Genomic DNA, 137,437 nt, shown 5'->3' with positions numbered 1-137,437 from the left:
GTGATTTGTGTTGATTTAGTTAGTTTGTTTACTTGTCTTGGTTACGATGGTCAATTATCTAGTTTATGTTTGTTGTAGATTTGAAAGTGCATCAGGTGTTCTAGTATCTGTTGCCTTGAAGTGGTTTGGAGCATTTGCAAGCTGGAAAGTTACTTTTTGCTTATGCATCTTACATGATATTAATAGGAATTCTGGTTTGTGGATGAAGTTAGCAGATGCCCCTTGCTTGAACAGGTTACTCGATGCTGTCATTCTTATGGTTTTCATAGTTCAAAGATTATAGTTCATATATTTCTGAACTTCATGTTAGGCAACCCATGTTCTATCACCTCCAAATTGTTAAAACCAGTTTTGATGTTTCAATCTAAAACGTAGGACTTGTTTGGTAACCATTTCGTTTTTCGCTGCACTTTTCATTTTTGGTGATACAGATAGAGAAGCACTTGTGGGAGAAAGGAAAGGAGAAATAAAGAAGGGTAAAGGAAGGAGGGTGGAAGAAATGAAAGGAATGAGTATAAAAATGACAAACAAAATGAAAACTATGGAAAACAGTTTTAAGTTGATTTCACTTTCACATTTTTGTTTTCATATAATCTACATTTCTCCCTCCACCCTCACACCGCCTCCCTTCATCCATCTCCATTCCTTGTTTTGCCCATATACTTTCCTTTCTCGAGCACAAAAAGTAAGAACTACAAACTAAAAACGAAATGTTTATCAAATGGGTCCTTAGCTTTGTAAGTTTACTCAAGAAGTAACAAGGAAGTTTTCATAAATTATTTTGGTACTGTTATTAGAATTTGTACAAGTCGCCTCGTGTGGTATATGTAATTGCTTCTCTGGCCGTTTTGTGAGATGTAGGTGTCTGGATTCTGTGCAGTTCAAGTCTTGATGGTTTCTTTTGGTATTGTGCTATAGCTTATCACGGTTACAGTAAATGTTGTACATGTAATGTGCTCTAGTTTACAGTGGTTACAGTAACGTTTTATATATTTTATCGGGGCTTGTTAAAGCCATCTAGCAGATACCTGATGCATGTTTGGGACGGCGTGGGAAGAGTTCTTTCCATTCTGTTAGTATTTCCAATAACAATCGATATTTACCATTGATTTGCTTTTTGGTTTGTTCCAGGATGAAAAAGACCTGAAAATTCGGGAGTTGACTGCTGAGCTACAACGTGAGCGAAAAAGGTCTGCCACCTATCAAGAGCAGCTTGATACGGTTTTGAGGGAGATGGAACAGCATTCCAATCACCTGTCGAGAAACATCGACGTTATAGTCCAAAGCGTGAAAGAAATCGAATCAAAGAGGGTAGCACTTTCAAATGGTTAAGAGCCTGCTCGATTAGTTCAGCTCCTTTCAGACGCTATTCCATGCAATCAAGACTGGAAATATGCACATGTGGGTAGACTAGTTGGTCAAGACAGTGTGCCTGATCTCTGAGTTCGAATCCCCCTCCCCATAGGCTAGAGTAGTTTAGATTATTGACTTGTTAAACAGTAAAATTGTAAATCTTAGTTTTAGGTTGATTAGAAATGGAAAACGGAATTACCCAGTAATTTGCTTTCTTTTTGTGACAAGCGATAGCAATAGTGGGTCGATTGTTGTTAGGGGAGAGAGGGAGTTAGTGGGGATCGAACAATCACCAAAGTCCATAGGCATGATTGTTTTCCATCACTGCGGTAAAGCGCCATGTACCAATAATTTTCCTTCTTTGTTTTGTATTTTTTTTTTCTTGGTTTATTTACCCTAGTTTGTACAGATACTATAACTACAAGTAGCAAGACTTTTTAACTCCGTAGACCTTTTTGTAACCCGGTTTTCTTCCTTCGGTCTCTTTTTCAAGTTGCTCGACTGAAAAATTAAGGAACGTAAACAAAGGGAGGAGCGCAGAAACAGAACATTTGGCTACGAGAATTCAGGTTCGAGATAGGTCAGGGCACGCCAAACTTGACCCATCAAGTTGCAGTACCTAAGCTTGAAAAATCCCATCGGGTTACCATCTTTTGCTCTGCTCCTCACTTCTTGTTGGATTTACGTGTAAACAACTTATTTCTTTGCTTATAGGTTTTGTGCCTTCTAAGCGTAACGGCTTCTTCCATGTTATATGCTCTTTCTTTGTCCCAAGAAATTTCAGATCATAATTTTATGGCCAATAAATAATATTATAAATCAAGAGGGTCCTAAAAATAAAAAATAAATTGGGATTTAAGTGCCGGTTTCTATGAGTTTGTGGAAGCTCTAGTCCCACGTCAAGCATGAGTTAGAGAGAACGAATTCCACATTAGACTTTACATGAGCTTATAAGTTAGTCTACCTTTTGTATTGTAAATTAATTTTATAGTCGAACCTCAATTTCCTTCATCAAATTCCAGTGGAAATGTTCAACAAACAAAAAACGAGTTCCCAAATACAAGACCAGGGCTTACTTCAGCAGTCAGTCGGGATTTGAAATGCCCAGCTGATGAACATGTCAATCCTTTTGACTGTTCCGTTGAGTTGACGCAAAATGTCATACAGAGAGGGTGCGCATGATGTCGAGGGGGCCGGCATAGGACTTCAAGGGTGTTGTCATGTACCCATGAGGGGGCATGAATCCCCGATAACAATATCGAGAAGAGATCTGAAGGTCACCGGATCAAGTGATCTGAACCTTTCAAATTTTATCCAACGGTCCATCTGTTTTGCTATCTTAAAAGCTATAATAATTTTTTTGCCATTAGATGAAATTTGAAAGGCCCGGATCACTTGATCCGGTGACCTTAGTAGAAGAGATCCGAAGAGGATCCCTTTCTCAACAATATCAACCAACGCTGCACAGTACACCAGCCAATATTTCTCGCAGTTGACACGGTTGAGGCTCCTACATGGCTTCCGCTACGCTATTCGGTAAAGTATCGACACGAGAGACACATATAAGAGCTCTGTGGTGCCACCTTGGCCTCCGTCGGAACATAATCGGAGGAGCGAGCATGTCCCGGAAGGGCGGCACCATACGACAGATAAGCAAGCTAAACATACTGCCATGTCCCGAGAGTGAGAAACCTCGTACAAACAAAACAGACCAGCAACTGACACTAAAAACCGTACTCTACATAATCGGATGGTGTCATACAAATTTAATCCATATTTTGCATCAGCAGCTAATTCGAGTGAAATGACAGCTTTGTAATGAGATGCTAATGTGACAATATGTCATGGTAATCACGCATTGGCTTGCAAGATCGCCACATGTCATCGCCTATGTAGGCAAGTTCCTCTCCAAACAGATGTAACCCATAAACCCTAAATCCCAGTTTCCTACCGACATCAACTGTCTAATTACTCAGGTGAAGCAAATTCCATTCCAAGTTACCATCTTTTCAAGATTCATTCTCAACCAAAACAGGGTCACCTAAAATCTCAAACAAAGGAGAAGAAATTCCCTGCAACGAGAGAGCGAGCGCATGATCGACTTGAAATACCGTCACATTGACATCCAAAACTCAGATACAAAAATATGCAATCTTGATGGTATCGAAAAAGAAACTTACATAAATATAAAATCGGATTCAGCAGCTAGTGAAGAAAAGCATAAACAGCAGTGGAAATATAGACCAGAAGCGCCGTCGTGACCAATACAACAAGCGCCGCCACGGAATGGACGGCGGGTTTGCTGCCACACGACAGCATCCCCAGCCTGATCTGAATCACATTCACCATCGACAGCACCAAAAACACACAACCCATGACCGATCCGAAAGCGGACGCCAACATCCCGAATCTCAACGCCTTCAGATTGATGTGGGCCCGGAACGCCTCGTCGACGTCCTTGCTGTTGAGCAGGTTGATCGCCAGCTTCAGTCCCTGCGCCACCAGCGACGAGAACAGGAAGAAGCTGAAGGAGACAACCTCGAACACCAGCAGCTTCTTCGCCACGTCGATCCCGGCGTCGCAGGATGTCCGGTTCTCGAGGCTCTTCTGTCCCCGAGTTGTCAGGGAGAGCCCCACGAAGACGGCGATGGTGAAGAGTGAGTTGACGTTGACGAGGCCGTCCAGCGCCGTGACGTGCACGCTCGTCGTTGACGATGACGACATCACTCTCCGGCCGTCTTGGGTGTAGCACTCTTTTGGGTAGCCGTCAGATCTGGAAATCAAGACAAAAAGCACAAAAAGATGATTAATTTTTCGTTTCAGAGGTCAATTTCTGAAGCTGAAATCTGAGAGAGGGAGAGAGATCGTACTCATCCATGGCGTCGAGATTGTAATTTTGCTTGTAGGGGTTATGTATTTATTTTTATTTTCTTGCTGAATGCAGTTGCTTGTAGTGTTTTCTGTTTGTTTCTTGGGAAAGATGGGAGGAAAGAAGGGAGACGAAATATGCTTTACCTTTTTATTTTTGGATTTTTGTTTTTAGTAAATTGTAACAATATTTTTTTAATATTAATTTAATTGAAACAATGATCATTCAACTATAAATCCATTACTATTGATTTTTTAACTCATCAAAACATGTAGTTATGGTTCCTAAATTAAAAATTCATTACCAATGATCCCTTAACTTTAATTCAATTGGAAAAATTGTTCTTCAACTTTAACCCAATTCGAAAAATGGTCTTTCAACTTTAACCCAATTGTAGTAATGATCATTCTAACATAACTCATTTTAACAAAATTCTGACGAAGTTGACGAAAATGATCATAGCTACACATTTTGATAAGTTAAAAGATTAATAATAATAAATTTTTAGTTGAGGAACAATTGTTATAATTTACTCTTTGTTTTGTTATGAGACTTTGAATTGGATTTTAAGTTGTAAGATTTTTGTAAAAAAAAAAAAATAATGCTATTTAAATGTTTATTTTTAATTTTTATAATTTTAATTGTTGAACCTGATAAGATTGAAAAAGATGGCAGATATTAATGAACATATGAAATAATAAAATAATAGCAACCAATAAAAAAGGTTTGAGACATTGAACAAAGTGGGTGAGGGATTAAAGAAATTGAAAAGTGTGGGGTTTGTTGAATTACTTTCGAAAAGGATAAGTGTCCCCAACCTATAAAGTAGGATGGAGACGTTCAAGAAATAGCTCTGTCTTGGTCACGTGATTCAAAACAAACCAAACTCCCTTTCAACTTGCTTCAATCTTTAGAGCAAAAATTAGTTTTGGGGTAAAATTGACTTTTGGGACAAATTTAACTCAAGAAAACGATCAAGGTAAAGCTATTGGCCTACCTATGAGCGTACACACGCCAAAAACAAAAAAAGGAACTCGGCGGCCCACTTACGTGCCCCATTCGAGCCCGGCCTTCAGCGCCTGGCAACGGTGGGCCCCACTATCATCGCAGTTGTTGGCCACCAGCTGGAGCCTAACAGCTTTTTCGTGATCCAACGATCGAGATTAATGGAGCGTTGAAGATGGTTTATCCAACGGTTCAGATTCAATTTTTTTTCTAATTTATTAATTCATGAAAACTGAGCTTTAATATGATCAAATCTAACTAAAAAAATAAAATATAACGTCTCAAAATAAAATCAAACCGCTAAAACAATTAAAAAAGTTATCTAAATCAAAATTCATCCAAAAACGCTATAAATGCCTATGTAGTTAGGGGTGTGCTATCCACACACCTCATTTTATTTCTCACACACCCCTTGATAATTTATGTATGTTGATCTTGTTCAATTCATCAAATCCAATAGCCAAAAATTAAAAATGTGTGTGAGAAGTAAAATGGGATGTGTGGATATCACACCCCATGTAGTTATTCAAACATCCACACAAAATTCACTGTTCTCTTACGATTCTTCCAATTTTTCTTTCTACCCACTTCCAAAACCATTTCTTTCCATTTCCAAATTTTTCAAGATGGCACAAGTTCATACTAGAGGGCGTACTTGGTCAAATGATGAAGATATTGTTTTTTGATTGACATGAATTTTGTACTAGCAAAGATGGTGCCGTTGACATGAATCAAAATAAAAAAACTTTGTACCCTAAAATTGTTGAGAAGTTCAATCTCAACTCCAACACCAACCGATGGGAAGTTGGTAGTGTTACAATCGGTGGAAGATTATCTATGACAACCCGTCCCTAATTTTACAATTTTATTAATTTTAAAAGAGTGAATTGACGAAAAAGCCCTTACAGAGGTGAGATTGTTGACTTTCATTGACTGTCTTTTCGTGACTTATATGAGCTGATATTTTACCTTATTCTCGAAGTACTCGACGGTACGAACGTGTAGACACAAGCGAAATCGAATTCGGAGCTACGATGAAGATTTTACGGAAGTACGAATTCAAAAAATATTTTTGTAAAATTATTATTTTAGTTATTTATTATTTTTATTTTATTTTATTTTAATTAAGATTTTTATGCCACAACCCTCCTCTCCTCTCTTTCCATGTGGCACTTTGTCTCCCACATTTTGGAGAAATTTTTCTACGTACCTGCCATATATGCTGACTTGGAGTTTCACGAATAAACATTTGACACCTGTATAATTTATTCTTTTAAATTAAAAAAAAAATGCCAATTGTTTCACAATAACTAAGATATCAGAAGTCCACGAGCCTGACGACGCCAAACCATCCACACCCGCCTCTCTCACCAGCAGGCGATTTTTCCGGCGTCATCGTCCCTTCTCTCTATTCGACTCTCTTTCTTTCCTTTCCTCTCTTTCTCTCCCACTCTTACTTCCACATAGAACCCAGAGATTGTCAACGACAACTCCAATTCAGATCGGCTGTCGTCAATCTCGATCTTTCAGCCGAAGATCGCCGGCATCACTTTTGTTCTTATTCTGCAGCAAGAAAGAGAAGAAATAAAAAGGGGAAGAGAGAAACAGAAAAAGAGAGAAAGGGAGGGAGAGGTGATGGGAAGGGCAAGTCAACATATGTGCCAACTACTTGGAAAATTTTCTCCACACTTTGGGACACTCTCAAACACTCTCCTCCCTTAGTCTCTCATCCCTCTCTCTATCTGATAACCCTCTCTCTATCTCATCTCTCTCTCCGTGCGACTTGCCGGACCACCATCACCCTAAATACACCTTAAATCACTTTTAACATAAACATCCCGGGAGATGGTTGGATCAAACGTTTTTTTTTCCTTTTTTTCTTTTTCAGTTGGACGTCCACCTCCTGCTTGTATCTTTTGATGAGTAAAGAATACCAAGTTTGCAGCGGCCATGTCAGTTGGACAACTATGTATTATTTGGTTAAAGAGCTGCATGCCGAATTCACTCATTCTTCAACTGCCACCAGTATTCAAATTTGAAATCTCTTGTTCTAGACTCAAGCAAAGAAAGCCTGGACACCTCTGCTCTGCTGGTTAGACCTGGCAAATTCTTACACAATTCGTTAACACGACATGTAAACGATACAAAAATAACGGGTTTCAGGTCAACATGATAACTAATCGGGTCATTATCGGGTCGTATGATAATAACCCATTAATAACTGATCCTTAACAAGTTTACACGAGAGTGACACGCGGGTAACCTGTTTGGACATGAAAGAAAAAAGTTATTTTGATGATTTTAATTTTTTAAACTACTAAAAAAAATTTACTATAAAATACAATAGATATAATGAATGTGTATGTATTGTTTATTAACTATTATTCTATTATTATTCTATATAAATTTTAAAATTTAAGTTTTATTGATTTATTTATTTATTTTTATAGTATATTATAGGCAAAAATTGAGATTAAAAATCATAAAACACATTAAAAATAAAAATATCAAACACATTAAAAAAAATGATAATAATTAATTTACATGTGCGAAAAATATGCAAACGCTCGTAGTCGTATCCTCTACGCTTTGAGGATGGGTACGTATTTGATCGTTTGAATTTTTATAACCATACAAACTCTCATGAATATTATTTTTAAGGGAGTTCAAAATAAACAAAATTCATAATCATTAATGTATAAATCTGAAAGATGTGAAAGCATAATAAACGTTCATAATTGCATCCTCAACGCTTAGATGATGGTTACATAGTTGTTTAGATATTTAAAACCCTCCAAATCTCATGAACAGTGTTTTTTATTTGAGTGAAAAATTAATAATAATTATTGTAGAAGTGTGAAAAATGTAATTACTCGTAATGAAAAGTTTTACAACTTTCAGTAAAGGGTCAACTCCGAAATTTAGTATGTATATACTAATTTAGTATTATGTTTTACGTTTTTTTGGGTCAAATTATGTTTTTCATTTTCATTTTTATTGATTTAAAATATACTTTTATTAACGGATAACGGATCAGGTCATATTACCTGATAATATTAATGGGTTGAATTTGGGTTGGGTCATATTACCCGTTTACTTTAACAGGTATTACACGACATGACCCGTTAAGTCATCGGGTATAACACGAAAACGACACGAAAACGACACGAACACGAGAAACACGACACGAATGTCAGTCTAAACTGCTGTTAAAAATGGACACCTCTATTGCTAAGAATATAATAACCCATTGATTCATGAAGGCATCGATCCAATTTTCTACATACACTTCACATTCTTCTTTAACCCGATTTTATTGTTGTGATTACAAAATTAAGATATAAAAACAAAACTATAAAATATGTATATGCACCTAAGATGTGAAGCGTGAGGTGTATGTAGAAAATGTGGAGTGTATATTAAGAGTGTAGGTTATGAGGGTATTATGGGAAACTACGTGAAGTGCATTAGGATAAACTTTGATTAGAAAAGAAAATGTGGGGTGTATTCAACAATACGTGGAATGTTAACAAAACAAGCCAAAATGAAGCTATTGTTGCACTCGATTTTACGGAAAAAAAAAAAAAAAAAAAAAAAAAAAATTGCTATCGAAATTTGAATTTTTTTTTGGTAATGTGGAAACGACTTTGCAAAACTCCCAGAGAGGAAAAAGTCCACTTTTTGTTGTTGTAAACTTCTACTGCTTTGTGTCAAAAAGGAATCAACACTTTCATAGGCGATGAGGAAGAAATATCCTCGGCCCTTTCCAAAGCTATGGAAGATTTTATTCTAAGATTTCTATCATCACAAGTCTACACGCTGAAAACGCGTCGAAGACTTTGAGTTTTCAAAGAATTACTTAACTCCACACACACACACACACGCACACGCATTATGTATGTATGTCTGTAGAGGTATAGCAAGAGAGATCGAAAGCTTTTGAAGGTGTTATAATATTTCCATGGTTGATATTGAAGGTGCTTCTCCTTCTCTCACCCCTTCATGGGAGTACCACGTGTTTTTGAGTTTCAGAGGTGGATATACACGCAATAATTTTACAGATCATTTATACACTGCTTTATGTCAAAAAGGAATCAAGACTTTCAGAGTGCGTTTGTTGCACCAGACTGTCTCGAACTAGACTAGCTTTAGGAACTAAGTTGGACTGGCTTGGACTATACTAAGCTGAACTGACTTAATAAAGCGTTTAGTGTAGTGTCAGACTAAAAAGAAAGATTATAATATTATATTATTTATTAATATTTATTAATATTTTATTTTTAATTTAATATATCAATTAATATTTTATTATTACTTTATCTTTTTCCTATTTTTCTAGAACCCTCTCCTATCTCTTCATTCATTTTTTTCTCTGCTTCTCCCTCCCCATTCCCCATTTCTCCCATTTTTGTTCCTTTTTTTTTATTTTTTTTTATTGCAAATCCTTTGCCTCTTCACTTCATCTTCTTCGCCTCCTGCCTCTACACTTCACCTCTCCCTCCTACCTCTTCATTGCCTCTTCACTGCCTCTGCACTTCACCTCCTGCCTCATTTTTTCCGATGAGTTGCAGGTTTCCCGACGGGTTTTCCAACTAAACCTCATCGGATTAGACGAGGTTTGCACCACTAACAAACTCTTCCTCATCTCTGGTCCCATATTCGAGCTTTGCATGCTCGATCTGTCATGGATTCGAAAAAAAAACCCAAACCGGCCAAGACTTCCATGCCATTTTCCGGCCACCTCCGACCACCTTTTGGCCTCGATTCAGGTAGAATCGTAATCCCCTCACTCCTATTTTCAATTTGGTATTTTATATGAAAATTGGTTGTGAAAAGCATCGCATGGTTTTCGAGGGTGAGTGGTCGAGGAGCAAGGTGAGGAGGAGAGAGGGGGAGAGAGGGGACAGTCTTAGCTAGTCCCATGGTTTTCAAGGGGTTTCGTTAAGGCCAGCTAGTCCCAGATTTAGTCTAGGCGAGTGAGACTTAGTCTCATTAAACCTAGTCCCTATCAGGAGCAAACATGGGACTGGACTAATCCTTAGTTCAGTCCAGTCCAGTACACTTTAATTAGGGCAAACAAATGCCCCCTCATAGACGATGAGCTTATAAGAGGAGAAGAAATATCCGCTACCCTTTGCAAAGTGATAGAAGATTCTAAGATTTCTATCATCCTCAAATTGGTGCTTGGACGAACTTGTCAAGATCCTTGAATGCAAAGGATCGAAGAAACAAATGGTTTGGCCAGTTTTTTACAAAGTGAATCCGTCGGACGTAAGAAAACATAGAGGTAGTTTTGGTGATGCACTTGCTAAACTTGAAGGCAAATATAAAGACAACATAAAGAAGGCACAAATGTTGGAAAGCTCTAACGGAAGCAGCAAACTTATCAGGGTGGCCTCTGGAAGTGTAAATTTCTATCCTTCCCTTAGTAGTCGTAGTAGTAGTAGTATTATTTTATTCTTATTAAGTTATCTCATGATTGTTTAAAAGAAAATTGAAAAATTAACAATTTAACTCTAGCTATGCGTTGAATATACAAGGAAAGTACACGAGCGTGGGCTGTAATTTTGCGTTTTTCTGTGGATTGAATTTGAGTGACTGATTTTGTCTTAGGTGGTATTAACAATTAGCACTAAAAAAATGATATCAAGAGTCGCTCCAGTGCAAAATTTGGATAAATGAATGTGTATAGAACTCTCCTCTGGACATAGCATTCCGTTCTTCTTTCAAAGACAAATGTGTCTGAGAAAATTTCAATTGTATCGAACAGAATATAAGTGATATTATCTCGGCACATTTGTCCTTTAGAAAAAGAGAATCTATTAATGTGCACATCCACAAAACTCATGTTTTATATTCGTTGTCGTATAAAACATAAAACGTCATTCCAAGAAATCTTTCATTTGCTTTGGCAGGCATGATTCTGAATCTAGACGTACTCAGCACATTGTCGAAGAGATTTCAGTGCATGTTGAAACAGACCTCGTCGTAGAAAGCCTCCAGATCATAGGGGAACCTAATCCGGGACGGGAACTTCAAGCGTGCATATACCCCATCAATGGAACCACCGTCTGCAATTTTCAGTGGTTTCGACATCTAGACAATGGATCTTTTAATCCCATTGAAGGAGCAGATAAACCAAACTACCTTGTTACTGCCGATGATGTTGGTACGTACCTTACTGTTGAAGTCGAGCCTCAGGACAACAACAAGCGCAGGGGGACGGCCGTAAAGCTCTTCGCCATTGAGCGGAAAATGATTACTTGTTTCCCTGAAATGCAAAACCAGATAGAGAAGATGGTTCGCGAGGGCCATGCTTCATTCAAGATATTTCAATGCATCGGATACCTTGATACATGGCAGCCCGCTACGTTGGACATTACGAGGAAAGGTTACAAAATTAAGGGGAGTTCCGGGGTTGCAGAAAAGTTTTCGACAAACACGCTAGTTACGATTCCTCGTCGTGGAAGTCCTGCAGAATTCACAGTGGTTACCGGTTCCGGTACTAGTGATGGTTGTGCTAGGTATCTCTTGAAAACAGACAAAACATGTTTTAGAGAGGCAGTTGTGCGCACATTGAGGGCATTTCTCAGAATTGCCAACGACAGAAGGGGCTCATGGCATTGGCAAAGGAAAGTCGATTTCTTAGCAGAAAGAGTACTGCGACTATCGCATGCATAGCAAATTCACATGTTATAATACAACTTATGTCTATTTGTGTTTTGGACGGATTTGGAAAGGTTACAACCATAAGCATTCATGTAAGCGTCTGGTTAAATAGTTAAAAATGTTTTGGGGGTTGTAGAAGCGTTTTCTAAAGAAATACAAAGCGTCCTTTGAGTTCTAATATGAATTTGAAACGTTCTTTTAATGAAAGCACTTTTAGAAAAAGCACAACATGACCTAATATAATAATTTAGTATAAAATTTATCATCCACCAAATTCGAATCTAAGATCACTCGAAGCACACCATGACCTGACATAATAACTTACAAATGAGAAAAATATCGAATACCCATTACAGTGTTAACATATTAACATGGAAAAAAATTTCAATGTACCGAGAACATGGTCCGGTGCAATAAATGTCATAATACAAGTGATTGGATACATGAATTTTTTTTTTCAAGCAGTTATATTATGACATTTGGTTTACCGCATCGTGTTTTTGAAACTGAAAAGTCCCTCAACAATGACAAATTTTTCAATGTGACCAGAACACAGGTGGTACATCACGTCTTTTTATGCAAGTAGTGTGAAATTGTATTTTTTAAGTTATTAACTTTTTAACACACGTATCCCATCATTTATATAGAGACACATGGTGTACCATCCCGTGTTCCGGTCACACTGAAATTTTTCTCCTCGATAACATGAAAGAGTGGTGCGTTGGACCTCGGCCGCCTTTGGCTACTTGGTGACTGAACCGCCAAAAATATGAGTTACTCAGCGACAACGGTTACATTGAACTCAGCATTCCCGCGAAATTCAAATCCAAAAGCCAAGGATTCCCAAAACAGGAGAGAAACAATCTCTCTAATACAAAAATGCAAACACATTCATCAGATTCCGCCAATCCACGCAAAAATCATAAGAAATTTCGAAGACCAAGACCCATTCGTCGTCTTCGAGCTTCTTCGCCTCTGCTCCAACCTCAACTCAATCGACTACGCCACCAAGATTTTCCAACAAATTCAAACCCCAAATGTCTACCTCTACACTGCTCTCATTGATGGGTTCGTGTCGTCTGGGTTTTATCTCGATGCGATTCGGGTTTACTGTCGAATGGTTAACGGGTTTGTTTCGCCGGATAACTACGCGGTAACTTCTGTGTTAAAAGCTTGTGGCTTTGGGTTGGCGTTGGAGGAGGGGAGAGGAGTCCATGCGCAGGTTTTGAAGCTTGGGTTGTCATCGAATCGATCGGTGAGGATGAAGCTTCTGGATCTTTATGGGAAGAGTGGTGAATTTGAGTGTGCACGGAGGGTGTTTGATGAAATGCCTGATAGGGATGTCGTTGCGTCAACGGTGATGATTTCTTCTTATGATGATTATGGGTTGATTGAGGAGGCGATTGGTGTTTTTAACCGGGCTAGGAGTAAGGATACGGTTTGTTGGACTGCGATGATTGATGGGTTGGTTAGGAATGGGGAGATGAATAGGGCTTTGGAGGCGTTTAGGGAGATGCAGAGGAATAATGTGAGGCCTAATGAAGTTACTGTTGTTTGTGTTTTATCTGCTTGTTCTTATTTGGGAGCATTGGAGCTCGGAAGATGGGTTCACTCTTACATAGATAAGTATGACATCGAATTCAATTACATAGTAGGTGGTGCTCTGATTAATATGTACTCGAGGTGTGGAGATATTGATGAGGCACTGGCAGTGTTTGGTAAGATGAAAGAGAGAGATGTGAGTAGTTATAATTCCATGATTGAGGGGCTTGCTATGCATGGGAAGAGCATGGAGGCTATCCAAATGTTCCAGACAATGATAAAACAAGGACTAAGGCCAAATAGCATTACTTTTGTTAAAGTATTGAATGCATGTAGTCATGGAGGTTTGTTGGGTTTGGGTTTTCAGATATTTCATTCCATGACTAATATTCACGGCATTCAACCACAGATAGAACACTATGGATGCATGGTTGATCTTCTAGGTCGCTCAGGTCAGCTTGAAGAAGCTTACAATTTCATTGCAAGAATGAAAATGGCACCAGATCATATCATGTTGGGGGCTTTGCTAAGTGCTTGTAAAATCCATGAGAACCTTGAATTAGGAGAAAGGGTATCCAAAATCTTGGTGAATTGTGGTAATGCAGATTCGGGAACTTACGTACTGCTATCAAATGTATATGCTTCATCAGGGAGGTGGAAAGAGGCTGCACAAGTGAGAGCAAAGATGAAGGAAGGTGGAACCCCAAAGGAGCCTGGTTGTAGCTTGATTGAAGTAAACAATGAGATCCATGAGTTCCTCTTGGGAGACCTCAGACACCCGAAGAGGGAGGAAATCTACAAAAAGTTAACGGAGCTAATCCATGAACTGAAATCAGAAGGATACTTGCCTGCAACAGAGGCGGTTTTGCATGATATTGAAGATACGCAAAAGGAATTGGCTTTATCGATACATAGCGAGAGGCTTGCCATATGCTACGGGCTAATTGCTACAAAACAAGGTACGACTTTGAGGATTGTAAATAACTTAAGGGTTTGCAGTGACTGCCACTCAATGATCAAATTGATAGCTAAGATCACCAACAGAAAGATTGTCGTTAGGGATCGCAATAGGTTCCACCATTTTGAGAGTGGGGTTTGTTCTTGTGCTGATTATTGGTGAAAAAGAAAACTTAATACTAACTGCAAGTACATATATTGTTTCTTTACCCTGATTTTCAATTATTTATTTTATTATATGGACTCTCCGAATGTTCGATAGACCTAGCATTCGTGTCGTGTTTCTCGTGTTCGTGTCGTTTTCGTTTCATAGCCAATAGCTTAACAGGTCGTGTCGTTTAATACCCGTTAAAGTAAATGAGTAATATGACCCGATCCAAAATCAACCCGTTATCCGTTAAGAAAAATATTTTTTAAATCAATAAAAATGAAGATGAAAAACATAGTTTGACCCAAAAAAAATGTAAAACATAATATTATATTTCGGAGTTGACCCCTTCATGAAAGTTGTAACGCTTTTTATTACAATTGATTACATTTTTCACACTTCTACAATAATTATTATTAATTTTGCACTCAAATAAAAAACATTGTTCATGAGATTTGGAGGGTTTTAAAAATCTAAACAACCATGTAACCATCGTCTTAGCGTTCAAGATGCAATTATAAACGTTTATTATGCTTTCACATCTTTCAGACTTATACATTAACGATTATGAATTTTGTTTATTTTGAACTCCCTTAAAAATACTGTTCATGAGAGTTTGTATGGTTTTAAAAATTCAAACGATCATATACCCATCCTCAAAGTGTAAGGGATGGGACTACAAGCGTTTGCATATTTTTTTTCATATTTTTTTCATATGTAAATTAATTATTATAATTTTTTTAATGTGTTTGGTATTTTTAAATTACTTGATATTTTTATTTTTAATGTGTTTTATGATTTTTAATCTCAATCCTTGCTTATAATACACTATAAAAATAAATAAATAAATAAAACTTAAAATTTAAATTTTATATAGAATAATAATTAATAAACTATATATATATATATATATATTCATTATATCTATTGTATTTTATAGTAAGTATTTTTTAGTAGTTTAAAAAATTAAAATCATCAAAATAATTTTTTTCTTATCGTGTCGAAACAGGTTACCCATGTGTCATTCTCCTGTAAACCTGTTAAGGACCCGTTATTAACGGGTTATTATCATGTGACCCAATAATGACCCGATTAGTTATCGTGTTGACCAAAAACCTGTTATTTTCGTGTCGTGTTAATGAGTTGTGTAAGAAATTGCTAGGTCTAATCTCCGATAACAAGAAAATACAACAATAACGTTTGAAGGGTCAATTATGAATCTCCCTCGTGTGCAGTTTGCACCCAGATCCAAATCTCAGTTGAATTGTGTAAATCACTAAATATTACAGTTTTGTTAATCTACTGATTTTTTTTTTTTGCCAAATTACTTAAAAATCGTCACATTTCAAAGTTGTGCCATTACACACATCAGGCTTTGGTTTTTTTACACACCATGGCCTTCTCAGCACAAAACCTACTTTTCCTTCCATCGACATTCCCAGCAGCCCTAATCAAACCTTCAGAACCCACATCAGCCTTAATGAAAAGCCAGAAACAGAGCTGGACTTGAGAGTTCTTCCTCAATTCACTTTGTAATCGATTCCCAGAATTTTACACTTATGATTGGAACCATTAATATTAGAAATCACTCCACAAAGATCATCTCTGCTAAAATCGCTGAAATATGAGATCATTTAGTCATCAAACCTATACATAAGATGGATAGATTCGGTAAAAACATTATAAACCGTCTATCAATTTGCTATAGTTAATTGATTTAACGATCTTAGTTTTAATTGATTCTCTATAAAGATGATCTTTACAAAATGATTTACAGCATATAACAGTTATGAAGATAAACACAAAATAAATAAAGAAGGAATTCCTCAACAATTTTAAAGACCCAAATTCCTCTTTTTAATTTGCACCCCTTACCTCCCACCAACCGCCCTTAAATGGCTCCGTCGACTAATTTTTATTTGGGTTAATCTCAGTTTACTATCCTAAAGTTTCGTGGTTTTCAACATTTGGTACATGAAGTTTTTTTCATCCCAGAGTCACATCTCAAGTCTTAATTTTGGGACAGTTTCATACATCCGTTAAGTTTTCCGTTAGAACTTCTGTTAACTAATGATGTGGCACCCACGTGGACAATAATTGAGTGTCACATGTCAATATGGGCCACTTCAATATTAAAAAAATAAAAGAAAAACCCCACCTGTCTTCTACCTCCCCCAACCCCCTCCCTCCCTTCTTCCCTCTACAACCCTCACCTTCTCCCCCAACCTTCCTTCTTCCCTCAGATCCCTTCCTTCTTCTTCCCTCTGCAACCTGCAATCTGCAATCTGCCATCTCTTACTAACACACTCAAATTATAATTTGTAAAACCCTAATTTCTACCCATTTTTCTCTCTTCGCTGCTCCCCAAAAAAAAAAAAAACCTAATTTCCATTGGCAAAGGGACGAAATTGCGAGAAAATCCCCAAATCGAGCTATGAGTTACGTCGATCACTGTATAAATTATCGATGAGAAGAATCGGGTGCGGAGGAACCAAAGATCGAAGCTGGGAAGGCATAGATGCACATCGCAGGAGTGAGCTTGGATCTGAGGGAAGATGGATGGGAGGGTGCGGGTTGGGGGAGACTGGTTTTTGTGGTGAAGGAAGGTTAGGGGAAAAGGTGCGGGTTGCAGAGGGAAGAAGGAAGGCTGGGGGAGATTGGTTTTGGTGGTTGGAGTGAGCTTGGTGGTTGCATAGGGATGTCCTCTCTTATCTCGTCATGTTGCCTTCCCCTTCTCTCCCAGTAAGAGCCTTACGTCACGTAACTTGAAACCAACTCTCGTAATTATCACTTCTCTAAGATTCACAAAAGCGGAAAGCTTTAGAGAAAGAAAGAAAGCTTAGAGAGAGAGAGAGAGAGAGAAAGAGAGAGAATCGATGGCTCTGAGTTTGAATTCAATGATGACCTTCTCATCTCACAACCTCACTGCCAAGTCCCACAATCTCATATCTCCCAAAATCTTCATGGCCTCCATTCTTCACTCCTCCAACAAGTGAGTTTCCTTCTCTTCAACTCATTTCTGCACTTTCACTGCATGTGTGCGCGGCTGATCATCTTGGGTGCTCAGATTATGTGCCCCCTTGGGGGAAATGCAGATGGGTATCGCCAAGAACGAATATTTAACCATTTTGCTTATCTGAGTTTTTATTTTGCTAAATTTTTATGCTAATTCAACTAAGTAGGGGGGGTTTTTGGATTTTTGGGATTCTATTTTGCATTAATCTTTTTCATTTTGTATACTTTATGAGAAATCTTTTGTAATTATTGAGGTTGCTAAGCATAATTGAAATTTATTGGAGTGAAGAAGCAAGGTTTAGGGAGACTAGTTTTGGGGGATAGGGTGCGGGTTGCAGAGGGAAGAAGGAAATGAGGGGGTTGGGGGGGAGGTAGAAGATGGTTGGTTTTTTTTTTTTTTTTTTTTTTTTAATTTTGTAATATTGAAGTGGGCCCATTTTGACACGTGGCACTTAATTATTGTCCATGTGAGCGCTATGTCATCAGTTAACAGAAGTTCTAACAGAAAACTTAACGGATGTATGAAACTATCCTAAAATTAAAACTTGAGGTATGACTCTGGGATGAAAAAAAACTTCATATACCAAATGTTGAAAACCACGAAACGAAACTTCATGTTATTAAACTGAGATTAACCCTTTTTATTTTTTTTTGGTCAAACTAAATTACTTTCATTCAATAATAAAGAAAGTACAAGGAAAAAGGGGGCCCAAAGGGCATCTCATTACCTAAATACAAGCCAACAACAAAAAAGAAAATATAATAGATAGGCCAAAAAGTGGCCAGCTGAACAACAACAAAAAAACCATAAGACTGGAATGGAACCAGCAGCCACCAGATGCGCCTCCATCGCAAGGCCACCACCACCACCAAGAGAACGAACCAACGAAACAAATGAATCAATAGAAAATGGGGGTGAGTAAGCCACCCGCGCAGTAAGCGCTCTTATAATCCTACCAGATAGTGCTAAAAGCACTTTGATAACACCTAACACCCGAGAAGAAGCATACAGGCTAAGTAGCAGAGGCCAGTGGTTGAGGACGCACGACAAAAAGTAGCATCGGAGTAGGAGAAGGTCATGAATGTCCAAATCTGAGACCAGCTCATGAGAATTGAGACAAAGTTCATAGAACAAAGCTCAAGGGAAGCCAAAACAAAGACCAAAAGAGAAAAAGTTCATAAATTAAAAAACTTTTGATTGGAAGGAAGGAAGGAAGGAAGGGGGAAGGATGAAGGAAAGTAAGGGAAAAAGAAGATGCAGAGAGTGGAGGTGGATGGGAAAGGGGGAAGAAGAGCTAGAAAAAGTTGGGAAGGTTGGAGGAAAGAAGGGGAAGAAGGAAGATGCAGAGGGTGGAGAAGGAAGAAAAAAGAGGGGGAGTCGGGCTACCGCCGACCCCATGCGGGAGTAAGGAGCGGCAGCTAGGAGAGTTTCTTTTAGCTTGAAGGCAGAGGGGAGGAAAGAGGAGATGAACCGCGTTTTTGTTGTTAAGTTGTTAATGTTCACTTTTTGGCTCCATTGACTAATTGAATATCAAATATGTGTTGTACACTGTTATATAAATTTGCATACCCCATGCCTAGGGATGTCAATTTAACCCGTCAAACCCGATCCCCGTAGGTAATCGATCCAAACGGTCCAATTTCGAGGATTAATTTTTGGGTTTTTTACGGTTATGGATAACCGTTGGGTAAATTTTTCGGTTTCGGGTTCGGTTATTGTTATTGGTGTATCCGCCCCAAACTCATACCCGAAACTGAACCGTTTTCATTTTTTAACAAAAAAATATAATATGGAGAAACGAATTATCATTAATTATGCGTTATTAAATGTGTTATCAATAATTATACATTATTAAATATGAAAATTTGTGCTAGTAATTATATGCATTATATAATTAAAAATATAAATAGTCCATAGTTAATAGCCAAAATTTAGTACACATGCATGCGTCATAGAGAATGCATTAGCATTCAATATTCACAACTAAATGGGGCAGCATTTATTTGAAAACCAAAACCCTCAATCACTGGGTTCGTCTTTTTTATCCAACATTTCTCGTTACGTGTAATCCACAAGGATGAAAAAATTCAGTAGGTGATGAATCATACATATCCCAGATAACGGTAAGACAGGTAAAAGAACCCAACTAACCTAACCCAAGTCATCATAACGCAACTTACAAACACTAAGGACATCAACCATTAAAAATATAAATATCATAATGGGGAAAATCGTTACCCAATGGTAAATCCGTTATCCGACAGGTTTGGTTATGGGAAAAACCCGTTCGAGGATTCTTCAGTTTCAGGTTTGGGTATAGAGATGGCACATCCAAAACTGATCCGTTCCGTTGCCATCCCTACCCATGCCTCCTCTATTCTGGATCAACTAATTACTACGTTATTTCTACTGGTAATCATAATCTCACTTTGGCGTTCAAAAAAAAAAAAAAATCTCACTTTACTTTATTCCTTTTTACTTAAGGAAAAATAACAAGAAGTATCGATAATTACCAGATATAGAATCTATCTATATTATGACAACATGTCTTTAAATCATTAGATTGTACAGTACCACCACATGGCACTGATAGCTGGTAGTGTTGGAGTTTTTGAGTGAAATTTTCCTTGTAACTCATTTGTCCCACATTGGTCAAGTTATAACATTTTTCACACTATGTCATTCTTACCAAGAAACTGGATAAATAGAATTGGAAAGGAAATTTGGGCTTAAACCTTGGATGTGGGCTTTGAGGTGTGATAATTATACTAGCATATGCGCACACATAATGAACATTTTTTGTTTGTTTGTTTGTTTGTTTTTTTTTTTTTTTGTTTGAACAAATGATATTATTTATACTAAGGGGGTGAGAGAGTGAGCTAATCCTCACAATGGGCTAGCAATAATGTGGTTAAATTTGCTTTTGGCGAGCATCGAACCTAAGACCTCTTACTTACAGGTGAAAATGAATACCACAAGACCGTATTACTAAGTTGTGGAGCCAAAAATAATCCCAAAAACAATAGAGCTAACACGTGGATTATTTTCCAAGAAAGGCAAGGCTGCCCCTATTAAATGAGCAGGGAGCAGCCTCATTCACTACACGCAGCTGAAGTAGAGCAGACAGAAATCAATGACTGTTTAATGCACCCCCACCCGTAAGAAAAGTTAAAGGTATTTATGATAGAATAATCCCTTATATATGGCAGCCCGCTACATTGGACATTACGAGGAAAGGTTACAAAATTAAGGGGAGTTCCGTGGTAGCAGGAAAGCTTTCGACAAACACGCTAGTTATGATTCCTCCTCGTGGAAGTCCCGCAGAATTCACAGTAGTTACCGGTTCCGGTACTAGTGAAGGTTGTGCTAGGTATCTCTTGAAAACAGACAATACATGTTAGAGATGCAGTTGTGCTCACTTTGAGATCATTTCTCAGAATTGCTAACGACAGGAAGGGGCTCATGGCATTGGCAAAGGAAAGTTGAGCTCTTAGAGTTGAGATCATTTCTCAGAATTGTTGCTGCGGGGTTGGTATGAAAGATTATGTTTGATAGAATAATAAAAAATTGTGTTGCAAAAGATTAATACTATTTATATTGAAAACTTGGGTAAATTGTTTTATAAAAAGATTTGACATTCCACACAGGTACTTACACACAAAAGATTAAAACTTTGTGCGATTTACATGCAGAAATGATAAAAGTCTGTCAAACTAGTTACCTCCTTGAATGTGATTCCTCAACATTATGAGCAAGCATAATTAATAATAGCTAATACAGGACATTGGTATATTAAGCAAGCTTGAGAGGTAAGTAAATGAACAACAATGTTGCATTGAAGAATACAATGTGGAGGAGGGGAGGAAAAGAGCGCGAAATAGAAAGGGAGAGAATCTTAATCGGACATGCCAAGAAATTGACCCTTTCGTGCCCCACAGAGGAATTCTCGTAACTTTACTGTGCAGGATGAAAAATAGAAGAGAAAAAGAACAGCAAAACAAGGCAAAAAGGAATTCTAGTAACTTTACTGTGCAGGATGTATATTTTTCTGTATAATTTCGATGTCCTGTTGGGAAAATAAATTACTAGCGAACTTTATAAAACACAAGAAAGAAAGATTTCTACGCACAATGTCAAACTGTGATTAGCATGCAAGTAGAAATGGCTGCGTCCAAGGGAATGAACCAAGTATTTTCCTTCGAGTTATTCAACACTTTCAGGCTCCGACTATGCAAGGCCTCATACTCCCCAGCCATTCTACCAATTCCAATGCTGACAACGACTTCTGCGCCTGTGTAAAAGAGAATGGCATCTCCGGGTACCAGGAACCCTGTCCCTGCATAACTGTATTTCGCTTTCATACCTTCGAGTTACTGAATAACAGCCACCACCACAACACACTAATGCAGGAGGTCATCCCACATTACTGGAGAGAACTTTTCTGTTTAACCAATGAAAAATGTACAGAAAATGACACAGAAGCTAGCAATTAGCAATTAGCAATAAGGCTCGCTGTCTCTTCCTTCGTCTACTAGACTGTCTAAGAGGCGTACCAAATTCCAGCTTTTTGATTGGCACAATAGGAGATATAAGTTTTTCTGTTATAACTAAGAACGTTATAAATTCTCTCGATCCTTGTCTTCAATCTGTTTTACATTCTTAACTATGTCTTGAACACTTATAGTAAGGCGGTCTGCGTGTTGGTCTACCTCTTTCAGGACCATTTCAAGTGTTTTTCTGCACTCTGCTAACTGTTGGTTCGCTCGATAAAGCTCTGCAGATAGCTCACGAATTTTCTTATCTTTCTCATCCTGCACATACATGATAATGTTATTTCATAAATGTATAATATTGCAGATCTCAGAAATTCGAAATCAATCAAAGGTCTATTTGTGAGACACGTCCATTTCACAAGCTTCCCAGGAAAATATGATTCCATTCATGTATTAAAGAACTCACACTGTGTTTATTAAAGCAACTGACCTGTGACGGAGCCGGAATGGTGACTCTCTTGCCTCTAGAAATCCACATAGGATGACAATGTTTTGTTTCAAGCTTTGTAACAACCCACTTCCCGGACTTCTCTTTCCTCACCATAATCATTGCCTTGCAGCCCTCCCTAGTTTCCTCCCTCGGCCTCCTTACTTCGCCCCTTTTTGATTGCTTATTGTCACGAAAACCTTCTTTGTTACAAAGAAACTTACGACTGTTAATGGATCCATCACGATTTGAACGATGGAAATTACCAACACGGATTCTAAAACCCACACGCGTGGCATATGCATCATAGTATTCCTTGACAGCCTCTTCAGAGTCAAACTCCATACCAACATAAGGTTCTAGAATACCATCTACTTCATTTTCTTTCAAATCTGTCCCATTGTTTGAGTCTAGCATTTCTCCACTTTCAGTGTTCAGAATATCCCTTTCAACTGGACTCTCCACGACCATCCTGTTCAAATCCGCTTCAGACTCCATTGGAGTAGGATCTGCAGCCATTCTGTAATTCTCACTTCCATAAGCTGTGAAGTTCACAACATTGTACAAATATAAACGACATTTACAGAACCAATGCAAGTAAATGGATGTGATGCACGTTCGTAATGCAAAATCAAAGCAAACGATAGGGAAATCGAATGGAAAATTCCAAAAATCAAATAGGAAAACGAGAATTGAACACAAAAACAAATCAATCATCTTCACAAGTATCCATTTATAGGGAATATGTGTTCCTCATGCATTGCTTTTCTCCCAAAAAATTCATGCACGCGAGTGTCTGTTTTTGCTAGTCATATGATAGGCAATAAGTCCAGTGATTTGGATGTATGAAACTGAAAACGAACGTGTTGGGGCCATTTGTATGCAGATAAGCTATCCACACCAAAAAAAAGTAAATTTCGTTTCAAATACGCGATTTTCATGAATTTCAATTTGCACAAATCAGAATCCTAAATCACAATGCAGATGCTTCAGACTTCTGTCAAGAATAAAACTTTAACATCCAATGACTCGAAGCCAACAAATTTAGGAGGAAGAAAAAGGGTCCAAAATACTAACCCGCCAAAATTAACAGCATCGTATATAAGCAATCAAAGCCCGGATAAATAAAAAAAAAAACTGCAGGAATTTGACTAATTTTCCAAATAAATATTCCAGTAGATGCTAACACTGCAACACAGGCTTAATTTAATCCAATTTTGCTGCATAACCCTAGCCCACACATAATCAAAAGGAAGGGCCTTTAATCCCAATTATCATTTGTAATTAAAAAATTACCATTTTTAATTGAAAAATTAGTATATTTAGTTGAATAAGCTCATTGCTCAAAACCCAGATAGAAACTTACTTGCTTCCTTCCGCCAGTGAATGCATTCACGCTCGTTTCTGACCTTTTGCCTCCAACTCTGGGAGAAGAAATTTGAGAACGCCCAGTTTCTCTTGATCTACATACATATTTCAACGGCTCTGATGTAATATGCGGTGGGACCCACTTGACACTTATTAGTAATAGACCCGGTTTGAAGACTAGGGCCCAACTTTGGCACAGCAGCCCAAATAAAGTTTGAAACCTTGGAGAATGGTGGATAAACCCATCAAACGTTCCAACGCGAGCTGGAGAGTCTGTGGCGATCTGCTAGGGTTTTAGGCTTTCCGCCATAGTTGCAAAAACCCCAGTTTGGATTGGGGACGCAATGGAGGGGCTGAGCGTTTCGGATGCCAATTTGGTTGTGTATTTGCATCCGTCGACGGGCAACAATGTCCACAAAGCAATCCTGCGCGAGCTCAGCTCGATGCTTTTGAGGTACTTTCTCAGCAACCCTTTCTTTGATGTTTCTAATTTTTTTATGTTTTTGAGGATTTGTAAGCTTGACGCTGTTTTTATGATTGGTTTCAATGTTGCCCGCGTAAGGATTGCTCGTAAAGGTTTTTGTTTTTTCTGTTGGCTGAGTCAACTGAGTTGAATTTCGGGAAAAAGCATGAGCATTTCGGAGACTATGTTGTGAAACACCGGGTTACTTGTTCGGTGTTTTGAAGAGAGATGTTTGCTACCCATTTTGTTGTAACTTCTGAATGTTCCCACAATGTATGCCTCTGTTTGGACTCTGCCTTGCAACAAACGTGAGCTTTTTGGAGACTATGTTTGTAAAATACCGATTATGTAGTCAGAATTTCGAACAGAAACAGACGATTTTTCCCCATTTAATTGTAATTTCTGAATGTTCCTGCAATGCCTTGCAACAAATAAGTAATTTGCTTAAGAAAGACTGCAAATGAGAGCTGATTTGTCAGAGTTAAGGAATGATATCTTCATGCAGTGTGTTCGGATTTGTTTTTACTGTCTCCAAATTCATCAGTTGGCTACTCTGTATTGTTCAAGTGCTGAGGGCGTTTGTAGCCCTCGTTGGAATAATATTCCGTTTTTTCACGCGTTTGTGTAATATGAGAATCAAAGTTAAGAGTATTTGTGATGTAGTATTTGGTATTTAATTTTCTGTCTCTGGTTTCTCATGCAGGTACAATGATACATTTGAGGGTATTGTATTGGCTTATGAATTCAACATTTTAGATAAGGACGCAAAGATTCTTCCCGGAGTTCATCCTTATTTTACTGTCAGACTAAAAGCAAAGTTATTACTGTATTCTCCAAAGCCCGATATGCTTGTAGGTAGTATTCTTGTTCTGTGTTAACTAATGAAGTAACATACATACAAATTTTATACCTCGCGAGAGTACTATGCTCAAAGTTTAATTTATTTTGTTATAAAAAATGCATCCTGTTATCAAATGATACACTTCTTTAATGGTGATCCTGCTGCTTGTTATGTGATGTTCTGCCACTGCAGAAGGAAAGGTTGTGAAAGTCACACAAGAATCAATTCATGTCATTATCCTTGGCTTCTCATCTGCTGTCATAACAGACAGAGATATTCGCGAGGAATTTCAATATAAATCTGTAAGTGCTTTCTTCATCATTGTGTTTCAGCATTCATATCCTTAATTTTCCCATTATTAATTCATCCTTCTTCTGGTGCACCATTGTTCTTATAGAAACATGGCAAGCAATTATTTGTTAGCAGATCTCACAAGCGGCATGTAATAAAAGTTGGAACGATGATACGACTATTAGTCAAAAGGTGACCTTTGATTATAATTACCTTCTTGTGATTTGAAAGAAAACTGAAATTTGGTAGCAGCAATGCTGAAGAGACTGCATTTTTAGACCACATGAGTAATCAAAGTCATGTAGCACTGGCAGGTGATCAGTCAACGACCAATTGGTCATAATGGTTGATGTCATAAGTTAACCCCATCTGCCACAGAATGTGGTCTGAAAAAATGGTCACTCTAGCATTGCTCTTAGTGGTATAGTCCTTGCGGTTTTTCTTTTCTTTATTTAACTGAGGAATGGCGTTCTCGTTCACTTATTGGAATAATGGTGTTCTCGTCAACTCACAGTCATTTTCGAGGTTTGTGAATTAGATGCTTGAGTCATGAAATAGTGATGAGGGAGAGAGGTAGGATGCTTGCTTAAGTGTTCATATTGTGGGGATTGTGCATATCTTGTAAACTAAAAAGCGACTGGTTGACTATACTTTTGTGCACTATATATGTGGTTAGGTACTCATTTGCTCACGTTGTAGATTCTCAACTAAGTGATAGATTTGATTGTTATTGTACTTTGTCTTTTCAAAAAAATGTGTTATTATACTTGTGTACTTTCATAACATTGATGTTTGCAGTGTGGATGAGGAAACACTGTACATTTATGGTTCCTTGCTTCCAGCTCACACAGGAAACATTATCTGGTTGGATAAACAAACGGAAGATACTTCGCTAACAGATGGGTACTTCTCTGACCTTGGAATTTAACTTGAAACAGTCTGCATTTAAAAGTATATAATCCATTTTGAGAAAGGAAAAAAGTAGATTCTGCATTGTAATTGTTGAAAGAATTTGCAGGAGTGCGAAGCGGAGGAAAGGAAACGATGGAGAATCAGTTATGCAAGAGCCTAGTAGAACCAGTGCCGAAACTGTTTCAGTCAATAATGACCATCATGTCAAGAAGTCAAAGAAACACAAAACACAATAAGAGTCGTGAAGACTGCTGTCCAGTCTTTACATGATATTCGTTTTCAGGTGATTATTTTATTACCAATAGAATCATGTTATGTTTCTGAACTCGACAAAGGCATGAGAGCAGATTAGTTGATCTAGAATAGAGGAGGCAGGGGGGCATGCAAAATTACTCCAATTATTAATGAAGAAAGAGGTTCATCTCTCGTTCTCAACTTATTGGGAGCTTTTTATTAGGTTTATCTGAAAATCTTATGTCTGCTTGCCGGGATATTACCACAAACTCTGGTACAAGTTTCTTGGAGGACACAAAACATCTTGGTATTTTGGTTTCAGAACTTTGAAAGTCGTGCTGTATTATGTTTTTGTAGGTGATGGTAAATTATCAATCTCTGAGGTTATGTATTGTCTTCTTCTACTTGTGTTATGTTTGTCATTCTTCATGAAATTGCTTTTTAGTTCAAGTTTTCGATTAGACATGCAACAAGCTTAGCTTAGTTCATCATTTGTCCGGCGAGTCCTATGAGACTATTTTCAAGCACGATGAATAGCTCGTCGAGTTGTTCAAGCTCTTGATTCATTTCTTTTCTCACTTTATGAACTAAAGTGAACTTCAGCATTGAAGGGTAGGTTCTTGTTTCGTGCATGGGTGTCTGTCAGTAGATTTGTTGAAGTACAAAACGAGAAACATCAAAGTGAATCTCTTTCAAATCGGAAGCCTATTAACTAATATGAAAGCCATACAACGTTTACAGCCCAAATCAAACCATCAACCTCACCGCGTCCGCCATAACCGTGTAAAAACTCCTGTCTCCGAACAGATCTCCACCATTCAGCATCTCCTACTGATTTCCACCTCCTCGATCCGACTAGCCTTGGTCACCCTCCCCACAACCGGAGCTTGACCAACCCTCACGTCATCTTCCTCTTCCTCCACTGTGAGAAGAACACCGTCAATCGATGCCTCCACATTGGTGGCAACACTCAACTTCGGCTTGTATTCCTTTGTCAAGACTGCTGGCGATGGTTACGACGACGGTGGCGGTTCATCGGACCATGATGGCCAGTAGGTTCTTAAAGTCATGTCCAATGACGAAAAGATAGATTTGAATGATTGTAAAATATGTTCGCTGACTGGGCTAGAGTCTCTAAACGTAGAGTAAAGTAAAGGTCCCAATTTTGAACAACCAGTTTATCAATTCTGTTGGAGCTTACAAACCTACGTGGCTCTTCAAATTTAGCAAAAACTAAGTTTTATGGACTCTATTGCGTACTACGTGGTGCTATTGTACTATACTATAATTTCTCCTCTCTGAGTGCATTAATGTATGTCATCGCATTGTTGCGCGGAAACAACATGACATTTACATATTCCAACTTTTTTTTATAGATAAAAGGAAATTTTATTAACAACAATCAAGAACTTACATTGAATAGGCATGTCAAACGTGATCCTAAGATCATCTCCAATCCTTTGGTTAAATTTAGGTTTTAACTAGAAATCATTTTTCTCCTCCAACCTTTTTGGGTTAAATTTTTAATCCGAAATTATTAAAGAATAAATTTATGATAATTTTTTCTTAAAGTAATTTTTTTAGAGAAAAAAAAATGATGTAGATTATATTAATTTAATTTTATGAACATTTTAACCTAAAAATATTTAGATTACGATAAATATTAAAAAATCACTAAACCGACACCATGAAACTCGTGGAATACTATGAAAGAATATGAAATACAAGAAAGTTTTTTTTTTTTTTAATTATTTTAGCCGTTGTATTTAAATTTGGACAATTAGATCTTTTTTTTTTTTTACCTTTGAATTTGATAATATTAGATCTTAACCATTGAATTTAATAAATTTATAAAGATAAAACTAAGAAAGATACACTTACATGGTCCCAGGTAGAATTATGGGCTCAATTTGTCCCAGAAATGAGTTTTGGATTAAAACTCATATTTGACCCAAGAGTTTGAGAAAATTGAGGTAAGTTTAGAACCTATTGAGTTTTACTCCAAAGATTGGAGTAGGTCTAAGAGCAAACCTTACTAAGGAAGAATTCAAATGGGACACCCAACACGCCACAATTTTATAATTTTTTAAAGAAATCTTTTTATTAAACGGAGGAGGGGAGTGTTCGAAAATATTATAATAATTAAGAAAGAATGAGTCTGGAACTCAGAACGTATAGGTAGAAACCTAACACCCTATTCATTAGAATATTAATCACATGCAAAGAATTACAGTACAATTCCTTAACCATGAATGACTTGCGTTCAACTAACATAAAATAACACTCACTGAAATTAAACCTTGCAAGCCGGATAACCACTGTAAAGGCACCATAAGGAAGGTCCGCACCACCCTCGAATGATCCTAAAAGTGTTAGCAAAAACACCCATGCATAAGTCACCTCCGATGCATGATTTTTTTTTTCCATTTTTTTTTTAATTTTTTTTTAGCTTCCTACAAATAGCCTACTTTCAAGAGTAACCACAAAAAACACAAGAATCTCATGGACAGAGGGAACGACCGTGACCATGAAAGCTATCTTCATTAGAACGAAAAATCAACCACAACCGACACACGAAGATACTTGGAAGATAAGCAAAGAGGAGAAGAGAGGAAAGATATTAAGAAAGATCCAGTACTAGAATTATGCTTATAGGACATCATTTTTTGCACACCATTTACAATTGGTGGCCATAGATATAAAGCACTCACTTTTAGCATTTTTTGGTGTCTTTACAATAGGATGCCACTGATATGGGTGACTTTCAACATTGGGACACCAATGATTGGTGTCTGTTAAATAGTTTTATTTCTTAAAATTACTTTTCTTCTACTTGTTTATTGTATTATTGATTTTGTAGGCACCGATTGAAGTGGTGCTAGTTAATTTTTTTTGTTTTCAAAGTGGGGATATATATATATATATGACAATATTTTTTTTTGTTTTGAACGCTGCAATATATATTGCAACGGGAGAAGGCTTGTCCTGAGAAGAGAACCTACGAATGCAAGTGAAATACAAAAGTGAGACAAACTCCAAAACCCATAGAAGGACAGAGCCTTGGACCCTAATCGCGTCTCTCGGCCATTATTGCATTAGTGATGAAGTCGGGCAGTTTCGCAAACCAATCGCACTCGCAGGATGCGGACATGGTGTAGCGGCCAAGGGAAGGTGAGCGGCCTCATTTAGTTGGCGACGGGCATGGTTAGCGGAAGCTCCACTCCCAGTGGAAGGCTGGTTATCTGCTTCTCAAACCTTGCCCTTTCAATTTCTCAACAGATTAAGCTCCTCGATTCGCCATTTATTTTCAGTTGGGTTGCGTACAATCAATTTGGGGCTGCAAGACATTGAATTGATTTTGGGGAGTAAAAACAAGTAATTTTGTGTTTCTTATAATTAATATTCAAAATTTTTTAGATCAAACTTTTCACTTTGTTTATTAAGTATTCGATTCTTGGGAGTTTTTAGAAGTTGGGTTTGAAGTGCTTCTTTTATCTGTTAGCTTATAATTGTTCTTGTAGATACAAGCTAGGTGTTCGTTTCTTGTTATAAAAATATGTAAATTCCTTTACTGTCTCCACGAAAGCACGAGTTAGGCAAATCACAACTACGTTTTGGAATTTGATAATTTAGGTGTTTTTTCCTTTCTTGTTTTTTGAATGACTAAGAATGTCGCAAGAAGGTAGGTGGAATTTGAAATTTTAGGTGTTCTTGGACGTTTTTTTTTTTCAAACTACTATCCTTTAAACTTGTAGAAATTGAAAGAAAAGGGATATAAGTAGAAATATCCCTATAAAGTTCCACTCTTGGTTAAGCTTATGCTATAAGGATATCGCATTTTGTTCTTATGTTCTGTAAACACAATAAGGGACTTGGGTAGAGAAAGTCTGGCTTATATTAACATGGCTATGAACGAATTGCATATGATATTTTGTGTGTTTTTAAGTTTTGGTATGATTTTTAGCTGATACCTACTACCACTGCATGAAAACTAATAGTTAAGCTAGATTCCATGCTTCGTTATGTGGTCTAAAGCTTCAAAACAATATTATTATTAGTGGACGAGGAAGCGACATGACCTCTGTTGGACAACTCCCTGCTGTTTACCTACGTGCATTCATTTGGTCTCATCAATATATATAAATAGGAGATTTCCCCTCATTACAGCATTTGCACCGCTCTTTAAGAGTGATGGATTAACATTCAATAATCATAGGGGGTTTTCGACACGTCTTTGCTAAAGAGCTCTGTCTTTCTTCATTCAAGTAATATGCTAAACTCGCTCACCTTCTATACATTACATTAGTAGGGTAGGAGTTGATCATTTTGTCGTCAACCGTTTGGGAAGTTTGAGATTGAATTCAAATGGGTAGATATATCTTTCTTGAAGTCATGCCTCTTAATCAAATGGCGCAAATCAAGATATTTGAGGTTTTGAACGGAACACTTAAACCTCTATAGATAGAGACGAATTTGGAAGGACACACGATTAACATTCCTACAAATACTATACAAATGCTGTATACAAAACATACTTATTACCTCTACCTTTTTTATTGAGAAACCAAAGCAGTAAAGATCAATTTTCTGTAAATTCTCTTCTTGGTATAAACTTGAGTGTTTCTTGTTATTTTTTGTGTGTTCGGGATTTGCTTTAGGAGTGTGCAAAAATTGGGCCTCTGGTGAACTATATGAACTTGTTACTATCCCTTGCATCCTGTGTTCTATGAACAAGCCTCATACATACAATGTTACTCATAAAATTGATTAATTTTTTGTTTTCCTATTACAAATGATTTGTTTGTACAATACATACGCTCCCTTGCAGTTGGAAATTGTAAATTTTTGCCTCTTTATTCGCATACTATATTTACTTAATTTGTTTCAGTTACATATTTTACTTGACTTCTTAATCATTAGGCACCTTATTGTTCCAATTCAGGAAACTATTTATTATATTCAATCACGATGGACAAAAGTTGGGCCACTTTGAATCCGTTTACAGAGGATTACATAACAGGGCTAGCAAAATTTATCTCAAACTCATTGCAAGTTTCTTTTCATGATGGCAACATCAAATGTCCATGTGCTAAATGCTTGAATAGGTTCTGGTTGAGTAACAATGAAGTCGAAGCGCATCTAATTGTTGAAGGTATGGACCGTTCATACTTGGAAGGCTCATGGGTATGGCGTGGAGAGACATTTGGTGAGCCTCTTCCAGGTAGCCAAGCTGCACAGCAAATTGTTGTTGTTAATACTCCTCATTGTGAACTAGGCCCCTTGCTTGAAGATATTTTCTCGGGTCCCAATGTAATGGGTGGCATGCCTATTAATAATCACAGCGGTCAGGAAGCTCTAATACCTGCATATGCATGTAAGTTTGAAGCCATGGTGCAAGATGCCAACACGGAATTATATCCGGGTTGTGGTATGAAGAAAATGGATTTCCTAATACGAGTATTTCACAACAAGTGCTTATATGGGTGTAGCGAAAGTCCAGTGCAAGCTAATCTTTAGCTTTTGAAACATATACTCCCAAATGGTCATTCTTTACAGAAGAAAGTGATGAGTACAAAGGGATTGTTGAAAAATTTCATGTTGCCTCACCAAAAGATCCATGCATGTGAAAATGACTGCATGCTGTATTGGAAACATAACATTGGTTTAGATGTTTGTCATACATGTGATGTGTCCAAATATACAACCGAGGTAGATGACACAACGTGAAGCAGTAAAAAAAGAATACCTCATAAGGTGCTAACATATTTTCCTATTACACCTCGCTTGCAAAGGCTTTACATGTCTCAACACACTAGTGAAGACATGTGTTGCCATGGTCTTTCTCAGCCCGAGGATGGCTTTTTAAGACATGCAGCTGATTCCTTTGCATGGAAGCAATTAGATATGAAATTTCCAACATTTGGTGGCGAAATGCGCAATGTACGTCTTGGGTTGGCAAGTGACAGATTCAACCCTTTTGGAAAATGCAGCACCGACTATAGCACATGGCCAGTATTGTTGACCATAAACAATTTACCACCTTGGTTGTGTATTAAATCACCGTTCATATTGATGGTTTTGTTAATACCAGGAAAAGAATCTCCAGGAAATGATATTGATATGTACCTTGAACCATTAATAGACGACCTGAAGGTATTGTGGACCTCAGGGGTTCCCACTTATGATACGTTTAGGCAAGAGACCTTCACCTCACAAGCAGTTGTTTTGTGGACTATTAGCGACTTCCCCGCCTATGGGAACTTGTCCGGTTGGAGCACACATGGGAAATTAGCATTTCCTCGTTGCAACTACCAGACTGAGTCGACATATCTAAAAAAAGGTAGGAAATATTGTTATATGGGTCATCGTCGTTTCTTGCCCATGTCACATGTTTTTCGTCGACAGAGGAAAACCTTTAATCTTTTTGACAAAAGATAGCAAAGCACCTTCCCCCATGACCGGATGGGAATGCCTTTGGCGGTTGTCCATTTTACGGTTCGAATATGGTACGACCCCACGAAAAGAGGTTGGAGATAAAAGACCACCACCTAGACCAACAATTGGGCCATGGAAGAAACATAGTATTTTTTTCAAATTGCCGTATTGGGAACATCTTGTCCTTCAACACTGCCTTGATGTCATGCATATTGAAAAAATGTCACTGAAAGTTTGGTTGCAACTTTGCTGGTTATTGTTGGGAGTAAGGATAACTTGAATGCAAGGTTGGACCTAGAATTGATGGGCATGAAATCGGAGTTGCAGAGAAAATTTGTTAATGGAAAGCCAAAGATGCCTCCCGGTGCATATACTATGAAACCATTGGAGAAGGAATTTTTTTGCAAGGTTTTAGCGTCAACAAAAGTGTTTGACAATTACTCGTCAAATATTTCACGGCTTGTGCATGTAAAGGAAAAGATTGTAAGGGGACTTAAAAGTCATGATTGGCATGTTTTAATGCAGCAATTCCTTCCAATTGCCAAACGCAAAAGCCTCCCAACTGGTATTGCACGAATATTATTGGAACTAAGTGCATTCTTTAGACATTTGTGTACTAAAAAAGGGTAAGTGGAAGGATTTCACTAACTTACACCCAAAATAGTTATGATCCTATGCCAATTGGAAAGGATATTACCCCCTGCATTCTTTGTCGTCAATCTTCACCTCACAATACATCTTGTCGAGGAAGCTGCACTTGCAGGTCTGGTACACTACATATGGATGTACCCAATTGAGAGGTATTCCTTAACTTTTACTATGTTTCCATGGGTATTACATTTGTGCATCATACAATTTATAACAACAAAACTGAGTTTGTAGTATTTAAATTAGGTACCTGCTAACCTTGAAGAAGTATGTTCGAAATAAAAATCGACCTGAGGGAAGCATGGCCCAAGGAATCCTGAGGAGTGCTTGTCTTTTTGTGCAATGTACTTGGAAGGCGTGGAGACACGTTTGAACCATCCAAGCCGAAATGCAGATAGAATACATCCTGACCATGAGGGTGACATTGACATATTTTGTGCCACCGGGCATTCAATTGGTATGCGGGAAGATTATATTCTTGACAACCACGATTGGGAGGTTGCACGATCGTATGTTTTAGCCAATTGTGATAAGTCAATGGCATATAGGAGGTAATTAAACTTAAATGTTATAGACTGCAGTTGAATGGCCCCAAATTCTGAAACTCGACTGTAATATTTAGTGATTTACACAATTCAACTAAACTTCAAGAAAGAGACATTCCGACCTGGGTGCAAACTGCAAACGTGGGAGATTCATAATTGAACTTTCAAACGTTATCGTTGTATTTTCTTGTTATCGGAGATTCAGAGAGTTCATATAATAAAATAAAATAATTGAAAATCAGAGTAAAGAAACAATATATATACTTGCTGTTAGTATGAAGTTTTCTTTTTCACCAATAATCAGCACAAGAACAAACCCCACTCTCAAAATGGTGGAACCTATTGCGATCCCTAACGACAATCTTTCTGTTGGTGATCTTAGCTATCAATTTGATCATTGAGTGGCAGTCACTGCAAACCCTTAAGTTATTTACAATCCTCAAAGTCGTACCTCGTTTTGTAGCACTTAGCCCATAGCATATCGCAAGTCTCTCACTATGTATCGACAGAGCCAATTCCTTTTGCGTATCTTCAATATCATGCAAAACCGCCTCTGTTGCAGGCAAGTATCCTTCTGATTTCAGTTCATGGATTAGCTCCGTTAACTTTTTGTAGATTTCCTCTTTCTTCGGGTGTCTGAGGTCTCCCAAGAGGAACTCATGGATCTCATTGTTTACTTCAATCAAGCTACAACCAGGCTCCTTTGGGGTTCCATTTTCCTTCATCTCTGCTCTCACTTGTGCAGCCTCCTTCCACCTCCCTGATGAAGCATATGCATTTGATAGCACTACGTAAGTTCCCGACTCTGCGTTACCACAATTCACCAATATTTCAGCTACCCTTTCTCCTAATTCGAGGTTCCCATGGATTTTACAAGCACTTAGCAAAGCCCCCAACATGATATAATCCGGTGCCATTTTCATTCTTGCAATGAAATTGTAAGCTTCTTCAAGCTGGCCCGAGCGACCTAGAAGATCAACCATGCATCTGTAGTGTTCTATCTGTGGTTGAATGCCGTGAATACTACTCATGGAATGAAATATCTCAAAACCCAAATCCAACAAACCTCTATGGCTACATGCATTCAATACTTTAACAAAAGTAATGCTATTTGGCCTTAGTCCTTGTTTTATCGTTGTCTGGAACATTTGGATAGCCTCAATGCACTTCCCATGCATAGCAAGCCCCTCAATCATGGAATTATAACTGCTCACATCTCTCTCTTTCATCTTACCAAACACTGCCAGTGCCTCATCAATATCTCCACACCTCGAATACATATTAATCAGAGCACCACCTACAATGTAATTGAATTCGATGTCATACTTATCTATGTAAGAGTGAACCCATCTTCCGAGCTCCAATGCTCCCAAATACGAACAAGCAGATAAAACACAAACAACAGTAACTTCATTAGGCCTCACATTATTCCTCTGCATCTCCCTAAACACCTCCAAAGCCCTATTCATCTCCCCATTCCTAACCAACCCATCAATCATCGCAGTCCAACAAACTGTATCCTTACTCCTATCCCGGTTAAAAACCCCAATCGCCTCCTCAATCAACCCATAATCAGAAAAAGAAGTGATCATCACTGTTGACGCAACGACATCCCTATCAGGCATTTCATTGAACACCCTCCGTGCAAACTCAAATTCACCACACTTCCCGTAAAGATCCAGAAGCTTCATCCTCACTGAGCGATTCGATGACAACCCAACCTTCAAAACCTGCGCATGGACTCCTCTCCCCTCCTCCAACGCCAACCCAAAGCCACAAGCTTTCAACACAGAAGTTACCACGTAGTTATCCGGTGAAACAGACTCATTAACCATTCGACAGTAAACCCAAATCGCATCGAGGTAAAACCCAGTCGACACGAACCCGTCAATGAGAGCAGTGTAGAGGTAGACATTTGGGGTTTGAATTTGCTGGAAAATCTTGGTGGCGTAGTCGATTGAGTTGAGGTTGGAGCAGAGGCGAAGAAGCTCGAAGACGACGAATGGGTCTTGGCCTTGGAAATTTCTTATGATTTTTCCGTGGATTGGCGGAACCTGATGAATTTGTTTGCATTTTTGTATTAGAGAGATTGTTTCTCTCCGGTTTTGGGAATCCCTGGGTTTTGGAATTGAATTTCGCGGGAATGCCGAGTTCAATGTAACCGTTGTCATTGAGCAACTCATATTTTTGGCGGTTCATTCACCAAGTAACCAAACGCGGAGGAGGTCCAACGCACTACTCTTTTCATGTTGTCGAGGCACTTTTCAGTTTCTTACCGACATATGGTCAGGACATCAAGTATCATAATACAAGTGATTAGAGAAAAAAATTTCAAGTATATAACTACTTGTATTATGATATTTAGTGTAATGGACCATCTTTCTGGCACACTAAAAAAAATTCTCCATGTTGTTAATATGTTAAATACTGTAGGGGAGTATCTGATATTTTTCTTATTTATAAGTTATTATGTCAGGTTAGGCGTGCTTCACATGACCTTAGATTCGAATTTGGTGGATGACGAATTTAATGCTACATTATTATGTCAGGTTATGGTGTGCTTTTTCTGAAAATGCTTTCATTAAAAATATGTTTCAAATTCATGTTAGAACTCAAACGCTTTTTATTTCTTTAGAAAATGCTTCTATAGCCCTCAAAACATTCTTAACTATTTAACCAGACGCTTTCATGAATGCTTTTAGTTGTAACATTTCCAAATCCGTCCAAAACACAATTAGACATAAGTTATATTATAACATATGAATTGGTTGTACATGCAATGCAATAGAATTTCGTAGACCACAACAATTTCTCAGTAAGAGTTGACAATAAACACACCCCTATCCCCAGCCTAATTTATTAACCAATAAATTCTCATCAACTCTGAAAGAATTAGAAGTACCCAGCCTATATCAAAACTAAGAACATGCCCAAATACATAAGAAGGTGAAACCTATTTGTCTATATTTGCTTTGAGTAAAGCTACATGTTTAACATTTGGTAATCGCTTCTGAGCAATGTGATTAGTAAATATGATCAAGTAATTTTAGTTCTTAATATTTGTGATACGCGTAGATAATAATGAAATGTGTCGCGTATAGCCTACTTAAGATTTTAGTAAGCAAATGCTAAGCAAAGAACACAAAAATGCAGTCCACTTCCATTAGAAGCTATCAATCCTGATAACTAAATCACCAATCTAATTCTGCAACAATACTACAAATGAGATTAGTACGAGAAAGAATTCCTGGAATACATAAACTCCTGCAACCGCGGTTTAAAAGCGAATTCAAGTCCTAGCTATGCACACAAGATGTTCATATGCCACTGCAGAAAATCTGAGCAACTAGCATATATGCATTGAAATTGCAGGTTCAGGAAAACCAATTTCCGGTAGGGTTGCTCAGCCAGATGATCAACGGGAACTGAGAAAACGCGATACCTAGCAACATATAATGATGCATGTTTGCATCATAACTGTTGATCTCAGCATACAAAGTTATCTTAATTGTCTTTGCCAAGAAGATGCCTGAGCACATGGATGTCCATATGATTATCAAGTAGTACGCATAGCTTAGCGTGATTCGCCCTAGAACCGCCACACACAACCCTGTGAAAGTGTACCCAGTATATGCTATCATGTCTAGCAAAGGTGCCTCTCCACCCCCAAGTGAAGACAACGATGCCTTGAGCAACATCACTTGGAGTAGCCAACCCACCATTCCCTTCACAAACTGCCAATTTATAGCCTCTGGGCTGAATCTGGCATGAGATAAGAATTAAAACTACTTACGCTGCTTAAATATCGGGTTTTGAGGATGCTATAGACTTACTTCCCAGAAAGACCTAGTGAGATCCCAGCGAGAACCAAGTACGTTGCAAATGTCATGAATGGAATGTACAAGTCTGGGGCATGTATGTCAGTAATTGGAGGGTTATACGAAAGCCTGCCTCCAACTGGCTCTGTCATCCTCGTCCAGTGCCCCTAAACACAATGAGATATAGAAAATTAAGAAAATTAGAAGTTTTAACAGATTTGTTTATGAGTAGCTAATAGGGGTCATTGGCACCCTTAAGTTCAAATTTCTACATACCCTGTGCAGAAATGGAAACAGAATTATCTTCAGTTTGTTTCGGACGTAGTGGGAGTTCACTTGGAAGTAGTATTGAGGATCTGAGAAGTACTTGCTTATCTGCACATTTTGGACAAAACAGTAAAGAAGCAAAATAACATTCACAGAAAAAATATCATCATGTCATTTGTCACAGAACATTCATTTTGTATGTGTATCGCACGCACGACTTCAACACCATCAGCTGTCGTAATGCGCATTACCCAAAATTTAGCAGAGATTCTTACATTGCTTTGAACATACTGAGAACTTGAACCACAAATTTTCTTTCCATACGCACCCAATCCGCCTCGTATGAGTCCTGACCCTGCTCCACAAAATCCATTCCCAAATTGAATTGGCGGATTAAGCCCTGGCCTGGAAACTCCATACTGGAACCCCAGATTCTCATCCATGCTGCAGTTTCATGGGTAAAGTTTTACGGCTCAGAAACATGATAGACAAGAAAATCTCAACGAAGCAATAGAAAACTCCAATTGAGATAACGAAAGATTTACAGTTTATGTGAGAGTTTATGAAAATGACAGATCAAAACCTTATGGAAGCCGGCATTTCGGTTTCTTGTAACTTGAGCAACAATCAAAACCCTTTCAACTAGCAGAAGAGAAAATTCTCATTAAATCTCTCAGTAATGCTCTTGAACCAAACTAGAAAGTTTATAGAGAAGACAATGTGATAGTTACATATGTTCTTTTTGACAAAAGCGCTATTCTAAACTACTCTGATAGGGGATTCGAACTTGATGCAAGAGCGTGACCTGCCGACTGGCCTCATGCAGTCATGGATGATGCAAGAGGGTGACAGTTGCTTCAGCGGAAAGAAATCTTTTAAAATTGAAAGTAATAAAATCTTATTTACGATCAACAATGTCATAAGAAATATTTAATCCTCAAGATTTATTCTAAGTTCCTGACAATGGTTTAGGTATCTGACAAACATTGTTTTAATGGAGAAATCCCAGCAGAGCAAACAACAATTCATGGAACGGATTCAAGTTATTTCCCTAATGGATCAAAAATTGGAGAGAGAGAGAGAGAGAGAGAGAGAGAGAGAGAGAGAGAGAGTACCAGAGCCTAATGAAATAGACAGAGAAACATGGCGGAACAATTTTGTGATGGCGTTGCATGGAAAACAGGAGAGATCAATGGCTCTACGAGACAGTTAGCGCAGTGTCATACCACACTTGGCCAAAATTTACTAATTCATTCCCACGTGTCATCTGTAGAAAATCGTTTTTTTTTTTTTTTTTGTGGTTTTCTTTATATTGTTTTATTAACATTTCACAATTTATTGAATTATAAGACTCGTAATATCAAGATCCTAAAAAAAAAGACTTGTAATATGCAGAGAATATTCAATTAGAATTTTGAGAAATTTTAATTCTTTTAATAAACTCCATAAAATATAAATTTTTATTCGACAAAAAAAATATAAATATTTGTTTTTCTAATATAAAAATAGAACAATTAATATTTCAGTATAATTTTGTACTAAAAAAAAATTTTAAATATAAATTTTTTAAATTTAATTGTCAGAAGCTTTTAGCAGGAAAAATAAAAGAAGAATGCGAGAAATTTGTTCACAGCAAAAAAAGGTCCGTCTGTGATGTAGTCAAAACAAACAGATTAGAAGTCGTGAATGCCTATTGCGGATTTTAGATGATTATTGTACTGCTTCTGGTCAGCTGGTGAACTATCAGAAGTCGTGTATGTTCTTTGGGGCAAACGTGCCTAGAAGCTTGTCAGTTGAGTTTAGTCACATCGTTGGTATGCCTTTGGTGCAGGATCCGGGGAAGTACCTTGGTCTTCCTTCTTTTTGGGGTCGTTCTAAAAAGCAGGGGCTTGCTTTCGTGAAAGGTCGAATCTTAGAAAAAGTTCAGGGTTGGAAACAATGTACCCTCTCACAAGCAGGAAAAGAAATATTGATTAAGGCTGTGATTCAGGCTATCCCTGCCTATCCCATGCATCTCTTTAAGTTCCCTTCTTCTCTATGTTCGGATTTTGATGCATTAATTGCAGAGTTTTGGTGGGGAAAGAACGGGGGGGAGAAAAGCATCCACTGGGTTGCCCGGGGCCTCTTGGGGTATCCGAAACATGAGGGTGGTATGGGGTTCCGGAATTTTCAAGATTTTAATGATACTCTGCTTGCAAAGCAGTGTTGGAGATTGATTCATGAGCCAAACTCGCTATGGGCGCAGCTTCTTAAGGCCCGCTATTACCCTCACTGCTCTTTCATGGATGCTACTTTGGGGGGTAGAGCCTCTTGGGGCTGGTCTAGTCTCCTGGTTGGGCGCGAGATTCTTCTGAGAGGTGCTCATTGGCAGATAATGAATGGGAGAAGTATCAGGTTATGGCAGGATAGATGGTTGCCGTCTATCCCTGCTGGGAAACCTACGGTTATTGGAGATGTGGGAGTGTCTCGGAATATGCGGGTGGATACAGTGATTAATAATGAGTCCGGATCTTGGAATATTGAGGCCATTAGGCCTTTTATTTCTTTGGAGGACTTCAAGGCCATTCTGGACACTCCCATTGGAGATGGACGTCGAGATGATAGGATGATTTAGCCGGCTACCAAGAATGGGGAGTACTCTGTGAAATCTGGTTATCATTGGAAGCATGCTAATTCGAGCTCCATAATTGGCGGGGCCGCCTTGTCTTCCTCTGTCATCCCGAACAAAGTTTGGAATTGTATTTGGCATTTGAAGACTCCTCCGAAGGTTCGTAATTTTATGTGGAGGGCTTTGAGTCGTGCTTTGGCCACGATGGAGAATTTGTTCAAACGTCGTTGTTCCCCTTCCCCGTGCTGCCTTATCTGCTTTGATCAGGATGAATCTGTTGAGCACATGCTCCTTCTGTGCCCGTGGGTTGAACCGATTTGGTTTGGTGGCCCGTTGAATTATCGGGTGATTAGAGCCAATATTTCGAATCTCCCTGCATGGGTTTTGTCTTTCCTTGGGTCGGGATTGGGCTCAAAGGAAGAGAAGGCTAGGATATTGATGATCGTGGCTTTTACTTGCTGGCACATCTGGAAAAACAGGTGTAGTTTTGTTTATGATAACATGGGTATTTCTCCGAATCGTGTCATCATGGCTATTATGACATCGGTGAATGGGTTTTTGGAGGCGTCTGTTGCTTCCGAGTGTCGTTCTCAGAGGAATCCCTCTCTTTCTGGTCCTCCTGCCCGTTGGGGTCCCCCTGGCCATCCTTTCATGAAGGTGAATGTGGATGCGAGTTGGATTGTTAGTTCTAAAAGCGGTTATGCTGGTGTGGTGATCAGGGATCATGCGGGGAAGTTTGTGGCAGCTAAACATGGGCGGGTTAGGGCCCCTAGTGTGGCTGCTGCGATTTTGCTGGGATGTGAGCTGGCCAAAGAGTTGGAGTTGGAGTGCATCATAGTGGAGTCCGATTCACAGGAGAACATACTTAATTTAGCTCAGGGGCATTTGAGAGGCAGATGGGAGGCTTTCCCCGTTATTTCGAAGGCTTTGCGCCTTAGGGGGGACTTTCAGGACTGTCGCTGGTCTTGGGTTCCGAGATCGGCCAATTTGGCGGCGCATGTGTTGGCGTCGAGAAGTAATCCGGAGATGTGCGATGTAACTTGGGTAAACATCCTTCCATCTTCGTTGGTCCATGTATTGAACAAGGATGGGTTGCCTTGCCCTCCTTAATTTTGTTTTGCTAGGGATGAGGGAGACTGGCTTTAGGCTGGGTCGGTGGTGTTGATCCTCCTCCTCTGTGTTGATCCTTCCATCTTTGTTGTGGTTTCTGCTGTAGCTTGCTCTCGGTGAGCTTCTGTTGCGGTTTGGCTTCGGCCCTGGTTTTAATGGAAGCCAGCTCTTCAAAAAAAAAAAAAAAAAAAAACAAACAGATTAACGGCAGAAGTCGCTGCAATTAAGAGAAAAAGAAAGGAGGTCCGATCTGTTGGAAATTATATATTGTAATATATAATTTTAATACTTGAATGAAAAATATTGTTAACCAATTTCTTAGAAAGGTTATGTTGTTTAGGTGTATTCCTTGATAAGTGATGTATACTTATAGATGAAAAGTTACATCTCTTTAATAAGTAGAAATTGGATTCTATTTAAACCCATGAAACCATTGGTATTAAAGATAAAAAATTAGAGTTAATTTTACTCTTGAGAAATAGGGTTTCCCCACTTTATTTCTCTCATGTTTTGTGAGTCAAATTCCGAGTCGTGTCTTGAGAGTACGAAATATATAAAGTTCGTCAGAGATCGAAGATTGAAGTGCTTTGACTTCGGATTATAGATTGTTGAATCATGGGAGATGGACGCCTACCGAACTACAAGCACAAGAGTAGGGGCGAAATTGTATCTTTAGGACATTGCATTTATGCAAGCCTCAATCTCCAAGTTTGTCAGTTATTCTAACTTTTTCTCTAGTTGTTTATATTAATCTCATATATAATTGATGTCGTGAATTTCTTTATGATTATTATCATTGAAATTATATTGTTATTTTTCATATTTTCTAATATTGCTCCAACACGATCTCATCAGAAGCAGAGAGAAACTCAGAGACGTTGAAGACTCGCATTTGGCATTTGGAGTTTGAATTCCACTGACCATCTCTCTTCGTCGTCTTCTGCTGCTTCTCTCAAATTCTAGGGCGTAAGAAGATTTGCTGTTGGATAGCAAACTTGAGCAAGTAAGCTGCTTTTCGATCTATTTCGCATTTCAATCGAATCAGATAAATGTTGCGGTTACGAGCATTCCGGCCGACGAATGAGAAGATCGTCAAGATTCAGTTACATCCCACGCATCCATGGCTGGTCACCGCCGACGCCTCCGATCACGTCTCCGTTTGGAATTGGGAACACCGTCAGGTACCCCTCTCTCTTTCTCCGTCTCTTCAATTTATACACTTCGTGTTCGTGATTCGACTGTGATGGATTCGAATTAGGTGATTTACGAGCTCAAAGCTGGCGGCGTCGATCAGAGGCGTTTGGTTGGCGCCAAGTTGGAGAAGCTCGCGGAGGGGGAATCAGGTACTTAATCCTGAAATTTGAATTTAGTTGCTGCGAGGCTCGTGAAATTCGATTGGAATTGTGTTCAATTTTGTGCTGCTTCTGTATTTCTGAGACCTAATTGGAAAAATCTAGCTTAGAGAAGCTAAATGCTTTTGCAGAAGTACATTGAATAACTGAAGACTGCGAATTTCGCTAACATTTCATTTGTAAAACTAGATATGCGATTTCGGACAGAGTTAACTCTATTAGTTCTTGCATTTACTCAGCAGAACCATGTCCATCATTGATTGCCTTATGGTGTAAGATAAGGTAATGTACTGTTCAACTTAAGCATCAGCGTCGAACTCAGTTTATCCAGTTGGGATTCTATAATTTCTGGTTGGGAAATCTCAGAGGCTTTATAATTAGCTGCTCTTAAATCAATGACTGGCACAATTAAACTTAAGATCAATGCACAGATTTTTATGTGAGTTTGAAAGTTGTCGTCTTTCAATTGTTTTGTTTCATATCTTTAGCTCGAACCCTGGCAAAATATGATATTTGGACAACAAGAGAGCTAGTTTGCCTCAGTAGTTGTTTAAGATTTCTAAACTTCCACTGTTAAACCAGAGAATTACACACACACACACACACACACACACACACATATATATATATATATATCTTTGTAATTCTTGTGTTTGCTTTTGGTTGATAGAGTCTAAAGGGAAGCCCACAGAAGCCATTCGTGGAGGGAGGTAATAGACACTGCAATTGTATTATTGTCCATTTCTCTTTATTGAAACCTAGACACACACTGAGGGCCTATGCTTCCTTTAAAGTGTTAAGCAGGTAAACTTCTTTGATGATGATGTGCGCTATTGGCAACTTTGGTGTAACCGCTCCACAGCTGCTGAGGCTCCAACAGCTGTCAGTAATGTTGCATCAGCTTTTAGTTCTCCTGTCCCATCAACTAAAGGAAGACATTTTCTTGTCATTTGTTGTGAAAACAAAGCCATATTTTTGGACTTGGTAACAATGCGAGGTCGTGATGTACCGAAATCGGAGCTTGACAATAAATCACTGCTCTGGTAAGTTATCGCTATTTTTCAGTATGTTTATGTATATTTTTCATTCATTTGAAGAAGTGGCATTCATAATACCTTAACACTGATTCTCTTATTTTTTTCGTAATAAGATTAACAAACCTCTGAGTTTTTTTTTTTGTTTTTGACATATTTTGTGCTCTGTTTCTTGTTTCCCTCTATGGATCTTGCAGTATGGAATTCCTTTCTAGATCCGCTGTTGCGGATGTTCCTCTTGTTGCTTTTGGTGGATCAGATGGTGTTATTAGAGTACTTTCAATGATGACATGGAAGGTTTGCGTTTTTCCAAATTTTTTAACATGCTGGCTATAACTATCCCTCGCTTTGAGTGATATACTTGCTTCCTGCAGCTTGTAAGAAGATACACTGGAGGGCATAAAGGATCCATAGCTTGTTTGATGACATTTGTGGCTTCTTCTGGCGAGGTAGATTTTTACTTCTAAAAGATGAAATCAAATTGCTTTATTGCATGTGTTTATGCTATCTTTCTTTGTGAACATTTTTTATTATTATTTATTTACTATTTTAGTTTGTGTCTGAGTGTTCAAATACCATAGGTGGCCTGATGTATTACATTGATTGTGCCTCTGGAGTTTCATAAAATGTTATTATCTCCTTATTCTTCAAGTTCATTCATATAACACTTTGGTGAAAGTAATTTTTCCATTCACTCTGCAGCATGATGTAGGTTGTAAAAAAATCTAGGAATTACAATATTGAGATGCTGGGTTGTTATGAGTGCTCATCAGTATCAACGTACTAGATGCATGTGTTTAAATGCTTCTTGTTTCTATATCTAAACTTTATTGCAGGCACTTCTGGTTTCTGGAGGTAGTGATGGTTTGCTTGTAGTTTGGAGTGCAGATCATGGTCAAGATTCACAAGAACTCGTACCGAAACTAAGTTTAAAGGCAATTATCTATTTTTTCTTGTCATTTTTCTCTTATTTTTCTTTGACAACTATTAGGTTAGATTACTGATGCATTATTTATTCCATATTATGGTTATGGTATGAAAATTATATGCAGATTTGAAACCTAGGCTGATCGATGCTATCATATTTATTTAAAATTTATATGGAAATGTGACACCCTGTTTGCTGAAACGGGTTTAAGATGTCCAATATTTTGAGGTAATGTAATCCTCACCAGTGCCTAGTGTTGGCTTGGTCAAATTGGACTCTGAGATTTCTTTGTTTTATTGAATCAAACTGTAGATTTCAATTGGGCATCTTTGTTGAGGAATTTTAAAGATATTCCTTTTGGTGCAATTCTTCTTGGTGGTATATCATTGTATTTTGTCCATTTTTATGAATAAAATGTGTTTCCTATAAATAATTAAAAATCTCTGTTATATTGAACTCCATGAATTGACCTTCTTTCAGTTCATTCTTTCTGCATGCTTGAATGTAGGAGCTTTATGCATGTAATTTTTTTCTTTTCTGGATGACATACTTGAACTAATGGAGATTTGATTATAGGCCATTTCTTTTATGACAGGCTCATGATGGTGGTGTTGTGGCTGTTGAGCTTTCTAGAGTGATTGGAGGTGCGCCCCAGCTTATCTCTATTGGTGCAGATAAGACGTTAGCTATATGGGACACGGTTTCCTTTAAGGTATCCCAATGTTTAAGAAAAGGCTTTGTGAAGTGCAACTGGTTTTCTGTTGAATGTTGGTGTTTATTTTAATTTGATTATATATTTCGTATGCTTTTCTCTTTCAGGAATTGCGGCGTATTAAGCCTGTTCCAAAACTTGCTTGCCATAGTGTGGCATCCTGGTGCCACCCTCGTGCGCCAAACCTTGATATATTGACTTGTGTTAAAGATTCCAATATATGGTATGCACAAAATTTTCTTTCTAGTGGGTTTCCATTACAACTTTCCATCAGTTAATATTTTTGGCCATAAAACAGTCGATTTATAATCAGAATCTGTTTTTTTTACCAAAAAAGTTGGGCATAACGTACTTACGAGATCTGTGTTTCGCATCTTTTTTTTTTTTTTTTTTTTCCTTGTGAAATTCACCAAAAATTGTTTAAACTTTTTCTCAGGGCTATTGAACATCCAACTTATCCTGCAATCACAAGGCCATTGTGTGAGCTTTCTTCACTAATCCCTCCACAAGTAATTGCACCGAACAAGAAAATTAGGGTAAGTCACTCTTATGCTTATTTAGGTTTTTCGTCATATAACTTTTTATCAGACACTTACACTTAACTGTATCACAGGTATACTGTATGGTCGCACATCCTTTACAGTCCCACCTTGTTGCTACTGGAACCAATGTCGGGGTCATTATCAGCGAGTTTGACCCAAGGTCGCTTCCAGCTGTAGCTGCCTTACCAACACCGTCAGCGAGTCGAGAGCATAATGCTGTATATGTTATTGAAAGGGAACTTAAGCTACTGAACTTTCAGTTATCCCAGACAGCAAATCCATCTCTTGGAAATAATGCTTCTTTGTCGGAAGCAGGAAGGCTTAGGGGGGAGTTGCCAGAAATGTTAAATGTCAAACAGATAAAGAAGCACATTAGTACAACTGTTCCACATGATTCCTACTCAGTTCTCTCAGTAAGCGGTTCGGGAAAGTAAGTCGCATCAGGCACTAGAAATGCCGGTCTTTAATTACAATAGTTTTCAAGCTTTGTTTAGGTGACATGGTTAGATTGATAGCATTAGTATTAGGTTGATGTAGTGTAACGCATCAATATCTGCCTTTATATTAAACACACATAGAAGAGTGAAATTAATGCATCTTGTGTACGATGTTGTCTTTGATCATCTTTCTAAGTATGTTGTATTCTTTGTGATACATGTCATCAGAAATTACCTATGATGTTTATTCCAACATGTCATGTTTTTTCGTCTTTTTATTTGGAGCTTCGGTACTGATGTGGTAATGATTATTTGTACAAATTTCAGGTATCTTGCAGTCGTGTGGCCTGATATCCCTTACTTCTCTATATACAAAGTTAGTGACTGGTCAATTGTTGATTCAGGCAGTGCAAGGCTTCTGGCTTGGGATACGTGTCGTGACAGATTTGCTATACTAGAGTCTACATTACCACCTCGAATTCCTGTAATTCATAAGGGAGGATCATCGAGAAAAGCAAAAGAAGCTGCTGCAGCTGCAGCACAAGCTGCTGCGGCGGCTGCCTCTGCTGCTTCTGCAGCTAACGTACAAGTTCGCATCTTGCTGGATGATGGCACATCAAATATTTTAATGAGATCTATGGGTGGTCGCAGTGACCCGGTATTTATTCTGTTCTGCCTGGTCTATATGGTTATAGTGATTATAGTTGTGAGTTTTACAATGCGCAGGGTTTTTTACCGACCAAAAAATAAAATGTGTAGGGTTTTAAATTATAAGTTTGTTCCTCAAGGCATTGTTCTTGCACTGAAAACAATTAAACAAAATCCTTATGTGGTCTATGCGTTAGAGTTTGTATAGATCCTGAGTGTTAAGGGCTTCTTTGGTTCCTTTGTGAATAACAACTTTCTGTAAAAACTCACAAGCAAAAGCATGTAGCCACACCAGCTTTCAAAAGTTGTTAACAATTTTCAGAAAACAAACTAGAAGGGTTTTTCTAAAATTGTTCTACATTAAATTCTCTAAGAAAAGTTTCAAATGTTTTACAAATTGGACAGAAATTGATAGGAAGCACTTCAAATACAAATGCATTGGACTATTCCATTAATATTTTGGTGTAGAATGTGTAGCAAGTTTGACAGTTAAGGTTCCTTTCTAATTCAAAATTCTATTCTAGGTCATTGGTTTGCATGGAGGAGCACTTCTTGGTGTTGCATATCGAATCTCGCGGAGAATTAGCCCTATCGCCACAACAGCTATTTCAACAATTCAATCCATGCCCTTGTCTGGATTTGGAAGTGCTGGGCATTCTTCTTTTTCCACTTTCGATGATGGATTTTCTTCCCATAGATCATCTTCTGCTGAGGCTGCACCACAAAACTTTCAGCTATACAGGCAATGGGTTTCTTCATTCCTTCATAGCATATCAAAAAATGGATTTTTATTTGATATAGCTCATCACTTTTTGTGTTTTAGAAATGTGAATTAAGTGTTTCACAAACTGACCCTGTTATATCTCTCAGTTTCTTCAATGCTTCAAATTTTCTCACAACTCTTTCATTGAGGATGCTTGAACTTTTCTTTTTAACTAGTGCTTGCAGATATTGCCTATTTTAATTTAGATTACTTGAACACAAACTTGTCTCACTTTCTTCCTGGCCCATCCTGGAATAAATTTTAAACGTTGATTGCTAAAGGGGGTTTAGTGCTTTGTGTAAAGGCTTTTTAATGGGTGTATGTGGATATAAGATCAAGATAAGTTATCCTTTTAATCTGAAGTGATTCCTGACAATGCAGTTGGGAAACTTTTCAACCTGTTGGTGGTCTACTTCCTCAACCAGAATGGACAGCATGGGATCAAACGGTTGAGTATTGTGCTTTTGCATATCAGAAATACATTGTCATATCTTCTTTGCGCCCGCAATATAGATATCTGGGAGACGTCGCAATTCCTTACGCTACTGGTGCAGTTTGGCATAGGCGACAGTTATTTGTCATTACGCCAACCACAATTGAGTAAGATATAGTGATTGTCCCAAAAATTCTGTATTTACATTTATAACAGGTTCTTGGAATAGATTAGAATGGTTTTATCAGGAAAAAACTTTTGTTAATTTATGACACAATACAATAGAATATCTCGACTTCTAGGAACTTGATCTTGGAAAGCCTCTAAAACTTGTCTGACTATGATATTACATGTGGGCCCACACAAAAACTCAAAGTTATCAGAGCTAAAGCTATGCACAAAAAAAAAAAAAAATTGATTCAGTTAATGCACCATAGCCTTAGGCTGAAGAAAACTCAAACTCAGGTTTTTGAGTGTTGAGGTTTAACCGTATATGAACTCAGGACATTAGGACCTGAGTTTTCGTTGCTTTTGTAATACTGGTGTAAAGAAAGTTATTGCTGTCTTTCAACTCCATTGTGCTTTGTTGTGATTCTTTTGACCAATTTACCTCAACAATAAGAATGCAGAGTAGAACTGTAGATTGAATTGATACTAAGCCAATAAAAAAGGGCACAACATATGAACTGTGCTTTTTTACGTGCATTTTGCAGATGTGTTTTTGTGGATGCTGGAGTTGCACCTGTTGATATTGAAACCAGAAAGAGGAAAGAGGAAATGAAGCAAAAGGAGGCACAATCAAGAGCCCTTGCTGAGCATGGTGAACTAGCACTAATCGCAGTTGAAGGTTCGCAATCTGTTACACAAGAAAGGATAGCACTGAGGCCCCCGATGCTACAGGTAAAAAGAGTTCCCAAAAGTAGAACTCTATGCTGATGGTTTGTTGCCTTAGATAGAAAAAATACAAATTACGCTTTTCTCACATTTTATTTGGCAGCGGTGCCGTGTTTTCAGTGAGAAACCATATAAGATCTGTAAAGAGTTTTTCTGGAAACTTCTATGTCAATGTGCTTGGAATTTTTTTAATCAAATTGGACGTATATTGATACATTCATATACACTAAAAGTTGGTTAATATGGGAAAATTCTGATTCTTGGTTCTAAGATATTACTTGAATTTTAAGTTTAATTAATAAGGAAATTTTTCAAACAATTTTCTTTATTGGTAACAAAATAATTCCTTTTTATTTTACTGTGTAAGATTTGTTGGTTTAGTTAATCCAAGTTGAATTCTTCATCTTTTATTTTGAGCGCTGGGCAGAATATTGTAATAGCTGGACAGTTTAGAGAAGTTGGGGCCAAATGCAATTGCTATGAATCAAATCATTTACTATTTTGATTAAATGTTGTCATTTCTCTTTTCTTATTTGTTTTTTCTTCTGTTTTAGGTGGTGCGATTAGCCTCATTTCAGCATGCTCCATCTGTGTCTCCTTTCTTAACATTATCGAAACAGTCTAGAAATGACGGGGACAGTTCAGGGATACTAAAAGAGTTTGAAGAAAGAAGGGTTAATGAGATAGCTGTTGGGGGTGGAGGGGTCTCAGTGGCAGTTACTCGTTTTCCAACAGAGCAGAAACGGCCTGTTGGGCCTCTAGTTGTGGTGGGTGTCAGAGATGGCGTTCTTTGGCTAATTGATAGGTAATGGGCCCCCCTTTTCACAAATAAAGTTGTTAAGAATGTATGCTAAATTAGTTGTCTATAAAACATATGTGCATGAGTTCTAACTTCTATGTGATAAGTATATGATCGCAAACATAAACGATTTCTTTCTTTTGTATTTCCCTGCAGATACATGAGTGCTCATGCCTTATCCCTTAGCCACCCTGGGATCCGTTGTCGGTGTCTTGCTGCTTATGGAGATGCAGTTAGTGCTGTCAAGTGGTATCAATCTTTCTTTCTATAGTTTCCTACATGTCTAACCGCACGATCTTTTTTATATAATTCCTAATGTTTTTGTTTTATGCAGGGCAAGTAGGCTAGGCAGAGAACATCATGATGATTTAGCACAATTTTTGCTAGGCATGGGTTATGCTACCGAGGCACTTCATTTGCCTGGAATATCTAAGAGGTATGCCACAAATAAACTCACCCTGTGTGTGTTCAATGTCATAGTGCTTACTTTTCCTCTTTTTTTTATTTTTTATTTTTTTATGCTTATTATTTCTGTTTTTGTTTTTTTGAGAAGAAACGATAGAACTTTATTATATCAATAGAAGGAATTACCCACAAGTGGATAAAAAATCCACCAAACTAGTTAAGACCTCTCAAGTAGGACTACTTTACAGGTAACTGAAGCTGAACCAAATTCATTTTACAGCTGCTAACACATCCATTACTATATAAGATAGAGAATAATCCCTTAACTCATTTGAAACTGAAGTCCAGAAGGCTGCCTGGTATCTTACTCTACCCCATAGTTCCTCTACTCCTGCTCCCTTATAATCCCCAAAAATTCTTTTCTTACTCTCCAACCAAATGTTCCAAAAAACTGCCAACACCAAATAGCCCCACAAAGCTTTAGCTTTCCTCCCCTTTCCTAAAGCCTCGAACTTGGTGCTTAGAAGCTCGAAACAACCCTTTGGAATAATCCAACTAGCTCTAACTTCCTTGAACAATTTCCACCACAGCTGTACCGAGTAAGAACAAAGGAGAAAAACATGATTAATGTTCTCCTCCTCAGTTTTACACTAACTGCACGAATGAGGAGAAATACAAATAAAAGACCTTTGCCTTTGGTACATGATCACGTGTTGACCATTCCAATTGCCACTAACCACGCAAGAACTTTGACTTTTGGAGGAGCTTTTGATTTCCAAATCTGAGAATAGGGTGGAAAATGTTGCACGGTTCCATTGTTGCATAAGAAAGAGTTACAGGATTTGCAAGTGGAAAATCCTGACCCGTCTAGTTTCCACCACCTATTATCCGCTCTTGATTGAATCAAATGAACATCTTCCACCTTCTGTAATAACCCAGTCACCTCTGCTATCTACAGCCCATTCAAATTTCTTCTGAAATCAAATTCCAACTCAATGACCGAAGAGAAAAATTCACAAAACTTGAAATGCTCTAGTTATACTTTCTCGATAACAAAGAATAATCTAGGATACTGCTCTTTCAATGGTCCACCCTCCAACCAACCATCCTCCCAAAACCTCACCCTCTCCCCATTGCTTTCGAGGGTCTACTTTTATATTCTGTCAAAGTGTAAAACCATGTATCATTGTGGCCATAGGTTGATGTGGTTTACATGGTTCAGTTTTCAGTTGATGTGTCTGGCCTACAGGCACTTCGAGTCTGTTGTATCCTTTTGTTGTTGTAGTGATCGCAAAACGCCTTTCAACTATAAAGTTAATGTGTTGGGAATCATGGCATTTAAGCAGCAGCCGTTTCATCTGAGTTTGAACCGTATATATCATTATCCTTTTTTTGTAGGTTGGAGTTTGATTTGGCCATGCAGAGCAGTGATTTGAAAAGAGCTCTTCAGTGCCTGCTTACAATGAGCAACAGCAGGGACATAGGGCAACAGAATACGTCATTTGATTTGAAGGACATTCTAACTGTAACGACTAAGAAAGAAAATGTGCTGGAAGCTGTCCAAGGAATAGTGAAGTTCGTAAAGGAGTTTATGGATCTTATTGATGCTGCAGATGCTACTGGACAGGCTGAAATTGCTCGGGAAGCCCTTAAGAGGTTGGGTGCTGCAGCTTCTGTAAAGGGAGCTTTACAGGGTCATGAATTAAGAGGACAAGCTCTGCGCCTAGCCAATCATGGAGAGTTGACGCAGCTAAGTGTATGTTATTCATATCTGAACTTGCTTTTCTTGCATGCTAGTTCTCGTGATTTTGATAGTCCTTTCTGAAAATTTTTGATAGTCCATTCTAAATACAGTTGCTTTGCGCTGCAGAATTTGGTAAACAATTTAATATCAGTTGGCTCTGGACGTGAAGCAGCATTTGCAACTGCAGTTTTGGGAGACAATGCCCTCATGGAGAAGGCATGGCAGGAAACTGGAATGCTCGCTGAGGCTGTGCTTCATGCCCATGTATGATGTGATTTATGTGTGTTCATCTTCTTCTGAGTTTATTATTTTGACCTGACTGTCTCATGGATTGTCTGTGCAGGCTCATGGGCGACCAACATTGAAGAACTTGGTTCAGACTTGGAATAAAATGCTACAGAAGGAGGTTGACCACACACCAACAACGAAAACAGACGCTGCTGCTGCATTTTTGGCTTCTCTGGAGGAACCCAAGCTTACAAGTTTAGCAGATGCTGCCAAGAAACCACCAATTGAAATTCTTCCTCCAGGGATGCCGTCTCTTTCAGCTCCTCCTATTTCTATGCCAAAGAAAACAGCTCCAGGGGCTCAGAATTCACTGCAGCAACCAGCCAAGCCGTTGATGTTAGAAGCAGCCCCTACGCCCGCACCAGCACCTTCAGGTGCGCCACAAGCACAACAATCAGAATCAGGATCAGATGATAAGCCTCCCGCTTCATCATCAGAGAGTGATCCAGGTAATCCAGTTTCGGCTGCTTCGGGAGAAATTGTCCCCGTAACTTCTACGGATAATGGAGCACCATTAGATTCCCCACCTCAAGCGCCCCAGTCAGGGGATCCATCCCAAGAGCCCCAATCCGAGGCTGCATCGCAAGCACCCCAGTCAGAGGCTTCTGCATCCCAAGCGCCCCAATCAGAGGCCTTTCCGCCCCAAGCACCCCAATCTGAGGCACCGCCCCAGTCAGAGGTCCCACCTCAGTCAGATGCCCCATTTCAAGCTCCACAACCGGAAGCACCCCAACCTGCCGTCCCAACCCAGACGACCTCATTACAGCCCCAGGTGCCACCCATTCGGCAAACCAATGCTCCAAAAAGATTGCCACTAGATGAGGATTTTTTCCGAATGTGATATCCCCAACAGTCTTGCTCAGAAACCCAATTAGGTACACACGCACAGAAATTAAGTGATTTGTCCAGTAGAAGCTCAACATGTCATACAAAGGAACCGTGGTCATCGCAATATTTTTTTGTTCATCTTCTGGGGAAGCGATGGCGTAATGTAGTAGTTTTAGTCATGTTTATATTTCTCGTAACCTTTGGTTTTTATATTACATTCTTCTGTGTATCCGTTGTATCATTTTATGTTTCTGTTTTGTTGATTCAGCTGATTTGATTTGTTTTGATGAGGGATCCTTGCTAATAGAATGCCATTGCATTTGGCGGCTCTTCTCTCTCCACAAATTCTGTACCCACTCGTGTTATTCACATCTTTTGTTTATTTTTCTAAAGTTGAAATTTACTATTTATTTGCAATTTCCTTTTTCTTTTCCTGGCACGAAAGTGGTTTGGAAATTAACGGTTCGATCGAGCATATAAGGAACTAATTGATCTTTGCAAGAGTTAAATCTTTCATAAAACTCGTACCGTTGAATGATACCATTGTAGCCGGAGCCATTTATTTATTTCAAACTGTTATTTTGCCGTGCTGCTATTTTAAAGCACAAGTGCGAAAAAAATCCTTACTTGAAAATATAGCCCGGTGGAACGGCAGGAGTTGCTGATCGTAGCCAACTCCAACACCCTGGTGTTGACTAGGGACGGTGTTTTCCCTCCAGGCCATGCAAGTGCATTGACTGCAATAAATCCGTACGAAACAATACCGTCATGCCATCCACGGCAGCCATCAACTTCCAAGGGGTGAAGAGCTCGATCCGGAATTCAGAAAGATTGCCGAGAGGGTGACGAGCATCAAGAATCGCTTTAGTCCAGAATCGACCAAAGCGCTGAAATAACGTCGGAACCATTTGATTCACTCAACTAAAATTCTTCTGCGGGGAAGGGACGTGTGCTGATAAGAATGCCAAATCCCACTTTTTTTACGGGTGGTGCTATCCACGCCCATTTTTACCTCCCCACACCCTTGTTAGTTTCTGTTTTTTTTATCTTCAAATTAGTTGATCTGACAACCAGAAATTGAGAGTGAAAAAATAAAAATAAGTTCAGATATCACCACTTAATTTTATAAGAACATCACAATCTAGAGAAATGAGATGCTACAGGAAAAATGAGACGCTGAAGAAGTTTCTGATAAAGGAAAAAAACATCCATCGGCTGGCTTTCAGGTATTCTATTTAGGTATTGAACATATTCTACGTTCAATATACGTATCATTGAATGGTATGGATAAACGCCGTTAGATTTATTTCCATAGCCATTTAATTCTACGTAGTAGTATTGAAGAAAGTTTTGGTTTTTAGAATCTACATAAAATCCAAGTAAAAATAATGCATGCATAGACCATGCTAGGTTTTGGTTAACTCAAAAGGACGTTTGACATCCCAACTCCCAACCCACCTGGTATCATACATAATCATCCAAGCTGGGACGGTGATCTCTGATTCAATAATAAAGGCCGCGGGTCTTGAATAACGGCGGATCGCAGTTTTGATCTCACCTGAGCTTGAATGAGATGCTAGACTGCAAAGGCTGATCCAAAAGTGTAGAATATTCCAGGGACCCTTCGAGACAGTACGCCTGATGAAGCAGAAATGTAAAATCAAATCCTCTTCCAGATTTACAAGCGGGTTGAACCAGACACATCTTGGACACATCTTCTGTGTTCAGATTCAACTTCTGATGATCGTTCAAGCACTTCGAAATTTCTGTGAACAATATTTAATCGTTAAGTGTGAATCAATTCCTGGTGTCTGATTACGACTCTTGTTAACAGTAAAAGCAAACACATAAACAGTATAGGTAAAAGATTAACGACCACCTAGATAGTAGCAAATATTTTCTATAACGTATGCCATTCACGCAGTAAGCAGACGCAGAACAAATTTTTCTACCACAGAACAAACATTATATAACTTTTATCTAATAAGTCTTACTAATAAGTCTTACATCTTACAAATTCTATGACGTATGCACAGAACAAATTTCTATAACGTATGCCATTCCTAATAAGTCTTACATCTTACGAAATAAAAGTTCTATAACTGAAATTGCATCAACAAGAAATGGAATCATATATCCCCCACTGCAAACACGAGTACCAAAAGAAGTACCGAAGATATCATCAGAGTAACGGAATAAAAGGCATGGGCTCTGGGGGAGGGAAAGGTTTCTAGATCCAGATTCCATTAGAACAGGAACAGAAGTTTTAATAATCTAAAGGAACAAACATGTTGACATACATTAAGATAGCATATAATTAAGGTTGAGTCACCAGAGATGTTTGAGATTTATGCTTAAGACACGTTTGTAAATGAGTTCCCTTCGACAACACAAACAATAAAACAGGAGTTCCCAAGTGAAGTTGATCCTCTATTACCCAATATGGAGGATTGAATGCATTCACCAGTATTCCTATCTTGACTGTTTGGTTAGAGGGAAAAACTTCAATGATAGGAAAGTAGAGTTTTTACTTGGGGCATAAATAGATACCTAACCTCTTCCTTGCAAGTTGCAATTACTAGAGTTGCAGTAGAAATGTTAGTTATGCCAGTTAAAGGAACTTGGATGAGGGACTTTAAAGTTGCATTGAATTTAAGCTTATATTGGCTGAAATACAAGAACAACCACCACCAAGCCTTATCCCACTAAGTGGAGTCGGGCGTATGAATCCAAGAATTGCATTGAGCTCGGTTTTGTGCAAAGTCTTCTGTTAGCTCCAGGTACTCCATATTTTTTCTTATAGTCTCTTTATAAGTCTTCCTAGGTCTTGAACATGACTAGATGCAATACATTTGGTAGGAATAGTGTTTATGTAGTGCATTTGTAATGTTTAAGACTTTAAGTAGTAGATTTGTAATGCTCAAATATTTTAGAGTCATAGTGTTCTTGTAATGCATTTTTAACAATGGAGTCCAGAATTCCATGATAATTTAGGTTCCTTATCCAAATACACTAAAACAAGGACACAAAAATTAACTATACCAAAAAGCAGCAGTCCATAAAATGAAACTTAGCCAATGGAAAATATGAGGAAAATGTATATGGTGTTTATAACAAGCGATCCAAATATATACCTGTTCCTTTTTGGTGAGAAAACTTGTGGCTTCAAACAATGGAAAAGACCTAACCACCTCATCTTGCATGGTCTGCTACGCCTGGAGTTTGCAAAAATAAAAGATTTTTTTCATCCTTCATAAGGAAAAGAGTACAAAAACATCGTCAAAAATAGGCCAAAAACTACAACCCACTTACAACCAAGGTAACACCAACAGCTGCAAAATCACATTTCCATCCTTCACTCTCACACTGCCATTAGCAATGTTGCTTTCCATTCTTAAGTCTTCCACTTGTTAGTAGGTAAAAGCAATGTGCACATCTTTTGCTTCTGTTTCCAGTAATGGATTTGTTCAATCATATTAACAACAAATTCATGTCCCATCAGTGAGCAACAATTTTTTTTGGTTGTTGATACTTGATAGCTTTAGAGTTTACCATTCGATGGTGGGAAGAGGGGACAAATACTGGTAAGACCAAGGACAAATAAGGGGAATGGAATACTCCTCAACCCAACGCTAGCCATGTTCATCCTTTCCTACATGAATAATACTTGGCTACTCAAAGGATGAGTATGAGTTCCTACTCAAAACTGTTCATTGCCGATTCATAGAACTTCGTGTTTATGATCAGAACCGTTCATGTTTTAAATCACTTTATAAAGATCGATTCTGCAAAAAATCAATTAAAACTAAGGCCGTTTAGTCATCGAACTATATAAAAACAGATGAATGGAATTGGTAAAAGCATTATGAACCGTCTATGTATTTGCTACAATAGAATGGCCAAACAACTTTAGTTTTAATTCCGTTTTTGCAGAGATGATCTTTACAAAGTGATTCGCAATATGAACGGTTCTGATCATAAGCACAAAGCTCTGTGATTCGAACACAAAGAGTTTTGAGTAGGAATTCCTAATCATCTTTGAGTAGCCAAGATTTGTTCTTCCTCCATTATGCAACAAATAAAAGTAAAGGGGGTAAAAAAACACCACAAAATTCAAATTCGAATCCTAAATGGTAAAAAAAAATGAAATTATTGCTCGATTAGGAATTTCATTTAGTTTTCATCATCTACATCAGGAACATCTAAAAATGCTCAGTCTAATTCTAAAAATGTACAACAATTTATTTTTGCATTAACCAATTACATTAGGACCACAGACAAGAATGACTGATGAAAATGATTTACGTAAAATTTATGCATTGCAACTACATTAGATTTTCCGAAGGTTGAATAAGCAAAATTTAAATCCCACACTAAAATTCAAGTTCATATAGTAATTCAGAAAGGAAACAACAGGTATACTTCAAGTTAAAACTCGTGATAAATATATAAAATCATTATGCAATAATTAGAGATCAGCACCACATTCACATGCGTGCTAGCGGATAGTTCCATAGAACAAAATATAGAGGATCTATTTCATCCTTTGTGAGAAAGAGACTGCAAAAACAAGTTAGACTTAAGGTATAATCTCAATGAAATAAGAAACCTATGTCAATTCACTTACCACTAAAACACCATGTACCAGCTGCCAAACCACATCTCACCATCACCATCAACTCTACAAATACCAAGTTAGCATTGCCAAATTATGATGGAGTAATATAAAAATGCAAGAACTAAGAACGAAAGAGAGATTATCTACTCATGCAACCACAATGACGATCTTGATCATGCCACAATGGCCTTCTGGTTCCTCCACAATCTCATGGCACAATGGCCATAGCTGCTCCTTCGTTATAGTGTATATTTCTCTATTTTTTATGAATCTAAATACAAAAATGAAAATTGAACAAAACTGAATGTTGAGAATGTTTATAAATTATAGACGATTGAAAAGCACAACAATGCGTGCAAAGAAAACAAAGTATCCAAATTTGCCCTATCCCATATGCAAAATAGATCCTTCTCTTTGCTTTTATGTTTAAGTTAGAAACATAGTAATGGACCCAAACAAAACAAATCTTCTACTTATACTTTCTCATATGCAAAAACTACCCTTCTTTTCAAATAAAACAAACCTTCAACTTATAGATTCTCATAAAAATCTAACTTGTTTTTCAAACTTTTTTTTTGCTTCTAATATGTATAAAGAACATGTGATGGGTTTTGGCCCCAATAATCATTAAAACAAGGGAGGCAAATCAGCAAAGATCAATAATTACAGCTGAATCAGAGATAAATTAGCTAAATTTCACTAAATTTGTCAACATCTGCAGTAGGCACAACACAACTAGCACTGATCATGATCAGCACAAATCTTTTCAACCCCAGCCTAAGTCCCCACTCAACAAACTTAATTGGTTGAGGTACATGATTAATTTATGTTCTACAGATGCATATTGAAGTTCCAATATTATGTGATAATAATATATGGTATACTACCTTTCTTAACCTTAACCCTAAGCACAATAAAGTAGCCTCAATGCACCGCCTGTACATTTTCTAATGAATGAATCATATGGGTTTGATTGATACATCTGCCTTACCAACGAATGAAACGCCAGCAACTTGGTACCGGTAGGTTTTGGCTTGCCCCTTTCTTATTATTAGTAAGAGTCAAGTAGACAGACTTCTAGGTGATGTGGCTCTTTCCCTGAACGCAAAGATCCGCTATTTGATAGCTAGCATTACACATTTGGTGAGCTATAGTTTCTTCTTCTTCTTCTTCTTTTTTTTTTTTTTTTTTTTGTTTTTTTTTTTTGTCCAAATGTTTTTTCAATAGTTGAATGAGCACATTAATTTGGGATCTCAAAACATGAGACTCAATAAGCTCACAAAAATGATTCCACGAAAAATTTACAACAAATTGAAGTAAAAACAAATAATATCCGTATCATATAACAAGTTATATTCATATCATATGTGAATTCTGGGCAGGTATAGTTAGAGATCAAAATCACCTGCAAGTTAATATCACATGCCAAAGAATGAGCAGGTGGAATGTATGACAACAAGAGAGAGCACGCCCGTAAACAACCATGATCCTTTCATGGGTGATGACAAGCGTGCTCTCTCTCGTCGTCACACAACATCAAACCCTAGCTCAACTCAGACATCAGTAGCTATGAAAAAAAGCAGTTTATAATGTTCTAACAATCACAACAATTGTCAAGGAATTATCTTCCACATGCAATCAAATTTCCCCACTTAAATTGGGGGAAGATAAAAAATGAACTTTATACATACATACATACAATTACATATATATAAAATACCAACCAAAGATCTGATATCCCTAATAAAACCAACTGACCTAGATTGTTAGCACAGAAAATTTAGACCCAGAACAGTAGTATCATAATCATCTCCAGAGAAGCCTTACATATACCAGTTACTAATTAAGGTGCTTGGTTGAAATTTATCAAGCATGACTAGAGAATACGTAAGACCTAAGTTGCAGACCAAGAATGATCTTTTAGTGACATATCAACATGAAACTAAGAGGGATGGGCAAATACCCATTGGTTATGGGTAACCGCGGTTATCCGCCAATTTAAATTTGACGGTTACGGTTACGGGTAACCGTTTAGATGAATAAACGGTTATGGGTATAACTGTTTACCCGTGAAATTTAAATGAACGGTTATGGATATTACTCGCGGTTATAAACTGGTACCCATTTAACCGTTTATTTTAATATATGTAAAACTAAAAAAAAAATATTAGTTTCTAATTAGGTTTAGTATCCTGAGATATATTTGGTTATAAAGAACCATATAATATATATATATATATATATATATATGTATGTATGTATTTATGCCTTGAGAGAAAAATATAGTTGATAGAACGAGTTAATGTTTAATATATGTGATTGAATGTGTTCGACAGTTTTGTTTTGGAGTCTTTTGGGGTTTTGACCAATTCAAGATAATGATTACCTTGAGATTTTAGAAACATGTTGTTATCAGATGATGCGTACCTCTATATATATAAATAAATTTAATTGGCCTCAAGTTTTCAATAAATAGTTGACCCCAAAATTAGAAATCGATTAAATGGCTTGGATCGATGAACATATATTTCTAAATAAAAATCCAAATATTTATCAAATTAGCTTATTAGTAGACTGATGTGTACTTACAGAGATATATATATATATATATGTAAGTATGTATACAAGAATATTAATTAACCTACAACCATACATAATTCTTGTAATAGATTGACCGTCAAATAATTAGGAGACATCACATATATTCATAAATAATATTGCCATTAATATAAAAATACATGTTAAATGTACTTATAACAATATTTAATAGTTAGAAAAAAGAAAATTATGAAAAATTTCTTTTAAATTTTCAAGTTGTTAAAAAAATAGGTAGACGGGTAAAAAAAAAAAAAAAATTAAACGGGTACACGATTATGGGTAAATGGGTATGCAGTTAGAGGTATGGTTAACCATTTATAAACAATTATGGGTATGAGCATCCCCGTTTATGTAAATACCGAACAGGTAAACGATTATGCAGGGAAAACTTAAACGTTATGAGTAAATAACCACGGTTACCCACTCGCTATAACCGTTGTCCACCCCTAATCAAAAACCTCATCTGGAGATATCTAAGAACAATATCTACAACCCCAAACCATCTAATTTTAAATAGAAATTAAACTGGTACTCTAGATTCAGAAAATCTTGATTATAAATTGTACAAGACCCAATAAAATATACAAAAGCTTTGAAGAATTAATGGAAAAATCTAAGATTATTTCTTTTGAGGATGGATCTTCTCGGTCCACCTTGAAAGCAAAGTAAATTCCATCACCTCAAGCCTTAATTTTTTGCACAAAAAGGGTTAAGAAAATAGTCAAAACACAAACTTTTAACCTTAATTCTTACAGATTGAGACTGATGTACAGAAAAGGATAACTCACATGCTCCAGGAACATGTAATTAAGCTTTGCTGAATCTAATATTTAAGAACAAATAACAAAAAGAAGAATAATTTAATTTTCTCTAGTTTTTCCAAATGTTTCTTAACTATGTATTGATGCATGAATAAGTTCTTAATTGCTGTAAAACTCAAAGTTCCCTTTCCGAAGTCAGAAAAACAACGACAAAAAAACCCCAGAAAAAGACAATTAAGTGTATAAAAATTCACACTTAAGTACATGATAACTCAAAGAATTCAAGCATGTAATTGAAAAACCCTAGGCATCAATTGCCAAATCCAACCCCTACAAACTAGACAAACACCAAGCCAATAAATAAAATAGTAACATGCAAAGGAAAGAAAACCCACTTTCAGAGAAAGAAGCTGCAAAAGCCAGTGAGAGAGTCCATGAGAAAAGAGGAGAACTCCAGAAACTGGAGAGCCACTTAAAAGCAAAAGACATCGCATCTACAAAAAGAAAGGGGAAGAAATAGTGTAAAAAATAAAGGAAAAATTGGATTTCTCGAGAAGACCAAGAGTTAATAACTTATTATCAACTTAAGTGGTATTTTACTACAATAGGAAAAAGATGTTAAGCTTTTATATGGCAGCGTAAGTTTAAATTCTGTTGGTGATTAATATAACATTTAATTTAACAAAATTTATTTTTTGACAATAAAAAAAAACATATTATCAATCATAAACAGCTTTCACCACATTGTTTATACAAAGAAAAATGTCCTGGACCATAGTTTTCGATCATATTTTATACATTAGGTGAGAATTGATTATTAAATTATTTTTTTAATATTTAAAAAAATTTAACCATAGTCTTCAAGTTGGTGAGTCTACTTAACTGTGACTTGGAGAAGCTGAAATGTCTTTATGTGTTTTTTCGGCCTCCAAAAAAGACATATGACCATAACTTGCCACTAATTGTCCTTTTTTTTAAAAAAAAAAAAATAATAATTTAACCATCAATCGTTACATACTCTACAAAATATAATTCTAGTAAATAGCTATCGAAAAGATAAATTAGATAGAATGTTATTAGACACATAGAGCTCTTGAACCAACTACAAACAAATTAATTAATTATATATTAAACAAAAAAATTACCAGTTGTTTTATAGTACTAAGTACTACATATCATGATTATCGATTTAGAGATGGTACCATTTTATTCTTAACACAAGTCAAAAATAAGAAAAATGTACCATTTTTGTTTGGTTGCAAAGAAAAAGTACCATATTAGTTTGAAAAGTTCATCACTAGTCCTGTGATGCATAGGTGCACGGTCAGAAACGGAACACGTGCACCACCTGTCCCTTGGGTCTATGATCAGCCTTTAGGGCTCAAGCTAGAAAACCTAAATTTAGGAAAAATCATTTCTTGCAACTCAGTTATAAGAATTTAGGAGAATTGATAAACATTTATGAGAATCACTCGTTTATTACGTAGTTAATTGATAATAAAAGAGTTATTTCTTCAAAATAAAGTGTTCATTGTATAGAGCAACTTACGTGATACAAATATATGTTTTTAGTCAATGATAAAATCTCATGTATAATTTTTTTGGATCACTGATACTAGATGCTACATTGATCATGTATGCCAATCATGATAACGAGAACAACTTACATGAAAAAATGCCACTATGATATCACGATCCTATATTACATTATCACAAAACTTTCGCATAGCTATACATTACCAAATCAAATTAAATGATGAAATTCATTTCATATAGGATGTAAGATAGGATGTATATTGATGGAGTATGATTGTCTCATCTCATATCTCTCTCCCCTACCTTCTTCCTTTCTAGATATAAAAACAAAAACAAAAAAAACCGTGAGATGAAGGAAATTGGAGAGAATTAAGAGGAAAGGAATCGTATTGACCAGGTTCAGCGTTGGTTCATTGGGTTACCTGAAGTCAGGCGCCACGGAAGCGCGTGGAACAAACGGCAGAAGAAGGAAGGGAAAATGGGTGTGGTGGTGGGCCTAATGGGATGATGAGGGCACGTTGCAACGTTATAGTGGTGTGTGGTGATGCGATGAAATTTAATGGTTGGATTTGGTTCGTCCTTGATGTCGGATGTCGAGTCTCTTTCTCTAGGCTGCTCGAGAATCACTGCCAACGGGCTAAAATTGTCCTTGAGAAGGGGCTTGATTAGCAATACTAGTGTTGCGTATTACGTCATATTTCATGTGATGTATGTATAGAGGATAAGGTTGCAGGTGAGGATAATTCATGCCACGCACCTTTTGATGTATGTGGTTTCCCAAATTAGCTTGGGATCAAGATCTTCTCCTAATCTAAGGATGAAGATCTTTATGATCAAGGGATGTAGATTATTAGATGAAAATTCAACGATTATAATTATTATAATTTTAAAGGGACTTCCCTGTTTGTAGCTGTTGGATTTTCATCCAACGGCCCACATCCCTTGATTATGAGGATTTTCATCCTTAGATTAGGAGAGGATCCTGGTCCACAATTTGGAGTCATTTGCCTTGACAATTGGCCCTACTGCAATGTCAAACATTTTATTTTATAAGTCAAGAGTTTAGAGTTTGCCAAAAGATTTCAGAGCCACAAAGTGACTAGAGATTTTTCTTTAGTGTCTGCTAAGATGCTTCGGTCTTTGGTTGTTGCTATTATGTGGAAGATACCCCTTATAAAAGATTAGAGATGCCACAATTTGGAGTCATTTGCCTTGACAATTGGCCCTACTGCAATTAGACCTGGCAATTTCTTACACGACACGAAAATAATGGGTTTCGGGTCAACACGATAACTAATCAGGTCATTATCGGGTCACACGATAATAATCGGTTAATAACGGGTCCTTAACAGGTTTACACGAGAATGACACGCGGGTAATCTGTTTTGACACGATAAGAAAAAGGTTATTTTGATGATTTTAATTTTTTAAACTACTAAAAAAAACTTACTATAAAATACAATACATATAATGAATATGTATATATTGTTTACTAATTATTATTCTATATAAATTTTAAAGTTCAAGTTTTTTTTTATTTGTTAATTTTTGTAGTATATTATTATAGGCAAAGATTGAGATTAAAAATCATAAAACGCTTTAAAAATAAAAATATCAAGTAATTTAAAAATACCAAACACATTAAAAAAAGGGTAAAATACAAAAAATTACCTCAATTATGAGTCAAACGACACTTTCATACCTCATCTTACGAATTTGTGACAATGTCATATTTTCCGTCAGTTTGTCTGTCATCTATTCCGTTAAGTAGCGACGTGGCTTAAAAAAATTAATAAAATATTTAAAAAATAATTAAATATTAAAAACTAAAAATATAAAATCATTTAACAATTTTTTTTTACATAAGGACCCACCCCTTATCCCCCTCACTTTTCTTCCCTCCTCCCGTTTTCCCCCACCATCCCTCCTCTCTCTCTCCCCTATCTCCCTTTCACGCTGCAACAACAGCCTCTTCGGCTCTGCCATTGTCCGCAAGCTCCAGGCCCTAAACTTCACAAACCTCGTCCTCTGTACCCACGCCGAGAGCCTTTCATCTCCGAGAACCTGACCGATTTGGTCGTGTACATGCGCCTCGACGAGCTCGCCATCTGCACCCATAGCTCCGCCAGTAAGTCTGCGTCTTCCGACGAGGGGTACCTCTAGCTATCCCAAGCCTTCAGTGATTTCTCCACCTGCAGCAACGACATATCGGGAGAATTAAAATGGCTCGCAAGCTTGTCGTCGTCGAAAAATGCGCTAACCTCTGAATTATCTGAGGCTGCGCCAGAACTGGAACCATGTCAAGGGTCTTTGCAGAGGGAGAACTTCTCAACCGAGATCATCGAGAGCATTTCGGTGGAAGATCTTCAGCCGACGATCAAGATCTGCATCGACGGCCTCCAATCGTCGTCGCTTGTCGTGAAGCAATCTGCAGCGGCCATGCTCAGGCTTTTAACGAAGAATCAGGTTGATAATCACGCCTTGATCGGCGAGTCCGGCGCCTTTCCTGCTCTAATTCCTCTACTGCAATGCAACAATCCATGGACACATAAGCACGTCGTCACGGCGCACACCCAAATTCCAATTGGGATTTGAACATGGGAGAAAGAAAAGGATGGATGCACAAGGCAAAGGTGTCAAGGGGGTAGCAACAGAGCACACCCAATTTGCGAAATTCCAATTGGGATTTGATTTGTTTGAGTAAATTAAAAATTGGGGACTGAAATAGTGAAGAATGGTGAGGGTGATGAGTTCGGGGGAAACAGGTGGGGAAGAAGGTTGAAGGTGATGAGTTTGGGGGGTGGGTTAGGGGAAGATGGGAGCGGGTGGGGATGGGATCTGGGTTTGGGGTGGGGGGAAATGGGAGGAGGGAAGAAAGGTGAGGGGGATAAGGGGTGGGTCCCCATGTAAAAAAAAAATTGTTAAATGATTTTATAATTTTAGTTTTTAATATTTAATTTTTTTTTTTTAAGCAACATCATTACTTAACGAAATAAATGACAGATAAACTGATGGAAGGTATAACATTGTCACAAATTCGTAAGATGAGGTATGACATTGTCAATTTTAAAAGATGAGGTATGAAAGTGTCGTTCGACCCATAGTTGAGGTAGTTTTTTGTACTTTACCCTTAAAAAAATTATAATAATTAATTTACATGTGCGAAAAATATGAAAAAAAAAAAAATATGCAAACGCTCGTAGTCGTATCCTCTACGCTTTGAGGATGGATATATGATCGTTTGAATTTTCAAAACCATACAAACTCTCATGCATAATATTTTTAAGGGAGTTCAAAATAAACAAAATTCATAATCATTAATGTATAAGTCTGAAAAATGTCTAAGCGTAATAAACGTTTATAATTGCATCCTCAACGCTTAGACGATGGTTACATGGTCGTTTAGATTTTTAAAACCCTCCAAATCTCATGAACAGTGTTTTTTATTTGAGTGCAAAATTAATAAAATTAACAATAATTTTGTAGAAGTGTGAAAAATGTAATCACTCGTAATGAAAAGCTTTACAACTTTCATGAAGGGGTCAACTCCAAAATTTAGTATGCATATACTAATTTAGTATTATGTTTTAGATTTTTTGGGGTCAAATTATGTTTTTCATTTTCATTTTTATTGATTTAAAATATATTTTTCTTAATGGATAACGGGTCGGGTCATATTACCTGATAATATTAATGGGTTGATTTCAGTTTGGGTCATATTACCCGTTTACTTTAACGGGTATTGCACGACACGACCCGTTAAGCTATCAGGTATGACACGAAAAAGACACGAACACGTTAAACACGACACGAATGTCAGGTCTAATTGCAATGTTAAACAAAGGTTTTTTCTGCAGTTTCCAAAAAAACAACAAAGGTTTTTCTGTCGCAAGACTTTAGACTGTTGAGACTCCAAGTTTTGAATGTCGGTGGGGCAATCTCGGCAACCGAAAATCTTTCAACGTACCAATTAAATCTCAATCCTATCTCTATCTTTACACTCAAAGAACTCTAAAATGGCTCTTTTTTTTTAATCAAAACTCAAACACATAGTAACAACGTAAAAGTTGTGTCTGAGAGAGCGAGGATGTTACAACCAGTACCTTAAAATATTGTATTTTATTCTCGAATCATGTGAAATGATCAAATACCCCTAGTTGAATTCAAATGGAGGGTTTTTAATCCTTGTTATCCTATGTGCATGCTTTCCCAGCTCCAATGACAAACTCCAGTGAAAATCAAGGTTCTAAAAGATGCTAGGCGCTAATCGGACGGTAGGTTGAGGCCTAACGGCTAGACGGGGGCCTAGACATACTAGGGTGGGTGCCTAAGCGGTCTAGGCGCACTTTCTTAATTTTGAAACACTTAGAGATTAATCAGAACTATGGCCAGCCGCCTAGCATCTAGACGGGGGTCTAGGTAGTGCTAGGCGGGGATTTTAGAACAATGGTGAAAACCGTTGAGTTCGAAGCCGTCTAAGGGTGTTTTTCATTTGGGTTTGAACCTGTTTTAGTTTGGTAACGAAATGGTGAGGTTTGAAGCTGGACTCTCGTGTTTTTAACCCATGCATGCACTCTGTTCGTTTTCTAGAATTCGACGAGCTCCTTCAAAGAAAAACCATTGAATCCGAGGTGGTTTCGACCTCTATTCGACCCAAAATCGTTTTAGGTGAGTTTCTAAACTTTTTTTTGGAGTGTTTGTTGTGTTTTGGGACTGATTTCTGTTGAAAACGAGCCTAATCTAAGCTCTGCATCAATTTGGGCTCTTTTTGCAGAATCCAACAAGTTTCCAGGGTCGATGGACGGGCGCAGATGGTAGTCACCGTTAAGTTTAACGGCGACAATAAATGTGTCGTTAGAATTAACTAGATCCTCTAACAACAAAGGTTTATTTTGTCCTTCTTTTTTACACTTTCTAACAACCAGCATGTGGCTCCAACAATGGCAAGTGTTACGTCTACTCGCTGAACCACGGTGGCGTGTTCGTCGGTGACGGTGTAAGCGATGACGATGCATATCTCAACGTGTTATGCCACTGCGGTGACACATGGCAGTGTGTGTAGAACCCTTTCAATGTTTTGAATCATGTGACGCCCTCAGTTTGTGCAACTCACGTCTAAAATGTGCATTCATAGGATCGAGTGAGGTTAAGTTGGAATTTGGTAAGGAGCCTAGCGAGGTGTTGCTCTTTCCATATCTGTGAGCGGATCCATTCAAAAACGATGTTTTCAAATAAACTATTTTTGACGCATGAATAGTGGTATTTGATGGGACTTACTAAGAATTATGAGAAGTGAAGTTTAGATATGACTTGGGTGATTTATTTTCACCACATGGCCATCATGCACATTTATTTTTTATAGCTAGTTACATCCATAGGATATTTGCAGGTATTGATATTTCTAGTAGATGCTAACTATTGATTGGTTGATACCTTTCCACCTGCTTGGTATACGGTACTATTTGATGCTAATATTATTGATTGGATACATATATGAGTTAATTGTTTTTACGTCATTCGGTTGATGATTGTGATGAGGTGATTATGTTGGAACTCATGCTATAATAACTATATATTAGTAGATACTATATGTAGATTTCAATTATATATATATATATATATATATATATATTTCAAAATAGAGGTTATTATATTTGAATGATTAAATTTTATGATTCACTCATGTTTTGTTTTTCGATCCCTTTAAAATATAGTGAGAAAAATGAGGCTTTTGGGGCTGACAAGTCGATGTGGCAGTAAGGCGGTTCACATGCAGAGTTTGGTGTCCACCTTTCTACATTTTTATCTGGTTTGTAATAATACATAATCACACTTTTGATTGTGCTAAGCACTGCACTTAATTTGTGTTAACTGTTGAACTACTAGTAGCTTTGGATTGATGTGATAATAATGGGACTTAGGTTGTTTAGGATTTGCATGATAGTTGAATTTCCAATTAATAAAAAACATTTTGTTCAAATTTATTCACATCATTTTCTCCTTATTATGGCTTTCTTCATTAACTTAATGGTGTGTCGTCATCCTATGATGAGATTGCTTCGTTAACTTAGTGTTGGCCATCACATTACGACCTCTTAGTTTGTTGTTATTGGGTCGGGGTGTATTAGAGAACATGCAAGCCAGCATCAAGTTCTTAATCTGTAGGTAAAGAAATTCTAGCCCCGCTCACTTTAAAATTATGGGTCTGTCTAAACTAATTTTAAAACTAAACGACCCACATATATTTTTCATTGCTTATGTGTTAGTAGAAGTTTTACCTAAGATAATTCTAGACCATCCAAATTACCCATATTGATGTGAAAACAAGCAGACCCATGCAACATGTTTGACAGTTCGTGACTTGTTAGCTTGGCAAGCGAAATGCCTTATATTTGCTTCTGCACAAAGAAATATCCGTTTGTTATAAAGGGTTAAAGTTTGAGAGAATAACCTTTTAATGGTAGGTGCAAGGTAGATGTAAAATGCCACACTAAAACTATAGCACAGGCATATAACAAATAAAAGGCAGATGAATAGATGATGTTACTGATATTTTTCTCTAGTTTTCTTTCGTCTTCTCTTTCCTGTTACATGAAAGCATATGAAGTGCTCTATTTATAGAGCAACTTCATACAGATGCATTAACTGCATTTTGAAACCTGTAACGCGTCTTCTGACAACACAATGCAATTTCCGCTTTCGTTTTCTACAAATGGAACTGTGGGCATTCAATGCCCATGAGACTTTTCAACACTCCCCCTTGGATGCCCACATATCAACATGAGTTGCCTCGTTAAAACCTTGCTTGGAAAAACCCAATGGGAAAAAACCATAGCGAAGGAAAAAGAGTACAACTTTTCCTGGATCGTTGATATAGTGTCAAGTATGCTTATGTTGCCTCGTTAAAACCTTGATAGGAAAAACCCAGTGGGAAAAATCCTAATCGAAGGAAAAAGAGTACAACAAGCATGTATCATGGATACTCCCCCTGATATGTATCTCCTCCTGATTCCGCATTCTCCAAATTTAGCTGTTTGGTAAGTCGACGTAATCCGATGCCTTGCACTAACTTCTGAAATGTGCACTTTGGTAGAGATTTGGTGAACAAGTCTGCCAGATTTTCATTTGAACGGATTTGTCTGACTTCAATAACTTTAGCCTTCTGAAGCTCATGTGCACTGAAAAACTTTGGAGATATGTGTTTAGTCTTATCGCCCTTGATGAATCCTTCCTTCATTTGGGCAACACAGGCTGCATTATCCTCATGGATGACAGTTGGATTGTCTGTCTTCGAAGTTAGACCACATGAATTCCGAATATGATGGATCATTGATCTTAACCAAGAACATTCACGACTTGCTTCATGTAAAGCAAGTATTTCTGAATGATTTGAAGATGTAGCAACTAATGTTTGCTTGGTTGAGCGCCATGAGATTGCTGTATCTCCATTCTTAAACACATATCCAGTTTGTGAGCGGGCTTTATGCGGATCAGAGAGGAAGCCAGCATCTGCATATCCAACAAGGACCTGGTCATCTGTGGAGTTCTTTGAGTAGAAGAGACCCATGTCTGTTGTCCCACGAAGGTATCGCAATACATCTTTGATACCCTTCCAATGGCGAATTGTTGGAGCAGAGCTATACCTTGCTAACAAATTAACTGAAAAAGCTATATCTGGTCTAGTACATTGTGCTAAATACAACAAAGCACCTATTGCACTAAGATATGGTACTTCTGGACCAAGGACCAGCTCATCCTCTTCTTTTGGACGAAATGGATCTTTCTTAATGTCCAAAGAACGAACGACCATTGGCGTGCTTAGTGGATAAGCCTTGTCCATACCAAATCGCTTCAGAATTTTTTCAATGTAAGCTGATTGGTGGACCAAAATTCCACTAGCACAATGCTCGATCTGCAGGCCGAGACAATATTTTGTTTTTCCAAGGTCTTTCATTTCAAATTCGCTTTTCAGATATTCAGCAGTTTTATTGAGCTCTTCAGGAGTCCCAACTAGATTCATATCATCAACATATACTGCCACTATAGCGAATCCAGAATTGGATTTCTTAATGAACACACAAGGGCAAATAACATTGTTGATATACCCTTCTTTGATCAAATACTCACTGAGACGATTATACCACATTCGTCCAGATTGCTTCAGACCATACAATGATCGCTTTAATTTGATCGAGAGCATACCTCGTGGTTTATTACTTGTTTCAGGCAACTTAAGTCCTTCTGGGACTTTCATATAGATGTCAGTATCTAATTCTCCATATAGATACGCAGTGATGACATCCATAAGTCGCATGTCAAGTCTTTCTGAAACCACTAAACTTATTAAGTAACGAAACGTAATTGCGTCCATTACAGGAGAGTATGTCTCCTCATAATCAATTCCAGGTCTTTGAGAAAAACCTTGTGCAACGAGTCGTGCTTTGTATCTTGCGATCTCGTTTTTCTCATTGCGTTTCCTTGTGAATACCCATTTGTAACCCACGGGGTTTACACTAGGCGGGGTTTGGACTACTGGTCCAAAAACATTCCGCTTTTCCAAGGAATTTAATTCTGCCTAGATTGCATCTTTCCACTTAGGCCAATCCTGTCTCTGTTTGCATTCATCAACAGAACGGGGCTCAATATCATCACTTAAGATGATTTCAGTGGCTACTGCAAATGCAAACATATCATCGATGATTATTTCATTTCGATCCCACAATTCATTTGTACATGCATAATTTATGGAGATTTCTTTGCTTTCATGTACTTCTGTCTCTTCAGGGACAGATGTCTCATCAAGGACATTTTCTTTTTCTGGAAGTCCAGAATGATGAATTGTGGATGTATCATTCATTTTCTCTTCCTGAATGATTTCATTTGGATTCAGTTGTGCCCTCGACTTTCTCTTTCGAGGAGCTGAATCTTTTGAACCTTGGGGTCTACCACGCTTCAGGCGTGCACCAGATGAATCATTTGCTGCCACTTTATTTTGTCCAACAGGGACATCAATTTTTGCAGGTGCATTTGCAGCTGGTATATGTGATTTTGTCACTTTCATAGCATCATTAAATGCATCTGGCATTTGATTGGCAATGCTTTGAAGATGAACGATCCTTCTCACTTCATTTTCACATTGAATGCTATGAGGATCAAAATGAGACAAGGTGGGAACAATCCATGTCAGCTCTTTCCGTTCTTCTGGAACGGTCTTTTCTCCCCCTAACAACGGGAAAATTGTCTCATCAAAGTGACAATCAGCAAAACGAGCTGTAAACATATCACCTGTCAAGGGTTCCAAATATCTAATGATAGATGGTGAATCAAAACCCACGTAAATTCCCAGTCTACGCTGAGGTCCCATTTTAGTACGTTGCAGCGGTGCAATAGGCACATAAACAGCACAACCAAAAACTCGTAAATGGGAAATGTTTGGCTGATGTCCAAACACGAGTTGTACTGAAGAGTATTGATGGTTGGCTACAGGTCTCAATCGAACCAATGATGCAGCATGTAAGATGGCATGTCCCCATGCAGAGACTGGCAATTTGGTTTTCATAAGCAGAGTGCGAGCTATTAACTGAAGCCGCTTGATCAATGCTTCTGCTAAACCATTTTGAGTATGGACATGAGGAACAGGGTGTTCAACATCAATGCCCAATGTCATGCAATAATCATCAAAGGTTTGAGACGTAAATTCACCAGCATTATCAAGTCGGATAGACTTAATGGGATAATCTGGGAACTGTGCTCGTAACTTAATTATTTGAGCAAGAAGTCTCGCAAAGGCTACATTCCGAGTAGACAAGAGACAAACATGTGACCATCGGGTAGATGCATCAACCAAAACCATAAAATATCGAAATGGTCCACATAATGGTTGAATAGGCCCACAAATATCCCCTTGAATTCTTTGCAGAAATGATGGGGATTCAGCATCAACCTTTAGTTGAGATGGTCTAATTACCAACTTCCCTTGAGAACAAGCTTTGCAAGGGTTATCATTTAAGGCAGCAATGTGTCTGCTCACTAATGGATGTCCATTAGAGTTGGTAATGATTCTACGCATCATGGTAGATCCTGGATGACCCAGACGGTCATGCCAAAGCATGTAAACTTTTGAATCAATGAACTTCTGGTTCATGACAGTATGTGATTCAATTGTCCTTATGTATGTATAATATAATCCACTCGACATACCATGCAACTTCTCCAATATACGCTTCTGGGTATCATTGGAGGTAATGCATAGATACTCCACATTTTCTGCACTTTTTGTTTCAATGTGGTATCCATTTAGACGTATGTCTTTGAAACTCAACAAATTTCGAGTAGATCGAGTAGCATACAATGCATTCTGTATGGACAATATTGTTCCATTCGGTAACATAATCTGGGCTTGCCCTGAACCTTGAATTACATCTGAAGGTCCTGATATTGTTGTTACCCCTACTCTTGTAGGTATTAAGCTTGAGAAATACTTTCGATCACGAAGTATTGTATGTGTGGTTGCACTGTCTGCAAGACAAATATCTCCGCCATTTCTCATGTTCTGAGAATAACCACAATTTTTATCCATGCTCTCTGAGTAAGAGAATCAGAATTAAAAGCAAGTTATAACAAGAAAATTTACATGCCACTTTTATTGAATCTGAAAATACTACAAGTTCAACATAATAAAAGTACATTAATGATTCAATCAGACCGATATACTTCATTTCCCCTTTCCACAATATAGTCTGAAACATCTAGATGAGTTGTGTTCAACTGCCCTGATAAGTCGAACACTGGATCAGGTATATCCATTGGTCTAGCCTGGTCGAGAAAGTTGGTCTCGACACCCTTCTCCTTGAGGGAGGCTTGATACAGATCCACTAGATGTTTTGGGGTACGACAAGTACGCGCCCAATGCCCATTGCCACCACACCTATGGCAGGCTCCTTCAGGGTTTCTAGGAGCATTATTCATATGAGCTTTGCCTTTGTGGCGATTCACATTTTTGAAGCTCGGGCCTGAATTATGCCTGGGAACCTGGTTGTGAAACTGAACTCCATGGTTCTTGCCTTTCCTATTCCATCGACCTCGCTTGTGGCCACGTCCTCGTTTATGATTATCACCACCAGAGGATGTGGCGTTCACTTCGAGGGAAGCAGCATTCACTTCTGGGAATGGTGCAGATCCAGTAGGTCGGGAATGATGGTTTTTCATCAGGAGCTCATCATTCTGTTCAGCTACTAAGAGCACAGATATCAGCTGGTTGTACTCAGTGTAGCCTCGCGCTCTATACTGCTGCTGCAGGAGCACGTTGGAGGCATGAAATGTGCTGAGAGTCTTTTCCAGCATATGCTCTTCAGTAATAATATCCCCACAGAGCTTCATCTGAGAGGTAATTCTGAACAATGCAGAATTGTATTCTGCCACTGACTTGAAGTCTTGAATCCTCAGATGAGTCCACTCATAGCGGGCCCTTGGAAGAATCACCGTTGTCTGGTGATTGTATCTGTTTCTCAAGGCATTCCAGAGAGCTAACGGATCTTCAACCGTTAAGTACTCGCTCTTTAGCGCCTCATCAAGATGGCGGCGAATGAAAATCATGGTTTTTGCCCGATCTTGAGAGGATGAGTTGCTCTCTTCCCTGATGGTATCTCCAAGATTCCCTGCTTCCAAATGGATCTTGGTATCCAATACCCAGGTCAGATAATTCTTCCCGGTAATATCCAGGGCAGCAAATTCAAGCTTCGCCAAGTTCGCCATTTTCTTTTCTGAAAGAAAATGAGATGTGTAAGAACTTGCAATAATATGTATTCCTGGAGGAATATGATGTTAGAACTTCTGGTTCTTACAAATTTTTCATTTTGATCTTCAGGCCAAAATGATAAGCACTCGAAACTTCTGGCTCGAGATTTTCAGGATGAATGAGAAGGGCGATCGTACCGCACCATTCTCATTGTAATAATGTAATATAAAATGGGCGATTATTCCGCACCACTCAAAATTGCAATGAAATTAAACAGCAGGTAAATTCAAATATGCAGGGTAGAGTGTGCGATTATACCGCTCCACCTAAAAATTGCAGTAAAATTAAATCTGCAGTCCAAGATAGGCGATGATACCGCACCGTCTTGGATCGCAGTAAGAATAAATTTGCAGTTCAAGATGGGCGATTGTACCGCACCATCTTGGATTGCAGTAGAATTAACATAAATAAATACTGGGTTAGTAATCAATCTCTACACCAAATAAGTAATCAAAGATGTATGTAACCGTTAGTTGGAGGACTATGAGCAGGCACGGAGCAAACAATTCGTCGCGAGGGTACACGGCGCAGTTGAGGCAGAGGAAGAAGATGAACAGTAAAAATCTTAAAGGAAACATTTTTTTTTTTTTCTTTCTTTCGTTCGTTCGGCGAAGAGAGATGAGAGAATAATTATATATAGAGACTCGTGCTGATAACGTGTTATAAAGGGTTAAAGTTTGAGAGAATAACCTTTTAATGGTAGGTGCAAGGTAGATGTAAAATGCCACACTAAAACTATAGCACAGGCATATAACAAATAAAAGGCAGATGAATAGATGATGTTACTGATATTTTTCTCTAGTTTTCTTTCGTCTTCTCTTTCCTGTTACATGAAAGCATATGAAGTGCTCTATTTATAGAGCAACTTCATACAGATGCATTAACTGCATTTTGAAACCTGTAACGCGTCTTCTGACAACACAATGCAATTTCCGCTTTCGTTTTATAGAGCAACTTCATACAGATGCATTAACTGCATTTTGAAACCTGTAACGCGTCTTCTGACAACACAATGCAATTTCCGCTTTCGTTTTCTACAAATGGAACTGTGGGCATTCAATGCCCATGAGACTTTTCAACACCGTTCATCTTTTGAGAGATTTAAGGAGCAGTAACGTGGAGATCCATTAATTAAGGTCCAAGATCGAGCCTAGTTTAAATTACAAAGTCCACCCCAAATTAAGGGTTCAATAGTCTTTGACACTGCTCTGTTACAAAGTATTAGATCTTTTGCCTTGGCATTCTGCTAAATTTAAAAATAGAAAAAAATAATAGACACATGTTTTTTTTAGCCTCTTACACTCATATTTAATCAAATTCATTGTTTTGTTTAATTTATTCAATCTGATTACCAGAAGTGAAGTGCACGGGAAGTTAAAAAATATGTAAAATGCTAAAATTAGTGTGAAAATCACTTTCCTAAAAAATACTAGTTCAACCTAGCTGTTTGAGTTGGTGATGATTCAAATTCAAGGAAAATTTCCTTAAGTTGATCGAAATCATCAAATAAGAATGATCTTTAAAATTGGTTAAGATTATTCAGTGTATTATTGTTTTTTCATATGATTAATTGTTACTTTATTAAATTTGTTTACTACATTACATAGGCCTGTAATCCAACTTTGGACGAAAGATGATTATCACATGTCGCATGTCACATATCATCTATGAAAGTGCTAATACATACAATCATACTAAAAATAAAAGGTGGTGCTCGTATTCATACACTTATTTTTACTTTCACACATCCTTTTCAATTTTCAATCGTCAAGTTGAATCAATTGAAAAAATAAATTAACAAAAATGTATGTAAAAAATAAAAAACAGTGTGAGAATAGCACTCTCAAAAAAAATAAAAAATAAAAATTGTACTTTACATTGAAGTGGGTTTGTAACCAACGAATTAGGCAGTCTTCCCGCGTCTTGGCGGCTTTTGAAGGAGACGTGGCATAGTAGCTTTATTTATTTATTTGAAAATTGGCTTTTGCAGCTTCAAGAAACGTGCCGCGTCACTTGCTGGACTGCTTTTGAAGCCCCGCTGACGAAACTTTTTAATTAAATTTATTCTCCCCAATATATACCATATTATAATTTATAGTTTTTGCCTCTTTCCTTCCAATCACCATAATCTCATTTCTCAATCTCTCAACATTCATAAATTGTTGTTATTCAACTTGGAGATGATGATGCTGAAGACCCCAACTTCTGTAAGTCCCTCTTTGCAATCTCTCTCTTAAAATTTCTCGGGTTTTGGTTTCGTAGTATGATACTTTCTTTCTCCCTCTGCATTCCTCATTTTCTTGATTTTCCTTTGACTTATTCTATGTTCCGTTCTTCGTGTTTTTTGAAGTGATGCAGTTGAATTTGTTTTTTTTTTTTTTTTTTAAATTGGTTTATGTGGCTTTTTAATGTCCAATCTTGTACCCTTTTAATTATTTTGGTTTATATTTGTTTTTGTTCTTTGCTCCTGCAATCAGATCTCTCACGAGGACCCAAAGAGGAGGTTCTTTAGTTGCAGTTTCCTTTCTACCATTGCTATGCTTTCTGCAGTTCTCTTCTTTGGGAGCCAATTTGTTGTCACTGATTATAAAGAGGTACTCTCCTCGCCATAATTGAATATATATATATATATATAATTATACTATATATTAACCCTGCTCTTTTTAAATGTGAATACGTTGTTCATATTATTAATACTGTTGATAATTCGACCTTACGGTTGTTGATATGCAGTTGATATGGTTGCCAATATATCATCAATAAACTTGACTACATATTTTAAAAAAGTGCAGTTAACCGCATTGAATAAGTATTATATATGTATATGCATACAGATTCAGCTGTTCTGCTTAAAATGACATATTTAGTTCTAATTAGGCATTTTATTCGCAGAAGTTTTTAGCATGGGGATCGGTTAATGGTGTGCAACATACAATTTCGAAAAGTTGCGAGGTTTGTTCTTATATGGCACTTGACTTTTCTTTATAATTTATATGTACAGTGGTTGATATTTGTAGTTGTGATTGATGATGTCCGACATGTTCAGACTCAATGCAAGCCTGAAGGAACTGAGGCACTACCTAAAGGAATTGTTTCCAAGACCTCCGACTTGCTAATGCAACCGTTATGGGGTCCCCGAAACAAAAAGGTATGCCCGTGTTTCTGTGTTGATTGTAGCATTAATCTTGGGTTTTGATTAGGCAGCTTGAAGAATTTGGTAATTAGGGTTGTAGGCAATATGATTTGAATGTTGATATATGTTCTGCACTCCTTTTGTTTTAGAACTCAAAGTCATCAACAAACTTATTGGCCATGGCAGTTGGATTAAAGCAAAAGGAAAGTGTGAACAAGATTGTAAAGAAGGTAATGGAGAGCACAATTGTTTCTCATCCCGTTGTTTAGTTTCTTCGATCTTTGAATTCAATGGATTTGATATCTCATTGTTATTCGGTTTTGCAGTTCATGTCAAGTGATTTCGTTTTGATGCTTTTCCATTATGACGGTCATGTAAACGAGTGGAGAGATTTGGAATGGAGTGGTAAGGCCATTCATGTGTCTGCTATGAATCAAACTAAGTGGTAATTGCCCCTAGCTATAATTCGAAACTGATTTTTGCACTTGCTCTATTTTTACTAGTCAGTCCTAGTAACTTGGTCCGCTTCCTTTTTCACATAGGTGGTATGCCAAGCGTTTCTTGCATCCAGATATTGTTTCTGAGTACGAATTCATCTTCCTCTGGGACGAGGACCTTGGAATCGAAAATTTCAATGCTGGAAGGTGCTTGCCCAATTCGTACATTATTCATGCATTAATTGATGTGAACCATTGCATCCAAATATTGTTTCTGAGTATGATGAATCCATCTTGGTTTCTTTCATATGCAGATACTTATCGATTATTAGAAAAGAGGGGCTTGAGATATCACAGCCAGCACTGGATCCTGACAACTCCGAGGTGCATCATCTTCTTACGGTGAGAGACAACAGAACAGAAGTACACAGGTGTGCTCTCTTTCCTGAGAAAATAAGGAGACTTACATCAAACCTAATTGGAAATTTGGCCGCAGACTCTATTAATACTCATGTATTCTGAGTATATTCTTCAGTATTTGCTTGAACTTAGGTCGAAGTAACGTTTCTCTTTCACATTTCCTAAATTGCTCCAATCTTTTGGTTGGTGATGCATTAACAGGAAGATAAACAAGACACTTCGTGGTGGAAGGAAGTGTGATGAAAACAGCACAGATCCTCCATGCACAGGGTACGAATTTTGCATACACACATAGATGATTATAGTTTACTCACACGTGCATCAATCCATGTATGCTGCATGCGTTCCTACACGTCTTAATTATATGTATGGGCAGGTTTGTTGAAATGATGGCTCCTGTTTTTTCACGAGCATCGTGGCGCTGCATATGGCATATGATTCAGGTTAGATTCGGGTTTTAACTTGTATTATCGAAAAGGATGAGATCAGCAGGAAGCTAAACCTCATTTATAATCAGGTTTTGGTCAATGAATCAGACTTTTAACAGTTCTCTCATTTCTTCACCTTTTTTCCCCCTCCTAAACAGAATGACTTAGTTCATGCTTGGGGCTTGGATTTCCAGCTTGGTTATTGTGCACAGGCAATTTTTCCATCTTGTAAATTACATCTTTTCTTCACCCATTCTATTCTGTACATTTCTCATGTCCGAATCAATCCTTTACAGGGTGATCGAACTAAAAATATCGGAATTGTTGATTCTGAGTACATTATTCATTATGGTATTCCTTCATTGGGGAGTTCGGCAGCAAACAAGGTCAGAAATTTTGTACAACTCCCTGTCTCTCCCCACTCGTCTGTTTTGCGAAGTTATAATTTTCGTATGATTTGTTTATATCTTACTAATGGCAAAAATCACCAATGCAGACAAATGCTGATGCAAATGATCAACCTGCTCAAAATATAAGCTTGCCTAGTTCTGAACAGCCGGTATCTGATCCTAGAACCGAGGTAAGAATTCTACTGAAGTTCTTTGTAGCATAAATATTTCTCCTAGCCCAAAGCTTGTACCGCGAACTTAGGGATTCTTCAAATTCATTGTTCATGCATCTATTATGTTCAGGTGAGGAAGCTATCCTTAGCTGAATTGGAAATTTTCAAGAACAGATGGAAAAGGGCAATCAGAGAAGATAATTGCTGGATTGATCCATTCCAAAAGAACATCACAGCAAAGTAAAAACAGAAAGAGATTGATTTTCTAACCAATCAAAGCATCCAAAAATTGGATTTCATGTAAAAGCAGCTGCCCAAAAAAGTAGCAAATAAAAAGCATCTTCCCAAAAAAATTTCAACCTTACAGTGTACATGCTGCTATAGCTATATGAAAACATTTTTCATTATTTGTTCATGGTGCCCCTTCATAGCATACATATGGATTTTGTGAATAATATTTTAGTATTACAATTTGTAGCATTTAATTGGTAAAATTTATATACTATCTCAATAATCTATGTACTAACACAAGAAACATGGCAGTTGATTTACCCTTTAATTCTCTCAAATAAGCAATGATAAAAGTATTAAACACCAAAACGGCTTCTTCTGATAATCCCCTTAAGCACTTCCCCAAGTTCTTCGCCGCGATCCTCCTGCACGTGATGGCCTGCCTGAAAATAACTGCATTGTGTGAGTTCTCAGAACTAAAAACGTCAGACAATCGAACAAGGTTAACATAAAAACATTAATATGTTGGACGATTTATATATTTTTTGTGTGTGTAAAGCTAAAACTTGTCCTGCATATGTTCATAGAAGGGGATGGTACCATAGGAATTTCAATAAGCTTATGCTTAGAATCCTTGCAGAATTCTTCAACGCCATCATAACTCAACCACCTGTCTCTTTTGCCCCAACAGACTGTGGTCGGAACTTTCCAGTTTTCATCTGTTAGTATTGTCTTCATTTCACCCACATACTTCTGCCAAAAGCAGAACAAGAAACTGCATTAGCAGCGCAATAACCTGGTTTCCTGAAAAATTGGTTATGCTTTCAGCCGAACTCTAATACAAATCCAAGGCCCCGGTGGCCACCACCTGTTTCCCCTCAGGGCCGGCCCTGCATAATTTAATGGCTGGCATTGGACTTCTATGAACAGAAAATTGTGTGAGATGTTAGTAAAACATGACGGTAGGGAGGAAATTGGCCACTCATAGAACTTTAAGAGGAAAATCGGCAGTAAGGTGCACATGCAGGAGGGAAATCGACGAAATACTAAAGTACAATATATGATAAGAAGGTTCACCTTCAGCTCTTTCTTCATGGCCCTGCTAATTGCATTTAGTGCAAAACCAGATGCTCCAGATGTGAGGTAAGGATTTCTGTAGACCATAGCATCATCCTCTTTCATTTTGTAAGGTCCGGAGCTTTCCAAGGCTTTATCACTAGCCCTCAAGGGATCCTAGTCGATCATCACACAGAGAACGTTAATGACCAAGTTTACATTGGAATGATACTCTTTTTTCTCGGCAACCAAACAGAAAATGCATATTTTCTTACCTGAGAAAATATTTCACCCAACAAAAAGTTGCTGAACATTGACAAGGTTGATGGAAGGTTGGCATGCTTCTCTGTTAGCTTTAATAAAAAGAAAAGATGACATTATCTGCCTGAATAAGTTTACAATGCAGCAAGATAACACTATAACATCCATCATAATTCTGTTTCTAATCTTCAGATTTCTTCTTGAGAAATAAGACGGTGATTTCTAAATAAGAAAACCTTGCGAAAACTCCGCAATTTGTTCAAAATGACAAAGTAAGAGTAAAAAAACGAAGAAAGAAATGGTGGATTTCGGGAGAGTACATACCGGAGGATTTAAGAGTATTATGTTGTCAATCTTTTCCTGATGACTGCTAGCGTATTTAACTACAACCGGCGCAAAGTATCCCTGAGAGGCACATTAAAGATCAGAGTTCTTTTCAATTGCAGGCTTTGAATTACATGTTTATATATTCACTGGAGAAACAAAATACCTGGACAACGAGCGTGACCTTGTTAACAGTAACTTCGTTTATGAATGACTCCAAGGATGCTACAAACTCTGCAAAACCATGAAAAAATTCAACGACATAAACAAGAGTAATTTTTGCATTTCTGCCTGACTTCGTAAGAGATAAGACCGAAAACAATTACCATTCATAGTGTAGTCAAATCCATATTTGGGTTGAGGCTTATCTGAAAATCCAAAGCCTGCAATTGAAGGCAGATGCAATAAGCAACTGATCGAACTGCTTTTCAAGCGAAGCAAAAATAGAATCGCATGAGTAGTTCATGTTGAGAATTTGAACTGCATTCAGGATATAAGATAAACTTGTGGTCTTGATTCTTACCGAGCCAATCAAAAGCAGTCGTGTGATAGTCCTTTGAGAGTATGGGAAGAACTTTGCGATAAGAGTATGCCTGATGATTTGAACACATTTATGAATAAACAGAAGAATATCAAGACATAGATGGGGAACTTGAACATGGATTTCACAATTTAAAACATGCGTTTAACATGCATCGATCGATCATACAGATACAACAACACAAAAATGGTAGAAGGCTTCATATCCTACTGCATTGACAAATTAAGACTGACTCACCTGAGAAGGAAAACCATGAATTAATATAACTGAAGGATTATCAGCACTTCCGGATTCAACGCAAAACCATCTATGGAACAAAATCATATATACAGAGCATGTTTCAATTGGTAAACCCTGCAAATAATCCAATCTCAATGTCTGCATTCCACAGAAACATATAAACAAACACATTAACTAAAGAATGTCTAAAGGTAATTTATAAGCTCACCTGAAAACATCAGTGGAGGCCTGAGAATCAGCACCCATTGCGAGTCCAAAAATCGGGTCTTTTGCCTTCTCGCCGGAACCAAAAGCAGCATAAGCTTTCACCTAGAGGAAAATGATAAATCAAAGTTACGGTTTAAGCATGAGCTAAAGTGCAAGTTGCTTTCCAATGGTTAAATTAACAAAAAACATAAGAAAGAAAAATAGGAAAGGGACTCACTATCTTCCCTTGCTTAAACCATTCATCAGAAGGACTTGGTCCATCAGAATACTTTCCTGCCAAAGCACCCACATTTCCACTTAACTTTATATATAAACACACACATACGCACAAGCGAGAAATATAATTGTTATTAGCACTTCAAGAACAGTCATCCTGCACGTGAAGAGCGGGATGACATAACTGGAGCGCAAATAACAGCTCCCTCAAAAATGCCAGAATTAAGTAAGCACCTCCACTAAAGGAAAATCCATCACCGATTTCAACAGGAGCATCAATGTAATAATCCTGACAAAGAAAATATAGTCAGAAATCAATAAAAAAAATACAGAAATTAACATTACAAAAGTTAAACACAATGATCAAAGAAAGAATCGTTACATCCTGGCCGCTGGATCTGCAGGTGAATTTGAGGGGCTTCTTGTGGTGGTTGGATTTAAGATTATTACCAACAAGTGATAGGGATGATGCAGGAATATGGTTGTGAAGTTGACGAGCATAATAACAAAGAGAAGGGGTTTTGGCTTGCGTTGCTGCCATTGCTGCTGCTTAGTAGTTGGTGGTTAATTTGTGTAAACTGTAAGAACGGTAGCAAATTAGCAATGGCGGGAGAGGGTAGTTGGTTTAACGGCTGATATGGTTACAAGTCATAAACTGAAAAATTGGTGGGACAGGGTAGTTGGTTTAGGATAGACATTTTCTGGTCCTCATCTGCTGTGTGACACCATACACATATTCCCAAGGTCCAAGTTTTATATTATGAATTTGGTTGGGATTCTTTAGGGAAAGAAAAATTCTACCAACTGTTAATGCATGCAATCGACTATTATTGCATCATATATTTGATTATTTTTGAACAAACGATATTATCTACACTAAGGGGATGGTGGGCTAAGCCTCATAATGGGCTAGCAATAATATAGTTATGTGCACTTTGGTTATATCCCTAAACCCTATTGCTCTTAGTATTAACAATTGATTCAAACATGCCACTTAGTACTATGATTTAGTGGTATTCTTTTTCACTTGTAAGTGAGAGGTCTTAAGTTTGATTCTCGCCAAAGACGAAGTTGAACCACATTATTATGGCAAGCCCATTGTTATGTACTGAGAAACCAACAAACATATTACTAGCCAAAGAAATTTACTTTTAAACCACAAACATATTACTGGTCAAAGAAATTTACTTTTAAACCATATTTTTTTATACAAAGGTAGAAAATTTAGTGCCTCTCCTATGACTCCTTGCCTCTCTCTCTCTCTCTCCCAAAAACCCCTAAACTTCTGCAACCCTCCTTGACGTCGGCCTTTGGCTCCGGCTTAGGGTCGGCGGTAGCCCAATGCCCTTCCCTCCTCGCCTTCCTCCCTTTCCCCCTTTCTTCCACTCTCTTGTTTCCTCCCTTTCTCACCATCTCTCCCTGTTTTTTTTACCACCTCCTTCTTCCCCTTTCTTCCACCCTGTTCTTTTGGTTTCCACCCTTTCCTTCGATTTCCCCCACTTCCCCTTCCCAGAACCTTTCTCTCCCCCCTCCCCATATCCCTTACCCCCACCCCTATCCCCATCTTTACTTCCCCATTTCAAGCTTTCCTCTAGTTTCCTTTTTCTCATCCTCCGTGTCTGGTTTTTTTCCTGCACTACTCTACTTTTCCTTTACTTTGGCTTTCCTTGAGCTCTCTCAATTCCTTGGGGTTTGTCTCAATTCCCCTGAGTTTGTCTCAAATCGAGGCCTTTATGCACCTCTCTTTCTCCGATGCTTCTTTTCGTCGCATGTCCTCAATTACCAACCACTGCTACTCGGTCCAAGTGCTTCTCCTCGGTAGCGAGCTTGGGGTTTTGGTGGCTAAGTGCATTTAGCACTATTTGGTAGGATTATGGGAGCGCTCACTGCGTTGGTGGCTCGCTGACCCCTATTTTCTGTTGATCCAGTTGTTTCGTTTGGTTCGTTCTCTTGGTGGTGGTGACCTTGCAATGGAGGCACGTCAGCTGACTTGGTGGTAGATGTTGGTTTCCTTTCCATTTTTAGGATTTTTTGGGTTGTTTCTCAGTTGGGTCCTTTTAGGCTTTCTGTTGTATTTGCTTTTCCCTCTTGGACTTGTATTTAGGTTATATGCTGCCTTTTGGGCTCCCTTCTCCTTGTACTAGTCTTTTTATTTTATGAAAGTAGCTTAGTTTGACCAAAAAAATCATATTTTTATGCAAGCGACATATAACTCAAAACAAATCCAAACTGTAGTGAATTCAATCTCAAAAGCATATGTAGACCCACATCTACTATAGCCAATATAATTACGTCTACGACTGCAACTTAAACCATTTAGATGTAAAATATGTGTATAGATTGTAATATTTTTCAAAGGTTTTAACTTTTCAGCTAAAAAGTACGAAAAACCAAAGCCCAATCCAAACCTTGAACTAAAATATGTTATGTTATTGACCCAATTACAGACCCGACCCAATTGAAACCGCCAAGAGCAAACTACTCAAGTCGGTTTTAGCCTCCACTAGCGGATGTGCAGACAGAGAATCAGATATGGGGCTTCAGCTTCTCAAGCTCCCAAATCACACCGTAATCTCCTGCCGTTTTGCAAGAACGAGTTCAAGCTTCTCTTTTCTCTTCTCGCAACCCAACTTACAGGAGCTCCCTGGTCGTTCTCTCTTCCTCTCCATCTGATTTTATTTTTGTTGCTATAATTTGATTCTCCAAGTCGAAAGTAGCTTAATTTTCATTGGGGAATTTTCACAAGCACCTGGGATGCTCTCGTTTGGCTCTGCATTATTTTCCTTTGCATTTCAATTGTATTATGAAGTTTTCATTTTTTGTGGTCTAACACTTGAAATCTCTAATTCTTTAAACTGGGCTTTATGTTCAGCGAGATGGGTCGGAGTGCCAATGCATAGAACCTTTGCTTCTGTGAAGTTTGCAAAGGCTCAACCACCAAAGAAGTAAGCTTTTTAATCTCCAGACTAATTTATAAATTTACCCATTTTGCAATTACTGTTGGGTCTACGCTTGACTAATGACAATCTGTAAAGTTTCTTTTCGTTAATTATATATTTACTATTGTGTTTGAAAAATGACAATTTTAGGAGGAAGAGGCTAGATGAGGTATGCCTCGAAAGGTTTCAACAATATAGTCGAACCTTCATCCAGTCGTGGATCTTACAAGGTGAGCATTACAGTTGAATTACAAAGGTCATTGATAGAAAGAAGGGAATATGCACAAATAGAGCGGTTATATCTTTGAATCGAAAAGAGTATAGGAGGGACACTATACGGATGATAAAATGGCGCTAAACCGTGGTGTAAATACTGCTTATTGTTGGTTTCCCTCTATTCTATTTTGATTGTAAGTTTATGACCGGTTTCATTTTTGCATATTTCTTTAGAAAGAAATTTGGGTAAAGATCTAAACTGGTTTGTAGTCAACTTCAGCATATAAAATTCAGGATTTTTGTCACTCTGACTGTAGTATATGTTCGTGAAAATCTGTTTTGCACAATACTTCATCTTGTATATGTGCTGAAACTGCTGTTAAATATATATGACATTGTAGGGACTATGGAGGTAATTTTGGTTCATGTTTACTGGTGTAGGGAAAGTATTTGTGGATGGAAAGGTAGTCAGCAAAGCCGGGACTCCAGTCTCGGACAAAGCTGTTGTACAGATAATGGCTGAAGTCCCAAAATATGTATGTAGGTGATTACTTCACTTTGACAAACCAACTTTCGCTTCGTTTATACTGAAAATGTGGTTGTGCTGTAACTTTAGCGAGACCTTCTGTTCTAATTTGTAGCTATTTTGTCCATCCAGAGCAGGACACAAGTTAGAAGCTGCCATTGAACAGCTAGGTATTGATGTCTCGGGCAAAGTAGCTCTTGATTCTGGGTTGTCAACTGGTGGATTTACTGACTGCTTACTTCAGTACGGTGCATCATTTGTTTATGGAGTTGATGTAGGTTATGGGCAGGTAATACAATTATTAGGTAGTAATTCAAGTTTTGTTCCATTAATTGAAAATGTAGGTTTATCAGTAGGGTTGGAGTTTCTTTTTTTCCCTCTAATTTTCATGACTATAGAAATGAATATCGAATGGAATTACCATGGCCTGTGCCTTACTTCTCTCTGATATTCCTCTACTCAACAATTGATTGCTTATCATTAGGTGGCAGAAAAAATTCGGACGCATGAACGTGTTAGCGTGATAGAAAGAACAAATTTAAGATACCTTCCTGGACTCCCTCAAAAAGTTGACTTGGTGACTTTGGACCTCTCTTTCATCTCCATTCTATTGGTACGCTTTCAAATACTTGTAAATGTATATTGTTATCTGGTTCTTTGGCTGTTCCAATCTCACTTTTATTTTCTGTTACTGGAAATTCCGAGGATTTGTTGCTTGTATAATTCTGTATGTTCTCTATGTGCTATTCGCCTATTCCCCATGGAAAAAGAATATACTTTCTAAGAAATTTGAAGGCTAGGTAGCTTTTTTTCACTATTATGCCTATGGGTTTTACACTTGGTCAAGGCTTCTTTTAATTTGGAAGCAGGTCATGCCTGCTATAGTCAATGTGATGAAGGAAGAGGCGACACTGGTCACCCTGGTTAAACCTCAATTTGAAGCTCGCAGATCACAAGTAAGAGTCTTACATCAACCTCTTACATCAACCCATACTTACCTTTGGAAGCTATTTCGATTTATTTTACTTGAAATTAGAAAGTATAGCAGAGATGACAATATAGAGAGGAGTTACCTTCCTTATCCAGGCTACAACAGTATGCCAATGCAACTGCTATTTGATATTTAAAAAAAAAAAACCTTTCGAACAAGGAATTCATGAAAAATATTGTGTATTTATATCTGGACGTTTCCAGAATAACGAATATTTCCTTTGCATGTATATGCACCACTCTGTATAAGAAAGTTGTGTTGCTTTGATCGAGCAAACTTTTCTCTTCATACTAATCCTTGCATAAAACTTAAGGCAGACTCTGATAGGTCTACATTTGTAAGTTTTCTCTACTCTTTATTGTGCTCAATGCATGGAGCAATTTCTACGTAATTTACAGATAGTTTGGATTTGTTTTCTGTTTTAGTCGCGTGTTGGCTTTCAGTACTTTCGAGGGTGGAAAATCGAGAATATTCTAATTTCAAATGCACAATGATAAGATAAGGATCGATGTTGTCCAGAAAACAACAACAACAACATCATCATCTCCCAACAAAACCTTGTCCAGAAAACATTGTAAGCAAAAGTTTAACAATTCAGAAGTTCATTTTCTTTGCAGGTAGGAAGTGGTGGGATTGTGAGGGATCCATTAGTCCATCAAGAAGTAAGCATTTCTTCCTTGTTTTTATCTGGTTTCTTTCAGCCTAATATCTAAAAGAGAACAAGAATCCCTTTTATGTTTCACCGTCTTGTTAAGTCATAATTGTTTTTTAACCGAGGCCTAGTGTATGCCCCCTCGTAACTGGCTGTTTCACTAATCGTGAGTTCATCAGCTTCGTGATAATGCAACATAATTATCAAATTGCTAAATAATGGTACTTAATCAATTAATCACTGAATTCGATTAATGTTTTGATTGTTCACAGCCTGATATTGATTAAGTTTTGTTGAATAGGTTCTTGATAGGATTATCAAGGGTGTAGAGAATTTTGGATTTAGCAGCAAAGGATGGATCGAGTCTCCTCTTAAGGGTGCTGAGGGCAATACAGAATTTCTGGTTCACTTTACTCGGACGGCTAATAGAAGTGAGGATGAACTTAAAATGTTAAATACAACAGAATCTGTTCATTCTCCCGAACCTGCCATTAAGGAGTAGCACAAAACGGAAGATAGGGTTAGCAATCCCAATTGTCCGGCGTCAAAACGTTGTTACTTTAAATCATCAATTAGCTTATTTGAAAAGGTTTTTCCACAATTGTAAGGATGAGCAAACTACATAATGCGATCTGATATTTCGGGTTTGCGTCCGGTTTACTCCATTGTTGTGAGGAAGACAGAGTTCTGCATGATTCATTGAACAGATTTTCTTCTTCAATTTTGATTGCGACGGAGATTGAGGAATACGTACCTCCTGAGTTATAAATGCCCACTTTGATTCCAGTAAAACCTTCGATGAGCAAGCAGGTAGGTCCTTTTCGATTTCTTCCAATGCCAAAGGCTGTCCATCTATATATATCATTCAATGTTACGAACATTAACGCTTGAATTTTTCTGCTTAAGTTGCTGAAAACAGGTTAACATACCGATGTGGTAACTGCGAAAATACAGCACGGGAAACCGATATGAATCACTGTAGACTATATGGAAGTCGTAGTAACATGCTTGAGGACTACTGGTCTCAACCTTGCAAATAGGAAATACTAAAAATGGCAATGCTCGAGTTAGTCGCCCACGCCAACAATGAATCAATGGTTGGAGTCGTGGCTTGCGCGTGGACGACTGTCGCTAACAAAATCCTTACAATATGGTCAGCTATATGCTCACCAGAGTGGCATTATCAACGGGCTCGGACGCCTTTTCTTCCCCAGTGTGATTCTCTTCATTAACATCTTCCTAAGACAGATCATTAATTAACAAAGTATGATTAGCAGAGTTTTAATCCGAGAAGCCACCCGTCTTAATACACATTGACCCACGTGTCCTACCTTGCTTGACCCGGGAAGGCAAATCCTCTCCAATGACAAGTAGCCCTGCTGCTGCTGCTGCCACTGAGAGAGATGAGGAGAAGGAACCCAATTCCATGGAGGAAAGGCGGAGTTGAATTCTTTCCGGTTGTCGGCAAAAGCACGTGCTGCGACATAGAAGTCACGTGACGAGAGGGCTCCATCCCATCCCAAAACCTCCATAAAATTCGTTTGATTTTCCTTTCCTTGTAATTGAGAATTCAAATCGGGTTTGAAATTCTTTGCTTCACGTGTCCTTCAAATTAAGGGTTTTTTTTTATCACAAATGATCTTTAAAATTAACCTATCCAATCAATAAGATTTCAAAAATAAAAATTGATCGATGTAGTATTTGGATATAAATGCTTGAAATTAATACCATCCTTCTGTTATAATTCCGTCAAAACTTCTACTACCGGCCCTGTAAGAATAATTTGTATGGGTTCAGTCCATTGGGGACAGGTTTTGTGAAAGGATTTGCAATGTTTTGGCTGGTCAGGCCGGACTGTGGCAGAGAAACTTAATTGATTTTTTATTTTTGGATCTAAGTAGGACTCATATGTATGTCACATCAGCACATTAACAGAAATTTTGATAAAATTCTTACGAAATGATGAGATTAATGTGTAGCACTAATATTCAGAGACAACATTGGTCAATTTTAGATTCTTAATTAAATGAGTCAATTTTAGAAAACATTTTAAGTGTCGTTTAATTACACAGGATTTAACACCCCTTTTTTCTTTTCTTTTTTCCTTTCCCTCTCTCATCTCAATATTACCTCTGGTAAACTCATTAGTCATTACTAATCTTTAGTTTGTATCGATATTTTCATCCACATTCTGCGCACAATGTCATATGGTTACACAATTACAAATTTATAAGGAATTTAGACGGAAATTTTCATTTGAACTGAGACTGATAACGCGATTAATCGCAGGGGCATTGTTCAAAGGTGTTTTTTTTTCCCACCAGAAAGGTAACATTTATACATAACACAATGCAACACCACATGGAAGATTTGTGCAATTTCGAATGGTTTCATAACACGGTTCCGCTGCAACGATCACCATGGGACAAATGTTAGCTCAAACACACTTATTACAAAATATACAGCTGATATGAAAATTCAGAACTAGAAATTTACTGCTACTAAGACATACAACGCCGGTCATTTATCAATAACCTCTCCTCGATATGATGAATATAGAACTAATGATCGGCAAAACTTGTGAAAAAATATGCTTCGCCCAACCAGAGGCACCACTTCTGAGCAAGACAAGTCACAGAGTCGATCTCAGGGCTTCGATGGAGTTGGGGAAGATGGCGGTTTCAAATCTGGATACTGCATCGGGAACAACCAAAATGAAAAAAGTACATGAACAAACAGACATGACCCTATTGGAAAAGAAATTTGAAACTGCCAATGGATTGTGCAAAATCCACCCACCAACGTTGGTTAATGGAAGCCATAACTCCAGAACGAATGAGATTAAACCATCTTTTAAGGTAAAGCATACGGTGTCGATAATTAAGGATATGTAATCTTTTGTAACTAGTAATTATTAATGACAAAGAAACTGAACATACGCTTGGGTAGGGAGAGGATGATCTAGAGCCATTTTTCATTTGTGATGCGGAGTCTGTAGACTTGGTTGTGCGTCCATTGTCTGTCGTTTGACTTTCTCCTGTGGACAAATTTCTAGAAGTGACAGCACCATTGCTGTCTTCCTTTCCCCGAACAACTCCGTTTGTCACAGTTTCTTGTGAAGTTTTAACCTTCTTCTTGGGGTAGATATGCATAGAAGGTGGCAAAAGAGTTTCTTGTGATTCCTGAGGAGGAAAAAGGTAAACGCATTATCTAAGAAAACAAAACTGGCCAACACACTTTAGCAACTCCTCGTGTTAAAAGTTGAACTGCAGCGTCAGAATTCTTATACGCACTCGTCAAACAGTCTTTAAAACACCCTAGAAGCAATTTCAAACCTATGCAGTAAATCATTTCACTAGTCAACTTGGAAATTTTGCTTTAATTAGGTCGTTATCGGTACAACAGAAAAACTTAAGCAGTCGGAGAATTCAAAATTTCCCATATGCATAATGTATGCCCTTATAACTTTTTATGGTGCTGGTACACAAATCCAGAAAAGGAAAAAGGTTCCTCACTCTAGGGTTATAGGTTCTCTACTACATTCAGAATTTGAATGGTTCCATCAGAATCTTACACATCCAAAAAAATCTACCAAGATTTAATCAATCCAAAAACAATTCAACTACATTCTCCTGAAAAGCATCAACACAAAGGCTGATCTCAATGGGGCTAGAGTTCAAATTAATCGCAGATAACGTGAAACGGAAACTAAAAGAAAAGAAAAGACGCTTACCAGCCACCCCTTTGTACCTCCAACCCCACCCTTGATTGCATAAGCCTCTTTGAAACCATTCTTGAACAGTAACTCAGCCACTTTGATGGAAATTCCATCAAAACTACCTTCCAACAAGAGAAACCGATACTGAGATTACACATACCTTTAAGTCCAAAAAAATGAAATAAACTTATCTTCCTTCCACGGGATGTCATTATGGCGGTATTTAAGCTGGCTTGGGATACCGTCACACTAGCACTGGAGGTAAGTTTTTCTCCTAGAACTAGACACTCATCATAGACCTAAACTATCAATCCATATCTAAGGCATGCTTGGGATTGCTTCTGAGAGCACTTTTAGTGCTTACTACGTTTAAAAAATTTAAAAAAAAAAAAAAAAAAAAAAAAAAAAACCCTCCTTGGTTGTAGAAGTGCTTTTCCAAGGAAGCACTTGGATTTTTAACATAAATTTCTTTATGTTTATAATAAAACCACTTTTAGCATAAATTCAAGTAAAAGATGAAGCTAAAGCAAAATCTTTACACTTACTTGCCCAGAATACAAAGCACAGTCTCTGCTGGGTTCGCAAACCTCTCCAAAACCCTTCTCACAAACCCAGCTTCGTCATCCTCCGAAAACGGAACCTGCACAGTACCCTTGTTCAAAATCTTCAAATTCGGAGACTTCAGGTACCCCAAGCTCTTCTCGTCTCGAATATCCAACAGCTGAGCATTCGGGTCGTCCCGGAGCTTCCGAAACGCGTCAATGACGAGGACAAACTTGTACTTTCTCAAATAAGCCTGAACCAGAGGAATCACAACTAGCCAAACGAACGTGCACCCAGCAACGAAAAACGGGTTCCGATTGAAAAAGTCATCGATGGAGACCAAGATTGATTCCAGGTTTATTTTGTCGGAAACTTGCTCCGGTGCGGAGGCTGTGGATTCGGAAGCGAAAGAAGGAAGGGCAAATGGGGTGGTTGCAATGAGCTCGGTGAGGAGGAATTTGAGTTGGGTTTTTGGTAATCTGTGAGGGAAATGAGTGGGTTTGAGAAGGAAAATTGGGGTGTGACGAGTGTTTTTGGTGGAGGGAAATTGGGATTGGGAAGAATTGGGTAGCAGGGAAGTGGAAATGGCGGGAATGGTGGTGGTTTGGGGAAGAGAGGTTGGTGGAGAGGTGGACGGTTTCTGGGCTTTGAGGTGGTTTTGGGGTGGTGGAGAAAAGGAGAGGATCATGGAGAGGGACTCCATTGGAGAGGAGTGAGAGGGAGATGGACAGACAGAAGATAAGGCCAAGAAGGTAAAGGATGATCAATGGAATTGGATGGTGGATTTTGGGTAGTAACAAAAGCAACCCATGACCCAAGCGTCCAGCCCAATTCATGTCTACAATTTTTATTTTTGGGTGGCAAGGAACGTAATTCACACTCTTTTTTTCTCTCATGACATTTCTGTCTTCTACTTGTTGTTAGACTTTTTTATTTTTTTAGAAACGATAGCGTTAGTATGTCAAATTTTTAGTTGTTAAAAAGAAGGAGGCTCGATAGGGATCAAACACACAAATATGTATATTGTTTTTCACCACTGCGGTAAAATGTCAATAGAATAAATCAAAACGTAGAACACAAAAATAAAGAGTGCATGAGGAGGTAATTAGAGTGTATCTATTGTTTCATGGCAAAAAATGACAATTTTAGATGCGATATGTCACACGACTCAAAACCTGCGCGAATATACCAAATTTATCCTATTTAATTAGAAGATAAATAAATGTAGTTTATATTATTCTAGAGTTGGTACCAAAACTTTGAAGATAAATAAATATGACCAAAAAGAACTATAAGAAAAATAAAGTTGTGCTATTTTAGCGTGGTGAATTTTGATGATTGACATAACATTAGCGCGGGATGAATAACTTTTCTAATTCAACTCATGATATGAGAATTGAGTATTTTTTCAAACTAAATGAAGACAGAATGTCATTAAACCAAATAAAGAGTGTCATTAAACTAAATAATTGTTCATAGCGTGAGAAATTCCTCTGCATTTTGAAGAGCTATTTCTCTATCTAGTATCCGTCTTTGTGAAAATGATCTCACTCTTGATTCGGGCATGACATTGGTATCAACAGACTTAGAAAAAACCGGTCAATGCACTTGTCAGTACTTTAGGGGGGCGTTTGTTGCGCCGGACTATCTCAGACTGGATTAGCTTAAAAGACTAAGCTGGATTGGCTTAAACTAGACTAAACTGGACTAACTTAGTAAAGCGTTTGGTGCAGTATTGGACTAAGAAGCTGGATAATAACAAATTATAATATTATTTTATTTAATATATAAATTATTAATATTTTATTATGATCTTATATTTTTCTCCATCTTTTCCTACCATTTCCGTCCCACTCTTTTCCTCTTCTCTCATCGTCCCACCCTCTCCCTCTTTTTTTCCTCTCAGACCTCTCAATTCATGTCTCTTTCTCATTCCTGGTCAAACTCCTTATTGATTCCAGTCTCTATTTCTCTGTCCTCCCTCCCTCTCTAGCTATGCGTTGTTCGAACGGAACCTCACGGTTCCAATTTTTCCGACGAGTTGCAGGTTTCCCAATGTGTTTTTTGGCCAACCCTCATTAAATTGGATGAAGTTAGCACCGCCAAAAAATTCATCACCATCCCTGGACCGAGATCTTAGCTTTGCATGCTCGAATTTGTCATGGATTTGAAGAAGCCCAAATAGGCCGAGACTTCCAAGCCATTTTCCGGCCACATTCGACCACATTTTGGCCTCGATTCAAGTAAAATCGTAATCTTGTCACTCCCAACTTCAATTTGGTATATTTTATATGAAAGTTGGTTGTGAAATGGATCTGAAAGAGAGTCGGGAAGTTAATGATTGGTCTAAGTGACCGGTGATGACGAGGAGTCTGTCGGGAGTGGTCGTTGAGCATGACAAGGATGAGAAATAGAGGTTAGTCTTAGCTAGTCCCATAGTTATTGGGGGGTCTCACTAAGACCTCTTAGTGAAGGGTTTTGTCCATGCTAGTCCCCTTCAGTCTCATTAATGTTAGTCCCAGCATGGAACAAACACAGTATTGGACTAATAGCTAGTCCAGTCTAGTCCAGTCCCAGTTAGTGAGGGCAAACAAACGCCCCCTAGAGAGATTCATGCTTCGATAAGATATTCCCTTCATTCTCCCTCTATGTTGTTTAAGGAATCTGGTTCTTTTAGGGTTATAGTTGATGATTCTTTAGCAATTCCATCCACTTCTACTATTCATGATGCTAGCGTAGAAAATACTTTATTTGAAAATAGTGATTATGCTAATACATTCCGTATTTTTAACCCAACTCAAGCTGAAGAAACTTATTTCTCTCTCCTAATAATAACCTCCGTACTTGCTAACTACTTGACCAATTATTGTGAAAGAAAAATGTTTGCAAAAATACCTCCACACTTGGATGACTGGATCCTCACGATTTACCGACGAAAATTTTCCATCGAAACGTTTCAATATACGATCACCGGAGGTACGAGGCATAAATACCACTTCCGGTACGTTATGTTATAAAATACTTGAGAGGTTTTCTTATTTAAAACTGGCATGATCCCTTCAAAGTTTTCAGCACGTCAAAAAAACCTCCATGAATGATCAGCCTGTTGGCTATGTGCATTTTGAATGCACTCAAACTAAAACATAAGGTAGATCAAAGAAAAACATATACAAAAGTAAAAACAAAGTACATATATTAGAGGATAAAATATCTTCTTGTAAATCCAACTAACAATTTAACAAGACAACTTTTTTTTTTTTTTTTTTTTGCTTTTTCTGGGGTCTTTTTCGGATACTAATATCATTCTTACATTGAACATCGACGAACTCAGAGGGTTAAAGACTAACCGTTAAACTGAGGAGGATCAGTGTCACTTTTTTGGCCTCAAATTAGTGAAGGTACGCCGCAGGCTGGTACTGGTAGCCGGTTGCATAGTAGTTTCCATGAGCAGGAGACATGTTGTACGTAGCAGAACCCAGCAGGGAGGGGCAATGGTTGTCAGCAGGTCCCGGGTAAACAAACTGTCTGTCATACACGTATTGCGGGTACCTGTTATCAGCAACTCTAGGATAGAAAGTCTTGTCAGTAACAACATTAGTGACGCGGGGAGCATATCCAACACCGTTAGCACGAGGTCTCTTGGGCTGAGGCTTTGCTGCTTCAGCCACCCTCTTCTTGTCTGCCTTGGCCTTTTCCAGCTGAAGAACCCGTTTCTGAAGAGGATCCACTGGATACTGCTCCTCAAGCTTATGCTCTTCAATGGACTTGAGCACAGCCTTAAGGGCAGCCAGCTCTCGGTCGTTCACTTCATTCTGAAACAACAAAATATTTGTTACATATATCCATTTTACACTTATACACCATACTTTCTCTGGAAAACCCCACCAAATATCAGTACTATCCCGGGTTAATTTTCCATTGGCAAATTAAAGTCAACTTCATATCAAACAGATAATCAAAAAATGCAAAATTGAATATAATTAAATTGAGAGCAGAAACACCATGCGATAAAGATAAAGAGTGATGAGCACCTGTGCTGTGGGAGATGCATTTCCAGATTTGACCGGCGAAGTTTTTCTTGCCTCTTTCAAGTAGGACTTCAGCAAAGGCACAGGAGAGAACTTCTCTGTCAATTCGAAGGCAAAAGCCAAGTTAACTGCATCAATTTGCCGTCCACTATTCACTAACACTTCAATAACACCTGCAATGTCAACATTAACATAATTAGCTTCCAGAATATACAAAATTTGAAGTTCATGCAAGGAAGAAATCATTTTTTTCAACTTCTAGGTTCTCAACGGTGGTCCTTTAATCAAAACTGCATTGTTTTCAGGTTGATGTTATATGGGTATTGGTAGAATTATCCTGCCAATGCCAGGAGATTGGTCTCTGATGTTGCTGCACTTTTACACAATGACAGTAATGAAATGCAAGACCAGCTTATATAAGCTTCTGAGTAACTCATCCAGGATGAATAGAAAGGAAGTTTGACCAAAGTTGCAATTCTAACCTTATTTCAGTGGTTATAATGGAAAGATCTAGCAGGAGACAAAACATTACCAACTTATAGAATTGTAAACAAAAACATGCCAAAGACACATGCCAACAAGTAAAAGACAAGGGCAAAACAAAAGTAAAGAAGAAAAACATTTCTTTAGATTGGAATAGTTCACATGGCCATATTTAAGGACCGCATATTTATTTATCAAACTAAAAAAGTTTTGAAAATTTTCACCTAATTGTATGTTTTCATAAAGAAAAACACGAACCTGGCATTCTCTCAGTCAATCCAAGAGAACGGCAAAGGTCAGCTGCTTGGCGACGACGCGAAACCATTGGTATTATCCTGAATAGTTCTTCCTCATCAAAACCAGAGGAAATGCCAAAAGTTCCAAGAAGTTGCAAAAAGGCATGAGCCTCTAGTGAGTTCCCATTGCTAGCATCCATGTCAAGAGCATCCAACTTCGGCTTCCATTCTTCAGCAATTGCCTCTGCCATATCCTTAACCTCCTCTGTAATTATATCAGACACAGAGACTAATTCTGGGTTTGTTAGTAGTGTGCTCAGACACTCCATCAACATGATACAGGTTCGACGGACACCCAACAGGTTTGCATCCTTCTTCCGGTCTGTATTGGGCCCTTCTAGGCGGTAAAAGTCTTCCAAAGATTCCAAGACAAATAAGGCAGGGTTGGCTGCAGCTCTTAGTGCAAGTGGAATTTCCTCCCTTATGGAAGCGAGGTTCTTTCGGTTATCTGATATAAATGTGTGGAGACCTTCTGTGTCCATCTGTTCACACAACTTCGCTAACTGTGGATAGGACATCACCTCTATACTCACCATTTCAGGACTTTTCATTTCTTGGCAGTTACTATCAGAAACTATCATATCTGGTGGTTTCTCTTCCACACTTGGCGGCTCACCTTGGCCATCATCAGTGACAACAGAAGGCTCCTCAGTTGATACCTTCCTTTGCTTCTCTCGAGCATTAGTAATAGCATACGCAGCAGCATCTCTCTTCTTTTGAAGAATCTCCAGTGAAGCTTGTTCCTTGGCCACAACAGCAGCTTGCCGCTTTTCTAACAGTTTTTGGGCTTCAACTGTTCGGGTTTCGAACTCCTTCTCTTGGCTTTCCAGCTCATCAAAATGCCTCTTTAAGGACTTTTCAAGACCGTGGAAATGCGCTTCAAGTTCTTTCCACTTCAAGTTCAGGGTTACGGCTCGGTGGCTCTCAAGCTCAGAAAATGCTTTCTGAAGTTGTTGTATCTTAGATGTTGTACAATCTATCAGCGTGGAAACGGAATGGGTATTATCCATGGCAAAGGATCTGGAGATAACAAAAGAGAGAAATGTCAACACATATTGACCTATCGACAGTTAAAGAAGCAGAAACAGCAGAAAAACTACACGCTAATTTTGATCTGATACAGCATCTTGTTTAAACTCATCACACCCCTAAAGTACACAGGTCAATACATGCATAATTAGACGTATATGAAGATTACAGTCTGCCAATGTATCAGGTATTCACTTGTATAATATAAAGAAAACTAAATTATTAGGAAAACAAATCCTTTCAGGTCTTGATACAAGTCCAACTGCAAAGGTATTTAAAAATAGGGTAGTGCTATCCGCATATAATTTTTACTTCTCACACACCCCTCTCAATTTTTGGATGTCGGATTGAATGAATTGAAGATCAATGGCCAAAAATTAACAAGGGTGTGTGGGAGGTAAAAATGTGTGTGTGAATAGCACTATCATAAAAATATTGTTGGCTTCAACTGAAGGATAAGCTGGATCTCATCGCCTTGTCAAGCCGCCTCAAACATATATCGGTTGGGTAATCATCCATACGAAAACAGCTTAATAAAGATACTAAAAAAATTGACAGATTACTTTCCCAATGTAACTAAATTTGACAAACAGAAGAGGGAGCTTCAAGGATGAAGTTAAACCAGATCAGAGATCCCATAACCGCCCAATAAAAAGGAAACCATCAAACTGTGGGATGGATGTGCTCCGCTCAAAGCATCAGAATGATCTCAACTTCATAGTTTCGACTTAGAATAATACTCGCACTTGCAAAACAAACAATTCAGCATGCAAATAAAGTAAAAACAGTAAGTGGTCCTATATATCATCAAAAGGGAATGTTAGCTCATTAAATCCACTACAATCTTACCTCCCTAATTATTCTAATTAATAAACTTATCCTCAAATCACCAAAATTACACATTTACAGCAAAAGTAGCAACCTTGAGGAGCATTAACCTCAGTCAATCAAACTGACAGAAAAAAAAATGACAACTAAAATTCAAACAAACTGCAGCCAAATTTGGAAAGATAAACGACAAAAACCCTAATTTCTACAGCAAATTAAGACTCACCAGTAATTACAGCAAGGTTGAACTACCGCAATGAGTAAAGATCTCCAAATGCTCGATTCACAAACGACACTTCAAAACCCTAAAACCTTAAAAAAGTCAAAACCAAACGTTAAAAAATCGAAACTGGACGACAAAACCTCAGAATTAGCAACCGAAACTCTTCAATTTCAGACAGAACATCCCAACGTTTCCCGCGGGAAACATTTCCCCGACTTCCCCGGATCGAACAAATTTCGCGGGAAAACAGGGAAATTTCCGCGGAAAAGAAACGGCCCCGATCTGAAGATTACAGTACGAAATTAAGCCGAATGTGTTAATCAGCAAGTAAGGAAGGAAACTTTACCGAAAAGCCCCGATGCAACTGTGGAAATTGCGACGAGGGCCGATCAATCCATGGCTGCTGAGAGTGGCGGTCGGTGTGCGGGTGTGTGGCTGCTGCTCTCAGCGATCCCTACATACAGAGTCGATGGGAGAGAGAAAGAGGGGAGAGAGAGAGAGAGGAAAGTTCAGACAAGCAAGCGAGAGTGTTATATGTCGCAGCCTTCTTTATTTTGCTTTTTAAGGGGCACTCTCATTTTTTATACTTCCGCGTTCGGGAATGTGCAGAGGGCGTGGAGAGATTAATGGGCCTGGGCCGCAGGAGTGTTGGTTGTGAAATGGAGAGTGGTGTTAACTGTTAAGGTTGTGCCACCTGCCGTCTATGCGCTGGACAGGACTATGAAAATTATCTTTGTCGGACAAGGTTTTGTTGTACTTTCCTTAAGTAATGCTTTTGTCAGAAAAACTAATCTAAGATTTTGGTTATGAACGTGGACAAAGTATTCGGGCCAAGTTCAATTTTGGTCGTGTAATTTCAATGGTCGTGATTTGTAGCCTTATCATATGTTCCAATCTAATGGTAATAATTAAATGGGTAAAGTACAAAAAACTACCTCAACTATTGGGATCACGACAGTTTCATACCTCATCTTTTAAAATTGACAATGTCATACCGCATCTTACGAATTTGTGACAATGTCATACCTCCGTCAATTTTTCTGTTAGTTTTTCTGTTAAGTGCTAACGTGACTTGATTCGGGACCTAATTTATATTAAAAACTAAAAAACAATTATTTAATATTTTTTAAATATTAAAATAATAATAAAAAGCAGAAAAAAAAAACCCTCATTTCGTCCCTCCCCTCCCCCCTCCTCCCTCCTCTCTCCTCTCTCCTCTCCCCATCTTCATCTTCTTCCCCCACCTGCAAATCCCAACAAAAAAAGAAAAAAAAAATCCAATTTGTCTTCCCCCCACACCCACACTCAATTTCCCCACACCCACACTTTTCTCCCTCCTGCAACCCAGAAAAAAAAAAAAAAAAAAAAAAACCCAGATCCCGTCGGCGGGAAGATGGGTGAGTAGAGAAGGCGGAGGATGGGTGCGGAAAAGGATGTGGAGAATGGATGAAAGTTGGTGGATTTGGGTTTGATGGGTTTTCAAAAAAAAAAAAAAAAATTTCCTTCTTTTTTTCCTCTTCTTCTTGTTCCTTCTTCTTCTTTTTTCCGCAGGGGAGTTGATGGTTTAAAAAAATAAAAAATAAAAAATAAAAATTTCTTCCTCCTTTTTTTCCTCTTCTTCTTCTTCTTCCTCCTTCTCCTTCTCCTTCTCCTTCTTCCTCCTTCTCCTTCTCCTTCTCCTTCTTCCTCCTTCTCCTTCTCCTTCTTACTCTTCTTCTTCCGCAGGGGGGGGTGTTGATGGGTTTTCAAATTTTTCTTTTTTTTCTTCCTCTTCTTCTTCTTCCTCCTTCTCCTTCTCCCTTCTTCTTCTTCCGCGCCGACAGGGGGGAATTTTTTTTTTTTTTCCTTCCTCCTTTTTTTCCTCTTCTTCTTCTTCTTCCTCCTCCTCCTCCTCCTTCTCCTTCTTGTTCTTCCGCAGGGGGGTTGTTGGGTTTTCAAAAATTTTTTATTTTTTTTATTTTGGGTTTGCAGGTGGGGGGAAGAAAATGAAGATGGGGAGAAGAGAGAGGAGGGGGGAGGGGGAGGGGAGGGACGAACTGATGGTTTTTTTTTTTTCTCTGCTTTTTATTATTATTTTAATATTTAAAAAATATTAAATAATTGTTTTTTAGTTTTTAATAGAAAGTATGTCCCGAATCAAGCCATGTGAGCGCTTAACAGAAAAACTAACAGAAAATTTGACGGATGTATGACATTGTCACAAATTCGTAAGATGCGGTATGACATTGTCAATTTTAAAAGATGAGGTATGAAACTGTCGTGACCCCAATAGTTGAGGTAGTTTTTTGTACTTTACCCTAATTAAATTTACCCCATTACCGTTTCCGTTTAGGCTGCAGGGTGGAAATAAAAAAGAAAAATGATGAGATATTTTTAAAGTGAGACTCTTTATAGATTTTTTATTACCTCATATTTTTTGCATAATATTTTATAATGTTGGCACGAGAATTGTACCAAAAACATAAGGCAGTGGAGAGTCTCACTTTTGAGAGAGTCTCCTTAACATTTCTCATAAAAAATAAAAATAAAAACTTGAAATTTAGACCAATACCTATTCATGGGATGTATTTGGGAGTGAGAAACAACACCCCCCCTCCCCCACGATTGATAAGAAAATAAATGGGCCGACGAGAGCCCTAGCTTGCAGTAGTTGCATGTGAAGAAAGGAGAAGACTTAGCCTCGTGCGTCAGCTGCATTAAAGCAAAGAGATCCTCTGCGGGTGAGCGCATGGACAACACCCATTCTACGAATGTGACTATAGCGTCGTTGGCATCCAATGACTGTCGTACCTCCTGGATATTGATTCAATGCCATTTGGCCATCTACATCCTTTTTTTAAATCCAACGACTCAAATCCAACTTAATCAATTTTAATGATAATAAAAAGATTCAATGACTTAAATTTAAATCCAATGGTCAAAATAATATTATAAATTAACCCAAATCAGATCCAACACCAAAACTCTTCTAATATTCTAGAAATACACATCTAAATGTTCACTCATCCATAAAAATTCAATTTTCTCATATTTCACTACCAATTTTTTTCTTCAGAATTTGAACTTTTTTACAGCAAAATGTTCATAAAAGTAAAACAAGATAGATTATACAAAAACTAATTCCAAATTTCTTAGCCAAAAAAAAATTCAAAGAAATACAACAGTTTAACAAATTATAAAATTAGGGTGGTAATTGTAGGTTTTTAATAGTTGGAGTAAAAAAAATGACTAACTTCATTGTTATATTCCTAATCTACTCTTCCATAGCTTCAAATCCATATATAGTATGTAGAAAATGGTTAAGATTTGAACCCAAATCGGAGCTCGAAAAGTTTCCAGGCCAAAATCCCTAGAAACCCTCAACTGGGACCAGGTCGACCTGACTCGATAACCAAAATTTGGATCCAAACATGGATCTGCAAACTAACTCAAACCCGAATCCGACCCGAGTCCACCAAATTCGACTTGGGTCCATTTCATTAACTTTAAATGTTGACCGTTAGTTGACTTTTGTTGACTTTTTTGAAATTTTCTCGGAAACCCTCTTACACTATTTCTGTGACAGCCCGTCTCGGATTTTTCGTACCATAGGGGTAAAATGACAGTTTTGCCCCTAGTGATTTTGTTTCGTTGTGTGGTTGTTTTGAGGGTTTTGGTTGGCTACTTTTGGACCAGGCACACACACCCACACTCATTCTGATCACCTTCCTTGTCCCGTATCTCTCTCTCCCTTTTCTTCATTATTTACGTACGGACAAGAATCAAAGTACTCGAAAACGTTACGGATTTAGGAAGAAAATTATACCCTTGTGCTCGTGAGGTCCATACAAGTTCAACCATACCCATTTCAGGTAAGGAAACCTTTATTTGCACGTCGAACCCGAGATGTTCAATTCGGGGTACTGTTCATGCACACTTAAAATCATGTGTTTTTGAGAATTTCAGGGTTGTAGGAAGCTTGGTGAGGTCCTTAGGAAGCTCAGGTGGTTTGTTTGAAGGTTTTGGACGTCGGGATCGTGAGTTGCAGGTTTGGTCGGATTTTGTGAAGTTTTTCCGGCGAAATTCCGTTGGTTTTAGTGCTTGAAAGTGGTAAGTTTTGTTCTATTTGTTGTAAAATTCATTTTGGTACCAATTTCGTGGAATTTGGGTGCAAAACGAGTGAGAAATGAAGGTTTGAAGTTTTTCCAGTTTTCCGGCGACGGCGCCGGAGGTTGGCCGGAGAAGACGACAGAATATTCCATCAGTTTGGACGGAATATTCCTAACGGCGTTAGGTTAACTTTAACGGAATCTGTTAGTTTTAACGGAATATTCTTGACGGCGTTAACTGACGCTGTCAGTGTGCCAAGCACGTGCCTGCGCGTGGGTAGCTCGTGTGGCTGTGCCTTGGCCGGCGCGTGGGGGCGCGTGAGGTGTCGAAAAATTATTTTAAAAATATAGGGATGTTTATGAGGTTGAGTAGATCACGTTGGTGTATTTATACACCCCATTTGAGCATTGTATGAGAAGTTATTACCTAGTTTTGGTTATGTGCTTTAAAATTAACGTTTTTATAGTTGTTTCGCATATAGGTGAAACCTATCCCGAGGACGAGCGTAGTCACTCGAGGCAAGGGGGTTACGACCCTTCTACATACCAATGAGTGGGCTTTTGGTCTTCCGTATATATCTATATACTTGTGATTTTCCCAAAAATGAAATGAAACGTTTATATGTTTTAAATGCCATGCATTGCGTTTGCCTATTTAATTATGCATTAGTAGTTGCATATATGTATGTTTGGTGCTGCGAACGCATAGGTAAGTGTCAGTTAAGTTATGGTTTATGTTTGTGATTAGTAGTGATATGAGATGCATAAAGAGCTCATAACCTGCACCCCCGGTGTTAGTGCTCCCGCCCAAAGTAGGGCACAGTCCTTCACGTGATGTTCACCTCCCGCACCACACGCTCACCTTGGATCCAAGTTAGGTGCACAGTCCTGTTGTACAGACCACTGTAGGTGGTTCCGACTCGTAGATGACCCGCGATTATTCGCCCGGTCTTCACGTGATCGTAATACTTGAGCGTACTTATTTACACCCAGTCCTATCATACAAACCACTATAGGTGGTTCCGACTCGTGTGCAGGTATACAGACCACTATAGGTGGTTCTGACTCGTGTGCAGGTATAGTTAGTGAGTTGGAGATTTGAGCTCTAGATTCAGCCGTACAGGTCACGTTAGGTGACTCCGGCTAACAGATTACATTGCATTGATTGACATTACCTGAGTACTGACATTTTATGTAGAGGCATTCGACATGGCATATTTCTGTGCATGTTTTCTATATGTGTGTGTATTCTATTTTTCTGGGAAACTATACAGGTTTTACGGCAAGGGGTTAGAACTTTGTTAATGAAATGATTTTTGAAAAGCTTTGTTTTTGCCCACTCACATTTTCTGTTTTGCGCCCCTCCAGGTTCTAGTTTGGTTTGCTCTTTTGGTGGCTCTCGAGGAATTCTCGGCATATCTGACAGATTATCACCAGTGTTGGACCACATCTGGGTGTGCTTCGTTAGTGTTTGTTCCTCTGGACTGCACTAGGTCTTCTGTGCTCTGAATATTATTTTTCACACTTACGCTTGCACATGTATGTTAATTACCCTGTGTGTAGCTTGGTTTTTATTTGTTCGTACTTTTATTATTATTCTTAGCTTCCGCACTGTGCACATGGTTACGTCACTCTCACGTGACGACCAGCATGCCCTGATCTCAGTCGGGGTGTGTCAATTTCGATGCCGCGAGTCCATTTTTGGCATCCATTTGATGAAATTCCAAAGTTTTAACGTAGTTGACCGCCTCAACGACTAGGCTGACTTTTTGGTTGATCGTTGACTTTTTACAAAATTTGCTCAAGACCCTTCTTAGCGTGGTTCAACGTGCTGATTCTGAATCCGCCATCAGTTTTTTCCAAATTCAAACATTTTAATTGAGTTTTAATAATAGGCCTCAATATTATGCTTAGGTGCGATTACTATCGGAGGCTTTAACTTTCCTAGCTTGAACGGATGTGATCTCGCAATTAATTGTGAGTGGGTTTTTTACTACATATTTATTTAGCTTCCACATATATATATATATATATATATATATATATATATATATATATATATATATATAGTTAGTAAAGAATTCTCTACATTACATCTAGATTAGACTAACGCTTATAAGAATGTCCTATGAGATGCATGGGTATTCGTACTATTATAAAATACGCTTATAAGAATTGTCTTATATCCTATGAGATGCATGGGTATTCGTACTATTATGGGATGTTTTAATCATAGTTGTGGCCATGAATAGTATTTTATTGACTAGGATTATTGAATTATTGTTGCATGATCATATTTGTGTTAACTACTCATCGTGCATGCTACACTGGTGTTAGTACTCGCCCGGGCCAGGGCTAGTCTTCACCTGTATGTTCACATTGCACCGTATGCTCACTTTAGATCCATTGTAGGTGCCAATCTTGTCCTAGATTGCTATAGGCAATTAGGACTCGTATGTGATGCGCATTGCGTTAGTATTCATGTGATTGTAATAATATAGCGTAAATCATTATTACACCCAGTCCTGTTTATATCAAAATATCTCTGCATGAGCTCGTGTGTTAGCATATGTCTATGAGCACTAGATATTATATGTTTATTATGCGAGATACTGGATACTATATGTTTTATATGCGAAATATGGTGAATTATTGCATTTTGGAGATATTACTGTTTATGGTAAGTTCTATACTATACGAAGTATGTTATTTTTGGAAACTATACTTGTTTTGTGGCGAAGGGTTATTACGTTTTAGGCCCACTCACCTTATTTTTTGGCCCTCCACGATTTAGTGGCAGAGTTTTTGTGCCGACAAGGATTCCTGGCAAATGTTGCTTTAGGAGATTACCTTCGATGGTATAATTCTTATACTACTTTTACTGTACTTTACTTATGCTCTGACACCATGTGTGAATTGGGTTCAATCCTGCTCACATGCGCACTCTTGCATTTAGTTCACTTTTAGGTTCAAATTTATTCACATTTTCCACATCACCACACTTTATGGCTTCGTCACCTTCCTGGTGTCGGTTAGCACAACTCGATTCAGAGTCCAGGTGGATATTCCGGGTCAGGGTGTGTCATTCATATGTAAAAATGAATAGTTAAACATACATGGTAAGGTTGGAGATAACCATAAAAGGCCAAAGGCATAGAATATTTGTTATGGGGGACAGATCTATGGCATCATTTTTTTTTTATACAACTTTTGATAAACATTTTGTGGGGCTCACTTCGTAATGTATTTCAATGAGCCGAACTATCCATCTTTCAGGCATTCAAAGATCATGTCTACCAAAAATCACCAAAATCTGGAACTATATCCATTGGGTTTAGGGTTTCTTTGTAGAACTGTATTCGTCCATTTTCGTCACTACTAATAATGTCTTATTGATTTTGCTAAAACTATGTGAAGAACAATCTTACTCTATTATTGAGCATTAAGTAATTATTATATTTCAAAAATACTATTTGAATTTTTTTAATTTCATAATTATGGGTTATGAAATTCATAAATGCGAGAGTTAAATCTCCTAAATAATGCAACATTTAAATGTTGGACTTCAATAAAAATGTTTGAATAAATAAAATTTCAATCGAACAATTGGGTTGAACAAAGACCGCAACGAAAATGACCATATTTTAAATTTTGTATGTGTTGTATAATATTTTAGCCTCACTACTATTTAGCCAATGGACAATGTAAAAAGGTTCCTCACCCTCGTTTAAGGGACCTTTCTCCCTCAAAGCGTGTTTACTAATCGGGATGGGAAGGGAGAGAAACAGAATTGCATTCCTCCTGAAGCATTCCGTCGTTTACTAGCAATTGGGGAATCATATTTTATGTGGGGTCCACCTAATTCAGGAGTTCAACTCCGGATTTCCTCAGAATTAGATTACCTCTATAGAGGTGATAACTTTGGCAACATAGATTCTTAGGCCAAAGCCCTCTATTCATTGTGGGCGCGTGATGCTTTTGGCCTTAATCGTTGCAGGTGCATTTTCGTAAAGGAAGAGACAGCAGAAATTTGCATCCACAAATTGGTGTTATCATGGCAGGAAATTCAGAAACTACAACCCATGAGACATCCTACGTGGAATGACATAGACCAACTAATGAAGATAGCGACGTGGCTCCATGCCGTCGCTCATTGAGGCTTACCATGGCAAAGACCGCACCACTGCCACCATGAGGTACCGTGGCCTTGCCAACAGCGGCTGCCGCCGCTGTAATGGCCCACATGGCAGCCTCCACTCATTGTGAGGAAGCCCTAAGGTAGGAGGCCTGAGACGCAAGTAGCTAGCAGTCGTAGGCCCATGAAGCTGCTCACTCTCGACAGCAGCCCTGACGCCTACCTCTTTCACTTGGACGCGAACTACCCAAACCGAGATAACCCAAGTTGCGCCAACTGTGGCGCAAGCTGCAACCCAATGCGAGCCTAGTAAACCTCTAGCTCGAGACTAAACAGGACAAACCGAGGCAACCCAGCGCCCATGTGCCCGACCTACTCCTGTAGCCTTCTAGACGGTCAATCATGGTCTCAGACTAGTTCAACGTACCCAAATCCAGATTTCGAGGCCAACGGTCGAACCAAGGGTATTTTCGCCCCACCTTATTGTAGATCTAACCCATCCTGGCTCAACTAAAAATTGTTTAACTTTAAAGTTAAGTAATAAAAAACATTTGGTAAAAATATAAGGGTTCGTTTGGTATCTAACTTAAGAACGAAACTCAAAATTTTGATTTTTTTCTAAAAACACATGTGTTGTTTTAAAATATTAAATTCAAATCCTTGTTTGGTATGCAATTTCTCTAAACTGATCCCAAATAGAAACAACTTAAGTTGAAGAGTTTGACGAAGCTCTTTTCCTATAGTAAATCCCAATCTTCTTATAGGGGTTTCGGGCTCGAACAAAAAAACCACTACAACTATTAACCTTACATGACTACCGCCCCTACCACCAATCGCCACCACGACCATCACCATCGCCGCCGCCCTCACTACCACCATTACCAACACTACCGCAACCACCACCACCACCGTCACCACCATCATTACCATCACCATCGTTGCTATCACCGCTATCATAACCACAACTGCCACGACCACCTCTATCATTGACTCTAGCACTATTCCCCCAACCACCACACCCTTTTGTTGTCACCAAAAACCATACCCCCACCATTGCCGTAGCCATCAATTCCATCGCCTCGCCACTGCTGTTGTTGTCACCGCCCCAATTATTATGTTCAATTTTGTCATTATATACAATTATATTACTTTTACATTAAAGTGTTCCAAATGCTTTTACTCTATTTTTCGTACTCATAACACTTTTTAAAATACAGTTTACCAAATGATCAACTGCTTTATTTTACAGCTGATTATTCTTAAAGTACAGCAAAATAGTTTTTTTTTTTTAAAAAAAAAATACAGCAATCCAAAACTAGTCCTAAGTTCGAACATGAACCTTGAACACCAACCCTAAATTTGATTCAATCTTGGATTCCATTTGCAACGAAGAGTATATTTGATACTATTCCTTATTGATTTCATTCGGTTCCTATTTTCTATCCTAATCTATTTAATTTCCTCAACCTACATCACATTAAATTTTAGGGGTGTGATATCACACCCTATTTTACTTCTCACACATCTTTTTAATTTTTGGTCATCGGATTGGATTAATTGAAGAAGATGAACGGACAAAAATTATCAAGGGGTGTGTAAGAAGTAAAATCACACACCCCTAAATTTTGTTGTGCATCACTAACAAAGTGAAGACATGAATTTATTTTTTTTCAAATTGTATTCTTATTAAAGGGAGATGGTAAATTCAAAACTATTACAATAATTTAAGAGAAAAGAATTTTAAACTCAAAACACATGGTAGAAACGAACATCCTATCTACTAAGATATTAGACCACATGTAGAAACATGAACTTATCAACATATTGAAGTTTGTTATTTGTAAAGACTCATCAATAAATTCAAAATTTATAATGCTTCAATGGGCTATTTAGGTTGCATTGTATTTGGTACACACTATTTAATGAGGATTAAATGGCGAAAGCAACTGATTTTAGGAAATGTTGTTCACCAGAGGTGAAGTTGATACCCTTAATTAAACAAGAGGGAAGCATTATTAAAAAAAAAAAAAAAAAAAAAAAAAAAACTAAAATATGAGGAATGTACCTTTCCCTTTTGATAAAGTATGGAATGCAAGTCACATTGGCTGTATATAAACATCACACCAATTTTTAACAAGGGAAATGCTAAAGAGATTGTGGGACTCTCCAAGGACACCATGCCACTTCATAATTTGAGGTTAATTTTCGTGTTAATATTATAAAATTTGTGCTAAAAATATGAGGTAATAAAAAGTTTAAGAAAAATCTCACTTTTGAGAGTCTTCTTAGCATTTATCTCTTAACAAAATAACGTTGGTTTTTTTTTTTTTAATACAAGCAATATTGAAGAAAGAGAAATTAGCTTAGACTATAAGTGTATACTATATAGGTAAATGTTATAAATCATTTGAGCTAAATTGCAAATAAAAATGAATAGTTAAACCCATAAATATGTATCAAACTTATTGCAAATAAAAATGAATATTTAAACCCATAAATATGTATAACCAAATAAACACATATGGAATTAAGAGAAAATTGGAGTATTGGTCCGTAAACTTTGATGCAACGAGTCCTTAAACTAAAATATATGAGTTTTACTCCTTCAACTTGTTTAGAATTTTAAAAGTGTTTGAACGACAATCATCAATAAATAAAACACAAAAGAAATAATGTCCAAGCTGAAATTAATTTCATAACGTGTTTGCTCCACTTCATGAATACATGAGATGAAGGAAGCAAAACAAATATCTCCTATAATAAGTACAGAAATGTTAGCTTATAATAAGTACAGAAATGTTAGCTTGGGGAAATGGAAACCGAGTCAAATACGGCTCTGCCCTCACTCTTACTCTCACTCAACTATAAATGCTAAGAAGATCTTTTCAAATGTGAGGCTTAGATTCTTTGCTATTTTATGTTTTTTGCATAATATTTTATAATGTTGATACGAGAATTGACGTTAAATTGTAAGGTGACAGAAAGTTCTTTCAAAATATCATTTTTTAGAGTATTCATAGCATTTCTCTTGTAAGAACCTAATGAGTAATTTTTCGTTGTCATCATCACTTTGACATGTGTCCTTATTGATCCGCGCATCTTATAACACGTCTATCTATTTGTTAGTGAATAATGTTTGTCTTCTACGATACAAGATTAACGTCCTTATGATAATGACACTCTTAATCATAAAGTCTAGTAAATCACAATTGTGTTTAAATTCACTAAATATGAAAAAAAAAAAAACTCAAGTAAATTTGTTTAACTCATAAGTCAATAAAATAACATACCGTTGAATGACTGTTACACCGAAAAATCTCTTTGACCAAAGTTTTTTATAGTTTTATCATGGAGTAAAAAAAGGAAAAAAAATGAGGAGTGGTTGAACACAAAAGCACAGAAAAGACCGAAGCTTTTCGTAGTGATAACCGTTTATAGACCAATAGAGACACACTTTTAACAGTAAAAACATTAAAAAAACTTTCCCATTTCGTGGAAAAAGAAACCGAGAAAAGGCCGGTCAAGCACTCTCTCATGGTCAGGAGTCTATTGAACCAATAGCACTAAATTGCAGTCCTCAAGTCGTCGCCAAGTTGGACAAAAATGGCCGGCCTTCTTTGACCCGTCGGCCCTCTCTCTTTTCCTCTCTTTTCTTCTCCAATCCCATCCAAACGTTTTTTTCTGCAAAAATCCATCTCCATTCACACACCTTTATACAATTTTCCCAGAAAAATTATTGGGTAATTATTTTTATATAAATCGTATGTTGCACTTATTTTTTTGTTGACCGGGAAAGTCTTTGTCTTTGTGGAAAAAGAAGGAAGCTTTGCTGTGGATTCAAGAACCCTTCTCCGGGATCTTTGATTCATCAGTGTTTTCTGCAAGAGAATTATGTCAGGTGAGTTTTTTGAAATTTTCCCAAAGCTTTGAATTTGTAGCTGGATTTTTGTATGTTTAGGGAGACTTGGGTCAACTCAATTGGATCAAGTCAGTTTTTTGAACTTGCTATGTGTTTGTTCTAGTTTGTATTTTGTGAATTTTGAATTCGCTTGTTTTCATTAGTTGAATTGTTGCTTGGTATACCTGTTTCTGCATCTTTTGGTAGAGAGATGATGAATTGGGTTTTGCTTCCTGTGTTGTTTCCATAATTTGTTTTCAAATTTGGTGTTAATTAAAGCTGAAGTTTTGTAAAACTTGAGTGTTTATTGGTCTGATTGGGTTCATTTCTTGTTGCTTTTGAATTTTGTTTCAGGGCTTGGTGTTTGCTAATGCTGGGGTTTTGTGGAATTCAGTCTTCTTGAGCTCTGGTAATAAAAAAAAAAAATAGCGAATTTAGGCGATTTTGATGGCTTTTTCAATGTATATGCTATTGAATGGACGAGATCCTGGTATTTTCGTTGGTGCTGTGGTCTGGTTATTACTCAGTTGTAGTTTCAGCTCCGCCGTTGAGAGTGACATCAACTGCTTGAAAAGTCTAAAAGCAACACTTCAGGACCCTTTAGGTTACCTAAAATCTTCATGGGATTTCAACAATAACACAGAAGGTTTCATCTGTAACTTTCTGGGAATCGAGTGTTGGCACCCTCACGAGAGCAAAGTTTTAAATATCAAGCTTTCGGATTTGGGACTCAAGGGCCCGTTTCCTCATGGTATAGCGAATTGTACAAGCTTAACAGGATTAGATCTTTCGAGCAACAAGCTCAGTGGACCTCTTCCTGAAGATATCGGTAGAATTATTTCGTTCGTTACAACTCTTGATCTCTCTTCTAACAGCTTCTCAGGGCAAATCCCAACAAATATTACCAATTGTAGCTATCTGAATGTGCTTAAGCTTGACAGCAACCAGTTCACGGGTAACATCCCTCTAGGCATTGGCCAGCTCAGTAGGATGAAAACATTTAGCGTGGCAAACAATCAGCTTTCTGGCCAAGTCCCAGACTTCGGTATCAATCCTGGAATTACAGCAGAAAGTTACGCAAACAATGTTGGACTTTGTGGGAAGCTTCTGAATCCGTGCCGGGGAGCTCAAAAGAAGTCTAACAGCGTAGTTATTGTGGCAGCTGGTGTTGGCGGTGCAACGTTTGCAGCACTAGTTGTGATTATTGCCTTGGTCTTCTTTATGCGTAGAGTGTCTGCAAAGAAGAAGGAAGAGGACCCTGAAGGAAACAAGTGGGCTAAGAGTTTGAAGAAAACGAAAGCTGTCAAGGCAAGCTATTACATAGCATATCTTTTAGAAACAAATTAATACTTACGTATAATGATATTTGATTGGTTCTGTTTCTCTTTGTTTCTCGCGATGTTTTATTGATTTTAGACGGTCCAATTTATGTTTCCATTTTTGGTGGTTTGAATTGTATTGCATTCTAACGAAGCTAGTTTACTCCAGGTTTCCATGTTTGAGAAGTCGCTTTCTAAGATGAAGCTGAGTGATCTCATGAGGGCCAGCAACAGTTTCTGCAAGGACAATATCATTGGGACAGGAAGAACTGGAACAATGTACAAAGCAGTGCTCGATGATGGCACTCCACTTATGGTCAAGAGGTTGCAGGAATCTCAACACTCTGAGAAAGAGTTTCTGTCTGAGATGGCTACTTTGGGAAATATAGGGCACCGTAACTTGGTTCCTCTTTTAGGTTTTTGCACGGCAAAGAGGGAAAGGCTTTTGGTCTATAGGTACATGCCTAATGGTACCCTCCACGATCAGCTACATCCTGCAGATGCTGAAGGTGCAAAGATCATGGACTGGCCAACTAGGCTTAAAATTGGGATAGGGGCAGCTAGAGGATTAGCGTGGCTCCACCATAACTGCAATCCTCGAATTATCCACCGAAACATAAGCTCCAAATGCATCTTATTGGATGCAGATTTTGAGCCCAGAATATCTGAATTTGGGCTAGCTAGGCTCATGAATCCAATTGATACACATTTGAGTACTTTTGTGAATGGGGAGTTTGGTGATCTGGGATATGTTGCTCCCGAGTATACACGAACTCTAGTGGCCACTCCAAAGGGAGATGTTTACAGTTTCGGAACTGTACTCCTTGAGTTGGTGACTGGTGAGAGGGCTACCCACATTTCTAAAGCCCCTGAAGACTTCAAAGGAAATTTGGTGGAATGGATTATGCAACTGTCAAGTAAATCTCAACTCCTGGATGCGCTAGACAAATCTTTGGTCGGGAAGGGTGTGAATGATGAGCTTTTCCAGTTTCTTAAAGTTGCGTGCAACTGTGTAGGGCCTATTGCCAAGGAGAGGCCTACAATGTTTGAAGTATACCAGCTTCTAAGGGCCATAGGGGAGAAATATCACTTCACAGTTGAAGATGAGATGATGATGCCAACAGACAATGGCGATGGTGATGCTTCAGGCGAACTTATTGTTGCTCGAGGGATGGTTGAGATGACCTGAAAAAAGGTAAGAGTTTATTAGTATATGGTCAGTACCCTTCTGTAATTATCTGTTTTTGTGTACTGTAATAAGCATTATTTATACATATATGATTTACGCTTTAGTTAACATTTGGAACTGCTTTTTTCGACATACAAATGTAAAATCATCATGTTAGAATCTTTTCATGTGTAATGTGAGTCCCTTATAACCCAACTTGGTTAGTAAATTTGTGAGGTATTTGTGTAGTAGCATTTGTATTGAATGTATTATTTCCGATAGGAGGAAGATGACGCCGAGATTCTGTTCTTCATTCTCTTTTCGTCCCTGCCACCTCTCATATATGCTTCTCAGCGCCATTTTCAGAGAAGTTTTTGTTTCTTGGTTATTTTTTCCCAAAACTAAGTTGATGGGAAACAAAGTAAATAGAAGTTGAAACGAGAATGCAGAAGCATTGCCCAAGTGTTTCATTTTTATATTGAGTGATGAATCTTGTCGTAAATATTATTTATGATGTGGCTGTTCACTTTTTGGGTCATATATAACATGTTAATAGTTTAGTTTCTCAATGATCGAATAAGGCATCAACGATTTGCGGATGAATTGCATGGATGCCAATTACATGAGAGTTTATATAGGGTAGTGATATTTACACCTCCATTTTTATTTCTCAGGCATCTCTCAATTATCAGCCGTCGAATTGAATGAATTAAAGAAAATCAATTGCAAAAAATTAAGGGCTTGTTTGAAACTGCTTTTAAAATGCTTTCAACAGAATTTTATGTGGATTCTAAAAGCACTTAAAGTGCTTCTTCCAAGAAGCACTTTAGTGTTTTTTAGGACTTACATTTTTACTAAAGATTAGTTTCAAAAGCATTTCACAAAAAACGCTTTTACCTATTTTAAAAGTAGTTCTAAACGAGCTATAATAAGGATTTGTGATGTGTAAAAGTGGGTGTGTGGTAGCACCATCCCTGAAAATAACATAGAAATTGAGCCAAACAGAGACTTCACCAATTGGGCCTACAACACCGTGGTCCCAGGTTGAATCTGGCTCCACCAGTACAATCCCAAAAGCCCAAGATAATAAAGAGAAGCTAAGACCCTCCTAATTCAGTTATTTTTTTCCTTCTTCTTCCTATGAACAAACGATAGGAAAAAAAAAAAAAAAAAATGAATTAAGTTTAGCTAAGTTGATTAGTTGATTGGTTGATTAATATATAAATTTGAAAGAGGTTATCAAGTTCTATATCTTTAATGGCCTTATTATTATTAACAATTACATGTCCATTTTATTAGCTCATGATTGGTATCTTTTGAACAATGAAGAAATGATTCGCAGGCGTCATGCCCCGCCTCACCTAGAGATTCTGCTTAGTCTTCAATATCTTTACGAGTTCATATTATTTTTCATATAATATGCGATTAAATTACGTGATAAGCGTTGTAGATCCATATCTTTAATGAGTAAATGTTTTGAGTTTGAACCCTTTGAAATAATATATGGTACGCTCGAAAGGGTGATTGTACGCTTAGGATCCGTTCGGTACGGTTTTGATTACCCTTTGTTTTGAATTTCTCTTCTTAATGTGCTATTTCTTCTTGTCTCACTGTCCCTTTCTTATCAGCTTGAGCTTTAAGCCCCGTTTTCCACAAGAAGTAGCTTTTACTCCACCAATTTTCAGTACTAATAATAATTTTGTCACTTAATTTTACAGTTTAGTGATATTCATTTTTACTTGTAAGTGAGAGGTCTTAGGTTCGATTCTCGTCAAAGGTGAATTTGAATCATATTATTGTTAGTTTATTATGAAACTTACCTTATCCCCTCTCTCTCTTTTAATGTAGATAATATCGTTTGTTGAAAAAAAAAAAAAATTATGCATGGGCAAGGGAAGTGTGATTCACGTCTGAGAAGTCAAAGTTTATAATGAAACAGAGCCATCTCAGGAAGCCAACCGCAAAGGCACTAGCAGGGTCTGGAAAGCCCCAGTCAAGCAGTCAATTGTCCAAGTCGTTCCTCAGCTTTTGACAAAAAGGAATGACCTCAAAATGAAGGCATTGTTGAGTTCTGACATATCTAACAATTTTGTCGTCTTCTTATTTTATAACAAGTTATTTTATTTATTATATTGATTTTTCTTTGAATTGAGATCTTGAATGACATATCTTGTTAAAGACGATTACGAGAGAATCACGTATAGTTTTGTTTGACCGAGATGTGTTTTTGTTTATTTGTATAAAAACATGAATAGTAATATTGTGTACTGTTGTGATAGTTATGCTAAAAATTTTTCGTTTCACATAGGGATCAGGAAAAAAAATACGTGGACTTGTAAACCACTCTGGCATTTAAGTTATGTCTTGACCATGGACATTAATTTTCTCGTTGAACTTTCTTTCCGAGTGAAATTTCTGGGTTCTTTCACATTCCCCAGTCTTATTAAAAGCTAGAGAATTTGTGGGTTTGATTGAGCACTATCTCTAGCTCTGGTCATTTGGCTTCAATTTTATTGAAACAGTAGAAATTTTTAAGACCGTTTTGATGGATTTCTTAGTACGTGATACCTTGTTGAGCAAACAACATCGTCTTGGCAGCATTTTTTGCGTCTTATTGCTTACTTGTAGTTTCAGCTTTGGTGTTGAGAGTGATATTAGCTGCCTCAAAAGCATAAAAGCCTCACTTGAAGATCCTTCAGGGTACTTAAGCCCTTCATGGGATTTTAGCAACACCACCGAAGGCTTCATCTGCAAATTTCTTGGAATCGAGTGCTGGCACCCAAACGAGAACAAAGTTTTGAACATCAAGCTTTCGGATTTGGGACTAAAAGGTCAGTTTCCTCGGGGCTTATCTAACTGCTCAAGCTTAACTGGCCTAGATCTGTCCGGCAACAAGCTCAGTGGACCTCTTCCTGAAGATATTGGTAGAATCCTTGGGTTTATTACGACTCTTGATCTCTCATCGAACAGCTTCTCGGGGAAAATCCCCCCGAGTCTTTCGAATTGTAGCTATCTGAATGTGCTTAAGCTTGAAAACAATGAGTTCTCGGGTGAAATTCCTCAACAACTTGCCCAGCTCAAAAGGCTTAAAACATTTAGTGTGGCCAACAATAGACTATCCGGTCCAGTCCCAAATTTCGACGGTTCTGTTTCATTCGGACCGGAAAGCTACGCAGGCAACTCCGGACTCTGTGGAGGCCCGTTGAAGCCTTGCCAGTAGAAGCGTAGTACTATATTCAAAGTTTGGAAGTCGAATCATGTAGTTATGGCAGCAGCTGGTTTTGGTTTTCCCCTTTTTCTCTGTTTTTTCCCTGCGAGCTGCTAGCAGTGTGCTTTATTTCATGGTGTCTCACGAGGATTTAAGTCGAAATAAATCTGATCAGTAATTCGTGTCCAATCGTGTATGCAAATAATCTTGTACTTGAAAATAAGAAATTTTTCGGCGTGACTTGAAAACTATGTACATGATTAATTATTAATCTCGCAAACATTGCAAATTTTACAAAACATAGATTGTGTTTTTATTTTTATTTTTTTATTTTTTTGTTGGAAAAAAAATCCGTTGCCGGACTACAAGTTCATTGAATTGCACAAAAAAGGTAACCGGATAAATTAAAGAACATCCATTTGTATACCCAAAGACATGAAACGCGTCCTCTTATTTTTCAAACACCAAAAGTAAACCTAGTTGTAAGCATCCCACAGCCTCATGTGCTAAAACCTCCAATTGGGGGCGCCACGAGACCACGAAACCCTTCTCCGATGCCTCCTCTACAAATCCTTTTGGTAGCTTAGCCGCTTCTTTTTCTCTAACCACCCACAAGAAGTAGCTTTTGGTCCTCTTCAAACCCCGACTTAGTACCTCCATTTGCTCAGCTCCAAGTTCTGCTAAGCTGCCAAAGGACACACATAAGCTATAGACTCTTTTGGCTTTGCATTTAGCCATTTCATACAGGCATCAGTGTTTGGATTAAAAAGACTAAAGCCATATTCTGTGTCATCTTCCCGCCGCTTATCCAAGTACTTTGATGGTATGGTTGGTCTGATCGTCCTCAATGGCCAAAACTTTGCCATCCAATCCACCACCTATATATGCACAAACAAATCAAAACACCAAATATAAGCTTGGAATTAAATTTAATGTTCGTAAGCTCAATTACTCTCTTTTTACATGAATTCAGTTTCATTTCATTCGGAAAACGCTCTCTTTTTCTTAACAATGTCTTTGTGATTTAATCCAATAACGAAATTCCATTAGATAGGAACAACTTTGATAAATACTGATAACTCTCAGTTTGAGTAGAATGAAAAGAAAATCCATTAGATAATGAACTATTGGTTTTGTGCCATCTTTGCGATGAATCAACAATTCAAAGCACCTATCTTACATATTCTTGATTGTTTTGTACTTAAGAAAAAAGTTAAACTACTTAGTATATCTATCCTCTCCAGGAATGAATTTGGAAAAGAAAAACCATGAAAATCGTTCAATTTAATCATGATGTTGCACATCACTACTAAAAATCATTTAATTTGTCAAAAAGTTGTCACGCTAGAGGTTACATGTTTCTCTTTGCACGGTTCCTGTGATCAATACTGTGTTTGTGTCAATTATTTTCTGCATTGGGCACAATACATAGTGCCTTATATTGAATGGATACTGCTTCACCCTATTAGTGTTTAATGTTGTTTAACGAGACGCAAACTTCTCATTTGCGTCCTTAATTTTGTAATTAAAGCCCAATTTTTTGGTAGTGTATATGCACAATCCCAACATGTTTATTGATCAATTACCTCTTCTTCCAGCTCATAAAATGTGTTGCAGAGGATCCAATCAGCTTTGTCAACATTAGAGAACTGATCATCCACAACCATCTTGAAGAAAGCCGGGTACGACCCAAAAGCATGGATGAAAGAAGGCATGTCTGAGGGCTGAAGTGGTGGCAATCCAGGAAGCAGAATTTCACAGTCAGGAGGCAGATGAAGGGCTGGTTTGGTATTGCTGTGCTTTGAAAAAAAACTGCTTCTGTTGTGCTGTGAGAATAAGCAGCTGTGAAATAAAGCAGCAGAGTGTTTGGTAAACTTTTTCGTAAAAGTGCTTTTGAAAAAAAAAAAGCAGTATTATAGTGTTTGGTAAACTTTTATGTAAAACAGATGTGAAAAAAAGCCAGTTTTTCAAAGCTGGGTTTTGCAGCTTCTTGTTTTTGGCTTTTTTTCACCCAAAACTGTGAAAAAAAGCTGAAGTTGAATATTTACCAAACACAAAAACAGCTCCCAGCTTTTTTTTATACCAGCTTTTTTCAGAATCACCTCAGTACCAAACCAGGCCGAAGTTTGAGCAGTCCTTGTTGGACATGGTAGTAAATGTTGTCCACTGCACAAGACTGAGTGAGAAAAACTGCCCCAACAATTCCAAACTTTTTAGCAACATCAAGAGGCCAAGGCATGAATGCATCATAAACAATACAATCAACGGGGTTCCCTGAGCACGAAAGCTTTTCGAGAAGCTCGATCAATGTATTTGTCCCTACCTTCTGAAAGCTGTCCAAATAGGCTTCAGTGGTTTCAGCTTGGAGAATCCCACCTTCGTCGTAGCTGTCGGAAATGGTTTCGAATGCAATGGAGGTGAATGGTGATCTATGCATGGTGCTGTGGAAACGGTGAGTAGTGACGAGGGTGATTTTTAGTCCTTTGTGTTGTAGAACCTTGGAGAATTGGAGCATGGGATTTATGTGGCCTTGGGATGGATAGGGCAACACCAAGCAGTGAGCCTTGTCATCTCTCTCTTTCTTTTCCTCTGTTTTTCCTATGTTTTTTGCTAGCCAACAGGATCCTCTCCGAATCCTCTTTGTGGAATCCGAGGATCCATGAATCGTGTTTGTTCATTGTACATCGTGCAGTCAATTTTCGTTCGATACTGTTTGTATTCAATTTTAAATAAAAAAATTTAAAATTATTTCTAACTGCATGATGTACAATGAACGGATACGATTCACTGATTCTCGAGATTCTCACAAAAAGGATCCAGATTCTTTTGCTAGGGTTTTCAATTCTTTGCTGTACTCAGCAAGTTATATATACTCGGTATTAATTGTATGCCTCAGTTACCAATGTTTAGTCAAAATACCAGTTTGCGTTTATATTCCGTCTAAAAGTTGAACGTTAGGTCATCACATGCAAGAGCAAAAGTACACATGAAATGAGATACTGTCATGCATGAGAGCTAGAAGTCCAACTTTTCAATAAAACTTGGGCTATATACTTTTATTGAGATTGGTAATAGAATCCACTATATGTGTATTTTTTAACAAAACATATACATGAAGGCGCAAAAATACACATGAAATGACGTATTTTAACCATGCATGAGAGCTACCTGTCCAATTTTCAAACAAAACATAGGCATCAATGTCGAAATTTGACTGAGATTGGTAATAGAATCCACCACAAGTATCATTAATTGTTTCTTATTTCATATGAGAGCTGGGGGTGATTTGTGCGATTTTCCTGTCAAAATGTTTAAAGAACCGTGCCCTGCACTGGGTTGCAAAACTCCGAGTGTCAAATATTTGTGTGACGGTGACCACACAGATTGGATTAATGAATCTCAATCTTAGGATAAGGGATAGTAAGAAGCAACAGAACCTTGTATGAGAGAAATTAGTAAGGAAGAGGGAGAGAGAGAGAATAAATCCAAAAATTGCCGTCACAAATGGAAAATATTGGTCAGTGGACAGGAAGGCAGTGAATGATGAGTTCGTAGCAAAACGGACTACGTGATAATTTTGAGTCGGTTGTAGTCAATGTTCATCAGGTTCAAGCTGTGATGTTTTGGTAGATATCCGAAAATTTTCCTATTAGAAGTAACTAGAAATTGATGACCACGAGTTGCTGCGGGATTAAAAGAATTATAAGTCATAGTTCTATCTCTATCTTTCCAAAAGCATTTAAATTGAATTTCTATCAACAATCTGAAACAACACAATTGTAAACATAAAGTTAGGTGATCTAATGGTTAAAAATTATGTAAACCACCTAGTAGACATCAAAAAATAAAATGTACACGAAAATTAAGGACTCGATTTACCTCGGAGTTCACAAGATTAACTTAAGTAAATCTCCCCCTAAGATCCTTGGATGTTATTTCTGCTATGTATACAGGTATGTTAGAGAAGTTATGTTTTTATTTAAATATTTAAATATATTCATGTTTTTTTTTTATTACCAATATTAAAAGTCAATTAATTTTGGCTTAAGGAGTTATCTCCCCTAAATATGAAACATGCAATTGAACCATTTTAGTTTTAATTGATTTTTGTTTTGTCCCGTTGTGGTTTTTATCTGTTTTGATTTCAATTGCTGTTATTCCTTGCGGTTTTGATTTCAATTGCTTTGATTGATTACAGATTGCAATCTCAATGTATTTTTTTATTATAATATATATTTATATACACACACACACACACACCAACATATATAAAAAGATAGAAAGATACAAGTCATGCAGATGCAAAGAGACTAAGAGAGAAAGAAAAAATAATTTTACATATTGATTTAATAGCAACATATCGAAAGGGTGTAAGTTTGAAGGTTCTTCCGTTGTGCAAGGAAGAACCTTATTAGAAGAAGAAGGTTTTGGGCCGTTTTATCCTGGGGACGACGTGGTGTTTGTGAACTGCTTGCACACTTTGGGCAGAGCTGCGAAACATCTTAAAAAGAGCGACTTAGTCCGCGACTCATCCCAAGAATCATTCACCACTCAAGGCTTCTACATTTTTCGGGTAACTTCGTTCATTTCTATTTCAGTTTACAACAATTTTAAGACGGATTCAATCTGCCATGCATTATAAGGAAAACTCTGTTTCTCAGGAAAATCTTTTTGAAGAGCAACTGATTGCAATGACATCAGAAATCAACGTAGTTGATGGATCCAAGGGATGGTGGGTGGACACTGGCACTTCTCGCCATGTTTGCTACGATCGTTCCTTTTTCAAGACCTCTTCTGTGGCTGAGGGAAGGAAGGTCTTGTTGGGTGATTCGCACTCAACTGATATTGCTGGTACTGGAAAGGTGGAGTTGAAGTTCACCTCTGGAAAAACCATGATACTAAAAGATGTGATGCACACTCCGGCGATAAGGAAGAATCTTGTCTCGGGCTTTCTTCTCAACAAGGCTGGATTCACTCAAACGTTTGGAGCAGATATGTATAATCTTACTAAAAATGGGGTTTTTGTGGGAAAGGGATATGCTACTGATGGAATGTTTAAATTGAATATTGATAAAACGTCTACTTCTGCTTACATGTTGTCTTCTTTTAATACTTGGCATGCTAGACTTTGTCATGTGAACAAACGCCTGGTTAAGATCATGAGTAACTTAGACTTTTTACCCAACTTATCATTGAATGATTTTGAAAAATGTGAATTTTGTAGTCAAGCTAAAATCACTAGAACTTCACATAAATTTGTCAATAGAGAATTTGAACCACTTGACTTAATTCATTCTGATATATGTGAATTTGATAGAGTGTTAACTAGAAATGAAAAACCTTATTTTATTACCTTTATTGATGATTGTTCGAATTATTGTTTTGTCTATCTTATGAAAAATAAATGTGAAGCTATTGACATGTTCAAAACTTTCTTGACTGAAGTTGAAAATCAATTTAGTCGTAAGATTAAAATATTTCGTAGTGATAGAGGACAAGAATATGATTCCACTGAATTTGTTAATTTGTTAATTTGTTTAAGTCTCATGGAATTATTCATGAAACTACTGCTCCTTATTCTCCTGAAATGAATGGTAAAGCGGAAAGAAAAAATCGAACTCTTTGTGAATTGACCGTTGCTACTTTGCTTAGTTCTGGAGCTGCTTCTTATTGGTGGGGTGAAATTGTGTTGACTGCTTGTTATGTGTTAAATAGAATCCCTAACTCAAAACCAAATATTTCTCCTTAAGAAATTTGAAAAAATAAGAAACCAAATGTGTTGTATTTCAGAACTACGGGTTGCTTAGCTTATGTTCGTAAAGCTGATCCAAAAAGATCAATTAGAGCATATGAATGTGTTTTTATTGGTTATGCATGTAATAGCAAAGCATACAGATTTTATGATTTGAAAAATCATGTCATAATTGAGTCACTTGATGCTGATTTTTATGAGAATAAATTTCCTTTTAATCTTCGAAATAGTGGGGGTTCTAATTCTTCTAAAATTTATGAACCTACTGTTGTAGAACATAGCAAATCTGCATTAGAACCGAGGAAAAGTAAAAAAGCTCGAATAGCTAAAGATTTTGGGCCTGATTTTCATGTATATAACTTACAAGAAGATCCTAATACAATTCAAGAAGCTTTGACTTCCTTAGATGTAGATTTGTGGCAAAAAGCTATAAATGATGAAATCGACTCCCTAGAGTCAAATCAAACTTGGCACTTGGTGGATCTTCCACCTGGTTGCAAAACAATAGGTTGCAAATGGATTCTTAAAAGAAAATTAAAACCTGACGGATCAGTTGAAAAATTTAAAGCCCGACTTGTTGCCAAAGGCTATAGACAGAGAGAAAATATTGATTTCTTTGATACTTATTCACCTGTGACTAGAATAACTTCTATTCGTGTATTGTTTGCTTTAGCTTCTATTTATGATCTTGTTGTGCACTAAATGGATGTTAAAACAGTTTTCTTAAATGGTGAATTAGAGGAAGAAATATATATGGATAAACCAGAGGGTTTTATTATTCCAGGACAAGAAAATAAAGTTTGCAAGTTAGATAAGTCACTTTATGGATTGAAACCAGCTCCTAAACAATGGCATGCAAAATTTGATAGTTTGGTTACTTCGAATGGTTTTAAAATAAATGAAAGTGACAAATGCTTCTATTATAAGTTTGAAAGTAATATATGCACTATAATGTGCCTATATGTGGATGATTTGCTTATTTTTAGTTCGAATATTCATGTTGTGAATAATGTCAAATCTTTGTTATGTGCTAATTTTGATATGAAAGACTTGGGTGAAGCTAGTGTAATACTTGGTTTGAAAATAACTAGGTCCGAACATGGGTTTTCTTTAGATCAATCTCACTACATAGAAATTTTTTTAAGAAAGTATAATTATTTTGATTGTAAACCAGCATGTACTCCTTATGATCCTAGTGTAAAATTGTTCAAGAACACTGGTGACAGTGTTAAACAATCTGAGTATGCTAGTATTATTGGTAACCTTCGTTATGCTACTGATTGCACTAGGCCAGATATATTTTATGTCGTAGGAGTTTTATGCAGGTTTACTAGCAGACCTAGTTTGGAGCATTGGCATGCTATAGAGAGGCTTATGAGATACCTTAAAAGAATGATGAATTTCAGATTACACTATAAGAAGTTTCCCGCTGTCCTAGAAGGTTATAGCGACACTGATTGGAATACTCTTTCAGATGACTCTAAGGCCACTAGTGGATATATTTTTAGTATTGGTGGTGGGGCTGTGTCATCGAAGTCTAAGAAACAGACTATCTTGGTGCAGTCTACTATGAAGTCAGAATTAATAGCGCTAGCTACGGCAAGCGAAGAAGCAGGGTGGTTGAGAAACCTATTGTCAGATACCCCTTTATGGGAGAAACCGATTCCAGCAATTTTGATCCATTGTGATAGCATAGCGACAATAGCTAAAGTGCAAAACCATTATTATAACCGGAAAAGGCGACAAATACGTCGTAAGCACAACACTGTAAGAGATTATCTCTCTAATAGAGCTGTAAGAGTGGATCATATACAGTCTGAAGAAAACTTGGCTGATCCTTTGACGAAAGGACTAGCACGAGAAAAGGTTTGGAAAACCTCGAAAAGGATGGGACTAAAGCCCATAGAAAATTGAGTCATTTGTGATAGCAACTCAACCTATAGATTGGAGATCCCAAGAAATAGGTTCAAAGGGTAATAACAAGTCCTAAGTGATATGAGTGAAGTCTTGCTAATTTTAATTTGGAATATTATTCCATGTCCATCCCTAAGAAGCATGACATCCTGAAGCGTTTTTAGGTTGAGATTTTTTTTCTCTTAGTAAGGTCTATACTCTATGTTGAGTGGGATATCTAGCTACAGGAATATCCTTGATAGTCTTACCTATGTGAATGTGGAAGTGAGGCCGCTTCCTATGAAATCTTGGGCAAGTTTTTAGAGCGTTCACTATACTAGGTTATAAGCACAAGGCCGTAAGTGCTGGCTTTTTAAACTTCACCTTAATAAAGTTATGTGTGTGGTGTTGTCAGAGATAGAGTTCAAAACTATAAGTTACTCTAGTAGAATCTGGATCACTAACACTAGGTACAGGTTCAAGTTGAGAAACACCTTTACTTATGCATAGCTTTATGATATTGTTGACTCTAAAAATTACAAAACCTACGTGGCGCGCATGTCGAATAACTAATAAGCTAACTACGTCATTCGGTTGAATGCGGGGCGTGCCAACTCGTTGGCCAAGCTCGGCCGAGGAGTAAAATTTGTTGATGTCGCGTTAAGCGCATTGCTGACTTCTTTATCTTGCGACTGCGACCGAGGAAGGAACACTCTCGGTCTTTGGGTTCTAGAGCCTGAAGACAAGGCTGCTGGTTCTGCGAAGTTCACAAATCGTCGGCGCCCGATTCGGTCACCGTGACTATATTCGTAAGAGTATAAGCATGTCAAATCGACACCAGATTATACGGACACAAATATTCAAAGGTGATGTATGTCTTGATGGTGAACGTGGTTCGGTCGTCAGAATGCCGAACTCTAAAACTCACTTGTGAATATCCAATCATCAAATCACTCGGCGTCTGGTACGCCGAATATCGTAACTCGTAACATCTTACTTCGCCGAGAAGGCTGATAAGATGACCCCTGCCAATAAGGATTTGAAAACCCTTCTCGGCCGAGACTTGGATAGGTAATCAGTCGGCCTCGACGCAGTGCTGTTTATCCAAACTGAAGGTGCTCCTCGGTCGGCTGATTCTACGGCAACAGTGCTGTTTATCCAAACTGAAGGTGTGTCGGCGGAAAAAAGAAAAGGACAAATCTCAAGATGTTTGAGAGGTTTTGCGCAGGGCAATTGTATGTTGAATTGAAGGTCTTCAATTGTTGCATGATTTCTCATATTTATAGCACCAACTCCTTGAGATTGAATTAAACTCCTACCCGGATTGGGAGTCCTTGTTTCGTTCCGACTCTGCTTCGAACGATCCTATTCCCACTAGGACTTTGAACTCAGCCCCTTTCGGGGCTTTATTCATTGTCGGTCGAGAATCCTAATTGCACCATGACTTCCTCGACCCTCTTTGCTTATCTGAACTACTCCTTCTTGCGATAGGACCGACCATCCCTGCCAAATGGCTCAGAATCATCAGGCAGCCCATAGTATTTTTGACACGGCTTCGGGCCGAGCACAAACCTACACTCGGCCCAACAATATTATTTTGGGCCCAAACAGATATGTTGCTTGATATATATTTTAAATAAAAACAAGTGGGGGATTGTTAGATCAGTTATGTTTTTATTTAAATATTTAAATATATTTATGTTTTGTTTTATTACCAATATTAAAAGTCAATTAATTTTAGCTTAAGGAGTTATCTCCCCTATATATGAAACATGCAATTGAACCGTTTTAGTTTTAATTTTCAGTTTGAATTGATTTTTGTTTTGTCCCGTTGTGGGTTTTATCCGTTTTGATTTCAATTGCCATTATTCCTTGCGGTTTTGATTTCAATTGCTTTGATTGATTACAGATTGCAATCTCAACGTATTTTTTTTTATTATAATATATATTTATACACACACACACACACACACACACACCAACATATATAAAAAGATAGAAAGATACAAGTCATGCAGATGCAAAGAGGCTAAGAGAGAAAGAAAAAATAGTTTTACATATTGATTTAATAGCAACATATCGAAAGGGTGTAAGTTTGAAAGTTCTTCCGTTGTGCAAGGAAGAACCTTATCAGAAGAAGAAGGTTCTGGGCTGTTTCATCCTGGGGACGACGTGATGTTTGTGAATTGCTTGCACACTTTGGGCAGAGCTGCGAAACGTCTTAAAGAGAGCGACTTAGTCTGCGACTCATCCCAAGAATCATTCACCACTCAAGGCTTCTACATTTTTCGGGTAACTTCGTTCCTTTCTATTTCAGTTTACAACAAGGTACCTGCTTATGAGAAAGAATTTAGTCATTATGGACGTGTTCTATGGATATTTTATAAACTGATACAAATTTTGAAGAAGCAGCAGAGTTTGTTTGCAATTTGCAATTACCACATAGATAACAGAAGGCAGACAGGAAAAGAAGAAGAAGAAAGAAACAGAAAACAATAAAAGAAAAACAACCATTTCAAGGAGAAAGAAATAGAAAACAACAACCAAGGAAATGTTACTTTTCAATTCTTAATAATGTCATCCCATCGTTCAGTATAAAGATCAACTGAATTTGCCGGTTGAAAATTTCCAGAAAATCTGCTATAAAATGTTACCACACATTAGACTTCTTAATTGCATTCATCATATGTATATGGGGATGGGAAGGAGAAAAAACCTTTGCAAATGCTATACTGACCCGCCCTACAATACTGAATATTTCAGATAGCCACATTGTCTGTTTCAAGATACCAACACGAAAAGAATGAAAAATACCTTAACAAATGCAGTGCATACTCAAAATTATGTAAAGTTCCAAAAAAAATAACATTATATTTCAGAAAATTGTGTTCAAATTTCAAAGTTGATATAACTAAGGCAGCACTAAAACACAATAATTTAGAACAGAAAAGGAAATGTAACTAAAAAAAAAAGTTAACCGATGAAATTATGGAGAAACATGCACGAACCTTGAAAGCCTTTTTGTTGAATTCTTTAACAATCTAATGCGACTGAAACACTAAAGCTGAAAAGAAAGAAAAAATCATTCACCAAGGGGACTAAGTTTTAAACACAAACCAAATACAAAGTTGTATTTACACCATTGCAACATGCTATCACTATGGAATTCTCATGTAAAACCATACAATACAAAATATAGAGTGAATGAACAGAAGTGAAACACTAATATAAACTAATAATGTCTAAATTACTTTTACAAACTCTCTATAATAGAGATATCCAGTCCAGTTTGTTAGATATTTTGGTCCCAAGGTATTGCACTATCTTTCATATGACCAATGAAAAATAAGCAAAATTGAAAAGGTATGATAAGCAGAAAACAGAAGGCTGGATGGGAATGGGTATTCCTTTTACTGTTTGTTTTGTTGAAGGATTAATTACATTTACCATTTCACATATCACTCAATGTATCCATATAAAATTCCTTCTTGGTATAGAAGCACCGCATCGTAACTTATCTACCTCATGAAAACAACTACATTCAGTTTAAGAAATTCCCTAGATTGTATCTTAAACTACTTCTTAACTTTGTCAGCCATACCAATCTAATAAAAAATCCATGTTTCATTCAATCCTTATTAATTCTAACTCCAAGTATTTCAGCATGCAGATTATAGAAAAATCATAACAGAACGTATAAATGAATTAAAAAACAGTGAAATCCAAATATACAAACTGAATATAACTTCAAGTATAAATGAATTAAAAATCATAACAGAACATATAACTTCAAGTATTTATGCAATAATATAAACTGTGCTTTAGCACCACACCTAATCCTAACCTTAATTCTCAGAACACCCAGATTCCCAACACCAATTTGACAATCCAACCATGAATTTCCAAAAGTCTCCCAAATCCCAATCTTGAGCATGCATTAAATCCTATCTAAAACTTGAATTCGTTTTTACAGAACAAAAAGTAGAAACATTGGGAATGCCTAAATTCCTAAACTGGCTTTTGCTTTCTCACTCTTCCGCCAAAAAAAAAAAAAAAAAAAAAATAAAAATGAAAAACAAGAAAAAAAAGGGAAGGAGCCTCTTACTCGCCTTCCCAAAATCTTCCTACAATAGAGAAATAACACCCACTTAACAAAACGTGCAATGTCACCCCACAATGTGATTCTAACATCCTCTTTCGGGGATCACCATATATGAAATAAATAAAATACTTTAAGAAGAGGTGTAACAATTTGAAAATTTATAGGTGCTTTATTAACATTTGTACCTGATATTTTCAATATAAATTTCACATTTGTCTCAATTTTTTCATTGGCCACCAGTTTTCCTTCCAAAGGTTGGTGCTGCAATAATGTGTCCCAATACATATTGCAATTTGACAATTAGCGTTGTGAGAATATTAAAACTCGTAGAAATTTTTGATAAATACATATTGAATATTGGTGCATATTTTTCACGGATATCTAGATTATTACCTGTGAGAATGTCGTTCTTAACTATGCGACACCACAGTTGGGAGTAACTGAGAAAACAAAAATGATATCATGGAATGTGTGGATGAACATCTGACAAATGCTTAGACCTGTTGTGGATGAACATTTGACAAATGCTTAGAACTGTTTTTCCTGCATGTTTATTAATGAAAAATTAGATTAAGTGAGCAAAAATCCCCACCATTGTTGTTGCTATGACTGCCACTATCCCTGCCACTGTTGTCGTTGCCACCTCCCCTGCCATGTCCTTTATTTAACCATGACTTAAACTAAGCAGAAAATATTTAAGAGTTCAATATTCCCATTTTGCTGGCATTAGGATCCTCTTTTCCCATTATACAAAATCAGAAGGTTAGGAACAAAAAAAGAAAGGGTAAAAACATGGTGATCTTATTTTGAGGTACCTTATGAGCTCTGTTAATCATTATTTGTTGGCATTGTCGTCATGGTACAAAATGATTTACTTGCAAGAATTGCAAAGTACCATGACGTCTTGACAAAAAAAGAAAGTGCTTCTTACAAGAAGCACTTCTAGTATTTTTAGGATTTATTTGCATTTTTACTAAAGATTAGTTTCAAAAACATTTCACAAAAAACGCTTTTACCTATTTTAAAAGTAGTTCTAAACGAACCATAATAAGAATGTGTGATGTGTAAAAGTGGATGTGTGGGTAGCACTATCCCTGAAAATAACATAGAAATTGAGCCGAAGAGAGACTTCACCAATTGGGCCTACAACATCGTGGTCCCAGGTCGAATCTGGCTCCACCAGTACAATCCTAAAAGCCCAAAAAAACAATCCCAAAAGCCCAAGATAATGAAGAGAGGCTACGACCCTCCTAATTCAGTTTATTTATTTATTTTCCTATGAACAAACGGTAGGAAAAAAAAAAAAACTGAATTAAGTTTAGCTCAGTTGATTAGTTGATTAATATATCTCTTTTTTCTAAATTTGAAAGAGGTTATCAAGTTCTATATCTTTTAATGGCCTTATTATTATTAACAATTGCATGTTCATTTTATTAGCTCATGATTGTTATCTTTTGAACAATGAAGAAATGATTAGCAAGCATCATGCCCCGCCACGCCTAGAGATTCTGCTTAGTCTTCAATATCCTTACGAGTTCATATTATTCTCCATATATTACGCGATCAAATTATGTGTTGAGCGTTGTAAATTCATATCTTTAATGAGAAAATGTTCTGGGTTTGAGCCCTTTGATATGATATATGGTATACTCGAATGGGTGACTGTACGCTTAGGATCCGTCCGGTAAGGTTTTGATTACCCTTTGTTTTGGATTTCTCTTCTTAATGTGCAATTTCTTCTTGTCTCACTAGTCACTATCCCTTTCGTATAAGCTTGAGCTTTAAGCCCCGTTTTCCACAAGTAGCAGCTTTTCCTCTAGCAATTTTCAGTACTAATAATAATTTTGCCACTTAGTTTTACAATTTAACGGTGTTCCTCTTCACTTGTAAGTGAAAAAGTCTTAGATTCGATTATCATCAAAGGTAAATTTGAACCTCATTATATTGCTAGTTCATTGTGAGGCTTAGCCTATCCTCTCCCCTTAATGTAGATAATATCGTTTGTTTAAAAAAAAAAAAAAAAATTATTATGCATGGGCAAGAATTAGCTTTTGCTCCACCAATTTTCAGTACTAATAATAATTTTGCCACCTAATTTCACGGTATTCCTCTTCACTTATAACTGAGAGATTTTAGGTTCGATTCTTGCCAAAGATGAATTTAAACCACACTATTGCTAGTTTATTATGAGGCTTAGCTTATCTCTTCTTCTTTGGTGTAGATAATATCATTTGTTAAAAAAAAATATTAAGCACAGGCAAGAAGTAGCTTTTGCCCCGTTTTCCACAAGAAGTAGCTTTTGCTCCACTAATTGTCAGTACTAATAATATTTTTGCCACCTAATTTTACATTTTAGTACTATTTCTCTTCATTTGTAAGTGAGAGATCTTAGGTTCAATTCTTACTAAATGTGAATTTGAACCACATTATTGCTTGTTCATTGTAATACTTAACATACTCTCTCTCTCTTAATGTAGATAATATCGTTTGTTAAAAAAAAAAAAAAAAAATGCATTGGAAAGGGAAGTGTGATTCACGTCGGAGAAGTCAAAGTTTATAATGAGAAAGAGTCATCTCAGGAAGCCAACCAACAACTTCCTCAAAGACACTAGCAGGGTCTGGGAGTGCCGCAGTCAAGCAGCCAATTGTCCAAGTCGTCCCTCAGCATTTTACCAAAAGGAATGACCTCAAAATGAAGAAATTATTGAGTGCTGGCATATTTAACAATTTTGCCGTCTTCTTATTTTATAACACGTTATTTTGTTTATTATATTGATTTTTAGTTGGGTTGAGATCCTAAATGACATATCTTGTTAAAGGATATTATGAGAGAATCGTACATAGTTTTGTTTGACCGAGATGTGTTTTTGTCTATTTCCATAAAAATATAGACACTAATATCGTGTACTGTTGTGATAATTACGCTGAAAAATTTTCCTTTCACGTAGGGGTCAAGGAAAAAAAAGATGGACGTATAAACCACTCTGGCATTGAAGTTATATCTTGACCATGGACATTAATTTTCTCGTTGAACTCTCTTTCCGAGTAAAATTCCTGGTTTCTTTCACATTCCCCAGTGTTATTAAAAGCTAGAGAATTTGTGGGTTTGATTGAGCACTATCTCTAGCTCTGGTCATTTGGCTTCAATTTTATTAAAACAGTAGAAATTTTTAAGACCGTTTTGATGGCTTTCTTAATACGTGATACCTTGTTGAGCAAACAACATCTTGGCAACATTTTTATTTGTTGCGTCTTATTGCTAATGAAACAGAGCAAGTTTTGGCAAGGGAAGTGTGATTCACGTCTGAGAAGTCAAAGTTTATAATTCACGCAAAGACTCTAGCAGGGTCTGGCAAGCCCCAGTCAAGCAGTCAATTGTCCAAGTCGTCCCTCAGCTTTTAACTAAAAGGAGTGACCTCAAAATGAAGAAATTTCTGTTTCACGTAGGGTAGGGGTCAAGAAAAAAAGACGTGGATCATGGACATAATTTTCTCGTTGAACTTTGTTTCCGCGTGAAATTCCTGGTTTCTTTCACATTCCCCAGTGTTATTAAAAGCTAGAGAATTTGTGGGTTTGATTGAGCACTATCTCTAGCTCTGGTCATTTGGCTTCAATTTTATTAAAACAGTAGAAATTTTTAAGACCGTTTTGATGGCTTTCTTAATACGTGATACCTTGTTGAGCAAACAACATCTTAGCAACATTTTTATTTGTTGCGTCTTACTGCTAAGTTGTAGTTTCAGCTCTGCTGTTGAGAGTGATATCAACTGCCTCAAAAGCATAAAAGCATCACTTCAGGACCCTTTAGGTTACTTAAACTCTTCATGGGATTTCAACAATAACACAGAAGGTTTCATCTGTAACTTTCTGGGAATCGAGTGTTGGCACCCTCCTCACGAGAACAAAGTTTTGAACATCAAGCTTTCGGATTTGGGGCTCAAGGGCCCGTTTCCTCATGGTGTAGCGAATTGCACAAGCTTAACAGGATTAGATCTTTCGAGCAACAAGCTCAGTGGACCTCTTCCTGAGGATATCGGTAGAATTATTTCGTTCATTGCAACTCTTGATCTCTCTTCTAACAGCTTCTCAGGGCAAATCCCAACAAATATTACCAATTGTAGCTATCTGAATGTGCTTAAGCTTGACAGCAACCAGTTCACCGGTAACATCCCTCTAGGGCTTGGCCAGCTCAGTAGGATTAAAACATTTAGCGTGGCAAACAATCAGCTCTCTGGCCAAGTCCCAGACTTCGGTAACAATGTTGGAATTACAGCAGAAAGTTACGCAAACAATGCTAAACTTTGTGGGAAGCCTCTAAAGCCTTGTCGATCGTCTCAAGTGAAGTCCACTAGTACTCTAGTTAAGGTTTTGAAGTCAAACAGTGTTGTTATAGCAGCAGCAGCTGGTTTTGGATTTGCTTTTCCTTTTTCTTTCTGTTTTTTCCTTCCAAGAGCTCCTAGTGTGCGTCGCTTGTGGGTCTTCTATCGAGGATATAAACTGAGGTAGCCAGTAAACTTTGTCCTTTTATGTTATGTTTCAGTGAAATATATGCAGAGTTCTTGTTTCGGAGCATTTTCAGTGTACCATGAAAATCCTCATGTGATGTTATTATTATTATACTCAAATTATAATATACATATGTGGATCTCTCATTGAACAGCTTCTCGGGGAAAATCCCCCCGAATCTTCGAATTGTAGCTATCTGAATGTGCTTAGATTGAAAACACTGAGTTCGCGGGTGAAATTCCACATTTAGTGTGGCCAACAATCGTCTATCTGGTCCAGTCCCAAATTCCGGTGGTTATGTGCAGTGGCGAAGCCGGAAATTTACAACAATAGGGTCATAAAATAGAAGCTTCCAAAAATTCATCAAACTTTTACTTATAATTGTTAACTTATCATTTTTTTTCTACAAAATATTCATGAAGGGTGCTTGAATTGGATTCACGAATACAACCAAGTGTGATGAAGGGTGTTTGAATGAACTTAAACCTCAGGGAAGCTTTGAATTAAGAGATATAAAGTCTAGATGGAAAATACGTTTGAGAAAATTAGAATTAGATGCCTCATTTTAGACTTTTGTAGACTAAACATTTATGCTTTTTGAGTTTTTGATTAAGCTTTTGAAACATTTGATTAAGATACTCAGACTTGAACTACTTCAGATTAATTGAAATTAATTTACATTTAAATATCTGCTATATATTTTAAATAATTTCAACTATATTTAAGTTTAAAAATTTAAACATTTCAAATCTAAATGTACACCCACGCCAAATGGAAACGTACCAACATTAAATGAAAATGCACGTCAAACGAAAACGTACCAACCCCGAATTTAAACGTACCCAATTATAAACTATATTAAAATGAATATTCATCTTTTTGAAATGTTTAAAAATATGTTTAATTCATACACAATGCTCTAGATAGTCTTGTTTTTTGGTTGATAAGTCCCTGGAACAACTTTTAGTTGATCGGAGATAAATCATTATTATTGTAGATAATGCTAAATAATAACAATAAATCATATAATTTTGAATTAACAAAAAGGTTATTATCCGTTGATTAATGGCTCTTTCTAGAAAGAAAAAATAATTAATTAAAGTAATTCAAACTTTTACATTGTTAATGACACACCCCAATCGAGATCAGGGCATGCTGGCCGTCACGTGGGAGTGACGTAACCATGTGCACAGTGCGAAAGCTAATAAAATAATAATAAAAAAAATAGTACGAATAAATAAAAACCAGCTTTACACAAGTAATAACAAACATGTGCAAGCGCAAGTGTGAACACAAAGTTCAGAGCACGAAGACCTAATGCAGTCCGGGAGAAAACGACACTACAAAAGCACACCCGAAGATGGTCCTACACTGGTAGTAGTCTGTCAGATATGCCGGGGAAATCCTCAGGGAAGCCACCAAACGTGTTAGCCAACTAGAACCTGGAGGGGCGCAAAACAAAAAGTGTGAGTGGGCAAAAACAAAGCTTTTCAAAAACCATTTCATAAACAAGTTCTAACCCATCGCCGTAAAACCTGTATACTTCCCAGAAAATATAATATACAGATATGTAAATCATGCTCGGAAAATATGTTATGCCAAGACCTCGAAGTAAAATGCAAGTGCTCAGGTAATATCACATCAACGCCATATAATCTGTCAGCCGGAGTCACCTAACATGACCTGTACGGCTGAATCTAGAGCTCAAATCTCCATCTCACTAACTATACCTGCACACGAGTCAGAACCACCTAAAGTGGTCTGTACGACAAGCCTGGGTGTAATATAAGTACGCTCAAGTGCTACGCTCACGTGAAGGCTGGGCGAATAATCGCGGGTCACCTACAAGTTGGAACCACCTAAAGTGGTTTGTACGACAGGACTGTGCACCTAACTTGGATCCAAGATGAGCGTGTGGTGCGGGAGGTGAACATCACGTGAAGGACTGTGCCTGACTCTGGGCGGGAGCACTAACACCGGGGGTGCAGGTTATGAGCTCTCTATGCATCTCAAATCACTACTGAACATAAACATAAATCATAACTCACCTGACACTTACCTGTGCGTCCGCAGCACCAAACATATATAAACATATGCGATTCATAACGCGTAAATAAATGACAAACTATAAGCATGGCATATAAAAACGAATAAACGTTTCATTTCACTTTCTGGGAAAAGTATAAGTATATAGTTATACGGAAAACCAAAAGCCCACTCACTGGTATGTGGAAGGGTCGTAACCCCTTTGCCTCGAGTGACCACGCTCGTCCTCGGGATAGGTATCACCTATATGCGAAACAACTATAAAAACATTAATTTTAAAGCACATAACCAACCTTATGAAATAACTTCTCATACAATGCTCAAATGGAGTGTATGAATACACTAACGTGATCTACTCAACCTCAGGAACATCCCCATATTTTTAGAAAAAAATTTCACCGTCGCACGCGCCCCCACGCACCGGCCAAGACACGGCCACACGCGCAGGCACGTGCCTGGCACGCTGACGGCGTCAGTTAACGCCGTCAGGAATATTCCATTAACTTTAACGGATTCCGTTAACACCGTTAGGAATATTCCGTCCAAACTGACGGAATATTCCGTCGTCTTCTTCGGCGCCGGAAAATTGTGAAAACTTCCAATCTTCATATCTTCTTCGTTTTTCAACCAAATTTCACAAAATTGATACCAAAATGAAGCTTACAACGAGAGGAACAAATTCATACCACTTTCAAGTGCTAAAACACACGGGATCTCGTCGGGAAAACACCACGAACTCCGGCCAACCTCGAAACTCACGATCCCGACGTCCAAATCCTTCAAACGAACCACCCCGAGCCTCCTAAGGACCTCACCAAGCTTCCTACAAGCTTGAAATTCCCAAAAACACAAGAATTAACGTGTGCATGAACAGTGATAAAAATCGGATATCCCGAGTTCGACGTGAAAACGAAGGTATCCTTACCTCAAATGGGTATAGTTGAACTTCTATGGACCTCACGAGCAAGAATATGTACTTTGTTTCTTCGATCTGTGAAGATTACAAGGGTTTTGGGGTATGTCCGTACAAATGGGATAGAAAATGGGGAAGGGAAATGTCTCGGGACGGGGTGCAGGTTATGGGAAAGGTGAGGGTGTGTGTGTGTGGAAAGGTGTGGTCCACAATCAGCCAACAACAATCCAAAAACAACCACACAACGTAAAAATCACACTAGGGGCAAAATCGTCCTTTCACACGTACGTTTTAAAATTTTTTGGAACGGGCTGTCACAGTTAACGACTCTTTCTATAAAAAAAAAATAAAAAAAAATAATAATAATTAATGTAATTCCTCATTATTAGAACAAAAAGTAATAAAACTTATGTTTTGAAAACAAACATACCAAAAATTCAAATGTACAAAAAACTAAATGTACTAAAAATTCAAATGTACCAAGAAGCCAAATGGACCAAAAATTCAAATGTACCAAGTAATTAAATGTACTTGTACCATTATAATCAAACGTACCTAATTAACAATGAGTTTTGTTACATTCTATTTAATTTATTAAAATAAATATTTTAATAAAAAATAAAAAAAAAAATTAAATCATTATAATAAGAGATGCATAAAAATAGGAGGAAAAAAAAGGAATGCT

The 137,437-nt window shown here is 37.7% G+C and overlaps 16 protein-coding genes, 3 long non-coding RNA genes and 4 pseudogenes across 33 annotated transcripts in view; 12 read left to right on the top strand and 11 right to left on the bottom strand.

The window, feature by feature from the left end:
* LOC137729468 (protein FAR1-RELATED SEQUENCE 4) overlaps nt 1-1,801 on the top strand; it is a 3,184-nt gene extending 1,383 nt beyond the window's left edge. The window contains exon 3 of the mRNA XM_068468427.2: nt 1,132-1,801. Coding sequence (XP_068324528.2) covers nt 1,132-1,332 — 201 coding nt within the window. The 3' untranslated portion in view covers nt 1,333-1,801. The remainder of the gene's footprint in view (nt 1-1,131) is intronic.
* A 380-nt stretch (nt 1,802-2,181) lies between these two features.
* LOC137729469 (uncharacterized) lies at nt 2,182-4,381 on the bottom strand. Of its 3 annotated transcripts, none has more exons than XM_088678450.1 (3): nt 4,224-4,381; nt 3,534-4,126; nt 2,182-3,020 (listed from the first exon to the last, which is right to left on the bottom strand). In XM_088678450.1, exons 1-2 carry the CDS (start codon nt 4,229-4,231, stop codon nt 3,559-3,561), a joined length of 576 nt encoding a protein of 191 aa, XP_088534576.1. In that variant the 5' UTR covers nt 4,232-4,381; the 3' UTR covers nt 2,182-3,020; nt 3,534-3,558. The 3 variants fall into 3 exon arrangements, with proteins under 3 accessions (XP_088534576.1, XP_068324531.2, XP_068324529.2); XM_068468430.2 differs by lacking the exon at nt 2,182-3,020 and adding an exon at nt 3,073-3,425; XM_068468428.2 differs by lacking the exon at nt 2,182-3,020 and having other exon boundaries at nt 3,451-4,126.
* A 6,010-nt stretch (nt 4,382-10,391) lies between these two features.
* On the top strand, nt 10,392-12,076 carry LOC148693677 (uncharacterized). The gene is made up of 2 exons (XR_015952675.1): nt 10,392-10,633; nt 11,143-12,076. It is a non-coding gene; the product is annotated as an uncharacterized LOC148693677 (long non-coding RNA).
* Nucleotides 12,077-12,619: 543 nt separating this feature from the next.
* LOC137730087 (putative pentatricopeptide repeat-containing protein At5g59200, chloroplastic) lies at nt 12,620-14,610 on the top strand. Its single transcript, XM_068469152.2, has one exon. It carries the CDS (start codon nt 12,666-12,668, stop codon nt 14,556-14,558), a length of 1,893 nt encoding a protein of 630 aa, XP_068325253.2. The 5' UTR covers nt 12,620-12,665; the 3' UTR covers nt 14,559-14,610.
* A 6,949-nt stretch (nt 14,611-21,559) lies between these two features.
* LOC137730215 (protein FAR1-RELATED SEQUENCE 7) lies at nt 21,560-24,041 on the bottom strand. Of its 2 annotated transcripts, none has more exons than XM_068469283.2 (3): nt 23,906-24,041; nt 22,543-23,081; nt 21,560-22,370 (listed from the first exon to the last, which is right to left on the bottom strand). In XM_068469283.2, exons 2-3 carry the CDS (start codon nt 23,056-23,058, stop codon nt 22,176-22,178), a joined length of 711 nt encoding a protein of 236 aa, XP_068325384.1. In that variant the 5' UTR covers nt 23,059-23,081; nt 23,906-24,041; the 3' UTR covers nt 21,560-22,175. The 2 variants fall into 2 exon arrangements, with proteins under 2 accessions (XP_068325384.1, XP_088534665.1); XM_088678539.1 differs by having other exon boundaries at nt 22,543-23,059; nt 23,906-24,040.
* Nucleotides 24,042-24,053: 12 nt separating this feature from the next.
* LOC137730216 (DNA-directed RNA polymerase I subunit rpa43) lies at nt 24,054-27,052 on the top strand. The gene is made up of 6 exons (XM_068469284.2): nt 24,054-24,361; nt 25,074-25,225; nt 25,404-25,513; nt 25,609-25,694; nt 26,301-26,405; nt 26,521-27,052. The coding sequence occupies exons 1-6, from the start codon at nt 24,252-24,254 to the stop codon at nt 26,648-26,650; spliced, it is 693 nt and encodes a 230-aa protein (XP_068325385.2). The 5' UTR covers nt 24,054-24,251; the 3' UTR covers nt 26,651-27,052.
* A 2,355-nt stretch (nt 27,053-29,407) lies between these two features.
* LOC148693676 (uncharacterized) lies at nt 29,408-32,239 on the top strand. Its single transcript, XR_015951986.1, has 2 exons — nt 29,408-31,800; nt 31,924-32,239. It is a non-coding gene; the product is annotated as an uncharacterized LOC148693676 (long non-coding RNA).
* Nucleotides 32,240-34,485: 2,246 nt separating this feature from the next.
* Nucleotides 34,486-36,547, bottom strand: LOC137730343 (putative pentatricopeptide repeat-containing protein At5g59200, chloroplastic pseudogene; annotated as a pseudogene). The gene has a single exon (XR_015951980.1). The product of XR_015951980.1 is annotated as a putative pentatricopeptide repeat-containing protein At5g59200, chloroplastic pseudogene (transcript).
* Nucleotides 36,548-37,411: 864 nt separating this feature from the next.
* On the bottom strand, nt 37,412-38,804 carry LOC137727471 (uncharacterized). The gene is made up of 4 exons (XM_068466326.2): nt 38,637-38,804; nt 38,371-38,469; nt 38,110-38,261; nt 37,412-38,038 (listed from the first exon to the last, which is right to left on the bottom strand). The coding sequence occupies exons 1-4, from the start codon at nt 38,802-38,804 to the stop codon at nt 37,651-37,653; spliced, it is 807 nt and encodes a 268-aa protein (XP_068322427.2). The 3' UTR covers nt 37,412-37,650.
* A 2,369-nt stretch (nt 38,805-41,173) lies between these two features.
* LOC148693675 (uncharacterized) lies at nt 41,174-42,079 on the top strand. The gene has a single exon (XM_088678087.1). It carries the CDS (start codon nt 41,174-41,176, stop codon nt 42,077-42,079), a length of 906 nt encoding a protein of 301 aa, XP_088534213.1.
* Nucleotides 42,080-42,929: 850 nt separating this feature from the next.
* LOC137727779 (uncharacterized) lies at nt 42,930-54,278 on the top strand. Of its 2 annotated transcripts, XM_068466595.2 has the most exons (22): nt 43,221-43,260; nt 43,338-43,422; nt 43,621-43,713; nt 44,102-44,141; nt 44,226-44,474; nt 44,663-44,762; nt 44,840-44,914; nt 45,302-45,400; nt 45,989-46,105; nt 46,213-46,328; nt 46,542-46,641; nt 46,719-47,077; nt 47,412-47,742; nt 48,257-48,474; nt 48,877-49,095; nt 49,642-49,828; nt 50,377-50,627; nt 50,778-50,870; nt 50,956-51,057; nt 52,425-52,782; nt 52,897-53,034; nt 53,114-54,278. In XM_068466595.2, the coding sequence occupies exons 5-22, from the start codon at nt 44,422-44,424 to the stop codon at nt 53,897-53,899; spliced, it is 3,702 nt and encodes a 1,233-aa protein (XP_068322696.2). In that variant the 5' UTR covers nt 43,221-43,260; nt 43,338-43,422; nt 43,621-43,713; nt 44,102-44,141; nt 44,226-44,421; the 3' UTR covers nt 53,900-54,278. The 2 variants fall into 2 exon arrangements, with proteins under 2 accessions (XP_068322695.2, XP_068322696.2); XM_068466594.2 differs by lacking the exon at nt 43,621-43,713 and having other exon boundaries at nt 42,930-43,260.
* Nucleotides 54,279-55,055: 777 nt separating this feature from the next.
* Nucleotides 55,056-60,663, bottom strand: LOC137727780 (uncharacterized). 3 transcript variants are annotated; one of them, XR_011067853.2, is made up of 4 exons: nt 57,439-60,663; nt 57,199-57,331; nt 57,021-57,101; nt 55,056-55,652 (listed from the first exon to the last, which is right to left on the bottom strand). It is a non-coding gene; the product is annotated as an uncharacterized LOC137727780 (long non-coding RNA). The 3 variants fall into 3 exon arrangements; XR_015951806.1 differs by having other exon boundaries at nt 57,199-57,922; nt 58,514-60,663; XR_011067852.2 differs by having other exon boundaries at nt 57,199-60,663.
* A 13,350-nt stretch (nt 60,664-74,013) lies between these two features.
* LOC137740487 (uncharacterized) lies at nt 74,014-76,271 on the bottom strand. Of its 2 annotated transcripts, XM_088677370.1 has the most exons (3): nt 76,184-76,271; nt 75,887-76,094; nt 74,014-75,161 (listed from the first exon to the last, which is right to left on the bottom strand). In XM_088677370.1, exon 3 carries the CDS (start codon nt 75,151-75,153, stop codon nt 74,095-74,097), a length of 1,059 nt encoding a protein of 352 aa, XP_088533496.1. In that variant the 5' UTR covers nt 75,154-75,161; nt 75,887-76,094; nt 76,184-76,271; the 3' UTR covers nt 74,014-74,094. The 2 variants fall into 2 exon arrangements, with proteins under 2 accessions (XP_088533496.1, XP_088533497.1); XM_088677371.1 differs by lacking the exons at nt 75,887-76,094; nt 76,184-76,271 and adding an exon at nt 75,243-75,372.
* Nucleotides 76,272-77,199: 928 nt separating this feature from the next.
* Nucleotides 77,200-80,654, top strand: LOC137729563 (uncharacterized). 2 transcript variants are annotated; one of them, XM_068468537.2, is made up of 14 exons: nt 77,200-77,403; nt 77,674-77,790; nt 78,089-78,148; nt 78,243-78,344; nt 78,479-78,559; nt 78,656-78,774; nt 78,872-78,973; nt 79,081-79,197; nt 79,388-79,456; nt 79,563-79,629; nt 79,773-79,826; nt 79,911-80,000; nt 80,111-80,194; nt 80,307-80,654. In XM_068468537.2, the coding sequence occupies exons 1-14, from the start codon at nt 77,377-77,379 to the stop codon at nt 80,418-80,420; spliced, it is 1,203 nt and encodes a 400-aa protein (XP_068324638.2). In that variant the 5' UTR covers nt 77,200-77,376; the 3' UTR covers nt 80,421-80,654. The 2 variants fall into 2 exon arrangements, with proteins under 2 accessions (XP_068324638.2, XP_088534935.1); XM_088678809.1 differs by having other exon boundaries at nt 77,246-77,403; nt 78,092-78,148.
* LOC137729564 (putative hydrolase YNR064C) lies at nt 80,564-83,869 on the bottom strand. Of its 3 annotated transcripts, XM_068468539.2 has the most exons (13): nt 83,635-83,866; nt 83,487-83,541; nt 83,254-83,309; nt 83,038-83,138; nt 82,827-82,896; nt 82,572-82,641; nt 82,375-82,431; nt 82,215-82,282; nt 82,049-82,129; nt 81,739-81,816; nt 81,485-81,640; nt 81,008-81,160; nt 80,564-80,850 (listed from the first exon to the last, which is right to left on the bottom strand). In XM_068468539.2, exons 1-13 carry the CDS (start codon nt 83,791-83,793, stop codon nt 80,764-80,766), a joined length of 1,191 nt encoding a protein of 396 aa, XP_068324640.2. In that variant the 5' UTR covers nt 83,794-83,866; the 3' UTR covers nt 80,564-80,763. The 3 variants fall into 3 exon arrangements, with proteins under 3 accessions (XP_068324640.2, XP_088534937.1, XP_088534936.1); XM_088678811.1 differs by lacking the exons at nt 80,564-80,850; nt 81,008-81,160 and adding an exon at nt 81,165-81,297 and having other exon boundaries at nt 83,635-83,868; XM_088678810.1 differs by lacking the exons at nt 80,564-80,850; nt 81,008-81,160 and adding an exon at nt 81,203-81,327 and having other exon boundaries at nt 83,635-83,869.
* A 1,870-nt stretch (nt 83,870-85,739) lies between these two features.
* LOC137729605 (bacterial hemolysin-like protein) lies at nt 85,740-89,224 on the top strand. The gene is made up of 9 exons (XM_068468583.2): nt 85,740-85,899; nt 86,125-86,197; nt 86,342-86,421; nt 86,849-86,951; nt 87,066-87,222; nt 87,418-87,546; nt 87,803-87,889; nt 88,542-88,586; nt 88,878-89,224. Exons 1-9 carry the CDS (start codon nt 85,785-85,787, stop codon nt 89,076-89,078), a joined length of 990 nt encoding a protein of 329 aa, XP_068324684.2. The 5' UTR covers nt 85,740-85,784; the 3' UTR covers nt 89,079-89,224.
* Nucleotides 89,154-90,139, bottom strand: LOC137729606 (ubiquitin-like-conjugating enzyme ATG10). The gene is made up of 4 exons (XM_068468584.2): nt 89,908-90,139; nt 89,747-89,815; nt 89,506-89,605; nt 89,154-89,428 (listed from the first exon to the last, which is right to left on the bottom strand). The coding sequence occupies exons 1-4, from the start codon at nt 90,106-90,108 to the stop codon at nt 89,154-89,156; spliced, it is 645 nt and encodes a 214-aa protein (XP_068324685.2). The 5' UTR covers nt 90,109-90,139.
* Nucleotides 90,140-90,945: 806 nt separating this feature from the next.
* On the bottom strand, nt 90,946-93,600 carry LOC137729725 (rhodanese-like domain-containing protein 4A, chloroplastic). Its single transcript, XM_068468735.2, has 4 exons — nt 92,840-93,600; nt 92,310-92,412; nt 91,516-91,758; nt 90,946-91,270 (listed from the first exon to the last, which is right to left on the bottom strand). Exons 1-4 carry the CDS (start codon nt 93,538-93,540, stop codon nt 91,223-91,225), a joined length of 1,095 nt encoding a protein of 364 aa, XP_068324836.2. The 5' UTR covers nt 93,541-93,600; the 3' UTR covers nt 90,946-91,222.
* A 2,405-nt stretch (nt 93,601-96,005) lies between these two features.
* On the bottom strand, nt 96,006-100,280 carry LOC137727980 (FRIGIDA-like protein 3). Of its 3 annotated transcripts, none has more exons than XM_068466843.2 (5): nt 100,071-100,280; nt 99,728-99,813; nt 97,607-98,664; nt 96,869-97,038; nt 96,006-96,649 (listed from the first exon to the last, which is right to left on the bottom strand). In XM_068466843.2, the coding sequence occupies exons 3-5, from the start codon at nt 98,652-98,654 to the stop codon at nt 96,227-96,229; spliced, it is 1,641 nt and encodes a 546-aa protein (XP_068322944.2). In that variant the 5' UTR covers nt 98,655-98,664; nt 99,728-99,813; nt 100,071-100,280; the 3' UTR covers nt 96,006-96,226. The 3 variants fall into 3 exon arrangements, with proteins under 3 accessions (XP_068322944.2, XP_068322945.2, XP_088534060.1); XM_068466844.2 differs by having other exon boundaries at nt 99,728-99,806; XM_088677934.1 differs by lacking the exon at nt 99,728-99,813 and having other exon boundaries at nt 100,071-100,243.
* Nucleotides 100,281-111,388: 11,108 nt separating this feature from the next.
* LOC137727894 (probably inactive leucine-rich repeat receptor-like protein kinase At5g48380) lies at nt 111,389-114,645 on the top strand. Its single transcript, XM_068466754.2, has 3 exons — nt 111,389-111,845; nt 112,200-113,153; nt 113,334-114,645. The coding sequence occupies exons 2-3, from the start codon at nt 112,293-112,295 to the stop codon at nt 114,351-114,353; spliced, it is 1,881 nt and encodes a 626-aa protein (XP_068322855.2). The 5' UTR covers nt 111,389-111,845; nt 112,200-112,292; the 3' UTR covers nt 114,354-114,645.
* Nucleotides 114,646-116,720: 2,075 nt separating this feature from the next.
* On the top strand, nt 116,721-117,729 carry LOC137730137 (probably inactive leucine-rich repeat receptor-like protein kinase At5g48380 pseudogene; annotated as a pseudogene).
* On the bottom strand, nt 116,806-120,214 carry LOC137728321 (mogroside I-E synthase pseudogene; annotated as a pseudogene). Its single transcript, XR_015951907.1, has 3 exons — nt 119,656-120,214; nt 119,127-119,320; nt 116,806-118,418 (listed from the first exon to the last, which is right to left on the bottom strand). The product of XR_015951907.1 is annotated as a mogroside I-E synthase pseudogene (transcript).
* An 11,118-nt stretch (nt 120,215-131,332) lies between these two features.
* On the top strand, nt 131,333-133,927 carry LOC137727276 (probably inactive leucine-rich repeat receptor-like protein kinase At5g48380 pseudogene; annotated as a pseudogene).
* The last annotated feature ends 3,510 nt before the right edge of the window (nt 133,928-137,437 follow it).

The sequence above is a fragment of the Pyrus communis genome, chromosome 10 (assembly GCF_041283825.1).
Source record: "Pyrus communis isolate YQ-2024b chromosome 10, ASM4128382v1, whole genome shotgun sequence".
Lineage (NCBI taxonomy): Eukaryota > Viridiplantae > Streptophyta > Magnoliopsida > Rosales > Rosaceae > Pyrus > Pyrus communis.
This window is presented reverse-complemented; position numbering and strand designations above follow the sequence as displayed.

Excerpts from the sequence above, each read along its gene's own strand:
- LOC137730087 (XM_068469152.2), top strand. The coding sequence starts at position 12,666 with ATGAGTTACTCAGCGACAACGGTTACATTGAACTCAGCATTCCCGCGA.
- LOC137730215 (XM_088678539.1), bottom strand. The coding sequence starts at position 23,931 with ATGCATTCACTGGCGGAAGGAAGCAA. Across the intron at positions 23,060-23,905 it reads TCACTGGCGGAAGGAAGCAA|AATGGCTGCAGATCCTACTC; the intron begins GTAAGTTTCTAT and ends TGAGAATTACAG. Across the intron at positions 22,371-22,542 it reads CCATTCCGGCTCCGTCACAG|GATGAGAAAGATAAGAAAAT; the intron begins GTCAGTTGCTTT and ends ATGTATGTGCAG.
- LOC137730216 (XM_068469284.2), top strand. The coding sequence starts at position 24,252 with ATGGAGGGGCTGAGCGTTTCGGATGCCAATTTGGTTGTGTATTTGCAT. Across the intron at positions 25,514-25,608 it reads AGGAATTTCAATATAAATCT|AAACATGGCAAGCAATTATT; the intron begins GTAAGTGCTTTC and ends TTGTTCTTATAG. Across the intron at positions 26,406-26,520 it reads GATACTTCGCTAACAGATGG|GAGTGCGAAGCGGAGGAAAG; the intron begins GTACTTCTCTGA and ends AAGAATTTGCAG.
- LOC137727471 (XM_068466326.2), bottom strand. The coding sequence starts at position 38,804 with ATGGATGAGAATCTGGGGTTCCAGTATGGAGTTTCCAGGCCAGGGCTT. Across the intron at positions 38,470-38,636 it reads CTCAGTATGTTCAAAGCAAT|ATAAGCAAGTACTTCTCAGA; the intron begins GTAAGAATCTCT and ends CAAAATGTGCAG. Across the intron at positions 38,262-38,370 it reads TGTTTCCATTTCTGCACAGG|GGGCACTGGACGAGGATGAC; the intron begins GTATGTAGAAAT and ends CATTGTGTTTAG.
- LOC148693675 (XM_088678087.1), top strand. The coding sequence starts at position 41,174 with ATGGAGAATTTGTTCAAACGTCGTTGTTCCCCTTCCCCGTGCTGCCTT.
- LOC137727779 (XM_068466594.2), top strand. The coding sequence starts at position 43,129 with ATGTTGCGGTTACGAGCATTCCGGCCGACGAATGAGAAGATCGTCAAG. Across the intron at positions 43,423-44,101 it reads GCTCGCGGAGGGGGAATCAG|AGTCTAAAGGGAAGCCCACA; the intron begins GTACTTAATCCT and ends TTTGGTTGATAG. Across the intron at positions 50,628-50,777 it reads GTTCTTTGGCTAATTGATAG|ATACATGAGTGCTCATGCCT; the intron begins GTAATGGGCCCC and ends ATTTCCCTGCAG.
- LOC137740487 (XM_088677370.1), bottom strand. The coding sequence starts at position 75,153 with ATGGCGAACTTGGCGAAGCTTGAATTTGCTGCCCTGGATATTACCGGG.
- LOC137729563 (XM_068468537.2), top strand. The coding sequence starts at position 77,377 with ATGATGATGCTGAAGACCCCAACTTCT. Across the intron at positions 78,149-78,242 it reads CAATTTCGAAAAGTTGCGAG|ACTCAATGCAAGCCTGAAGG; the intron begins GTTTGTTCTTAT and ends CGACATGTTCAG. Across the intron at positions 79,198-79,387 it reads AACAGAACAGAAGTACACAG|GAAGATAAACAAGACACTTC; the intron begins GTGTGCTCTCTT and ends ATGCATTAACAG.
- LOC137729564 (XM_068468539.2), bottom strand. The coding sequence starts at position 83,793 with ATGGCAGCAACGCAAGCCAAAACCCCTTCTCTTTGTTATTATGCTCGT. Across the intron at positions 83,310-83,486 it reads TGGATTTTCCTTTAGTGGAG|GAAAGTATTCTGATGGACCA; the intron begins GTGCTTACTTAA and ends GTGCTTTGGCAG. Across the intron at positions 81,161-81,484 it reads CCATGAAGAAAGAGCTGAAG|AAGTATGTGGGTGAAATGAA; the intron begins GTGAACCTTCTT and ends TGCTTTTGGCAG.
- LOC137729605 (XM_068468583.2), top strand. The coding sequence starts at position 85,785 with ATGGGGCTTCAGCTTCTCAAGCTCCCAAATCACACCGTAATCTCCTGC. Across the intron at positions 85,900-86,124 it reads CAACTTACAGGAGCTCCCTG|CGAGATGGGTCGGAGTGCCA; the intron begins GTCGTTCTCTCT and ends CTTTATGTTCAG. Across the intron at positions 87,890-88,541 it reads TTGAAGCTCGCAGATCACAA|GTAGGAAGTGGTGGGATTGT; the intron begins GTAAGAGTCTTA and ends TTTTCTTTGCAG.
- LOC137729606 (XM_068468584.2), bottom strand. The coding sequence starts at position 90,108 with ATGGAGGTTTTGGGATGGGATGGAGCCCTCTCGTCACGTGACTTCTAT. Across the intron at positions 89,606-89,746 it reads CCGTTGATAATGCCACTCTG|GTTGAGACCAGTAGTCCTCA; the intron begins GTGAGCATATAG and ends CCTATTTGCAAG. Across the intron at positions 89,429-89,505 it reads TTTTCGCAGTTACCACATCG|ATGGACAGCCTTTGGCATTG; the intron begins GTATGTTAACCT and ends TGATATATATAG.
- LOC137729725 (XM_068468735.2), bottom strand. The coding sequence starts at position 93,540 with ATGGAGTCCCTCTCCATGATCCTCTCCTTTTCTCCACCACCCCAAAAC. Across the intron at positions 92,413-92,839 it reads GTGCTTTGTATTCTGGGCAA|TTTTGATGGAATTTCCATCA; the intron begins GTAAGTGTAAAG and ends GTTGGAAGGTAG. Across the intron at positions 91,271-91,515 it reads CATCCTCTCCCTACCCAAGC|TATCCAGATTTGAAACCGCC; the intron begins GTATGTTCAGTT and ends TTCCCGATGCAG.
- LOC137727980 (XM_068466843.2), bottom strand. The coding sequence starts at position 98,654 with ATGGATAATACCCATTCCGTTTCCACGCTGATAGATTGTACAACATCT. Across the intron at positions 97,039-97,606 it reads ATTGACTGAGAGAATGCCAG|GTGTTATTGAAGTGTTAGTG; the intron begins GTTCGTGTTTTT and ends TTGACATTGCAG. Across the intron at positions 96,650-96,868 it reads ATGCATCTCCCACAGCACAG|AATGAAGTGAACGACCGAGA; the intron begins GTGCTCATCACT and ends TTGTTGTTTCAG.
- LOC137727894 (XM_068466754.2), top strand. The coding sequence starts at position 112,293 with ATGGCTTTTTCAATGTATATGCTATTGAATGGACGAGATCCTGGTATT. Across the intron at positions 113,154-113,333 it reads AGAAAACGAAAGCTGTCAAG|GTTTCCATGTTTGAGAAGTC; the intron begins GCAAGCTATTAC and ends AGTTTACTCCAG.